The 122,233-nt window shown below is 48.2% G+C and overlaps 3 protein-coding genes, 1 non-coding gene and 1 pseudogene across 6 annotated transcripts; 4 read left to right on the forward strand and 1 right to left on the reverse strand.

The window, feature by feature from the left end:
* Positions 1–13,227: 13,227 nt before the first annotated feature.
* Positions 13,228–64,918, forward strand: UBE2Q2 (ubiquitin conjugating enzyme E2 Q2). Of its 2 annotated transcripts, none has more exons than XM_060260212.1 (13): positions 13,228–13,481; positions 35,352–35,456; positions 44,533–44,637; positions 47,572–47,628; positions 50,668–50,805; positions 51,378–51,462; positions 53,130–53,190; positions 53,845–53,935; positions 54,148–54,206; positions 57,097–57,145; positions 57,887–57,982; positions 59,568–59,643; positions 63,155–64,918. In XM_060260212.1, the coding sequence occupies exons 1-13, from the start codon at positions 13,326–13,328 to the stop codon at positions 63,184–63,186; spliced, it is 1,110 nt and encodes a 369-aa protein (XP_060116195.1). In that variant the 5' UTR covers positions 13,228–13,325; the 3' UTR covers positions 63,187–64,918. The 2 variants fall into 2 exon arrangements, with proteins under 2 accessions (XP_060116195.1, XP_060116196.1); XM_060260213.1 differs by having other exon boundaries at positions 59,568–59,634.
* On the forward strand, positions 23,267–23,333 carry TRNAT-CGU (transfer RNA threonine (anticodon CGU)). Its single transcript has one exon. It is a non-coding gene; the product is annotated as a tRNA-Thr (tRNA).
* A 2,250-nt stretch (positions 64,919–67,168) lies between the features above and the next one.
* FBXO22 (F-box protein 22) lies at positions 67,169–86,489 on the forward strand. The gene is made up of 7 exons (XM_060260062.1): positions 67,169–67,352; positions 69,919–70,039; positions 73,842–73,932; positions 75,356–75,451; positions 76,896–77,060; positions 81,210–81,375; positions 84,945–86,489. Exons 1-7 carry the CDS (start codon positions 67,249–67,251, stop codon positions 85,348–85,350), a joined length of 1,149 nt encoding a protein of 382 aa, XP_060116045.1. The 5' UTR covers positions 67,169–67,248; the 3' UTR covers positions 85,351–86,489.
* Positions 86,490–93,105: 6,616 nt separating this feature from the next.
* On the reverse strand, positions 93,106–117,642 carry NRG4 (neuregulin 4). Of its 2 annotated transcripts, none has more exons than XM_060260063.1 (5): positions 117,501–117,642; positions 110,067–110,160; positions 96,480–96,629; positions 93,261–93,340; positions 93,106–93,147 (listed from the first exon to the last, which is right to left on the reverse strand). In XM_060260063.1, the coding sequence occupies exons 1-5, from the start codon at positions 117,586–117,588 to the stop codon at positions 93,134–93,136; spliced, it is 426 nt and encodes a 141-aa protein (XP_060116046.1). In that variant the 5' UTR covers positions 117,589–117,642; the 3' UTR covers positions 93,106–93,133. The 2 variants fall into 2 exon arrangements, with proteins under 2 accessions (XP_060116046.1, XP_060116047.1); XM_060260064.1 differs by having other exon boundaries at positions 93,106–93,173.
* On the forward strand, positions 116,390–116,568 carry LOC132587990 (U2 spliceosomal RNA; annotated as a pseudogene).
* Positions 117,643–122,233: the final 4,591 nt, after the last annotated feature.

A 122,233-nucleotide genomic window follows, 5' to 3' on the forward strand; every position in this document is an offset into this window, starting at 1 on the left:
AGTTGCTTTCTTTCCACCCTTCCTTCCTGCCTGCCTGCCTGCTCTCAAACATCTGACATTCATTTCTTGTGGCTCTCAAACATCTGACTTTTATTCTACGTGGCTCTTACGTTAAGCAACTTTGGCCATCCCTGAGCCAGCGCATAGAAGAAGATGTAGAATTGCAGATTTATACCCCGTCCTTCTCTCTGAATCAGAGACTCAGAGACGCTTACAATATCCTATATCTTCTCCCCCCACAACAGACACCCTGTGAGGTGAGCGGGGCCGAGAGAGCTCTCCCAGAAGCTGCCCTTTCAAGGACAACTCCTATAAGAGCTATGGCTGACCCAAGGCCATTCCAGCAGGTGCAAGTGGAGGAGTGGGGACTCAAACCCCTTTCTCCCAGATAAGAGTCCACTTAACCACTACACCAAACTGGCTCTCGTGGATTTCCTGTAGACATTACAGGTGCATAGCTGCCATGAATTCATCCAATCTCCTTTCAATAAGAATACTTCTCTAGTCTGCTGAACTTTACAACTCTCCATGCTCTCGGCCTCCCTCCTCCTCCCTCTCGACTTCATTCATCAAAGGGAAAGGATTAGGTTTAAAGAGCTGGCACCTCTTTGGGAACTCTAACATTCCCTTTCTCACTGGCTCTAACCTTGACTGTAACTTTCCCTCCTTCTGGGAGGCGCTGAGGTCAGCATTTCCCAGATATTTTCTTGGGCCTGATGTTTTGCACGCCTGGAGGATGTAACCCTTTCTTTAAAAAACCCTGCTAGCTGCCTTGCCCTATCTATATGAATTGTGTCATGTCCCAGTCAGTGATGCAGAGGAGGCCAGACGGAAACTGGGTCGGTGGGATTGTGCCTTAGGGCCCGAGTCCAATCTGAAGAAGAAGATGATATAACCCCCTCCTTCACTCTGAATCTCAGAGTGGCTTACAATCTCCCTTACCTTCCTCCCCCACAACAGTCACCCTGTGAGGTAGGTGAGCCTGAGAGAGCTCTCCCAGAAGCTGCCCTTTCAAGGACAGCTCTGCGAGAGCTATGGCTGACCCAAGGCCATTCCAGCAGCTGCAAGTGGAGGAGTGGGGGATCAAACCCGGATCTCCCAGATAAGAGTCTGCCCTTTCAAGGACAGCTCTGCCAGAGCTATGGCTGACCCAAGGCCATTCAAGCAGCTGCAAGTCGAGGAGTGGGGGATCAAACCCGGATCTCCCAGATAAGAGTCTGCCCTTTCAAGGACAACCTCTGCCAGAGCTATGGCTGACCCAAGGCCATTCCAACAGCTGCAAGTCGAGGAGTGGGGGATCAAACCCGGATCTCCCAGATAAGAGTCTGCCCTTTCAAGGACAACCTCTGCCAGAGCTATGGCTGACCCAAGGCCATTCCAGCAGCTGCAAGTCGAGGAGTGGGGGATCAAACCCGGATCTCCCAGATAAGAATCTGCCCTTTCAAGGACAACCTCTGCCAGAGCTATGGCTGACCCAAGGCCATTCCAGCAGCTGCAAGTCGAGGAGTGGGGGATCAAACCCGGATCTCCCAGATAAGAGTCCACGCGCTTAACCACTACACCAAACTGGCTCTCCAGGAAGATGCTGCAGACTGTTCATAAGAAGAAGCGTCAACATGCCGTTGGTGTTATCCCAGCAATGCCACAAAGCCGGCTCTGAGTCTTTATGCTGCCCTTGTAGATTCTAGCTGACTTCCCCCTAGGGAGAGGTAGCTCGATTATTTGCAGCGCAATTTAGATGCTCAATTAAGTCTCGCCCCCTTGTCGGAGCAATGTCTTCTGCACTGGGAGCTCTCCCTGGTCCTGAACTTCCTGACCCAGCATTCGCTGCCTGCTTCTCCTTGCGGTTGGATTCGTGCCATCGCGGGACTTGAATTTTTCAGTTCTTGTTCGGCATCTCATGGGCTCACGACTTCAGGACAAGACAGCTTGAAGAAGTGAAGCCACGTTAGGGCAAAACGTATGCGATGACAAAACGCCATCTGTCTCAACCTTGTTCCCCGAACGCGGTAGTTCACTCTCCGGCTGAAAGCCGTGGCTGATTTCCTGCTGCTGCATCAGCTTTGCAGGCAGGGGATGGGATCCTGAATCCTGTTATTTAGATATTGTGATACATCAGGCAGGCTGAGCTACCCGCCAGGGCTTCCCTGAGACCTCGCACTGCAATTTTGTTTAAATAATATTATAACATAACATTAAAATGTGTATGCGCTATGCAGTCAGAATGGTGGTGTTGGAAAGTGCCGTCGAGTCACAGCTAACTTATGATGACCGCATAGGTTTTCGAGCCAAGGTGCTTTTAGAGGTGGTTTGCCATTGCCTGCTTCTGCGTAGGGAAGAAGAAGACAAGGAGGAGGAGATTGGATTTTTAAACCCTTAGCTACCCAAAGGAGTATCAAAGCAGCTTACAATCTTCTTTCCCTTCTCCTCCTCGCAATAGACACCCTGTGAAGTAGGTGGGACTGAGAGAACTCTACGGGATCTGCTCTTTGAGCAGAACAGCTCTGAGAGAGTTATTACTGACCCGAGGCCATTCCAGCAGCTGCAAGTGGCGGAGTGGGGAATCAAACCCGGTTCTCCCAAATAAGACTCCATGCACTTAACCACTACTGTTTGGCTTCTGAAACCCTCCCTGCCCTGTTGGCTGGCTCGGAGAAGATATCTGTCTCTTTAAGTCCCTTCTCCAAGCCAAGACAGTCAGCAGCTTGGAGAATGTATTTAAAATTGCTTTCTTTCCATCTCCCCCTCTGTCCCCCACATCTATTTGCCTGCCTGCCTGGCTCTCAACTGGACTTCCTCGGTGGCCTCCCATCCAAATACTAACTGGGGCTGACCCTTCTTAGCTTCTGAGATAGGATGAGATCGGGCTAGCCTGGGCCATCCAGATCAGGGCACAGTTCGAATAGGTTGCGATATCCCGAGAGGAAAGCTACTCGAGCTTGAATTTTGTGAAGCTGCACGGCTGTGAGAATGTATTAATCGGGACCTCAACAAGGAAAATTTTCTTGAACGTGTGAATAATTAGACCAAGAGCGTTTTCGCACTTACCTTAAGCCGGAGCGACGTCCCTCTTCCCCGCGCAGCGTCTGCACGGTTTTCGCACTAATTGCAACGCAGCACCTGGAAGAGCCGCAGTCCCGCGGCTTTTGCGTCGCAAATGTAAACTGGTTTTTGGCGGTTTACATTTGCGACGCAAAAGCCGCGGGACTTTGCGGCTCTTCCAGGTGCTCTGGAGCAATTAGTGCGAAAACCGTGCAGACGCTGCGCGGTGAAGAGGGACGTTGCTCCGGCTTAAGGTAAGTGCGAAAATGCTCCAACAGAATTATCCTTAAGTGGAATAAGACTGCCTAATGGAGGGCTACGCTCTGAAATGCGCCGAGACATCCGGAAATCGCGTTGTGTATCTCAGGAGGCTTCTCGCCCAGCTGAAGGCAACTTCATATTCAACGCTTGGACGATGTTTTCCTGCTCCAATCAGAGCGGTTTCATTCACTTCTCGTTTGCCTTGAGGACAGGCTTATAAGGCTTATATGTCCGTACACACATGCCGTGTTGTTGCAACCAATTTACAGTGACCCCAGCAAAGGGCTGTTGTGGCAAGAGAGAAGCAGCCGTTGCCTTCCTGGGCAGAGCCTTCCTTGGTAGTGCCCCATTCAAATACCAACCCTCCTTCACTTCCGAGATCTCATGAGATGGAGCTATAAGAGGGGTGGCCAAACTTGCTTAATGTAAGAGCCGCAAAGAATAAACGTCAGATGTTTGAGACATGAACATCAGACAAGACATGAACATCAGATGCTCGAGAGCTGCGAGGCAGGCAGGCAAACAGATGTGGGAGACAGAGGGAGAGATGGAAAGAAAGCAATTTTAAATGCATTCTCCAAGCTGCTGACTGTCTCGGCTTGGAGAAAGGACTTAAAGAGGCAGATATCTTCTCCAAGCCAGCCAACAGGTCAGTGGGGGTTTCAGAAGCCACACAGTATGGGTAAAAGAGCCACATGTGGCTCCCGAGTCATGGTTTGGCCACCCCTGGGCTATAACATGCCACCTTCTCTCTTACAAAGGCTCATACCCATTCTCACAAAAACATAACTGCATATGAAAAGACCATCAGTTTATTTCTCTGTGAGGTATCTATTGCTGGTGTTTTGGTGAAAGGATAACAAATAATTGCCTTGTCTAAGGCAGAGAAATAAGCCCTTTTCTCCCTTTTTCACAATTCAAGAACTTGTTGACACTCGATGAAATTAAAGAGAAATAATCTTAGAACAGATCGAAGGAGGTACTTCTTCACCCCAAAGAGTAATCAACACATGGAATTCACTGCTGCAAGAAGAGATGGTGGCCAGAAGCCTAGGCAATTTCAAGAGGGGACAGGAGAAACAAATGGAGCAGAGGTCCATCAGGGGCTATTAGCCAAAAGGTGCATAGAGCACTCTGTCTGGGGCTGTGATGCTCTATATCCTTGGTGCTTGTGGGGAGGCAACAGTGGGAGGACTTCTGGAGTTCTGGCCCCACTGATGGACCTCCTGATTGCACTTGGGTTTTTTGGCCACTGTGTGACACACAGCATTGGACTGGATGGGACGTTAGCCTGATCCAACATGGTTTCTCTTACGTTCTTACTGAATAGGAATTAAATGCCTCAAAGAGAGAGGAGCTACACTTCTCAGGAGGGACCAGGAGTAGAGCACACGATTAGCATTCAGAAAGCTGGACGGCTCAATAAAACCTGATCTATTACTAGTTGGAATAGAGAGTGCTAGTTTAGCGGGGCCGGTGGTTCCCTCCCCAAACAATAGTTGGGGAAAGGAGCAGCCGGAGTGCAACCCCTGGACACTCCAGCAAGGACTCCCGAAAAACTGCAGGAAAGACTGGTTAGAGCGGTTCCTCAGCAGAACAGGCTTCCTCAGGAGATGGTGGGCTCTCCTTTGGTGGTTTCTAAACAGAGGCCAGACGGCCATCTGACAGAGATGCTGATTCTACGAATTTAGGTAAATTGTGAGAAGGAAGGCAGGAAGGGATGAGCCAGTGTTGGAATCCTGTGGCTGTTTCTTATATACCCAAGGAAATGCCGATTGCCACTTTAGGGTCAGGAAGGAAGTTTTCCTCCCAGGTCCAGGAATCCTAGAGGCTTTTTTCGCTTCCCTGTGGGCACAGAGCAGGGGTCGGTGGGGGAACGGGGTGAGAAGCAGCTGCAAATTTCCTGCATTGTGCAGGGATTGCACTAGAATGATCGGTGGGGTCCCTCTCAGCTCTACGTCTCCAAGCCCAACAGCTGCCGCCACTTAAAACTGTAGCAACATCGGGTCTGATGCAGTATAAGGCAGCTTGTGTCTGTGCATAGCCATGAAAACCGAGGAGGTGGTTGTCCCTGTAATTGCATAAGAACGTAAGAACTTAAGAGAAGCCCTGTTGGATCAGGCCAATGGCCCCTCCAGTCCAACATTCTGTGTCACATAAGAACTTAAGAGAAGCCCTGTTGGATCAGGCCAATGGCCCCTCCAGTCCAACACTCTGTGTCACATAAGAACTTAAGAGAAGCCCTGTTGGATCAGGCCAATGGCCCCTCCAGTCCAACATTCTGTGTCACATAAGAACTTAAGAGAAGCCCTGTTGGATCAGGCCAATGGCCCCTCCAGTCCAACATTCTGTGTCACATAAGAACTTAAGAGAAGCCCTGTTGGATCAGGCCAATGGCCCCTCCAGTCCAACACTCTGTGTCACATAAGAACTTAAGAGAAGCCATGTTGGATCAGGCCAATGGCCCATCCAGTCTAACACTCTGTGTCACACAGTGGCCAATATGTGTGTGTATACACACATACATACATATATACATACACACACACACACTGTAGCTAATAGCCACTGATGGACCTCTGCTCCGTATTTTATCCTCTTAAAGCTGGCTACGCTTGTAGCCGCCACCACCTCCTGTGGCAGTGAATTCCACATGTTAATTCCCCTTTGGGTGAAGGACTTCCTTTTATCTGTTCTAACATGCTTTCTCCATCCCAGGCATAATCTTGTAAACCTCTATTGTGTCACCCCGCAGTCGACGTTTCTCCAAGCTAAAGAGCCCCTTCCCTTCCTCTCCCCATAACAGAAGACGCCTGTCTGATCAAACCAATTTTCCATCTAGTTCAACATCCTATCTCACCCAGTGGCCAACCAGTTCCTCTGGAGGCCCAACCACAGAGCAGAGTCCCCGAGGCCTTCCCTGATGTTGCCTCCTGGCCCTGGGATTCAGAGGTTGACTGCCTCTGAATATGGAGGATTCCTTCAGTCACCCTGGCTAGTAGCCATCTCCCTGAGAGACAGGCTTCATTGTTGCCTTGAATCTTCCATTTGGCCTGCCTCACCCATCATTCCAAAGGCGAGCAGATGCTGTCTCCTTCAGTACGTTTAATGGTTCCTACAAAAGGTATGTCTATTTGTTGTGTTTTTAGGATTCTGACCATCTGAAGCGGGGTAGGGCCGGGGGAATCGAGGAGGAAAGCGTTTTTCTTGTTTGAAAGCCCACACGATTCCTGTCGTTTCTTTGGCTCTTGGCCACTCGAGGCTGCCAGGCTGTGGGAGAGGTACCAGCTGATGATGAGAGTGAGGAGTAATACAAGAGAGAAAACCATTGCACAGTGCAATATGAACATATGACGCTGCCTTATACTGAATCAGACTCTCGGTCCATCAAGGTCAGCATTGTCTACTCTGACTGGCAGCGGCTCTCCAGGGCTCAAGCTCTCCAGGGTTTCCACGCCGACTTGCCTGGACCCTTTTTTGTTGGAGATGCCGGGGGTTGAACTTGGGACCTTCTGCGTACCGAGCAGATGCTCTGCCACTGAGCCACCGTCCCTCCCCGATATGCAGTGCATTTATGTAGATGCATAACTGAGTGCTGCTTGTAGCGTCTGACATAATTTTGGGGAGGGACTGGGTCTCCCTAGCAAAGCACATTCTTGGCTCGGAGCCTGTGGCACCCTCCCGCCTCAGGGGTCTCGGGTAGCCAGGGTTGGGAAAGAAGCCCTTTCCACATAGGGCTGTCAGATCCAGGTCGGGGAACTCCTGGAGTTTTGGGGATGGAGCCTGGGGAGGAGAGAGACCTCAGCGGGGTACAATGCCAGAGAGCCCACCCTCCCAAGCATCCATTTTCTCCAGGGGGGGAACTGATCACTGTAGCATGGAGATGAACTGTAATTCTGGGGAATCCCCAGGTCCCACCTGGAGGCTGGCATCCCTATCAGCCAGGTACAGTGCCGTAGACTCCGCCCTCCAAAGCATCCGTTTCCTCCAGGGGAACTGGTCTCTGTAGTCTGGAGGTGAGCTGGAATTCTGAGGGATCCCCAGGTCCCACCTGGAGGCTGGCATCCCTGTTTCCACACAAGAGAACCTGGAGAGCTGCCTCTGCTGAGAGCATACAATACCGAGCTAAGAGCCAATGATCTGAGTCAGCAGAAGGGAGCTTCCGACCAGAACCTCTTCGTGGGCTTCATTCTTGTGTCTCTGCTGCCCTCTCCTGTCTGTTCGCTATCCTCATCCCATTAAATCTGACTCCTGCCGTCCTTAATTCTGTAAAATAAATGACTTCCCCCAGTTCAGAAAAGGGAGTTTCCGTATCTGGCTGGCTGTGCAAACTCATAAAAGCTGAAACTGAGCGTAAGGGGACGAAACAACATGACTACCTTGTAAACCACGTCCCCTCCCCCCCACTTTTCCTGGTACCTGCTTTTTTGCCCAGCAAGGCTTTTGACTGACAGATCATACCCAAAGAGCGCTTGTGAATGGTTCCTCATCCTCTTGGAGGGGAGTGACAAATGGAGTGCCTCAAGGATCAGTCCTGGGGCCTGTTTTGTTCAACATCTTTTGTGTTTAAACAATTTTATTAATAACATATGGTAACAATATCTAATTATATCATTACTGTCTGTAACCCATATGATATTTTCCAATCCCCCCTCCCTCCGTTACTAGACTCCCGCCGAGGTTATATCCTTAAGTTCAGTTATAAAGGTACCCTTAACCAATCAAAGTTCAATATCTTTCTTTTCTCATATTCATGTTAAAAAATTGTCCAATGTCTTTTTACATTCCACTCTTTCTCTATATATCCTCTAAATTTCTTCCACTCCTTTTTAAACACATCCAAATCATAATCTCTTAAAGTTATTGTTAATTTGTCCATCTCACTCCACGATAAAACTTTCACAATCCAATACCATTTCTCTGGTATTTTTTTCTTGCTTCCACAACTGCGCATACAATGTCCTAGCAGCTGAGAGCAAGTACCAAATTAGAGTTCTATCTTCTTTTGGAAATTTTTCCATTTGTAATCCCAGCAGAAAAGTCTCTGCAACTTTCTTAAAGTCATATCCCAAAATTTTAGAAATTTCTTGTTGTATCATCTGCCAAAACTTTTTCGCTTTTTCACAAGTCCACCACATATGAAAAAAAAGAACCTTCATGATTTTTACATTTCCAACATCTATCCGCTTTTGTTCAACATCTTTATCAGCTATTTGGATTAAGGAATAGAGGAGATGCTTATGAAATTTGCAGATGGTACTAACTTGGGAGGGGTTGCAAACAGGAGACAGAGATAGGATGCAGGATGATCTCGACAGGCTGGAAAACTGGGCTGAAACCAATAAAATGAATTTTAATAGGGCTAAGTGTAACGTTCTACATTTAGGTAGGAAACATCCAGTGCATGGTTATAGGATGGGGGAGACTTGTCTTAGCAGTAGTATGTGCAAAAAGGATCTAAGGGTCTTAGTTGACCATACGCTGAACATGAGTCAACATTGTGATGCGGTGGCTAAAAAGGCAAATGCAGTTTTGGGCTGTATTAACAGAAGTATAGTATAGTCCAAATCATATGAAGTGATGGCATCGCTTTATTCTGCTCTGGTAATTCCACACTTGGAATATTGTGTTCAGTTTTGGGCACCACATCTTAAGAAGGATATAGACAAGCTGGAGCAGGTCCAGAGGAGGGCAATGAAGATGGTGAGGGGTCTGGAGAACAAGTCCTATGAGGAAAGGTTGAAGGAGCTGGGCATGTTTAGCCTGGAGAGGAGGTGGCTGAGACGTGATCTGATCACCATCTTCAAGTACTTGAAGGGCTGTCATGCAGGGGTGGCCAAAAGTAGCTCTCCAGATGTTTTTTTGCCTACAACTCCCATCAGCCCCAGCCATTGGCCATGCTGGCTGGGGCTGATGGGAGTTGAAGGGAAAAAACATCTGGAGAGCTACCGTTGGCCACCCCTGGATGAGAGGATGGTGCAGAATTGTTTTCTGTGACCCCAGAAGGTAGGACCAGAACCAGTAGGTTGAAATTAAATCAAAAGAGTTTCCGGCTCAACATTAAGAAGAACCTCCTGACAATTAGAGTGGTTCCTCAGTGGAACAGGCTTCCTTGGGAGGTGGTGGGCTCTCCTTCCTTTGGAGGTTTTTAAACAGAGGCTAGATAGCCATCTGACAGCAATGCAGATCCTGTTAATTTAGGGGGAGGTATTTGATTTTTTTGCATTGTGCAGGGGGTTGGACCCCAGAAGTCCCTTCCAACTCTATGATTGGTCAGTGGAGGTTGTTTGATTGGCCATGCACAGGGACTTTTTTGTAGCAGGAACTTCCTTGCATATTAGGCCCACACCCCTGATGTAGCCAATCCTCCAAGAGCTTACAATAGACCCTGTAAGAACAGCCCTGAAAGCTCTCGGAGGATTGGCTACATCAGGGGTGTGGGCCTAATATGCAAAGGAGTTCCTGCTGGGCCTTTTCTACAAAAAAAGTCCTGAGTTTGGACTTTGGGAGGGATGTAAATGCCCCCCCCCCAATTTCTCCCATCAGGGACAAAATGCAAGACCTCACTTGTGTCAAGCCCAGAGTGAGTCAACCAGTGACTCTGATGATATTTGGATAACCCTCTGAGTCAGAACGGGTATTAGAAGAGTAGCCCGGAAGTGGCCCAAGAGAAATCAACTTGTTTTCCCAAAGCCCTGCGGGAAGCCTTGGTTAAGCCAATCCAGGTGTCAAGTGCCAACGACGCGCCCAAACCTGCCCAGGTGGTACTGCCAGATTTTTATATGTCTTCATTCCGCTGTATTCCTTCCATTGTGCTGGATGGCCAAAGCAAAGTTGTATGAATGAAACGAAATTTTCAGGAAAGCAACAACAACAAAAAAAAGAATCCAGCGGAAACACAGCTGCTTTCAGAAAAGATGCTCTTTTAACTCATTTAAAAACCTTTTAGTAAGCTGTATTGACTCACAAGGAAGTGCAGACGCGCACCAGTTGCAAAGAGCATGGGAGCGAGGCTCTCCATTCTACTTCATACTGGTTATTAGTTCTAAGCAGAGTACTAACATATAGAAAAAGCTAAGAGACCATTTGAATGGCTGCAAAAATCTACCACCGACGCATAAAATTTTGCAGCTAAGAGCAATAGGTCTGCTATTATAATAAAAGAGGTAATGTCTCCTTATGATCTATATTTGGACCAAAAGAAGAATTAAAAGATAAGGACATCAGAAGAGCCCTGCTGGATCAGACCAGTGGTCCATGTAGTCCAGCATCCTGCCTCACACAGTAGCCATCTAGTTACCTGACTGGCCAACAGCAGAGCATAGAGGCCGTGTGACCTTCCCCGATGTTGCCTCCTGGCTTTGGGATTCAGTGGTTTAGTGCTTCCGAATGTGGAGGATAAGAACATAAGAAACCAAAGAGCCCTGCTGGACCAGACCAGTGGTCCATCTAGTCCAGCATTCACAGTGGCCAACCAGTTCCTCTGGAGGGTCTGCAACAAGGCATAGAGGCCAAGGCCTTCCCCTGATGTTGCCTCCTGGCTCTGGGATTCAGGGATTCTGAAGGTGGAGGTTCCCTGCAGCCACCGTGGCTAGTGGCCATCGATAGACAGATCCTCCACGAATCTTTCTAATCCCCCTTTGACAACTTGTTTATTCCTGTGGCCATCGCTGCATCCTCTGCCACATTTCAATCCCTTTGTGTAAAGCAGTATTTCCTTTTGTCCGTCCTGAGGATTTCTAGGCTCAGAGAAATTACTGCATTCAAAGGTCACACGATACAGGGTGTCTGCACTACCTGCACCGCAGTTGCGTACTCTTATCAGAGTGTGGCATCTCAAGACACCTCCTTTACAAAACTCTAGATGGTAGAGCATTCAGGTGCGTCAACATAGAGGCACACCTATGGCGAGGAACAGTTAAATATGAGCAGTTATTGGGAAGTTCTCTGGGTGGAAGAATACCAACAAATTGAGTAGAGCAAGGCTATTAATAGTGGCATTTCCCAGATATTTTAATAAAGGAACTGAATAGATCTGATTAACATTTTGTGGATGCTGTTTGACTATTGCAGCGGTGGCTAAACTTGCTTAATGTAAGAGCCACATAGAATAAACATCAGATGGTTGAGAGCCACGAAGCAAGGAAGGAAGGAAGGAAGATGTGGGAGAAGTGGAAAAAAGCAACTTTAACTTAAATGACCTCTCCAGTTCTGCCAATGGGAAGGTAGGTAGGTAGATGTAGGAGGGCGAGGTGGAAAGAAAGCAACTTAAATGCTTTCTCTAAGCCTGCTAATAGGAAGGTAGGTAGGTAGATGTGGGAGGGAGAGGTGGAAAGAAAGCAACTTAAATGCTTTCTCTAAGCCTGCCAAAGGGAAGATAGGTAGGTAGATGTGGGAGGGAGAGGTGGAAAGAAAGCAACTTAAATGCTTTCTCTAAGCCTGCCAATGGGAAGGTAGGTAGGTAGATGTGGGAGGGACAGGTGGAAAGAAAGCAACTTAAATGCTTTCTCTAAGCCTGCCAATAGGAAGGTAGGTAGGTAGATGTGGGAGGGAGAGGTGGAAAGAAAGCAACTTAAATGCTTTCTCTAAGCCTGCCAATAGGAAGGTAGGTAGGTAGATGTGGGAGGGAGAGGTGGAAAGAAAGCAACTTTAACTTAAAAGCCTTCTCCAAGCCTGCCAGTGGGAGGCTGGGGGTTTCAACAGCCACACAGTATGTGTGAAAGAGCCACATGTGGCTCCTGAGCCACAGTTCAGCCACCCTCGGACTACTGCAACATCCTCCAGGGACTGGGTCAGTCCCCCAAAGAGAAAGATGCTCCACTCAAGGGTACTTTGCAAGACTTATGGTGACCCTCCAAAACAAGGCTTAGGCCTTGCAAACTGAGGGCGGGGTTTCCCTGATGGAGTCCATCCACCTCGTGGGCACGCACGTTTATATGGCAGTAAAGCTCACGGGAACCAAATCTTGCTCCCAAGGGCTGACTACGGCATACATTAAAGGCCGCAAAATGATTCATGGGCCGGATGAATTAAGCACCTAGGATCTGGCACAGAGCTGTCAGCTCCCCATTGGGAAATTCCTGGTGCTTTGGGGAGGGGAGGAGCCTCAGTGGGCTATAATGTCACAGGGCCCGCCCTCAAAAGCAGCCATTTTCTCCAGGGGAGCTGATCTCCATAGTCTGGAGATCAGCTGTAATTGTGGGAGATCCCCAGGCCTCACCTGGAGAGTGGGACCCTTCATTTTGGCCCCTCCAGTAGCCTTACTGGGCGTGATGCAGTGGAGGAAGCGAGCTCTAACTCGGGAGAGTTTTTTGAGGTAGAGCCACCAGATTTTCAGCATAGCATCCAGTGCCTCTCCCCAAAGTACCCCCAAGTCGCAAAAAAGATTGCACCGGGGGATTCAATTCTATGAGTCCCCAAAGAAGGCGCCCCCGTCCTTCATCATTTCCAAACGGAGGGAAGGCATTTCAAAGGCGTGCAATGTGGCGGCCAGAACTCCCTTTTGGAGTTCCATTCTGCTTGTCGCACCTTTGCTCCTGGCTTCACCCCGAAAGTCTCCCGGCTTCGCCTCCCCCGAAGTCCCGAGATCTTTCTTGGGCTGGACCTGAAGCGGAGGGGGGGGGGAGGGTCTCCAAAGCGGGAGATCCCCCGCCCCCACCTGGGGACTGGCAACCCCAAAGGTCCCGCAACTCCTCTGCCCGTCCCCGCCTTCTCCCTCCGCCGTTCCCACGTTCCCCCGCCTGCCCGGTGGGTGGGTCTGACCCCGGCCTCGGAGGAAGGGGCCGGCCCAGCTCTTCGGCTCAGCCCAGCCAGGAGCCGCCCCGCTCCGCTCCGCCGCCACAGCCACAGCAGCCGGGCCTAGGCGCTCCTCCGGCGGCCGCGAAAGGGCGACTCCGGCCGGCCCCGCTGAGCCGATCCAAAAGCGGCCTCCTCCTCCCCGCGCCTCCTCGCCGCCTCCGCCGCTGTCTCCCCCTCGAGGGCGGCAGGCCTGGGCCGGGCCCCGCGGAGATGCGCGGCGGGCCATGTCGGTGTCGGGGCTGAAGGCCGAGCTGAAGCTGCTCGAGTCCATCTTCGGCCGGGACCACGAGCGCTTCCGCATCGTCTCCTGGAAGCTGGACGAGCTCCACTGCCACTTCGTGCTCCTGCCCGCCCCGCTCGCCATCCACTGCAACATCACGGTGCGTCCCCGGCCCGGGCCTGGCTCTGCCCGCCCGCCCCGCACCGGGGAGGAAGCCTCGGGGGTCCTGGTGCAGGGCGGGGGGAGTCGGATCGGGCTTGTGGGGCAGGGGTGGCATATGGAGGATCCGTGCCTGGGTCTTTGCAGTGGAGGGGTAAGCTTGGGGTTGCAGGCCCAGCAGTCAGATTGGGCTGGGTTTACCCCCGGGGTTGGGGGCAGGGGTAGGATATGGAGGATCCGTGGGCTTGTGGGGCAGGGGTGGGATATGGGTGTTTGTAATGGAGGTAGCTGCCTTCGGGGTAAGCTTGGGGTTGCAGGCCCAGCAGTCAGATTGGGCTGGGCTAACCCTGGGGTTGGGGGGCAGGGGTGGGATATGGAGGATCCGTGCCTGGGTGTTTGCAGTGGGGGGTGGCTGCCTTCGGGGTAAGATTGGGGTTGCAGGCCCAGCAGTCAGATTGGGTTGGGCTAACCCCTGGGGTTGGGGGCAGGGGTAGGATATGGAGGATCCGTGGGCTTGTGGGGCAGGGGTGGGATATGGGTGTTTGTAATGGAGGTAGCTGCCTTCGGGGTAAGTTTGGGGTTGCAGGCCCAGCAGTCAGATTGGGCTGGGCTAACCCTGGGGTTGGGGGGCAGGGGTGGGATATGGAGGATCCGTGCCTGGGTGTTTGCAGTGGGGGGTGGCTGCCTTCGGGGTAAGCTTGGGGGTGCAGGCCCAGCAGTCAGATTGGGTTGGGCTAACCCCTGGGGTTGGGGGGCAGGGGCGGGATATGGAAGATCCGTGCCTGGGTGTTTGCAGTGGAGGTGGCTGCCTTCGGGGGAAGCTTGGGGTCGCAGGCCCAGCAGTCAGATTGGGTTGGGCTAACCCCTGGGGTTGAGGGCCCTTTGTCAGGGGTGAGATATGGAAGAATCCATTCTTGGGTGTTTCTCTCTTCCCCTACCATGAACTATGGGAGGTGGTTGTTGTAATGGAGGGTGGCTGCCTTGGGGTTGCAGGCTCAGTCAGATTGGACTAGGCCTGCCCCCGGGGGTAAATGATGCCCATTTTCTCTTCCAGGGAGTAAAGGAGGTTGTTGTAGCGGAGGGTGGCTGCTTTGGGGTAAGCTTGGGGTTGCAGACTCAGTCAAATTGGGCTGCGTTTCCTCCAGCGTTGGAGGGTGCCAGGCAGGGGTGGGGTATGGGAGATAGAGTGTTCCATGCCTTTTTTTATTATGGTGTGTGAGAGAAGTGTTGTGAGGCCTTAGATTCAGCGGGAGCTCACAGGAGCACAGCTCCTGAACCTTTCTGAGGATTCCCCCTCCTCCTCCCTTATCTACCTTGTTCATTAAGTAGTAGGTGCAGCTGCATAACAATCCCTGGATTAGGAGAGCCAGTCTCCAGGAACTTTGACCTTCCCCTCCCCCAGCAGCCCTCATTAACCCCTGGAGAGAGAAGCCCATGCCACCCTTTCTCCATTTCTTATGTGATTTTGGGCAGTGGGTGGCTTGCTGGCCTTTTGACGGGGGAGGGGGGGCGGCCCAGGAGAGCCCCAGGCAAGTGAAGTCTGCTTGGCCTGGCTGGATCTCTAGCCAGCCCAAGCAGGCCTCGCTTACCCGGGGCTCTCCTTTCTTGCATCGCATTGCTTTTGGCTGGGGGGACAGCATATGCTAGTGAGTTATGCTAATGAGCTACACCACCTATTTTTCTGCAAAACGACCCCTGGGTGTTGTAATAACGAAGGGTGGCTACCTTGGGGTACGACTTGGTGCTTGCACAAGAGACTACCTTTACCTTGGGGTATGGCTAGGCTAACCTCAGGATTGGGGGACATTCAGCAGGGTTGAGGTGACGGATCCATTTCTGAGTATTCCCCCTTCCCCTACCAGGCAGCAAAGGAGGCTGTTGTTCAGTGTTCCTTCTAAGCTGAGTTAGCGTGAGCTAGCTCACAGATTTTTAGCTCCCAGCTCACACATTTTTGTCAGCTCTGGAAGGATGACCCCAGAGCACAATAATATATGCATTAGCTCACAACCAGTAGCTCACAAAGTAGAATTTTTGCTCACAAGACTCCACAACTTAGAGGGAACATTGCTGTTGTCGTAATGGAGGGTGTCTGCCTCAGGGTGAGCTTGGGGTCGCAGGCCCGCTCAGATTGGGTTTGGAGGACACTTGGTAGGGGTGGGGCATGGGATTAAGCTATCTGATTCAACTGGCCATATTAGAAAATCTTGCTAAGAATACAGAGCATCACTGCCCCCAGACACAGCGTTCCATTGTGGCTAATAACCGCTCATGGACCTCTGCTCTGTATTTTTATCCAATCACCCCATAAAGCTGTCTAGAAGAAAAGGCTTTCTTTATAATAGATGGAGATGCCAGAGGGTCATGCTGAAAAGAGAGCCAGGGGTTAGACGATGAGGATTGGTCACCCAGAAAGGTCTGATTTGGGGAAGGATTGGGGCCATCTTGGCCGTGGCCGCCTTTGGGAGTTCAGAGATGAGAACTGATTAGCCTTGGAGGTCCCTTTGCTTGGGTGGGGGGAGGTTAGAGTTGGACCAGGCCTCCTGTTCATGATTTGGGCCTTGCTGTTTCCAGAAGAAGGCCGTCTTGAGTTAGAGAGGGTTACTCTGGAGAGGATTGGGTTCTCTTTCTAGTTTTAGGATTATTTGGGGTGCAGTAACTGGCAGAGCTAAATTGAGGGTCGCGATGAGGCAGGCTGTTAGCTTTTGCTTGATTATGGGGTTTTGCTTTCCTTGGGAATATACTGAGAAGCAGTGAATGGCTGGGAAATCTGAAGAAGAAGCAAGAAAATATTGGGTGGAATTATATGCTTGGTTGGAGATTCAAGACTCTTAAGATTCTTTGGTGTGAACTGATTTCTTTTTTCCTGTATTTTATATTATAAAATTTACCTTTACTGGAATTGTCAAAATTATTAGATAATAACAAAAGACTTACACTATAAAATTTTAAAAGGGATCATATACCGTTTAGACAAAATAATATGGGACAATTTATGTTAAGAAAATATTGTAGAATTATCCTTCGGCATTTTCGCACTCACCTTCAGCCGGCGCGACCCCCCTCTTCACTGCGCAGGATCTGCGCGGATTTCGCACTAAATGCCGCGGAGCAGCCTTTTGCGCCGGAAACTCCTGTCGCAAAAGCCGCTCAAACGTAAACCGCCAAAAAGCAGTTTCCGTTTGCATGGCTTTTGCGACGGGAGTTTCCGGCTCTTCCGGCTGCTCCGCGGCATTTAGTGCGAAATCCGCGCAGATCCTGCGCGGTGAAGAGGGGGGTCGCGCCGGCTGAACGTGAGTGCGAAAACGCTCCTTGTGTTTTTTTGAAAGTATTTTATGTAGAATAAGATCAGAACGCATTGTGCTTTTATCTTTCTTTTCCCCCTACCCTTACCCTTACCTTCCCATTCTTTTTGAAACGCATAAAACTTTTGAAAACGAGAAGCAGTGAAGAAAAGACCCAGGCACCTGAAATTCTGTTTGGCGTGATTCCCAAACTCATTTGTTTGCAGGCATAATTTTGGGGTTTCTTGTGGCGGGCTTTTGCTGAAGCCCAGCCGAATGTTGAGGGGTAGCACCAAAGGACTAGCTGGCACGGGAGCTTTTATGTTATAGGCTGCTTTTTCAAATTATGTTTTGTGATTACGTTTAGTATTTTTTATTATGCTTTTATGCGTACTGTTCCTGTGTACTATTTCTCTTGGATGTCTGTTGATGCAGATGGCATTTGGGTTTGCTTATTGTGTTAGATGTCTGCAACTTCTTAGCATAGAAAGCAAACTGTAAAAAAAAAAGACTTGGTTCTTTTAATGAAACTCTCCTCTTCTGTTAGAATAGGGGTGGCCAAATTGTGGCTCCTTCATACATATTGTTTGGCTCTTGGAGTCCCTGATGCCCATCAGCTGGCTTGGAGAAAGCATTTCTTTCTTTAAATCACTTCTCCAAGCCAGACGGCAGCTTAGAGAATGAATTTAAAGTTGCTTTCTTTCCACTTCTCCCTCCCCCATCTATTTGCCTGCCTTCCTCCCTTCCTCCCTCCCTTCCTTCCTTCCTTCCTTCCTTCCTTCCTTCCTTCCTTCCTTCCTTCCTTCCTTCCTTCCTTCCTTCCTTCCTTCCTTCCTTCCTTCCTTCCTCCCTCCCTCCCTCCCTCCCTCCCTCCCTCCCTCCCTCCCTCCCTCCCTCCCTTCCTTCCTTCCTTCCTTCCTTCCTTCCTTCCTTCCTTCCTTCCTACCTACCTACCTACCTACCTACCTACCTACCTACCTACATCTGATATTCATGTCTTGTGGCTCTCAGACATCTGATGTTCATGTCTTGCAGCTCTCAAACATCTGACATGTATTCTATGTGGCTCTTATGTTAAGCAATTTTGGCCAACCCTGTGCTAGAAGGACATTCCTCTCTGACTCCTTTCAAGTATGTAGCTAGTATAGCTAGTTCTCTTGAAGATTCCTCTCCTGAGCTTTTGGAAGGGCATTTCCAAAGGAAATGTGGTTTTTCCATTTTTAAAAAAACCCCACTCTGTGTATCTGCATTTTGGCACTATTAAAGTTAAGTGGTGTGACAATAAGGCACAACCCCTTTTTCAAAATAGTTAGTTCCACCGCTCTTGCATGTGTGACTTTCTTTCCTCTTTCTCTCTTTCCCCACAGCCCCCCCCCCCTTGTGTCTTAAAATTGGGGCGAGTTGAAGTGTGAGGGGGTTACCAGGTGTATGCAGCACCCTTCCCCCATTAGTTAGATCTGGCATCAAGTCATCTGCTCTCACCCACAAAAAGGTGGGAGGGGAGCCTGAGAAGGAACAAGGCAAAGGTGTACACATGTTGTCAGAGTAACTGGGCTGAGGAAATACCAGCTCGAGCTCTGAGAATTGTCTGCTGAGATGGGGGACTCCGTAGCATCCACGCGCAAGCTACTTTAAAATTTCCTTTACGCTGTGGTTTGCTGATCTTCATCTCCTCCAAACTGAGCCCTAACTAAAAGATAAGTCCCCTGTGCAAGCACCAGTTGTTTCTGACTCTGGGGTGATGTTGCTTTCACAATGATTTCACGGCAGACTTTTAACAGGGTGGTTTGCCATTGCCTTCCCCAGTCATCTACCCTTTCCCCCCAGCAAGCTGGGTACTCATTTTACCGACCTTGGAAGGATGGAAGGCTGAGTCAACCTTGAGCCGGCTACCTGAACCCAGCTTCCGCCGGGATCGAACTCAGGTCGCGAGCAGAGCTTGGACTGCAGTACTGCAGCTTTACCGCTCTGCGCCACGGAGCTCGAGCCCTAACTAGGCTTGGAGAATTTCTTATTCCTGCCCCGTTCAGAGTGCTGGATTCTGGTGTGGTGGGATATTGTGGATATTTAATGCACAATTCATGTTTCAGAATAATATTATGTGTTTCGAGAAGATTCAGGTTAGGCAATCTTGCTAAAAACAGCCCCTCTTTTTTCTGGGGCGGTGGGGGGGGGGGGGGAGACTTTGTTCTTATATAACAGGCCTGGGAAAGGTTAGAGTTTTGTAATCCAGGTGGTAGGCATAGATACTGGTTGTCGAAGTGTATGTGCCGTCCACTTGTTTTCTCACTGACCAAGCATCTTGGGGTGAGAACTCTTGTCTCTGCTAATAACTGTTTCGTGCCTGTTGCCGGTCAAGGAAGGAGTTTTTCCCCTGGGGACTTTGCAGTGCTTTAAAAGGTGCTACAAAAGCAGCTGTGCATATAGAGTTTGCATGCCAGAACTCCTTAGCCCTTTCACAGGTATTCTGTCAGTGTGTGAACTTCCCTTTGTAGAACAAAGCTGGAGTCCAGTGGCACCTTTAAGACCAGCCAAGTTTTATTCGGAAGGTGAGCTTTCGTATGCATGCATGCTTCACCAGACAATGAAATGGGGTACAGTGAGCAGAGTTGCATATATCTGGTATGCTTCCCACCAGCTATATGTAGAACTGCTCACCATACCCCATTCCACTGTCTGATAAAGTGTGCATGCGCACAAAAAACTTCCATTCTGAATAAAACGTTGATCTTAAAGGTGTTAACTGCGCTGGACCTTTAATCCTGGTTCAGCCCTCTCCCCAAACTGACATTCCACACTAGAATTATAGAATAAGATAAACCAACTCTGTGACTGTATGATTCTAGTGTAGAATGTCGTCTTGGGGTCAGAGCTAAACTAGAATTAAAGGTTTCGTGTGAAACTGGCCCAAATTTTGTTCTGTTGCTTCAGACCAACACAGCTGCCCTCCTGGATTTCCCTTTTTTAGAGCCGCTTTGTGGCTGCGGCGTATTTTGCATAAGATGCCGGAGCTCCTATAAACGCACCACTGCCAGCGTTGCATTTGAATCAGGCCCACTAACTCACCTTGCCTCAGCTGGGAATCGTGCCGCTTCCCTTGGCTCAGAGCGGCTCTAATGCAGTGCGTGATGGGGCTGAAAGCGGCCGTTCCATTTAGAGAAAACAAAAGTTTGGCTCTGTGCTGACGCAGAGATCCCAGCTGTGCTAGAAGCTGCTTTGCAGTCTTTAACTATTGACCCCTGCTGATGTTATTGGCGGACGGCACCGCGCACCATGCCAGAGTGGACCTCTGTTTTCGAATGGTGCAGATCCACACGCTGCTTATTTCCAATACTAGCAGCGAGTAAACTCTCCTCTCTCTGCTGTGCAGCGACCTTGTGTCACTCGAGCGGCTTATTTTGCAGGACTATTCTTGGAACCGATAGCAGCCTGCACCGTATTTAGGGAGTCGGCTGCTCTTCCACCACTTTTCCATATAGCCAAGCAGAGAGATGTTTTTACCCATATGGCCTCATCCTCTTTTCAAGTGAAGAGTGCCGTTGAGTCACCACTGTCCTCTTTTACAAAATGCGAAAAGGCTGACTTTTAATTCAATCGGACATTGAATCCTTGCTCTAGGCAGCTCAAGAGGATGCCTGCCTTAACACTCATCTGCTTGCACCCTAGGCACTTGCAGTCCTGTATACTATGCAGTTGGGGCCTATGAAGTTAAGAACATCAGAAGAGCCCGGCTGGGTTAGACCAGTGGTCCATTCAGTCCAGCATCCTCGTTCACAGAGTGGCAAAACAGTTCCTCTAGATGGCTAACAACCCAGCTTAGAGGCTGAGGCCTTCATAAGAACATAAGAAAAGCCCTGCTGGGTCATACCGGTGGTCCATCTAGTCCAGCATCCTGTCTCACACAGCAGCCAATCGGTTCCTCTGGACAGCCAACTACAGGGCATAGAGGCCGAGGCCTGCCCCTGATGTTGTCTCCTGGCTCTGGGATTCAGAGGATTAATTCCTCTGAATGTCGAAGTTCCCTTTAGTCGCTACGGCTCGTAGGTACCCTCTGTGGATCTTATCTTTGAAAGCTGTTTATTCCCATGGCCCTCACTACATCCTTTGGGAGCAAATTCCACATTTTCATCACTCTCTTTGTAAAGCAGTATTTCCTTTTGCCCATCCGGAACCGACTGCCCGTCAACTTCATTTGGATTCCCTCAAGTTCTCGTATTTTAGGAGAAATTCTGTTTGTTAGCTCTCTCCACCCTATGCATAATTCCCCAGCTCTTGAGAGATCGTAATAAATTTCTGGCAGCGGATAATGGATTCAGTCCCGGGGGTGGCCAAACTTGCTTGATGCAAGAGCCACGTAGAATAAACATCAGATGTTTGAGAGCTGCAAGACATGAACGTCAGATGTTTGAGAGCCACAAGGGAGGGAGGGGGAAATTAAATGTGGAGGGGGGGAAGTGTGATCGGCTGTGTAGCTTTTTAAAAATGGGGAGGGACGATGGCTCAGTGGTAGAGGGTCTGCTTCGTAAGCAGAAGGTCCCAGGTTCAATCCCCGGCATCTCCAACTAAAAAGGGTCCAGGCAAGTAGCTGTGAAAAGCCTCAGCTTGAGACCCCAGAGAGCCACTGCCAGAGTAGACAATACTGGGGATCTCATTCAGTATAAGGCAGTTTCATATGTTTGGGGAGGGATGATGGCTCAGTGGTCGAGCATCTGCTTCGTAAGCAGAAGGTCCCAGGTTCAATCCCCAGCATCTCCAACTAAAAAGGGTCCAGGCAAGTAGCTGTGAAAAGCCTCAGCTTGAGACCCCATAGGGTCACTGCCAGAGTAGACAATACTGGGGATCTCATTCAGTATAAGGCAGTTTCATATGTTTGGGGAGGGATGATGGCTCAGTGGTCGAGCATCTGCTTCGTAAGCAGAAGGTCCCAGGTTCAATCCCCAGCATCTCCAACTAAAAAGGGTCCAGGCAAGTAGCTGTGAAAAGCCTCAGCTTGAGACCCCAGAGAGCCACTGCCAGAGTAGACAATACTGGGGATCTCATTCAGTATAAGGCAGTTTCATATGTTTGGGGAGGGATGATGGCTCAGTGGTCGAGCATCTGCTTCGTAAGCAGAAGGTCCCAGGTTCAATCCCCAGCATCTCCAACTAAAAAGGGTCCAGGCAAGTAGCCATGAAAAGCCTCAGCTTGAGACCCCATAGGGTCACTGCCAGAGTAGACAATACTGGGGATCTCATTCAGTATAAGGCAGTTTCATATGTTTGGGGAGGGATGATGGCTCAGTGGTCGAGCATCTGCTTCGTAAGCAGAAGGTCCCAGGTTCAATCCCCAGCATCTCCAACTAAAAAGGGTCCAGGCAAGTAGCTGTGAAAAGCCTCAGCTTGAGACCCCATAGGGTCACTGCCAGAGTAGACAATACTGGGGATCTCATTCAGTATAAGGCAGTTTCATATGCTTGGGGAGGGATGATGGCTCAGTGGTCGAGCATCTGCTTCGTAAGCAGAAGGTCCCAGGTTCAATCCCCAGCATCTCCAACTAAAAAGGGTCCAGGCAAGTAGCTGTGAAAAGCCTCAGCTTGAGACCCCAGAGAGTCACTGCCAGTTTGAGTAGACAATACTGGGGATCTCATTCAGTATAAGGCAGTTTCATATGTTTGGGGAGGGACGGTGGCTCAGTGGTCGAGCATCTGCTTCGTAAGCAGAAGGTCCCAGGTTCAATCCCCAGCATCTCCAACTAGAAAGGGTCCAGGCAAGTAGCTGTGAAAAGCCTCAGCTTGAGACCCCAGAGAGCCACTGCCAGTCTGAGTAGACAATACTGGGGATCTCATTCAGTATAAGGCAGTTTCATATGTTTGGGGAGGGATGATGGCTCAGTGGTCGAGCATCTGCTTCGTAAGCAGAAGGTCCCAGGTTCAATCCCCAGCATCTCCAACTAAAAAGGGTCCAGGCAAGTAGCCATGAAAAGCCTCAGCTTGAGACCCCAGAGGGTCACTGCCAGTCTGAGTAGACAATACTGGGGATCTCATTCAGTATAAGGCAGTTTCATATGTTTGGGGAGGGACGATGGCTCAGTGGTCGAGCATCTGCTTCGTAAGCAGAAGGTCCCAGGTTCAATCCCCAGCATCTCCAACTAAAAAGGGTCCAGGCAAGTAGCCGTGAAAAGCCTCAGCTTGAGACCCCAGAGAGCCACTGCCAGTTTGAGTAGACAATACTGGGGATCTCATTCAGTATAAGGCAGTTTCATATGTTTGGGGAGGGATGGTGGCTCAGTGGTAAGAGCATCTTGACTCCTACCTCATTCCATCTCTTCCATCTTTAAACAAATTGATCTTCAGACCTTAAGTCGGGGGGGGGGGTCCCCAACGGGGTGCCCGCCAGCACCTTTCTTGGCGCCTGCCAAGTGTTTTTTGATACTGGGCAGGGCCAGATGGGACTTTTGCTCAGCAAAGCTTCTGCGTGGCCATTGGAGATTTGATCGGCTGTGCAGCTTTTTAAAAACGGGGAGAGACGGTGGCTCAGTGGTCGAGCATCTGCTTCGTAAGCAGAAGGTCCCGGGTTCAATCCCTGGCATCTCCAACTAAAAAGGGTCCAGGTAAGCAGGCGTGAAAAACCTCAGCTTGAGGCCCCGGAGAACCACTGCCAGTGAGTAGACAAGACTGGGAGTCTCATTCAGTATAAGGCAGCTTCATATGTTCATATGTTTGGGGAGGGACGGTGGCTCAGTGGTAGAGCATCTGCTTGGGAAGCCGAAGGTCCCAGGTTCAATCCCCGGCATCTCCAACTGAAAAAGGTCCAGGCAAGTAGGCGTGAAAAACCTCAGCTTGAGACCCTGGAGAGCCGCTGCCAGTCTGAGTAGACAATACCGGCTTTGATGGAATCAGGATCTGATTCAGTATTCATATATGTTCATATGACACCCCTGCTCTCGTGTCTCACGCTGAGGTCTTCCGGGTCACCTGCCGCCTAATCTGTTTAGCTGGAGATGCCGAAGTCCGACCCTCCATTCGTTGAGCCGATGCCCTTCCACTTACCCATCGCCCCCTCCCTACTTATGATGCTGAAGAATGAAGCGGCGGCAGCATCTTGCTGCACCTTCTGTTTCTACAAACGCAAGAGACTCCCAAAGGGTTGACGAGACAGGAAGTTTCAAAGTCCCTGGTGGGTCGTTCTTCCTTGTCTCCCCATCGGGCTCCGTTCTGGCAGTCGCACAGCAGGCCAGGCACCTGCTCCGCTTTGGGAAATGCTGGCTTTCTGTAACAGCGTCCCTGCACTCCCCTTGCACCGCTGGAGGTGTTTACAGCCAACTGTATGCCCTGTCGCCCTTGCCGGTTCGAAAGGGGAATCATCTGTTCCGCCTGCAATGACCGTCCCTGCAACACATGAAGAGTGTTTTGTGTCTGTCTTTCTTATGCAATAAATAGATGCCGCGCTGTGTAATTTAAAAAACGCTGTGCGGGTGCATCAGTGATGGTTAACAGGCCTCGGATTCAGTGGAAGCTCACAGGAGTACAGCTCCTGCACCTTTCTGAGAGTTCCTCCTCCTCCTTCTGTGAGTTCCACCTCCTCCTTCTGTGAGTTCCATCTCCTTCTGAGAGTTCCTCCTCCTTCTGAGAGTTCCTCTTCCTCCTGTGAGTTCCACCTCCTCCTTCTGAGAGTTCCTCTTCCTCCTGTGAGTTCCACCTCCTCCTTCTGAGAGTTCCTCCTCCTTCTGAGAGTTTCCTCTTGAGAGTTGTTCCTCCTCCTTCTGAGAGTTCCTCCTCCTCCTTCTGAGAGTTCCTCCTCCTCCTTCTCAGAATTCCTCCTCCTCCTTCCCACCTTATCCATTGAATAGTAGGTGCAGCTGCATAACAATCCCTGGATGAGCTCCACCACCTATTCTACAAAATGACCGCTGACGGTTAAGATCGTTTTACGCTGCAGGGCACAGTTTGGACGCTTGGAGTTTTTGTGCCCGTCGATATGGGGTTTTCCAGGGACGTGGCAGTGGACTGCTACGGAGTGACCCTGCGCCACCAACGTGCATAGTGAATAAAGAAGCAGTCGAGGCCATTCCGAGGGCTTCTGAAGCATATAAAGGGAGGCTAATTGTAGTATAGTTGACTCGCAGGTATTTACTGCTCTAATCTCTTGACTGCTGCATCCCAAAACCGAGATATTGGCATTCTAATAAAGAGCAGGAGGGGGGGAGAGAGAAGATATTTTTATCTGTATTGCCTGCGTGGGCTAGCGATTCCTACGCCCACGTTGCACCGAGATTATCTTCTCTGCCTGAGACTCCTGCATCTGTTAATCGCTGTTCAGCGGAGACAGACATTAACTGCTGGAGAGCCTCTCTCGAGGAAGGAGCCGGCAGCGTCTGCGTGCATCGGTCTCTGTGTGCATCGGTGCACACCACCTCCTGGGCTGCGCCACTGCATGTGGATATTTATGTCCCATTTAAGGTGCAAAAATATACTAGCTGGTGGGTAGAGGGGTTTTATCCTACGCCAGGGGTGGCCAAACTTGCTTAACATGAGAGCATAGAATAAATGTCAGATGTTTGAGAGCTGCAGGAAGGAAGGAAGGAAGGAAGGAGATATTGAAGAAGATACTGGATTTATATCCTGCCCTATACTCTGAATCTCAGAGTCTCAGAGCGGTCACAATCTCCTTTACCTTCCCCCCACACACACAACAGACCCCTGTGAGGTATGTGGGGCTGAGAGAGCTCTCCCAGAAGCTGCCCTTTCAAGGGCAACTCCTACGAGAGCTGTGGCTGACCCAAGGCCATTCCAGCAGGTGCAAGTGGAGGAGTGGGGGATCAAACCTGGTTCTCCCAGATAAGAGTCCCCGCACTTAACCACTACACCAAACTGGCTCTGGGAGGAAGGAAGGAAGGAAAATAGATGGATGGAGGAGAGGTGGAAAGAAAACAACTTTAACTCTAAATGTATTCTCCATACTGCCTGCTGGCTCGGCTTGGAGAAGCGATTTAAAGTGCCTTCTCCAAGCTGGCTGATGAGGTTGTCGGTGCTTCGGGAGCCGCACAAAACATGCAAAAGAGTCACATATGGTTCCCGAGCCACAGTTTGGCCACCCCTGTCCTAGCCTAATAGACTACCTTTCTGTGTGAAGGGAAGCCCTTGATTTCAGTGGAGCGAGTTCCGATGTTTGTGGCTTTCCCCTTTCTAGATCCCTTCCGGCCCGCCGCTTCCATCTGCTGTTTGTTAAAACAGGAACGAGGGAGCGAAAAGACTTGGCAGCCGTCGACTCCGAAGGCTGTCTCCCCCATATGGTAGAGAAAAGAGCAGGGCTCCGCTAGGAAGGCAGGAGGCGCTGGGGTTTGCGTTTGCCGTCCTTATGCAATAAATAGATGGCACGCTGTATAATTTAAAATGGCTGCGCAGGCACATCAGGGACGGTTAAGATCATTTTATGCTGCGGGGCATCGTTCGGATGCGGGGAGTTTTCGTGTGTGTCAGATCCAATTTATCGTACGGTTGGGGACCAGCGTAGATAAAAGTGTGGGTCAATATGGGGTTTTTCAGGGACACAACGCTGGGCTGCCGCAGAGCGACCCTGGGCCACCAATACGCGTAGCGAATCAAGAAGCACTCAAGGCTGTTCCTGGGGTTTTCTCCAGCTGGTTTTCGAGCAGAGTTTGTAACCGTTTGTTCAGTGCAGCAGGAAAGCGTGTCGAGGGTGAATGGCTGGTTTAAAGTAAAAAAAACAAAACAGCTTTGCCTTCACGGAAAGGACTCTTTCACCGTCTTCTGCAAAGTCCTGAATTACTGAGCAAAAGATAGAGGCAAGAGATGGGCCCTCGCATGCTTTTCTGGAAAGACACTGGTTGTGCTTCAGTATCGTAAGCTGTCTGTGTTGCATTACAACATGTGCAGGGCTTTTTTGAGCAGAAACGCAGCTCTGGCAGGCTTGGTGTTAGGGGGTGTGGCCAAATAAGAACGTAAGAACATAAGAAAGAGAAGCCATGTTGGATCAGGCCAGTGGCCCCTCCCATCCAACACTCTGTGTCACATAAGAACATAAGAGAAGCCATGTTGGATCAGGCCAATGGCCCATCCAGTCCAACACTCTGTGTCACATAAGAGAAGCCATGTTGGATCAGGCCAATGACCCCTCCAGTCCAACACTCTGTGTCACATAAGAACATAAGAGAAGCCATGTGGGATCAGGCCAATGGCCCCTCCAGTCCAACACTCTGTGTCACATAAGAACATCAGAGAAGCCATGTTGGATCAGGCCAATGACCCCTCCAGTCCAACACTCTGTGTCACATAAGAACATAAGGGAAGCCATGTGGGATCAGGCCAATGACCCCTCCAGTCCAACACTCTGTGTCACATAAGAACATAAGAGAAGCCATGTGGGATCAGGCCAATGGCCCCTTCAGTCCAACACTCTGTGTCACATAAGAACATCAGAGAAGCCATGTTGGATCAGGCCGATGGCCCCTCCAGTCCGACACTCTGTGTCACATAAGAACATCAGAGAAGCCATGTCGGATCAGGCCAATGGCCCATCCAGTCCGACACTCTGTGTCACATAAGAACATCAGAGAAGCCATGTCGGAATAGGCCAATAGCCCATCCAGTCCGACGCTCTGTGTCACACAGTGGCCAAAATTTTTTTTATATATATACACACACACATATATATACACACACACACTGTGGCCTAATATGCAAATGAGTTCCTGGTGGGCTTTCCCCTACGTAAAACCCCCTTGTGAAACAATGGTGATGTCAGGGGGTGTGGCCCAATATGCAAATAAGTTCCTGCTGGGCTTTTTCCTATGATAAAGCCCTTATTGTGTCAGAAAAGCAACAATGAAAAAAGCCTGGAACTGTAATGGAACTTGGTGGTTTGGTTTATGTTATTCCGGATATTGTATTTATTGGCAACAGCCTGTGTTTTACAACATTTTCAGTTTTCTCATTAGCAATACTAGTGTTTTGTCTATTATTTATGTTATTGGCAATATTAAGTACACTGTTTTCATTATTCAAGGGAGATATCTGGTGTTTTCTGGCTGATTGGGTGTGTGGTAGGGGAGCATTTGATGCTGGCGCAGTCGCATGGAATGTTCACAAACACTGCAGTTGCACAGGGAGTGAGCTGTTGGAACGTTTGCAGCCTTGCTTCCGTGAGGGAAGGGAAAGCAGATGCTTCTCGAGGAGGCGAAAACCTCACCTGTAGCTGGGAGTAGCTGTTGTGAGGCACAGCGAAGATTAGGAAGAGGTCCCAAGGGGAGCAGCTAAATGGAAGGCCCCTGTGAATTAGGAACTGGAGAGAAAGGGGGAGGCGGAAGACAAGGAGACTTGGAAAGAACGGAAGCCTCACTGTTGGGAAGGGCTGGAAGGAGCTATTTGTTACACTGAGAGCAATCAAGAGACTTTAACTAAAAGCTGCAGAAGAAATTGAGCTACAGGTAGAAAAGAAAAGGCATGGGGAAATAAAGGCGTATGGCTGAAGAATGGAGGAGTTTCTTTTTGGGGGGGGGGAGTACATAGGGTTGCCAATCTCCAGGTGAGACCAGAGTTCTCCCAGAATCACAGTCTCTGGACTACAGAAGTGGGTAGTGCTGGAGGAAACAGTTTCTGAGGGTGAATTCCATGGCATCCCATTTCCCACTGAGCGCTCTCTCCTCCTTGGGCACTGGCCTCAAATCTCCAGGAACTTTAGCCCCTCCAATATCTCCACTATCTCATTTTGTGGATGTTTCTTGGTTTCAACCAGGGTTTTTTTACAAGTCTTTTCCAATTTGGAAAAAATATAACCTTTATAGGTTTGTGGATATTTGTCCAATGGAAAAATGCTCGACAAAAAATCTTTGGAAGAGAAAACTGGTGGGACAAAAATCCCATGGTTTGAATACTTGCAAACTAACAACTTGGTGACATCACTCTTAAAGAAATACAATTTCAATCGACCTCTTACTTTCTTTGAACACTTGCTATATTCTCCTTTTTTAAAGCGGAAGGGACTGATTTCATTTATAAGGGTTTGCTAGACATTGATGCTGTTGATTTGTTATCCTATCAAGAAATTTGGCAAAGGAATAGTTCAATTAATTTTCAGGAGGATGTTTGGCAACAAATCTGGTCATCTCCTTCGATTGTTTCAAAATCATTGAATATACAATTACAAACTCAAAAAAATTTGTTTCGGTGGTATTTAATACCTCAGAGATTAAGCCATATGGCGATAAATCAATCCTCCAAATGTTGGAAAAATTGTGGAGAGGTGGGCACATTTATACACTGCTGGTGGTCTTGCCCGAGGCTGCAGTCGTTTTGGGCAGTAATTGTGGCAAAAATCAAGGATATCACGGGCTATAGTTTACCCTTAAGATTGGAACTCATTTTGCTTGACTGTTGGAAAGATATTTCTATTACTTCTCTCAATAAATCCCTGATATCCCTTTTACTAGCTGCTGCTAAAATGGTGTTAGCCCAATTTTGGAAATCTCCCAATATTCCTCCAGTTAAAGCCTGGTATGCTAAAATCTGGGAGGTCTATGCTATGGACAAGATAGCAGATAGTTTATGCAATATAAACAATTCAGAAAGTAACGAATCTCTGATGTACAAGTGGCTTCCATTTCTTAAATTTTCTTTTGGTCCTGTAGATCAGATGCGTACATGTATACCTGGTAGATATTATGACATTATTAATTTGATGTAATTAATATATGGACAGAGTACTTATTTTTAATTCAGCTGCCAATTATGTATGTGTGTGTGAATGTATGTATGTGTTGTTTTGTTTGTATTTTGTATATATATATATATTTTGTTTTCTGCTGGTATGCTATGCTTATACACAAAGAATGATTGCAGATACAGTCATTGATTGCTTTATTTGTATGTTTATTAAATTCAATAAAAAAAGTTTTTGGACAAAAAAAAAATCTCCAGGAACGTCCCAAGCCCCAGTTGGCACCCCAAGGTTCCAAACTCTTTGCAAGGCTGAATCGGGCCTTCAAGCTTAGAGTCAGTTCACTTAGTACTACGTCTGGACTCTGTACAGTCAAGAGCCGAAAGGGAGGGGGAAGTCCTGTCTGCTTCTGTCTGGCAACCCGAGCGAGAACCGGAGTTTGCAGATTTGTTTGAATTTCAGCTGCCGCTCGGCTTGCCAGCTCTTAATTGCTGTCTGTTCCGTATCAAAACTAAAATGTCATTTGAGGAGAAACAGCTTTTCCCACTCTCTGGAGAGCCAGTTTGGTGTAGTGGTTAAGTGCAAGGACTCTTATGTGGGAGAACCGGGTTTGATTCCCCACTCTTCCTCTTGCTGCTGCTGGAATGGCCTTGGGTCAGCCATAGCTCTGGCAGAGGTTGTCCTTGAAAGGGCAGCTGCTGGGAGAGCCCTCTCAGCCCCACCCACCTCACAGGGTGTCTGTTGTGGGGGAGGAAGGTAAAGGAGATTGTGAGCCGCTCTGAGACTCTTCGGAGTGGAGGGCGGGATATAAATCGAATATCTTCATCTACCTCACAGGGTGTCTTTTGTGGGGGAGGAAGGTAAAGGAGATTGTGAACCGCTCTGAGACTCTTCGGAGTGGAGGGCGGGATATAAATCCAATATCTTCATCTACCTCACAGGGTGTCTGTTGTGGATGAGGAAGGTAAAGGAGATTGTGAGCCGCTCTGAGACTCTTCGGAGTGGAGGGCGGAATATAAATCGAATATCTTCATCTACCTCACAGGGTGTCTGTTGTGGGGGAGGAAGGTAAAGGAGATTGTGAACCACTCTGAGACTCTTCGGAGTGGAGGGCGGGATATAAATCCAATATCTTCATCTACCTCACAGGGTGTCTGTTGTGGGGGAGGAAGGTAAAGGAGATTGTGAGCTGCTCTGAGACTCTTCGGAGTGGAGGGCGGGATATAAATCCAATATCTTCATCTACCACACAGTGTCTTTTGTGGGGGAGGAAGGTAAAGGAGATTGTGAGCCGCTCTGAGACTCTTCGGAGTGGAGGGCGGGATATAAATCGAATATCTTCATCTACCTCACAGGGTGTCTGTTGTGGGGGAGGAAGGTAAAGGAGATTGTGAACTGCTCTGAGACTCTTTGGAGTGGAGGGCGGGATATAAATCCAATATCTTCATCTACCTCACAGGGTGTCTGTTGTGGGGGGAGGAAGGTAAAGGAGATTGTGAGCCGCTCTGAGACTCTTCGGAGTGGAGGGCGGGATATAAATCGAATATCTTCATCTACCTCACAGGGTGTCTGTTGTGGGGGAGGAAGGTAAAGGAGGTTGTGAACCGCTCTGAGACTCTTCGGAGTGGAGGGCGGGATATAAATCCAATATCTTCATCTACTTTACAGGGTGTCTGTTGTGGATGAGGAAGGTAAAGGAGATTGTGAGCCGCTCTGAGACTCTTCGGAGTGGAGGGTGGGATATAAATCGAATATCTTCATCTACCTCACAGGGTGTCTGTTGTGGGGGAGGAAGGTAAAGGAGATTGTGAGCTGCTCTGAGACTCTTCGGAGTGGAGGGCGGGATATAAATCCAATATCTTCATCTACCACACAGTGTCTGTTGTGGGGGAGGAAGGTAAAGGAGATTGTGAGCTGCTCTGAGACTCTTCGAAGTGCAGGGCGGGATATAAATCCAATATCTTCATCTACCTCACAGGGTGTCTGTTGTGGGGGAGGAAGGTAAAGGAGATTGTGAGCCGCTCTGAGACTCTTCGGAGTGGAGGGCGGGATATAAATCCAATATCTTCATCTACCTCACAGGGTGTCTGTTGTGGGGGAGGAAGGTAAAGGAGATTGTGAGCCGCTCTGAGACTCTTCGGAGTGGAGGGCGGGATATAAATCGAATATCTTCATCTACCTCACAGGGTGTCTGTTGTGGGGGAGGAAGGGAAAGGAGATTGTGAGCTGCTCTGAGACTCTTCGGAGTGGAGGGCGGGATATAAATCCAATATCTTCATCTACCACACAGAGTGTCTGTTGTGGGGGAGGAAGGTAAAGGAGATTGTGAGCCGCTCTGAGACTCTTCGGAGTGGAGGGCGGGATATAAATCGAATATCTTCATCTACCTCACAGGGTGTCTGTTGTGGGGGAGGAAGGTAAAGGAGATTGTGAACTGCTCTGAGACTCTTTGGAATGGAGGGCGGGATATAAATCCAATATCTTCATCTACCTCACAGGGTGTCTGTTGTGGGGGGAGGAAGGTAAAGGAGATTGTGAGCCGCTCTGAGACTCTTCGGAGTGGAGGGCGGGATATAAATCGAATATCTTCATCTACCTCACAGGGTGTCTGTTGTGGGGGAGGAAGGTAAAGGAGGTTGTGAACCGCTCTGAGACTCTTCGGAGTGGAGGGCGGGATATAAATCCAATATCTTCATCTACTTTACAGGGTGTCTGTTGTGGATGAGGAAGGTAAAGGAGATTGTGAGCCGCTCTGAGACTCTTCGGAGTGGAGGGTGGGATATAAATCGAATATCTTCATCTACCTCACAGGGTGTCTGTTGTGGGGGAGGAAGGTAAAGGAGATTGTGAGCTGCTCTGAGACTCTTCGGAGTGGAGGGCGGGATATAAATCGAATATCTTCATCTACCTCACAGGGTGTCTGTTGTGGATGAGGAAGGTAAAGGAGATTGTGAGCCGCTCTGAGACTCTTCGGAGTGGAGGGTGGGATATAAATCGAATATCTTCATCTACCTCACAGGGTGTCTGTTGTGGGGGAGGAAGGTAAAGGAGATTGTGAGCTGCTCTGAGACTCTTCGGAGTGGAGGGCGGGATATAAATCCAGTATCTTCATCTACCACACAGTGTCTGTTGTGGGGGAGGAAGGTAAAGGAGATTGTGAGCTGCTCTGAGACTCTTCGAAGTGGAGGGCGGGATATAAATCCAATATCTTCATCTACCTCACAGGGTGTCTGTTGTGGGGGAGGAAGGTAAAGGAGATTGTGAGCCGCTCTGAGACTCTTCGGAGTGGAGGGCGGGATATAAATCGAATATCTTCATCTACCTCACAGGGTGTCTGTTGTGGGGAGGAAGGGAAAGGAGATTGTGAGCTGCTCTGAGACTCTTCGGAGTGGAGGGCGGGATATAAATCCAATATCTTCATCTACCACACAGAGTGTCTGTTGTGGGGGAGGAAGGTAAAGGAGATTGTGAGCCGCTCTGAGACTCTTCGGAGTGGAGGGCGGGATATAAATCGAATATCTTCATCTACCTCACAGGGTGTCTGTTGTGGGGGAGGAAGGTAAAGGAGATTGTGAACCGCTCTGAGACTCTTTGGAGTGGAGGGCGGGATATAAATCCGATATCTTCATCTACCTCACAGGGTGTCTGTTGTGGGGGAGGAAGGTAAAGGAGATTGTGAGCTGCTCTGAGACTCTTCGGAGTGGAGGGCGGGATATAAATCCAATATCTTCATCTACCACACAGTGTCTGTTGTGGGGGAGGAAGGTAAAGGAGATTGTGAGCTGCTCTGAGACTCTTCGAAGTGGAGGGCGGGATATAAATCCAATATCTTCATCTACCTCACAGGGTGTCTGTTGTGGGGGAGGAAGGTAAAGGAGATTGTGAGCCGCTCTGAGACTCTTCGGAGTGGAGGGCGGGATATAAATCCAATATCTTCATCTACCTCACAGGGTGTCTGTTGTGGGGGGGGAGGAAGGTAAAAGAGATTGTGAGCTGCTCTGAGACTCTTCGGAGTGGAGGGCGGGATATAAATCCAATATCTTCTTCTTTTGCAGCCCAAAGCCTCGCTTTTTTTTTTTTGCCAGGACAGGAGCACAGTGTTTCCTTGGCCAGCCAAAAGGGGGGAATCCCAAGCCAGAAACGACACTTTGGGACTGTATTGGTGTCTCTCCTGCCTTGACCTTCAAACGGCAGAACTGAGCATCCTGGGTCCCCTGGAGGCCAAGTCTCCACCTGACACTCTATTTCCTTTGCTTTTCTCTAGAGCTCTTGTGCTCACCCAGGGACAGGTAGTTGTCTGCCGTGGGTGGACAAGTCTGCCACTGTCGTCTATGAAGACTAGGCTTAGTTTGTGTTGATAAACTGCTGGGTTTCCCCACCCAGCCAGGAAGACACAGATACAATCCCTGTAAGGCCAGCAAGGAGGCTTTGGAATAGTGGTAAAGGGTGCAGGCTGTTATCTGGGAGAACTGGGTTTGATTCCGCACTCCTTCACATGCACCTGCTGTTGTAACCTTGAATCAGTCACAAGTTCTCGCAGAGCTGTTCCTCTCAACAGCCATTTCTGTCAGAGCTCTCTCAGCTCCACCTACCACGAGGGGAAGGGAAAGGAGATCGTAAGCTGCCCTGAGATTCCTTTGGGTAGTGAAGGGTGGGATATAAATCCAATATCATTGTCGTCTTCTCCTTTAGCAGAGTCACGGGACAGCATTTTAAATGAACTTGGAGTGTCCCTGAATATCTCTTTTGGAATTTCTGGTTTTGGATTCAGGACAGGGAGGGTGGCAGTTGGTTTGCTGCTGAAAGAGAATCACCTTAGAGAACTAGAGCTTCAGGGTCTAAGCCAGGGGTGGCCAAACTTGGTTAGCGTAAGAACGACATAGAATAAGATATTTGAGAGCTGCAAGACAGGAAGGAAGAAAAATAGATGGGGGAGAGAGAAAGGAGGAAAAGAGGGGTGGAAAGAAAGCAACTTTAATGACATTCACCAAGCTGCCAGCTGGCTTGTCTTGGAAGAAGTGATTTAAAGAGAGAAATCCCTTCTCTAAGCTGGCTGATGGGATGGTGGCGCCTTGTAGAGCCACACAATACGTGTGAAAGAGCCACATGTGGCTCCTGAGCCATAGTTTGGCCACCATAGTATAAACTTTTGAGAGTCAAAGTTCTCCTTCCACCCTTTGATGAGAATAAAAGGACTCTATTTCTCCTCTATATGTGTTTGTCTCTCAAAAGTTTACACCAGTTTACGCCACTGAAACGCTTGTTGATCTCTAAGGTCCCCCTGGACTCAAACTGAACTGTTCTGTTGCTGATAGAGTCAGGTGGGTACATATGAACATATGAAGCTGCCTTATACTGAATCAGACCCTCGGTCCATCAAAGTCAGTATTGTCTACTCAGACTGGCAGCGGCTCTCCAGGGTCTCAAGCTGAGGTTTTTCACACCTATTTGCCTGGACCCTTTTTAGTTGGAGGTGCCGGGGATTGAACCTGGGACCTTCGGCTTACCAAGCAGATGCTCTACAGCTGAGCCACTGTCCCTCCTCCACAGGGTAGGCCTGTGCCACTGGACTCAAACTTTGTCCTATTGCAGATCAACTCAGCTCTAGCCAGCTTTCTGATTTGCGGATCTCTAGTTAATTTGAGGCAGGGACAGCCGAGGGACTGACCCACAGGGCTTCAACTCTTATAATTTTTTTTACCTGTTCTTCTAAGTGGAATTTTGCGGTAAAAAAATATGACTCTCTGCCTAACCCCACCTTCCAGTCCAGGTTTACAGAGCATATTCCGTTCAGCTGGGAGGCCATAAAGAGAGAACAGGAAGGAATTAATTTTGCTGGGAAACATCTGCAGAGAAAAACGGCATTTGTGGGAATCTCTGGGACGTTCTGAAAAGGTGCATTCATGCCTCAATCATATTCTTCTGTTTTCTGAGCAGGAGTCTTACCCCTCTTCCTCGCCAATATGGTTTGTGGAGTCAGATGACCCCAACTTGACCTCGGTGTTAGAGCGTTTAGAGGACATCAAGAAGAGCAATACTCTGGTAAGAGATCCGTCGGCCTCGCCTTCCTCCTTGAGACCCATCGCATTGAAATCCTACCACCCTTTAATTCTTCTGAAATTTTTAAGAGCAAGTTCCAGTAAAAATATATGAACCTATGAAGCTGCCTTATACTGCATCAGACCTTCGGTCCATCAAAGTCAGTATTGTCTAATCAGACTGGCAGCGGCTCTCCAGGGTCTCAAGCTGAAGTTTTTCACGCCTATTTGCCTGGACCCTTTTTAGTTGGAGATGCTGGGGATTGAACCTGGGACCTTTTGCTTACCAAGCAGATGCTCTATCACTGAGCCACGATCCTTCCCCTTTTTTTTTGCACTTTATCTTTTGCACTTTTTTTTCAAAAGAACACCTCCCCTTTTCTGTATACGTCTGAAAAGGACCTTTTGTCTGAATGGGTCCAGAGCAGGGGTGGCCAAACTTGCTTAACATAAGAGCCACATAGAATAAATGTCAGATGTTTGAAAGACGCAAGACAGGGAGGGAGGGAGAGGTGGAAAGAAAGCAGCTTTAACTATAAATGCATTCTCCAAATTGCCGACTGGCTTGGCTTGGAGAAGTGATTTAAAGAGAGAAATGCCTTCTCCAAGCTGGCTGACGTGATGGTGGGGGCTTTGAGAGCCACACAATATGCGTAAAAGAGCCACATGTGGCTCCTGACCCACAGTTTGGCCACCCCTGGTCCAGAAGAAGCAGGGGCTCCTTTGCATATTAGGCCACAAACCCCTGATGGAGCCAATCCTCCAAGAGCTTACAGGGCTCTTAGTACAGGGTCCAGAGATAGAATTCTAGCAGGGGCTCCTTTGCATATTAGGCCACACACCCCTGATGGAGCCAACCCTCCAAGAGCTTACAGGGCTCTTAGTACAGGGTCCAGAAATAGAATTCTAGCAGGGGCTCCTTTGCATATTAGGCCATACACCCCTGATGGAGCCAACCCTCCAAGAGCTTACAGGGCTCTTAGTACAGGGTCCAGGGATAGAATTCTAGCAGGGGCTCCTTTGCATATTAGGCCAAACACCCCTGATGGAGCCAACCCTCCAAGAGCTTACAGGGCTCTTAGTACAGGGCCCAGAGACAGAATTCTAGCAGGGGCTCCTTTGCATATTAGGCCACACACCCCTGATGGAGCCAACCCTCCAAGAGCTTACAGGGCTCTTAGTACAGGGTCCAGAAATAGAATTCTAGCAGGGGCTCCTTTGCATATTAGGCCATACACCCCTGATGGAGCCAACCCTCCAAGAGCTTACAGGGCTCTTAGTACAGGGTCCAGGGATAGAATTCTAGCAGGGGCTCCTTTGCATATTAGGCCACACACCCCTGATGGAGCCAACCCTCCAAGAGCTTACAGGGCTCTTAGTACAGGGTCCAGGGATAGAATTCTAGCAGGGGCTCCTTTGCATATTAGGCCACACACCCCTGATGGAGCCAACCCTCCAAGAGCTTACAGGGCTCTTAGTACAGGGCCCACAGACAGAATTCTAGCAGGGGCTCCTTTACATATTAGGCCACACACCCCTGATGGAGCCAATCCTCCAAGAGCTTACAGGGCTCTTAGTACAGGGCCCAGAGACAGAATTCTAGCAGGGGCTCCTTTGCATATTAGGCCACACACCGCTGATTGAGCCAATCCTTCAAGAGCTTACAGGGCTCTTAGTGCAGGGTCCAGAGATAGAATTCTAGCAGGGGCTCCTTTGCATATTAGGCCACAAACCCCTGATGGAGCCAATCCTCCAAGAGCTGACAGGGCTCTTACTTCAGGGTCCAGAAATAGAATTCTAGCAGGGGCTCCTTTGCATATTAGGCCACACACCCCTGATGGAGCCAACCCTCCAAGAGCTTACAGGGCTCTTAGTACAGGGTCCAGAAATAGAATTCTAGCAGGGGCTCCTTTGCATATTAGGCCATACACCCCTGATGGAGCCAACCCTCCAAGAGCTTACAGGGCTCTTAGTACAGGGTCCAGAAATAGAATTCTAGCAGGGGCTCCTTTGCATATTAGGCCACACACCCCTGATGGAGCCAACCCTCCAAGACCTTACAGGGCTCTTAGTACAGGGTCCAGAAATAGAATTCTAGCAGGGGCTCCTTTGCATATTAGGCCATACACCCCTGATGGAGCCAACCCTCCAAGAGCTTACAGGGCTCTTAGTACAGGGTCCAGAGATAGAATTCTAGCAGGGGCTCCTTTGCATATTAGGCCACACACCCCTGATGGAGCCAACCCTCCAAGAGCTTACAGGGCTCTTAGTACAGGGTCCAGAGATAGAATTCTAGCAGGGGCTCCTTTGCATATTAGGCCATACACCCCTGATGGAGCCAACCCTCCAAGAGCTTACAGGGCTCTTAGTACAGGGTCCAGAAATAGAATTCTAGCAGGGGCTCCTTTGCATATTAGGCCATACACCCCTGATGGAGCCAACCCTCCAAGAGCTTACAGGGCTCTTAGTACAGGGTACAGGGATAGAATTCTAGCAGGGGCTCCTTTGCATATTAGGCCACACCCCCTTGATGGAGCCAACCCTCCAAGAGCTTACAGGGCTCTTAGTACAGGGTCCAGAAATAGAATTCTAGCAGGGGCTCCTTTGCATATTAGGCCATACACCCCTGATGGAGCCAACCCTCCAAGAGCTCACAGGGCTCTTAGTACAGGGTCCAGAGATAGAATTCTAGCAGGGGCTCCTTTGCATATTAGGCCACACACCCCTGATGGAGCCAACCCTCCAAGAGCTTACAGGGCTCTTAGTACAGAGTCCAGAGATAGAATTCTAGCAGGGGCTCCTTTGCATATTAGGCCACACCCCCTGATGTAGCCAATCATCCAAGAGCTTACAGGGCTCTTCTTACTGTAAGCTCTTGGGGGATTGGCTTCATGGGGGTGGGGGGTGGCCTAATGTGCAAAGGAATTCCTGCTACAAAAAAAAGCCCTGTAATCTGTTTTTTTCAGGAAGGAATCGGCTGCCCTAGGTGTGTGGTGTCATGTACCATCAAGTTGCTTCCAATTTACAGTGACCCTGTGAACGAACGACCTCCAGAATGTCCTATCATTAGCAGCCTTGCTGAGGTCTTGAAAACTGAAGGCAGCGGCTGCCTCAGTCATGTCGCTCCATCTCACGTTGGGTCTTCCTTTTCTCATTCTGCCTTCAGCTTCGTTTCTGGCACTGTTATCTTTGCCCAGCGACTCTCGCCTTCTCATAACGTGCCCTGTTCCAGTGGCATTAAGCAGGGGTGTCAAACATGCAGCTCAGGGGCTGAGTCAGGTCCCCGGGGGGGCTCGTATCAGGCCCCTGAGCAACTGGCGGTCCTCTGCTTCCTCTTCCTCCTCTCTAGCTCCCTTCTGCATAACAGCTTGCTTTGCCAGGCTCTCTCAATCGCACAGCAGAGCTACTGAGCCAAGCCTCCCTTCCTTCTATTGGCTGAGGCTCCTCCCCCTCCTGGTCCCCCAGGGAAGGAAGGAAAGAGCCACAGCTTCCTTTTGCCCAGTTCCCTGGATCCCATTGGAGAAATACAAAGAAAGCACCTTTAAGACCAATGAGTGCTAATGTTTAAAGTTTTTTTAAAAAAATATTTGATTGTGTTTGTCTGTGTCTTTTATAAAGTTTGTATCTCAGCAACCTAATCTTAAATAAGTACACACATGGCCCGACCTGACGTGGCCTGGCCCAACAAGGTCTCATTAATGTCAGATTTTGCCCTCATGTCAAATGGGTTCGACACCCCTGGCATTAATCGTTGCAGCCAGCTGACGGTGACCTGGGAGGATTTGCAAGGCAAAAAACGCAACCATTGTTCAGAGGCGGTTTGCCATTCCCTGGCTTTATGCAGCCACTCTGGGTTTCCTTGGAGGCCTCCCACCCAAGTACCAGCCAGGGCTGGCCCTGCATAGCTTCTTAGATCTGACGAGGTCAGGCTAGCTGGGCCACCCAGGTCAGGGCATGTCCCGATGAGGATTAGCCTCCCACTGCAGAGATCCCGCAAGAAGAAGACGACTGCAGATTTATACCCCGCCCTTCTCTCTGAATCAGAGACTCAGAGCGGCTTACAGTCTCCTATGTCTTCTCCCCCCACAACAGACACCCTGTGAGGTGGGTGGGGCTGAGAGGGATCTCACAACAGCTGCCCTTCCGAGGACAACCTCTGCCAGAGCTATGGCTGACTCTAAGCCATTCCAGCAGCTGCAAGTGGAGGAGTGGGGAATCATACCCGGTTCTCCTGGATAAGAGTCCGCACACTTAAATACTACACCAAACTGGCTCTCTAAGGCAGGCAAGCAGCCCAGGGCGAAGATCTCTCTTCATTAGGGATGCCTGGTGGCAGGAACTCTTTTGCATATTAGGCCACATCCCCCTGATGCAGCCCATCCTCCAAGAGCTTACAGGGCTCTTCTCACAGGGCCTGCTGCAAGCTCCAGGAGGATAGGCTACATCCGGGTGGTGCGGTCTAATGTGCAAAAGGAGTTCGTGCTACAACAAATAAAAAGCCCTGTCCGGCAGTGCAGTGAAGGTTGCTCAGAAGATTGGAATTGGTAGTGTGTGGGGGTGTGAGAGAGAAGAGAGGGAGAAACACACACACACACACACACACACACACACCATGTAGGGTTTTCAAGACAAGAGGCAAACAGAGGTGGCTTGCCATTGCCTGCCTCTGTGTAGTGACACTGGACTTCCTGGGTGGTCTTCTAGCCGAGTGCTAACCAGGCCCAACTTTGCAATATCCGAAAAGACTGGGCTAGCCTGCAACATCCAGGTTAGGGCACAGAGGAGCAGAGGTGGCTTGCTGTCGCCTGCCTCGCAATAGCAACCCTGGGCTTTCTGGGCGGTCTCCCCTCCAAGTTACTAACAACCGGAGCCGACTTTGCTCAGCTTCCAATATCTGACAAGATTAGGCTAGCCTAGAACATCCAGGTTAGGGCAGAGAGGGTGGTTTGCCATTGCCCGCCTCTGCGTAACGACCCCGGACTTTCTGGGTGGTCTCCCCTCCCAAGTACTAACCCGGGCTGACCCTGCTTGGCTTTGGAAGATGCAACGAGATCCGGCTAGCCTGGGCTATCCAAGTCAGGGGTGCCCTGGGGGAGCTACACTCGGCGTAGTCGCAGCCGGCTCAGTTCTGTAATTGCCACAAACTTTGTGTTAATGTTTAACGAGCCAGTCTGCGAAAACAATCCAAAGGGAGTGCTACTTACCGGGCAGATGCCAGTCTAGGGACTGCTCAGCATCTCTGCTTAGGATTCCTTCTTCGTTTCTTTTTTTTCAAGAGCTCAGTAATTACCCTGTGTTTCCCTTAAGCAAAAGTCTGTGCGTTCATCTAGCAGATGTCATCCCTCAACACATTCAGGGAAAGCCACCTTGCGGCAGGGAGAGCTATTTAAAGGGCAGACGGGAGTTCTGCCAGCTAAAAATAGCTTTCTCGGAGCTGCGGGCAGCGCAGAGTGTCGAGAAGTGAAAGAACCTGGCTGTTGACGGATGCCCAAGTAGGCCCAGGTTGCTCCCTCGCTCCCAGATGTTGTTGATCTTTTGCTCCTGCATGTGCCAGGCTCAGCTTACCGGGAGACCAAAGGCTGTTTGCCTGTTTGGTGTAGTGGTTAAGGGCGCGGACTCTTTATCTGGGAGAACCGGGTTTGATTCCCCACTCCTCCGCTTGCAGCTGCTGGAATGGCCTTGGGTCAGCCTTGAAAGGGCAGCTTATGGGAGAGCTCTTTCAGACCTATCTCACAGGGTATTGGTTGTGGGGGAGGAAGATAAAGGAGATTGTGAGCCCCTCTGAGACTCTGATTCAGAGAGAAGAGCAGGGAATAAATCTATGGTCTTCTCCTCCTCCTCTTCCTCCTCTTCCTCCTTCTCCTCCTCCTCCTTCTCCTCTTCCTTCTTCTCTTTTCCTTCCCCCAAAGATAATCCTTGCCCCGACGTGGATCGTCTAGCCTGTCCCGATTTCATCAGAGCTCGGAAGCTGAGCAGTATTGGCCCTTTTCAGTTTTAGGATGGGAGAACACCGAGGGTCACTGTGCAGAGGCAGGCAGCGGCAAGCCACTTGTGTTCATCTGCTCTGACCTGGATGGCCCAGGCTAGCCTGATCTCATCAGCTCTCAGAAGCTAAAGAGGGTTGCCCCTGGTTGGTACTTGGAGGGAAGACCCCCAGGGAAATCCAGGGTCGCTGTGCAGAGGCAGGCAACGGCAAGCCACTTCTGTTCATCTGCTCTGGCCTGTATGGCAGATCTCAGAAGCTAAGCAGGGTCAGCCCTGACTGGTATTTTGATGGAAGACCTGCAAGGAATACCAGGGTCATGATGCAGAGGCAGGAAACAGCAGACCACCAGCCAATTCGGTGTAGTGATTAAATGTGTGGACGTTTATCTGGGAGAACGGGGTTTGATTCCCCACTCCTCCACTTGCAGCTGCTGGAATGGCCTTGGGTCAGCCAGAGCTCTCGCAGAGATTGTCCTTGAAAGGGCAGCTGCTGTGAGAGCTCTCTCAGCCCCACCCACCTCACAAAGTGCTGGGGGAGGAAGATAAAGAAAATCATGAGCCACTCAGACTTGGAGTGGAGGGCAGGATATAAATCCAATATCAACTTCTTGCTTTGAATTGCCCCCCCCCCCCGGGTCCCCATAAGTCAGCTGTGACTTAGCAACAACTACAAAATCATCCTTATGTCCACTGATTTCTTGTGCAGTGAGATTCAGGGAGATCCTTGTCCCAGTCGACATCTGCCTTTCCTGCTTAAAGATTAAATCAAGTGAAAGAAGAAGGAAATTGCAGATTTATACCCCGCCCTTCTCTCTGAATCAGAGACTCAAAGTGGCTTACAATCTCCTTTCCCTTCCTCCCCCACAACAGACACCCTGTGAGGTGGGTGGGGCTGAGAGGGCTCTCACAGCAGCTGCCCTTTCAAGGACAACTTCTGCCAGAGCTATGGCTGACCCAAGGCCATTCCAGCAGGTGCAAGTGGAGGAGTGGGGAATCAAACCCGGTTCTCCCAGATAAGAGTCCGCACACTTAACCACTACACCAAACTGGCTCTAGGGCTGGAAGGAGAGCAGAATTGTCTTCTGAGGACAGGCTCTTATCTCAGGTGGGGTCCTTGATCCAGACCACACAGGAAGCTGCATGAAGGCAGGCCGCGCCTGATCGTATGCAAAAGACGCAGACAAGCCAAGCCACGAGGACTGGAGGTGGGGAAACAAACAATTGGCTTCTCACTGCCTCCACTGACTGGTTTGGAGATTTGGGCTCAGTACCAAGTAGACCAGTGGATCCAGAATTTCTGATACAGCGGGTCAGTTCTTAGCAGCCAAGCTGCCAAAGCGTGAAGGTGTCGGTTCCGGTTCTCATGCCGCAGTTTGGGTTCCTGCGGATTCCTCCGATGGCATGTCAGCGTGTTAAGGCAGCTGACGTTTCCACCCCTTTCTGCAGCTGGCCGCAGCCGGGAGCGTGTTGGGATGAGTTTCCTCTTCTGGAATGGCAGAAGCCACACCTGCCTGCAGTCAAGAGCTCTCCTCGCTCATGGGCATGTCTGTGCTTGCAAGGGAGAAGTCTGAGGTCATCAGCTGGGCATTGTGGGATGAGACCACCGCAGTACCTAAGAGCGGGGCTTCTTTTGTAGCAGGAACTCCTTTGCCTATTGGGCCACACACACCCTGATGTAGCCAATCCACTAAGAGCTTACAGGGCTCTCTTGACAGGGCCTACTGTAAGCTCCAGAGGACTTGGCACAGGGCACTGGGACTTTGATGCAGGTGGGGTTTCATAGCAGCCATTCATCCTTGGTCCTGCAAAATCAGCTGGTATTCTAGGATGCTGTGTCCCTGCACATCAGTGGATTGGATTCTCGCTGTTCTGCTAGCAGCAGTGCTTGCCAGTTTGGCATAGTGGTTAAGAGTGGCGGACTCTAATCTGGAGAACCGGGTTCGATTCTCCCCTTCTCCGCATGCGGCCAGCTGGGTGACCTTGGGTCAGTCACGGTTCTCTCGGAGCTCTCGCAGCCCCACCTACCTCACAGGCAGCCCGTCGTGGGGAGAGAGAGCAAGATGGGTCGCCATGTTAGTCTGTCTGCAGCAATAAAGGAGAGCCAGTAGCACCGTAAAAATTTGTGGTAGGGTAGGATCTTTCGTGAATCACTGCTCAGTTCTTCAGATAGCTGTTATGGGGAAAGGAAGGGAAGATGAGAGTAAGCTGCTCTGGGACTCTGAGTGAAGGGCGGAGTATAAATCCAACTCTTCCTCTTCTTCCTCCCCTGTGGCTGAGGGAAGGTGCCTTGGAGCCAGTTTGGCGTAGTGGTCGGAGCCAGTGTTGGTGTAGTGATGAAGTGTGCGGACGCTTATCTGGGAGAACCGGGTTTGATTCCCCACGCCTCCGCTCGCAGCTTCTGGAATGGCCTCGGGTCAGCCAGAGCTCTCGCAGAGCTGTCCTTGAAAGGGCAGCTGCTGTGAGAGCCCTCTCAGCCCCACCCACCTCCCAGGGTGTCTGTTGTGGGGGGAGAAGATATAGGAGATATAGAAGATATACGAGTCTCTGATTCATAGAGAAAGGAGGGGTATAAATCTGCAATTCCTTTTCTTCTTGGAAGGAGAAAGCCCTGGGACCTTCCAGTATCTTGTTATTATTTGCTTTAATGAGAAATCTACTGGATGAGCTGAGCATGGGTGGAAGCCAGAGAAATTCCCATAGAGCAGGAGGTTGGATACCCCACAACAGATACAACAGCGCTGAAAGATTCTTGAGCCAAATCAACCCTGACCCGGATAGCCCAGGGTGTCTGTTGTGGGGGGAAGGAGATTGTGAGCCGCTCTGAGACTCTGCTTCAGAGAGAAGGGCGGGGTATAAATCTGCAGTTCTTCTTCTTCTTCTTGGGCTGGAAGGAAGCCCTGCTGGAGGAGGTCCATGGTCCAACTCTGGTTATGGTTGTTGCACCCAGTTTTCAGTACCAGAGATCCAGCCCCGTTTAAAAACCTGCGCCTGAATGTCACCACTTGGTTTTCTTTTTATCCGCAACCTGCGTATCCGCTTATTAAAGAAGCCGCAGCACTCGTCCACCGCTGACTCCTTTTAAACTTGTTTTGTAGCTTCTCCAGCAACTGAAGCGATTGATATGCGACCTCTGCAGGCTCTACAACCTCCCACAGCATCCTGATGTTGAAATGCTGGACCAGCCACTACCAGCGGGGCAGGTAAGCGCCAGTGCATGTGTAGAGGAGGGGGTCGCCTCTGCGCTCAGCAGCCAGCCGCCCCAGGATCCACGCGCAGGTCATAGGAACGTACGAAGCTGCCTTATACTGAATCAGACCCTCGGTGCATCAAAGTCAGTATTGTCTACTCAGACTGGCAGAGGCTCTCCAGGGTCTCAAGCTGAGGTTTTTCACACCTACTTGCCTGGACCCTTTTTAGTTGGAGATGCCGAGGATTGAACCTGGGACCTTCTGCTTCCCAAGCAGATGCTCTACCACTGAGCCACTGTCCCCCCCCCCTCCTCCTCCTCTTCTTCTTTTTACATATGAACATATGAAGCTGCCTTATACTGAATCAGACCCTCGGTCCATCAAAGTCAGTATTGTCTACTCAGACTGGCAGCGGCTCTCCCGGGTCTCAAGCTGAGGTTTTTCATACCTTTTTGCCTGGACCCTTTTTTGGAGATGCCAGGGATTGAACCTGGGACCTTCTGCTTACCAAGCAGATGCTCTACCACTGAGCCACTGTCCCTCCCCTGCTCTCCAGGGTCTCAAGCTGAGGTTTTTCATACCTTTTTGCCTGGACCCTTTTTTGGAGATGCCAGGGATTGAACCTGGGACCTTCTGCTTCTCAAGCAGATGCTCTACCACTGAGCACTGTCCCTCCCCTGCTCTCCAGGGTCTCAAGCTGAGGTTTTTCACGCCTACTTGCCTGGACCCTTTTCAGTTGGAGCTGCCGGGGATTGAACCTGGGACCTTCTGCTTCCCAAGCAGATGCTCTACCACTGAGCCACTGTCCCCCCCCCTCCTCCTCCTCTTCTTCTTTTTACATATGAACATATGAAGCTGCCTTATACTGAATCAGACCCTCGGTCCATCAAAGTCAGTATTGTCTACTCAGACTGGCAGCGGCTCTCCCGGGTCTCAAGCTGAGGTTTTTCATACCTTTTTGCCTGGACCCTTTTTTGGAGATGCCAGGGATTGAACCTGGGACCTTCTGCTTACCAAGCAGATGCTCTACCACTGAGCCACTGTCCCTCCCCTGCTCTCCAGGGTCTCAAGCTGAGGTTTTTCATACCTTTTTGCCTGGACCCTTTTTTGGAGATGCCAGGGATTGAACCTGGGACCTTCTGCTTCTCAAGCAGATGCTCTACCACTGAGCACTGTCCCTCCCCTGCTCTCCAGGGTCTCAAGCTGAGGTTTTTCACGCCTACTTGCCTGGACCCTTTTCAGTTGGAGCTGCCGGGGATTGAACCTGGGACCTTCTGCTTCCCAAGCAGATGCTCTCCCACTCCCTCCCCAGGTTGCCGAACTTCAGCTGCGCTGTCTGCTAATCGGACACGTGAGACCCCTGGTGATCATGGCAGGGTGATCAACACAGCAGGCTAGTGTTGGAGCCAGCGGTTGTCAGTTCTTGCTGCGGAAACCGGTGGCTTGTTGCTCATGCAAGATGAGCGTCTTGCACATCACTGCGCCGGTGAAGGAGTGGTTTGAAATGGCACCTGCCGCAAAGACCTTTTGGGTCTGCTGTATAATGAAAGGGTCACTTTGGGGTATGGTAGCAATTTTCTCCAGGCCAGTTTTGCCAGGACTCCTGGAGAGGTGGTTTTCTTCTTTTCTTTTCTTTTCTTTTCTTTTCTTTTTTTGGCCATCTTCCGGGCTTGGAGCAGGGGTCAAGGGTGGTGTGGAGGATATATTTGTGAATTGAAAGCCAGTTTAGTGTAGCGATTGAGTGCGCAGACTTAAATGGGAGAACTCGGTTTGATTCCCCGCTCCTTCGCATGTACCTGCTGGAGTGTCCTTGGGTCAGGCATAACTCTCTCAGAGCTGTCCTGCTCAAGAGCAGTTCTCTCAGAGCTCTCTCAGCCCCACCTGCCTCACAGAGTGTCTGTTGTGGGGAGGGGAGGGAAGGGAAAGGAAATTGCAAACTACTCTGAGACTCCTTCAGGTAGTGAAGGGCAAAGTAGAAATTCAGCTCTCCTCCTCAATTGTGCAGGGGGTGGACTAGATGGCCCTGGGGTTCCCTTCCAACTCCATGTTTCTATGGTAGAGAGGTTGGCAGCTGACCTGCCTTGGTTGCCTGTCCCTCTTCCTTTATTCCTTCCTGGGTAATCGCCCCATCCATGGTTGCATTCTTCCTTCTAGTCCCTCTTTAAGGCTGGGTGGCAGGAGAGGAAAACTGCTGCGCCAATCCCAACCCTCCCAGCAAAGCCAAAGAGACCTTTTGATGAGCGGAAACTCAGTGTGTCTGTAATGTTTCCCCCTTTCCCTTCATGCCTCTCATTCGGTGGCCAGATTCCTGTCTCTCCAGGAAGCGAGAAAAGGGTCCATAAGAACATAAGAAAAGCCATGTTGGATCAGGCCAGTGGCCCATCCAGTACAACACTCTGTCACATAGTGGCCAAAAAACCCAAGTGCCATCAGGAGGTCCACCAGTGGGGCCAGGACACTAGAAGCCTGCCCACTGTGCCCCCCCAAACACCAAGAATACAGAGCATCACTGCCTCAGAAAAGCTCCATCAATATGCTGTGGCTAATAGCCACTGGTGGACCTCTGCTCCATATGCTTATCCAATCCCCTCTCAAAGCTGGCTATGCTTGTAGCCGCCGCCACCTCCTGTGGCAGTGAATTCCACAAGTTAATCAACCTTTGGGTGAAGAAGGACTTCCTTTTATCCGTTCTAACCTGACTGCTCAGCAATTTCATCGACTTCCCAAGAGTTCTCGTATTGTGAGAAAGGGAGAAAAGGACTTCTTCCTCTACTTTCTCCATCCCATGCATCATCTTGTAAACCTCAATCATGTCACCCCGCAGTCGACGTTCCTCCAAGCCAAAGAGCCCCAAGCGTTTTAACCTTCCTTCGTAGGGAAAGTGTTCCAACCCTTGAATCATTCTAGTTGCTCTTCAACAAGCTGCTTTATTTTGTTGTTTTCCAGAATGGCACGACGGAAGAGGTGACATCAGAGGAAGAGGAGGAGGAAGATATGGGCGAAGTATGTGTGCGGCAAAAGAGCTCTGGGCAGAAGGACGGGGAGGGGGGTCGTTTCTGTAGCTACAGTCCATGCTTCCAGCTCACCTAAACCTGTCTTGGGAAAAGAGAGTGGCTCCATTTTCCCATGAGCTCCTTTCTCTTGGTACACTGTTGCGTTTCCCCAGCCTGGACCTACAGCAGTGTTGTGGGCTTATAAATTGTGCCTTCTTTTTCCCAACCTGAGCTGTAGCCGTTCATCGCCAGTAATTGTCGTGGCACCCATTTAAAAGTTATTTCAATGAACTATGTTTGGGAAGAGGCTTTATCTTAATGGTTTTGTGATATAATAATTTCGTCACGTGCTTCTCAAATTGTTCACCATCTTGGCAGCCCTTGGAAGGGTAGAAAGCAGTTTGGTGTAGTGGTTAAAGTGTGAAGACTCTTATCTGGGAGAACCGGGTTTGATTCCCCACTCCTCCGCTTGAAGCTGCTGGAATGGCCTTGGGTCAGCCATAGCTCTAGCAGAGGTTGTCCTTGAAAGGGCAGCTGGTGTGAGAGCCCTCTCAGCCCCACCCACCTCACAGGGTGTCTGTTGTGGGGGAGGAAGGGAAAGGAGATTGTGAGCCGCTCTGAGACTCTGATTCAGAAAGAAGAGCGGGGTATAAATCTGCAGTCTTCTCTTCTTCTTCTTCTAGAATCCTCTCAGCCCCACCCACCTCACAGGGTGTCTGTTGTGGGGGGAGAAGATATAGGAGATTGTGAGCCGCTCTGAGTCTCTGATTCAAAGAGAAGGGCGGGATATAAATCAGTCTTCAGTCTTAAATAAAACCCAACAACTGAGCTGCCATTTAGCAAGACGCATTTTTTGTGTTCCTGTGTGGAGGTTCTTCTCTTGTTGGCGGCTGCAGTCAAACATCACAAACTGTGATTTTGTTTAGGACACCCCTGAATCGGGGGCTTTTGATCTTGGTCACCAAAAGGACATTAAAAAAAGGTAGTCCCGTGTGCAAGCACCAGTCGTTTCCGACTCTGGGGTGACGTTGCTTTCACGTTGTTTTCACAGCAGATTTTTTATAGGGTGGTTTGCCATTGCCTTCCCCAATCATCTACACTTTCCCCCCAGCAAGCAGGGCACTCGTTTTACCAACCTCGGAAGGATGGAAGGCTGGGTCAACCTGAGCCGGCTACCTGAAAACCCAGCCTCCACCAGAATCAAACTCAGGTCGTGAGCAGAGAATAGGACTGCAGGACTGCAGCTTTACCACTCTGCGCCACGGGACATTGCAGAGCTGGAAAAAGCACAAAGGAGGGCAAGCAAGAGGTTGGAGGGGGGTGTGTGATAAAATTACGCATGAGGTGGGGAGAGAGTTGAGAAAGAGAAATGTTTCTCCCTCCCCTAAAAGACTAGGACTCGAGGGCACCAACTCGAGTTGGTGGGCAGGAGGTTCAGGATGGACAAAAGGAAATACAACTTTACACAGGGAGTGATTAAAAGGTGGGATTTGCTGCCAGAGAAGAACGCCTTCAGAGTTGACGCATGTGGTGACTCGAGGCACAGGGCATTTTCTGTGGTGGCCCCTCACCTCTGGAACGCCCCTTCCCTTTGAAGCTTACCTTGCATCTACTGAACTGTCTTTTAGGCAGGCAGGCCAAAACACGGCTTTGAACTCAGACTGTTAATTAGGGGTTTTATCTTTTTTCCCAGCTTCTTTGAATTGCCAGCTTGTGGTCTGAGGTCCAGGGATAATTTCATGCTGTTTATGACCCCGGGCTTCTTTTAGTGGCTTGCTGTGTTTTCATCAGTAACTTAGAATTAAAATAATAAGCTGCTTCGAGCATAACTCTGCTGAGAATGGATATTGAAACCTCTTGTGTAAAGAAATGAATATTGTAATTAGTTTTTTATTGTGATGCTGTTGTGATTTTATTGTGATTTTATTATTTGTGATGTACTCCGCTCTGAGCCCCCAAAGGGGGAATGGGGAAGAATTAGTTTATTTATATTCCCTATGGGGAAATATTAATAATAATAATAATTAATAAGACTGGCTTGAATTCATCGTGTCAGCACACGAACACCTGAAGCTGCCTTGTACGGACTCAGAGCATTGGTCCATCGCATTCAAAATCACCAACTCAGACTGGCAGCATCACTTACGGCCTGTCCAGGGGTCTCAAACTCATTTGTTATGTGGACCGGATCTGACACAAATGAGACCATGTCGGGCCAGGCCATGTGTGGTCTTATTTAAGCTTAGGTGGCAGAGATATAAACTTTATAAAGCACACAGACAAACACAAAGCTTTTTTTTTTTAAATTAAAGCCTGCTTGAAACATTAGCACTTATTAGTCTTAAAGGTGCTTTCTTTGTATCTCTCCCATGGGATCCAGAGAACTGGGCAAAGGAAGCTCTGGCTGTTTCCTTCCTTCCCTGGGAGACCAGGACAGAGAGGAGCCTCAGCCAATAGAAGGAAGAGGGGCTTGGCTCAGTAACTCTGCTGTGCAATTGAGAGAGCCTGGCAAAGCAAACTCTGCCTCCAAGGGAGGACTCTCGGCCAATGGAGAACATGGAGGTTTTGCTATATAGCCCCTGTGCAATTGAGCAAGCCTGGCAAAGCAAGCTGTTATGCAGAAGGAAGCGAGAGAGAGGGAGAAGGAAGCAGATGGCAGCCAGTTGCTATATGTTGTAAGCCACTCTGAGCCACCTGGTGGGAAGGGCGGGATATAAATCTCAGATAGATAGATAGATAGATAGATAGATAGATAGATAGATAGATAGATAGATAGATAGATAGATAGATAGATAGATAGATAGATAGATAGATAGATAAAGGGCCTGATTCGGCCCCTGGGCTGCATGTTTGACACCCCTGGCCTAGTCTTTTTAATTGGCAATGTTGGGGATTGAATCTGCAGAAGGTCTACGACTGAGCCATGGCAAATCTGGATTGGTTTAATAACTGGAGCGTGAGAGAGTGACCCCATACAACCTTGACTTCCGCCCGTGGCTCTCCGTAGTGCTGCTCTTGACCTGAAGCAGGGTGTCCCTTTGCCTTCCAGGACATCGACTTGGATCATTATGATATGAAGGAAGAGGAGCCGGCGGACGGGAAGAAGTCGGAGGATGACGGCATCGAGAAAGAGAACCTGGCCATCTTGGAAAAAATCCGAAAGAACCAACGGCAAGACCACCTAAACGTAAGTGGGTCTCCGGCGAGTAAGATCGTTTCAGCGCAAAGCACAGCGTTTTACTTTGGGTTGTGTATCCGTGCATCTGGTTTTCCTTCTGTCCAGAGGGAAGGGGGTACAGAAAGCAAAACTTAATCGGCTTAGTCTGGCATATCCCCAGCGGTTCTTGGTCCTCAGTATAACGTTGTCTAATTAAATAATTTTATGTTTTTAACTGTATTTTTAATATGTTTTTTTAAAATTAATGTTTGCCTCCTTGTGGATCCTGATTGGGCAGCATAATTTAAAAAAAAAGTAAAATAAATTTAAACCGGAGGGGTGGTTAATTCTGTCTGCGCATGCTGTGTATAAAAAAAGACTGGTGCGTTAAACAGTTTGCTGTTTTGAAAAATGGGGTTTTCAAAATAATGCCTTCTTTGTTAGAGGATTCTGATATAAACACGGTCCTTCCTTCCTTCCTTCCTTCCTTCCTTCCTTCCTTCCTTCCTTCCTTCCTTCCTTCCTTCCTTCCTTCCTTCCTTCCTTCCTTCCTTCCTTCCTTCCTGTGGGAAATTGAGCCTTTTCCTTCTGTCTCTTTGCAGGGTGCAGTCTCAGGGTCTGTGCAGGCATCAGATCGACTTATGAAAGAACTCCGGGACATTTACCGATCACAGAGCTACAAGACAGGTGTGTGGTCTGAATGAACATAAGAGAAGCCATGTTGGATCAGGCCAATGGCCCATCCAGTCCAACGCTCTGTGTCACATAAGAACATAAGAGAAGCCATGTTGGATCAGGCCAATGGCCATCCAGTCCAACACTCTGTGTCACATAAGAACATAAGAGAAGCTATGCTGGATCAGGACAGTGGCCCATCCAGTCCAACACTCTGTGTCACATAAGAACATAAGAGAAGAAGCCATGTTGGATCAGGCTAGTGGCCCCTCCAGTCCAACACTCTGTGTCACATAAGAACATAAGAGAAGCCATGTTGGATCAGGCCAATGGCCCATCCAGTCCGACACTCTGTGTCACTCAGTGGCCAAAAAAAAACACAAGCGCCATCAGGAGGTCCACCAGTGGGGCTAGAAGCCCATAGAAGTGTGACACTGGCTGCAGTAAATAAATAATAGCCCAAAGAAGTATATTGCAAAAAAAAGAAGTAAACTTCTACTTCTTCAGATAGATCCAGTTCACATTCAGGTTGCTGTCAAAAGAAGAGAGGGAAGCCTAATTTCAAGGGTAAGGTAAAGGTAGTCCCTTTGGAAGCACCAAGTCATTACTGACCCACAGAGTGACGTCGCATCATGTTTACTTGGCAGACTTTTTGTTACGAGGTGGTTTGCCCTTGCCTTCACCAGTCATCTACACTTTACCCCCAGCAAGCTGGGTTCTCATTTTACTGACCTCAGAAAGATGGAAGGCTGAGTCAACCTTGAGCCGGCTACCTGAACCCAGCTTCTGCCAGGATCAAACTCAGGTCGTGAGCAGAGAATTTGGCTGCAGTACTGCAGTTTATCACTCTGCACCACAGGGCTGCTTTATCTAAAAGGGTACTTTATCACAAGCAGGCAGCTTTTCTGGCATCGTGTACATGCGAGTTAAGGGCATTGCATCTACAGGAGAGAACTGCACAGATATGTGTCTCCATGGAAGGCCATGTGAATTCAGAGAGAGGACAAAGTGAGAGAGAGAGAGAGAGAGAGAGAGAGAGGAGGAGCCAAAGGGCAGCTCCCAGGTTAAGACAAAGAGAGGCATCCCATTCAAGGAGAGAACACCTAGTCACCCTTAGAGTGATGTAGCGCGCACCCCCCCCCCCCCAAAAAAAAAAAAAAATGTCCAGGCAGGCTGAGTCAGTCACAATAACAGTTGTTTGTCTGGTGCACGCACAGTAAAAAAAAAAAAGTTGAAGAAGATATTGGATTTATATCCCGCCCTCCACTCCGAAGAGTCTCAGAGCAGCTCACAATCTCCTTTCCCTTCCTCCCCACAGCAGATGCCCTGTGAGATGGGTGGGGCTGGAGAGGGCTCTCACAGCAGCTGCCCTTTCAAGGACATCCTCCGCCAGAGCTATGGCTGACCCAAGGCCATGCTAGCAGCTGCAAGTGGCGGAGTGGGGATTACATAAAAGCCTGTAATGATAAATTTTTACTTCGAACCTAGTGAAGGAAATATTCTATAGTAGATCAAATTGCTAAAATAGGGTAACAACGTTAAGAAAGTAAGAGAACACTATAGAATATATATAAAGGCTTTAATAGGAGGCTGGATTGGATCTTTAAATAATCACGATATATTACGTTATACCTATATAATCTTACATGTATAAACTCTGTGCTTCTCACTTCCCACAGGGATTTATTCAGTGGAGCTGGTGAACGACAGCTTGTATGAATGGCACGTAAAACTTCTCAAGTAAGTTTCCTATCCTGGAAACTCTGCCTTAAGCCTGTGGCTGTATTGATTTGATATCTACAGAGAAGACTATTTTTACATATTCGTTGGATTGTTTTTGTTATTGTCGTTATTCTTTAATCTCCCATCCCGGCTCGTGCCAGGCTCTGGGCAATTGACAACGTAAGTAATTAAACAGTAATATACAATTAAAACAGCATAAAACTTAGTTAAAATTATAAAACCCAGAAGGCATCCTGTAGGCTTACTCTATAGTCCGCCTTATCTCAAGAGAGAGTCCTGAGAGAACTGTGACTGGCCCGAGGTCATCCAGCGGGCTTCGTGCAGAGGACGAGTGGGGAATCCAGCTTAGAATCCTGCTGCTCTTAAACACAGCCGCCCACTAAAGACTGGCCACTCAAGGACGTTTTGTTCAGAAACCACGGTTAGTGTCTTCTGCTGCTCGAGATCTGTGAATCGGTGAGCTTCTAAGGGTATAAAAGGAAAGGCAAGGTTAGTGTCAACTGGGATTAAGGATTGATCAGCATATGGCAAATCAGAGTCCCCACTTGTCTAGAAATTGCAGTGGTCCAGTTACTCTAGGAGTCCTTGGGTAGCGTCTCATGAACTATCCTCATTCTCCTTTTGCCTCTTCCCTTTTGTCAAAATTGCCAGGGTCGATCCCGATAGCCCGTTACATAGCGATCTTCAAGTCTTAAAAGAAAAAGAAGGCATAGAATATATTTTACTCAACTTCGCTTTTAAGGTAAGGAGGACCAGGTCGAGCGGTCTGGGTAGATATCTTCCCGCAGGGGCCGCTGAGCTGTTCAAAGCAAGGTCATGTGCAGTGTAATCTGAAAATTGATTCCAGAGATTAATTTGGGGGAGAGGGCCCGTGGGATCCTATTTCTGGAATAAGTCATTGAAAGAACGAGTATACGAAGTTCCTGAAATCTTGGATCTGCTTCTTGTTTTTAGGATAACTTTCCCTTTGACCCTCCATTTGTGCGAGTGGTTTCTCCTGTCCTTACTGGCGGGTAAGTTGGTTCCCCTCCCCTGCCAAAGAAAATCAGAGACGATGTTCTTCAAGAATTGCAATCCTGAGGTTTCATAGAATCACAGAGTTGGAAGGGATCTCTAGGGTCATCTAGTCCAACACCCTGCACAATGCAGGAAACTCACAAACACCTCCCCCAAAATTTGCAGGATCTTCATTGCTGTCAGATGGCCATCTAGCCTCTGTTTAAAAACCTTCAAGGAAGGAGAGCCCACCACCTCCCGAGGAAGCCTGTTCCACTGAGGAACCGCTCTAACGGTCAGGAAGTTCTTCCTAATGTTGAGCCGGAAACTCTTTTGATTTAATTTCAACCCATTGGTTCTGGTCCTACCTTCCGGGTAGGACCAATTCTACACCATCCTCTAGATGACACCACTTAAAGATGGTGATTATATCACCTCTCAGCCGCCTCCTCTCCAGGCTAAACATGCCCAGCTCCTTCAGCCTTTCCACATAGGACTTGGTCTCCAGACCCCTCACCATCTTCGCCACCCTCTTCTGGACCCGTTCCAGCTTGTCTGTACTTAAAATGTAGTGCACAATACTCCAGGTGAGGTCTTACCAGAGCAGACCAAAGCGATACCATCACATCACATGATCTGGACACTATACTTCTGTTGATACAGCCCAAAATTGCATTTGTCTTTTTAGCCACCGCATCACACTGTTGACTCATGTTCAGCGTATGATCCACTAAGACCCCTAGATCCTTTTCGCACATATTACCGCTGACAAGTCTCCCCCATCCTATAACCATGATTGGATTTTTCCTACCTAAATGCAGAACTTTACATTTATCCCTGTTAAAATTCATTTTATTGGTTTTAGCCCAGTTTTCCAGCCTGTCAGGGTCATCCTGTATCCTGTTTCTGTAGTCTTCTGTGTTTGCAACCCCTCCCAATTTAGTACCATCTGCAAATTTTATAAGCATTCCCTCTATTCCTTCATCCAAATCACTGATAAAGATGTTGAACAAAACAGGTCCCAGGACAGATCCTTGAGGCACTCCACTTGTCACTCCTCTCCAAGAGGATGAGGAACCATTCACAAGCACTCTTTGGGTGTGATCTGTCAACCAATTACAGATCCACCTAATGGTAACAGGATCCAAACCACATTTTACCAACTTGTCAACAAGGATAGTGTGTGGAACCTTATCAAAAGCCTTACTGAAATCAAGATAAATGATGTCTACGGCATTCCCCTGATCCAGCAAGGTAGTCACTTTCTCAAAAAAAGAGATCAGGTTAGACTGACATGACTTGTTCTTGAGAAACCCATGCTGGATTTTAGTAATCACATAATTCTTTCTAAATGTTCCAGGACCAACTGTTTGATTATTTGTTCTAAAACTTTTCCAGGTATAGACGTCAAGCTGACAGGTCGGTAGTTACCCGGATTGTCTTTTTTCCCCTTCTTGAAGATGGGGACAACATTCGCCTGCCTCCAATCTTCCGACACCTCTCCTGTTCTCCAAGAATTCTCAAAAATAATAGCCAGAGGCTCAGAAATTACATCTGCAAGCTCTTTTAGAACCCTTGGATGCAATTCATCTGGCCCCGAGGCCTTAGTTTCATTTAAAGAAACTAGGTGCTTATGTACTACCCCTATGCTGATCCTAGTTAAAGAAACTAGGTGCTTATGTACTACCCCTATGTTGGAACTTCCTACCCTCATTATATGTTCTGTTTTTGCCATGTTAAGCACCGTTTCCCTCAGAAGAGAAGACTGAGGAAAAGTAGGAACTGAGCAGTTCCGCCCTCTCTTCATTACCCGCTACAATTTCACTTTCTTGCCCTCACAATGGGCCTACCATGTCCTTGCTCTTTTTCTTTCTCTGAACATAAGAAAAGAACCCTTTTTTTGTTCTTTTTAGCATCTTTGGCCAGCCTAAGCTCATACTGAGCTTTAGCTTTCCTAACTTTTTCTCTACAAGCACTGGTGATTTGTTTATATTCATCCTTGGTTATAGGGCCCTCCTTCCAATTCCTAAAGGAGTCTTTTTTAGCAAAGAGATTTCATGATTCCCTGTTGCTACATAGTAAACTTTGTGACAGACCTGAACCCATCCAGTGAGATAAAAAGGGGCTCTTCCATTGCCTATGCAAGGAGAGAAGACCTTTTTGGAATGTTCTAAGGACAGGGGGTTTTATTTCAATTGATGGCTTTAAAAGCATTTGATCGTAAGAACATCAGAAGAGCCTTGCAGAATCAGGCCAGTGGTCCATCTAGTCCAGCATCCTGTCTCACAGAGTAGCCAACCAGCCAACAATAGGGCACAGAGGCTGAGACCTTCATAATAATATTAGAAGAGCCCTGCTGGATCAGACCAGTGGTCCATCTAGTCCTGCATCCTGTCTCACACAGGGGCCAATCAGTTCCTTTGGAGGAACTGGTGTATAGAGTGCAACAGGGCATAGAGGCCAAGGCCTTCCCCTGATCTGGCTCTAGGATTCAGGCTCTCGGATACTGACATGGATGGACCAAGGGGTCTGATTCGGTAGAAGCTCTTCCTTCCTTCCTTCCTTCCTTCCTTCCTTCCTTCCTTCCTTCCTTCCTTCCTTCCTTCCTTCCTTCCTTCCTTCCTTCCTTCCTTCGGCTTATATTCTGCCCTTTCCCATAAATGGGCTCAGGGCAGATCACAGCATACAGTAATAACAATAAAAACCTACAACAATACATTAAAATTAATCAAGTAAGAACAATAAAACAACCCTACAGGGTTGAGGTAAGGCGGAGAAAGGAAAATCACAAAGACCACCATGAGCTCTTTGGGGGAAGCACAGGTTTAAAATGTGATAAATTATAGTTTGTATGGAAGGCAGAATTTTTTCCCGCCATATTCTAAACATGCTTCCCCCGTCCCACAGGTATGTGCTCGGTGGAGGCGCATTATGCATGGAACTTCTCACGAAGCAGGTGAGTGCAGGGGCAGAATTTTGCCCTAAACCATTTGTTCCCGTCCCATTATTGGTCATGGCGAGAGATCCCAAGTTCTCTCTCTCTCTCTTCGGTGTCAAACAGACAAGAGCAGCAAGGAGTTTGGGTGTCACAAGTTTAGATGACGCCTCCGATCTGCAGGAAAGGGATTTCCCTGGGGTGGGGGAACAGCTCCTCTCTTACTAGAGCAGGGGTCCCCAACGTGGTGCCTGTGGGGTGCCGTGGTGCTGTCCAGCACGCTTCCTGGTGCCCCCCCAAGTGTTTTTAGAAAGTGGGTGGAGCTATATGGGGTTCTTCCAGGGCTTCTGGTCGGCCACCGGAGCTCTGATTAGCTGCGCAGAATGAAGTAATAATTGTTTCAGAGTTGGCTTTGTTCCTCCACGCTGCTGTTTCTAGCGTATTGTTTTCAGATCAGCCCCCTCCTCCCCTGCACTTGAGCTTCCTCGGTGCGGCTCCACCTACTGGGGCGTCCATAATCGTGCCCGCCGCCCTTTGTCACAATCTAAAAGGCGCCCACAGGCTTAAAATGGTCGAGGACCCTCCCCCCACACTAGAAGAACAGAGCTGAATCCGCTCCAGAGGCTGAGCGGAAGCGGGGGCACCCATCCAAATGTGTGCGAATTAGCCAAGAGGAAATCGGGGGGGGGGGGGTTGGGGGGGGGACCTTATTCTGCCAGTTCGCAGATGCTGGAATTTTCTCTCCTTTCGTTTTCCTTCTAGGGCTGGAGCAGCGCCTACTCCACGGAATCGGTCATCATGCAGATCAACGCAACGCTGGTCAAAGGCAAAGCCCGGGTTCAGTTTGGAGCAAATAAGGTAACTCTAGCGCAGGGTGATCTGGATAGCACGGGTCGCTGCCGGGAGCGTGCTGCTTTTCGGCATCGTCTTCGACGGCCACAGTGTGCTCTACCCAGGGCTGCCCTTGGAGACTGTTTGGAAACTTACAGCTGGTACAGAAGGCTGCAGCCTGAGTGCTGACCAGAGTGGGTCGTAGGGACCGTGTCACTCCAGATGCTGGTTCCAAGCTGCACAGGGCTTTAAAAAGTCAACACTGGCATCTCAGATTGTGCCCCGAAACAAACTGGGAGCATGTTGAAATAGCGGCTCAGGTCAAATTGAGTCGAGTCCTTAATTGGATTCTAATGAAGCTCTGGAAATACATTTAGGCAGGGCTTTTTTGGTAGAGGAAGCCCAACAGGGACTCAGTACTGCAGTGCTGTGGTCTGAACTCTCTGCTCACGACCCGACTTCAATTTTGGCGGAAGCTGGATTCAGGTAGCCGGCCCAAGGTTGACTCAGCCTTCCGTCCTTCTGAGGTCGGTCAAATGAGCCCCCAGCTTGCTGGGGGGAAAGTGTAGACGACTGGGGAAGGCAATGGCAAACCACCCCGTAAAAAGTCTGCCGTGAAAACGTTGTGGAAGCAATGTCACCCCAGAGTCGGAAACGACTGGTGCTTGCACAGGGGACCTTTCCTTTTCCTTTTTCCTGACACTAAGCCAGCCGGAACTGCATTCCTGCTCAAAAAAAGCCCTGCTTTTAGGTGTTTCCTGTATCTTGTTTTGCTACCCCAACTCCAACCTGGCACTGTTGATCCTCATATTTCAGTGGTGAGGCTCAGAGGGGATTGTCCAAGACCACCTGGTGAGTTGCTCTGATCTGGGGAAGCCCCATCTCATCAGATCTCAGAAGCTAAGCAGGGTCAGCTCTGGCAAGCACTTGGAAGGGAGACCTCCTTGGAATACCAGCAGTCGGGAGGCTGGGGCAGGCTTTATTCAGACACCTCCCTGAATGTCCTGCAGAGTCCGTCACCAGAGTTTGCCATGACTTTCAGGTGCAGTCACACACACACACAATTTTTAAAAATACCGAAAAAGAAGGGCAAGGCAAATTCAATGCACAGGCAAGATTTGAATTAGGAGACTTCCTGATTCGCAAGGTATTAGCGTTTGCGATCTTTGCCTCTTGAAGGCTCATCCCCTGAAAATCTTGTTCTCCGAGGTAGGGTGGGACTCGAATCCAGCTCTTCTGCTGCAGACCAACACGGCTACCCTCTGAAACTCTGTGTCTGCTCAGGGCTTTTTTTGTAGCAGGGGCTCCTTTGCATATTAGGCCACACCCCTCTGATGTAGCCAATCCTCTTGGAGCTTACAGTAGGCCCTGCACTAAGAGCCCTGTAAGCTCCAGCAGGATTGGCTACATCAGGGGCGTGTGGCCTAATATGCAAAGGAGTTCCTGCTACAAATAAAGGCCTGGCAAAGACTATGACTCGGGCACACTTGCCCCATGTCCTAAGCCAGGGACTCAGATAAGTACAGCTGGATTTGTAACTGTGTCTGCCTGCGTTGTTTCTTGGGCCACATACTAAAGCCAGTGCCTTGGTTTTTCTCTCTCTTCCTTCCAGAACCAATATAACCTAGCAAGAGCGCAGCAGTCCTATAAATCTCTAGTACTGTTACATGAGAAAAATGGTATGTATGGTATGTATGTTGTGGTAAAACACATAGTTTTGTAAGTATAAACATCAGAAGGCGAGAGACACCCTTCCGGAAAAAGCAGAAACGAAAAAGCCGCTTCTCTCTTAAAAGCCGCCTTATTCTCGGCGGCTCAGTTGTTTGCGAGCTGTGACAAGCTTCTTGAGAAACCAGATTCAGCTTTGCAGGTGATGCTTCAAATCCCAGTTTGCCTCAGCGGATGCTGGCAGCTTTCCCTTGGGAGAGAGGGCAGCAGTGAGAGGGGAGTATCTTGAAGACACGATGCTGCCTTCTACTGAATCAGACGTAAGATCAGGGGTAGCCAAACTTGCTTAACATAAGAGCCACGTAAAATGTTTGAGAACTGCAGGTGGGCAGGCAGGCAGGAAGGAAGGAAGGAAAATAGATGGGGAGGGGGGAGAGAGAGGCAGAAAGAAAGCAACTTTAACTCTAAATGCGTTCTCCAAGCTGCCAGCTGGCTTGGCAAAGTGATTTAAAGAGACAAGCAGGCTGACAGGGCAGTGGGGGCTTCTGGAGCCACAAAATATATGCGAAAGAGCCACATATGGCTCCCGAGCCACAGTTTGGCCACCCCTTGCCTAGATCTAGCAAGGACGAAATTGTTTACTCTCAGACCCCTTGCTCTGTCCACAGCAGTCTTCTCTGTTGTGACTGTCAACAGCTCTCCCCGGGTTTCAGGCATACATCTTCCAAACCTTGAATTGGAGATGCCGGGATTGAACCTGGGACCTTCTGTGTGCCAAGCAGAGGCTCTGTCACCGAGCTCCTGCTTCCACCCTTGCGTTCACGCAGCACGCAGATCAGGTCCAACTGTGGTTAGTCAACCAAGCCGTGGTTTTCACACCCTAGAGTGTCAGACCCGTAACTACTCAGCTAGTTTTGGGTGGTAATTACCCAAAGTTCGTGGAGCCACGCAGGTTCAAAACCTCATTCAGACAATTGCACTGGTCACACAAATACTTCCACGAAGCCAGGCTTTCGCGTGCTGACAGAACCGAGACGTTGTGTTATGTCTCTTTCATACCTCTCTAGAGCGGGTTGGCCAAACTTGCTTAACAAAGGAGCCACATAGAATAAACATCAGATGCTTGAGAGCTGCAAGACATGAAGGTCAGGTGTTTGAGAGCCACAACACAGGAAGGCAGGCAGGCAAATTGGAGGAGGGAGGGAGAGGTGGAAGGAAAGCAACATTAAATGCATTCTTAAAGTCACCAGCTGGCTTGGCTTGGAGAAGGGGTTTCAAGAGACAAATGCCTTCTCCAAGTCAGCCAACAGGGTGGTGGAAGCTTCAAGAGCCACATAATATGTGTGCAAGACCCACGTGTGGCTCCCCAGCCACAGTTTGTCCACCCCTTCTCTAGAGTCTCCTCTGCAGTCAGGGTCTCCCAACAGCAGCTAGTGGGGTGTGGGACATCTGTGACCATAAGCACTCCTCATTCTTCCAATACAAATGTATACTGGGTCCAGTGTTCCCTGTAAGCTGAGTTGGCGTGAGCTAGCTTACAGTTTCTTAGCCTCCGGCTCACACATTTTTTGTCTCGGCTCAGGAAAAACGGCTCCAGAGCAAAGTAATTTTTGAAGCAGCTCACAACGTTAACGTCGCTAGCTCGCAAAGTAGAATTTTTTTTCTCACAAGACTCCACAGTTTAGAGTCAGGGAGGGACGGTGGCTCAGTGGTAGAGCATCCGCTTGGGAAGCAGAAGGTCCCAGGTTCAATCCCTGGCATCTCCAAAAAAGGGTCCAGGCAAATAGGTGTGAAAAACCTCAGCTTGAGACCCTGGAGAGCCGCTGCCAGTCTGAGAAGACAAGACTGACTTTGATGGACCAAAGGTCTGATTCAGTATAAGGCAGCTTCATATGTTCATATATGTTCAGTCCCTGCCAAATCTTAATCTGTAGATGAACCAGCTGATCCCGTGCCTGCTGAAACAGGCTAGCAAGGCAAGGGGTAGTCTTTTTTTTTTTTAAAGATACATATTATTTTTTAGAAAACAAAAGTAAAAATGTGAAGAGGATACAGAAAAGAAAAAGGAGTTGCATATCACAATTATGTATATGACCGCAGGGTGAATGAAACTAAAAGCATTTCTCCCCAACACACCCTTCATTATAATTTTTAAAAACACATATATAAAATACAGTGGTACTCCGTTTGTGTACATTTTGGGTTTCAAATACCACCACTAATTTGTTTTACGTATACATTATTGGTTTCATCTTTACTACATCTTCTGTATTATATATTTGTGCCACCTCTACCTACTTACTGTAACTTTCGGCAACGAGGGTGCGTCTTTTATGAATGGGGGGAGGTGATTTTGATTCTGGCATGTTAGAGAATTGGGGGGATGGGGGTAAAAATGGCCTTTTCTCCAACAACGGATAGTACATTGTGTAGATTATCTTACCCTCGAGGGTCTCAAAAATCCCTGTTTTGGGGGTTTCAATAATATGAAGACGTAAACTTCGATTTGAATAATGAAAAGGCAAAATGGTACGTCCTGTAATTGTCTGACTTGCCCTGTTGTGCAGCAAAAAACCAGTTTGTATGGAACCCAGCTAGTAATTGCATGGTTTTTTCCAGTCAAGGAACTGGATTTTTAACCACAGAATCATAGCGTCGGAAGGGACCTCCGAGGTCATCTAGTCCAACCCCCTACACAATAAAGGGGATTCACAGGTATCTCCACACGCCCCCAGTGACCCTTGCTCCATGCCCAGAAGATGGCCAAAAAAAAACCCCCTCCGGGATCTCTGGTCAAGCTGGCCTGGAGAAAAATGGCTGCCTGACCCCAGAGCAGGGATTGGCATTTCCCTGGACACGTAAGAAAGGGCCATGAGAACTATGCCCTGATGCAACCCTTCCCGCCCTCCCTCTCATGATTGGCCTAAGTTCATAGAACCAGCATTGCCGCCAGATGGCCGTCTAGCCTCTGCTTCTAAACCTCCCAAGAAGGAGAGCCCTTGGATTCTGCATCTCTGAGGCACCGTCATTGGTCCAAACGGGATTTGGTTGAGATCACCCAGCCATCGTTTGAGGGGTTGGTGCCCAACTGGGCCGTGGATCCGGTTGCTGTAATCACATTGTACAAATTGTTCAAATCTAGACACACAAATAGACACATGCTTGAAGATAGGGCTTTTTTGGTAGAGGAAGCCCAGTGGGAACTCATTTGCATATGAGGCCACACCCTCTGATGTCACCGCTGTTTCACATAGGGCCTTGTTGTAGAAAAGGCCCAGCAGGAGTTCATTTACATATTAGGCCACACCCCCTGTCACCAAGCCAGCGGGAACTATGTTCCTGTGCATTCCTGCTAAAAAAAAAGCCCTACTTTTGAAGACCTTTTCTTTGCACTAACTTCCATGGACGCTCAATGCATTGATACCGTTAACGGTTTCATACTGTGGGGTACAGCCGTCTGTCAAGAAAAGAATGGGCTTGGGCATTGCTGCCGAACTCTCACAGATCGCTGCTCCTTTCTCTTTCCCGCAGGCTGGTTCACGCCTCCAAAAGAAGACGGTTAATTGTGTGGACTGTGTGTGTCTCGGACCAACGTCGGCGAAAAAAAAAAGATGTCCCTTCCAACTCAGATTCAAGCTACGAATGCCCTTGTAACAGCCATACTGAAGATTCTAGCTAATAGATAATAGTTGGGTAATCTGCTGACCAATGCATCCAGTACCAGTTAACAGCCGTACAATTCCGCTCTCGCTGCTGAGTATCTCGGACTGAAACAGTTTGCTGTTATTGCCCTTGTGGATTATGCCTTATCAAGGGGCCGATCTTCCTTCCTTCCTTTTTTTTTTTAAGCATAAGCTTCTTCAAGACTAGACCGTTGGCTTACTAAAACGTCAATCAGTAGGAGATTTCCTATCCCATAATTTTGTATGCACTTTTTTTTCCCTCCAGGTAGCAGAGAAATGCAATATATTTTATTTACAGCCGATCAAGTTTAACAACATTAGTTTAGGAATATGTTACAAAGCTTCCCTCCCCCACCACAAGGCTCGTTAAAGATCGTATATATATATTTTTTCCTTCCCTCCAGCCTAAAATTGAAAGCGTTTGTAGTATTGCCAAATTCGCTGATATCTAGGAAAGAGACTGTATGTTTGAATCATTAAACTTTTTCTTTTTTCCCCCGTGGCTGCGTCGAGGATACTGAACTGTTTCTGGGAAGAGCTGCTCGTCGGACGTCTCTCTGCTTTAAAGCAAAGCCAGTCTGTGCCGATAAGAACTTTTCGACTAGTCGATTCCACTGGGGCGCCAATTTCTTTTTTTTTTTAGCCGGGCGGTTCTGCTCTCTTTGGCTCCCGTTGCCTCCTTTGCCGGAAGGGAGGCGCGCTGTAGGTTATAAAGCTTGAAGTTATTTTGAAAAAGTACTAGGAAACCTTTCGTGTAGGCATTTGGTTCTGTTGTAATGGGTCGTTGCAATCCTTTGTAGACTTAACGAACTTCTCAAGCGATCGGCAGAAATCGAGAAGCAAAAAAAGCGGGGGGTGGGATTAAAGCGACGCGAGGAAGTCCCACGAATCTTTGGATTCGGAATTTCTTTTTTGAAAGTTGCCCACGGTGGTTTTTGTCGCAAAACGAACGGGGATCGCTGTTCCTTTGAGGAAATGAATCTGGGTTGGTAACTACTTGTGTGTGTATCTCCTTGCCTTACCTTTAAAAACAATAATAATAAAATCAGGGTCGGGGCTTTCGTTTGGTAATTCTTCTGTTTGCAGGAATTGAATTAAAGGTATAAGCACTTTTTTAAAGTCCAGAATTGTCTCTTCTCTCTGCCCCCCCCCCCCCCCCCGACTTGAAAAATATCAAGAGTGTTCTTTGGTGCCCAAAGGGCTTCAGTCTTTTTTGCTCATTTACGCTGGGTTTTCTTTTCCACTCGGAAGAACCATTTACAAGGATTTAGCCTGATGAAAGACTGTTTCCCGGAGTGCTTGTAGACGACTTCCTGGCTTCTCTGCTTTATTTGGTTGTGCGCATCCAGTCACATAAAATCCTGTTAAGCCAACGGCCAAATTCTGTAAACCTTTTTGTTTTTACAGCTCCTTTTAAATCCTGAGGCTACAACCTTCTTTTAAAAAAATACATTAATCAGTTCTTTAAACTTCTAATGGACTAGCAGAACAACAGGTACACACTTGGCACTATGCTTTTTTTAGTTTCACTTTTTCATGGCAGAATTATTTGGTGGTATACGGTAATCTATAAACTTGCATCAAGTTTATGAATAAAGAACCATTTTAAGAATGCTGTTTCTGTGGCTTTCGACTGTTTGGAGCGTAGTGTTTTTCTTGACGGTGGTGTCTGTGCAGATGAAGAAGGATTTGCTGTTTTAAGATTTATTTTTTTATCCTGTGCTTCGTTCTTAACATTGAATAATGTATGTAAAGGGTGGGGCTAGCTGCTTGATTCGTCTTTAAGGAATGCTACCTCTTCCTGGCTGTTGTATGGCAGTGTTCCTAAAATATTAATCCAACGCAAGTAGAAACCTCCTTATTCCCAAACAGAATGTCACTTTGCTGCTAATGCTTTATTTCCGCCCCCCTTTCTCTCCCCAGTGAGCACTCAGAGTGGCTTACCTCACAAAGAAGTGACCAGTGGCTCCCAAAAGCTCATCATCCCTTGCCACAAATGCGGTTAGTTTTCAGGGCCCTCCTGGACTCTTGCTCTTTCCTACTGCTAGAATGTGAGTCCCTGTGTCCTTATATCTTGGAGAGTGGAATGATTTTAGACTGAGGGACCCACATTCTTGTTGCATCTGAAAAACCAAGCAGTGATTCACAAAGGCTGCTGCCCTGCCACAAATGTTGTTATTCTTTAAGGTGCTCTTTCCTACTGCTAGAATGTGAATCCTTCTGTCCTTATATCTTGGAGAGTGGAGTGATTTCAGACAGAGGGATTCCCGTTCTAGCTGTGGTTAAAGGTGCTCCTTCAGTCTTGTTCTTTTCATGAGCAGTGACTCAAAAAGCTTCTCCCCTGCCCCACTAGCCTTTAAGATGCTTCTGGACTCTTGCCCTTTTCTCCTGTGAAAGAATACAACTGGCCCAAGGTCACCCAGCAAGGTACATTTAAACCCAGGCTTCCCATGTACAACACTGCTAGCCACTACACCACACTGGCTCTCTGTGTCTCTGAGAAGCAGATTTCCTTTTCTGGCATGGCTGGATCTATATGGAGCTGAAAACTATCAGTGTATGTGACTGTCAGTGTATGTGACTGGCCCAAGATCACCCAGCAAGCTTCAAGGCTTGGGGTGATTTGAACCTGGAGTCTAGGCTGACCTTCACGGCACTCCATCACCTCTGGCTGCCTCTCATCAGAGTGTGCAAGCACAGATGGAGGAAACCAGGATGTCAGGCAGGGCTGATCAGGGTCTCTGCCCAGGGTGAAAGGCCCCATCCCTTGCTGACATCAAGGTTTAAGAAAGAGTAGGGGCATAATCATTTCACCAATTGTTCTGAAGGTGCTCAAGGCCAAACCCGTTCGATCTTTAGGGATTCAGTGCTAAGTTTCTGTAGCTGTGGGGAAGGGACTCTTATCTGGGAGAACCAGGTCTGATTCCCCACTCCATATGCACCTGCTGATGTGACATTGGGTTAGCCACAAGTTTTCAGAGCTGTTCCTCTCAAGAGCAGTTATCTCAGAGCTCTTTCAGCCCCACCCACCTCACAGAGTGTCTGTTTGGGAAGGGAAAGGAAATTGTAAATTGCTCTGAGACTCCTTTGGGTACTGAAGGACAGGGTATAAATCCAATCTCCTCTTCTCTTGTAATCCCAAAGCTTGAATGCGGTTTTGCCATCGTTTTGATTTATTGTCATATGAAAGTGTATTACGTAGATTGTGGCTTGTTTGGGGGTTGTGCTTTTTGGACTTGTGCGACTACAACTTGCCACTTCTGGGTTGGGAAATCCCCGGGGAGGACGGGGACGTTCAGCAGGGCACAGTGGCCTAGACTCCACCCTTCAAAGCGGCCATTTTCTCCAGGTAGAGTAATCTCTGCCAACTGGAGACCACTTTTAATTCCGGGACATCGCCAGTCACCCCCTGTAGGTTGGCAAGCAGCTTTTGACAAGGCCACCGTTGATCATTTCTAGGCACTGCCCCCCCCCCCCCCAAAGGGAGCCTCTCACTCAGTTTGCTTCGGGTCTGGCATTTAAAATTAATTACAATTGAAAATTAAACCCTTTGTGTCTTTTTTTCTTCCAACTGCCAGCAAAAACTATTCAGAGGCTCCCTTAAAGCCGCACTCTCCTCCTCAGCCGGAAATAGTCTTTTTTTGCCGCTCTGGCCGGACAGAGATCAGGCCACTTCCGGTCCGAAGTAACCTGGTTTCCCCTTTCAAAAACGTCACCAGAGAGGCGTTGAAAGACTTCCGCCAGGGCCAATGAAACTTGGCCGGAAATCCCGCCTTTAATTTTCCGCTCGGCTGAGCTCTATGGTGCGGCATAGGGCGCTGTGTTGATGACGCACTCTGAGCGCGCCTGGACTTCAGGCTTCGCTCCCGCCTGCGGCGACCTTTGGCCTCGTCTGGTTGCTGGGCGACGGACGGGCGAGGCCTGGGCGGACCTGAGGCAGCCATGGAGCCCGACCCGAAGGCCTTCTACGTGCTGAGCAATCTGGCCGAGGTGGTGGAGCGGATCCTGGCCTTCCTGCCCATCAAAGCTCTCCTGCGGGCGGCTTGGTGAGGGCCGTCGCTCGGGTGGGGCGGGCGCCTGCAAGGGTGGGGGTGCCAGCCTCCAGGCGGGACCTGGAGATCCCCTGGAATTACAGCTCCTCTCCAGACTACAGGGTAGGGTTGCCACGTTCCCCCCTGGCAACTGGCAGGGGATGTGAGACTCCAGGTTGGGAAACTCCAGGATATTTGGGGATGGAGCTTAGAGAGGACAGGGACCTCAGTGGGGGAAAAGGCCATAAAGTCCCACCTCCCAAAGCATCCGTTACAGCGCATCTCCAGATGAGCTGTAAGAACATAAGAGGAGCCATGTTGGATCAGGCCAGCGGCCCCTCCCGCCCAACACTCTGCGGCACGCAGTGGCCAAAAACCCCAGGTGCCATCAGGAGGTCCATCAGTGGGCTCAGGACACTAGAAGCCCTCCCACTGTGCCCCCCAAGCACCAAGAATACAGAGCATCACTGCCCCAGACATAAGAGAAGCCATGTTGGATCAGGCCAGTGGCCATCCAGTCCAACACTCTGTGTCACACAGTAGCCAAAAAAAGCCAGGTGCCATCAGGAGGTCCACCAGTGGGGCTAGAAGCCCTCCCACTGTGCCCTGCCCCCTGCCGCCGCCAGCACCAAGCATACAGAGCATCACTGCCCCAGATAGAGAGTTCCAACAATACGCTGTGGCTAATAGCCACTGATGGACCTCTACTCCATATGTTTGTCCAATCCATTCTTGAAGCTGGCTATGCTTGTAGCCGCCGCCACCTCCTGTGCCAGTGAATTCCATGTGCTGGGTGAAGAAGAATTTCCTTTTATCCATTCTAACCCAGCTGCTCAGCAATTTCATCAAATGCCCGCAAGTTCTTGTATTGTGAGAAAGGGAGAAAAGGACTTCTTTCTCTACCTTCTCTATCATCTTGTAAACCTCTATCATGTCACCCCTCAGTCGACGTTTCTCCCAGCTAAAAAGCCCCAAGCTCTTCCAGGGGATCTGCAGGTCTCACCTGGAGTCTGGCAGCCTTACTACAGAGATCAGTGTCTTTGGAGAAACTGGCTACTTTGGAGGGCGGACTCTCTGGCACTGAACCCCACTGAGGTCCCTGGCCTCCCCAGGCTCCACCGCTAAATATCCATGAGTTTCCTAACCTGGATCTGGCAACCTTGTTCCCCATCGGTAACAAGGGGGACATGGCAACCCTAGCCCTCCAGTCCGAACTCTGTTCTCTGGGTTTTGCTCTGAAGGGGCTCTGTTGCTGCCTCTGCCGACCCAGAATAATACCTGATCTCCAGATGACAGATCAGTTTTCCTGGAGAAAATTGCGTAGGCCGTAGAGTCTAAGAGAAACATCTGCTCCCAGATACTGCTTCCCCAAAGCTCCGGGGATTTCCAGAGCCAGAGTTGGCAACCCCGCTGGGAGGCTGGGGCTGTCAGCTGCAGTTTGGGAAATTCCGGGAAATCAGCAAGGTGTTGTAGAGCCTACCTAGCAAAGGTGCCCTTTCCTTCAGGGGAACTGATCTCGGTAGTCTGGAGATTAGCTGCAAGATCGGGAGATCTCCAGACACTGCCAGGAGGTTGCCAGCTGTACAGGAAGTGGTCTCTCTAGCGTGCTTTTGTACTTTTCCCCCCCCAGTGCAGTGCTTGCCCTGCTTGCAGCTACCCTGGTAAGGTAGCCAAGGGCAGAGAGGAGATGCCTGATCTGATGCATCTGGCAGAAAAGTGGGGATTTGAGTCTGCCTGTTAAGGACATTCTGTGCTTACTGTGGCCCCTGCAAGTTAGATGAAGCTGATGGGGAGCAGTTCTCCCCTCCGTCATTGTGTCTTCACAACAATTCAGAGAGGTAGGTGGGCCCAGACTGAGGGGATGTGACTGGTCCAGGCAGTTGCTCTCTGTAGGTCCTTGGGCCAAAAAAAAAGGCCTTTCCCAATACTTGCAGTTCTTTGTGGGGCCTTCTGCAAGCAGAACGCTGTTGTCTCCGTGTATTGTGGGGCTCCTCAATGCTCCTCAGGTATGTTCTGCAGCTGGTGACAAAGGGGGGCTTTGATATCGCTAAGTTAACTACTGCCAAACTGAAAGCGACAGAGAGTTGCCAGTTCTGGTTGGGAGAGCTGAAGAAAAGTAGCCGGGTGTCAAGAAACAAGTAAGCGATCGGCTATAGCAGGGACCAGCGTTAGTCTCCTATAAAGGAGCTCTGCCGCAAACGGCTTGAAGATTCTGTCAGTGGACTTTTTCCCCACAGCTACAAGGCATGTGATTGGGAGAGGTCCGAAAGGAGGAAGAGAAACGGGAAGCCCGGTCGCTGGTGATGTCCAGCTGCAAAAAGAACAAGCGACCACGGAGATTGTTGTTTTGAGTCTCCTCTTGCTGCTTTCTAACTGGATGGCCTTAGGTAGGCTTCTGTTTCTCAGCTAGATTGTGCACATGCATGCATGTCGGACTGATACACTGATCTACGGTGTCGTTTCAAGGATCACAGTAAGATAATGCGAGCGATGTGCTTTGAACATGCAAACGCTGTACGAAGGCTAGTGGCTGTTTCCGGGCAGACCTGTTCATAGTGGTGCTGCTTCTTTTGTGTTTCAGCGTGTGCCGGTTATGGAGAGAGTGTTCCCGTCGGCTGCTGAGGACTCGGCAGAGTTTCACCTGGGTCTCTATAGCTGAACTAGGGGATCATCTGGTTGAGGCATTAGCAGATGAGCTTGAAGTAAGTATATGGGCATTCAGTTGCTTGGGTAAATTACCCAGGGTGGGGGGGTTTTGGGGGGGGGTTGGAGGGGGGGGCTGATTTTTAAAGAGCTGACTCACTTGTAATAATTTTACTTTGTTGGGTTTTTTTAAATTGGAGCTGCCTCAATTTGCCAGTAAATCAGTTAACTTTGATTCAAAGAGCTCTTTAGGTTCTAGAACAGGGGTGTCAAGCTCTTTTGTTATGATGGCCAGATCTGACATAAATGAGACCTTGTCGGGCTGGGCCACGTGGAATGGAATGGAATGGAATGCCATGTAGCGGAGATATAAACTTTATAAAGGACACAGACAAACAAAATTAAAGATTTTTTTAAAAAATTAAGATAAAACATGCTTAAAACAGTAGCACTCACTGGTCTTAAAGGTGCTTACTTTGGCTCGTTTCTGTGCAATCCAGGGAACTGGGCAAAGGAAGCTCTGGCTCTTTCCTTTCCCCAGGGGACCAGGAGGGGGAGACGCCTCAGCCAACAGAAGGACGAAAAGCTTGGCTCAGTAGCTCAGCAGTGCAATTGAAAGAGCCTGGCAAAACAAGTTATTCCTTCCCCCCCCCCTTCCTCTCCAAGAGAGGAGCCTCAGCCAATGGAGAAAAATAGAGGTTTTGCTCTGTAGATCCTGTTCAATTGAGCAAGCCTGGCAAATCAAGCAGTCATGCAGAAGGAAGCAGGAGAGAGGGAGAAGGAAGCAATACAAGAGCCAGTTGCTTGGGGGCCTGATTCTGCCGCCGGGCTGCATGTTGGACACCCCTGCTCTAGAAGACACATATTGTGACACCCCTTATCTAGAAGAGGCATTCCCTCTAGTGCAGGAGTGTCAAATGGGGGATGGAGCGGTTCCATCCAGGGCTCTCATGCAGCCCACAAGCAACTCGTGCAGGGGAGGGAACAGGAGACTGCTGGAGTGGGCAGAGCCACTCCAGTGGTGGCTTCAGCATGGTGGAACAGCCCCATCAGCAGTCAGGCAGCATCTGCCCAGGGCTGAACCACTGGCTCTCCAATCCACCCATGTGGGTTTTCCTTTGCACCCTCTCCCAGCCCACGAGGCCCTGTAGTGAGGACACACCGACTCGGAGCTTGCCAGCTGCTGTCCTTTATATAGTTTATACCTCTGGTGCCAGGCATTACATTTTATGGCACCCGTGGCCTGTTCCAGTGACATTTATGACGGATCCAGCCCTTGTAACAAATGAATTTGACACCTCTGCTCCAGTGATAGAGAATGGGGGAACGCATCCACTGTCATCCCCAGTTTCTGGTTAGTGACAGCAAAGGCTGATATTAAATGCGTTACCGAGTGAAACGGTGGCGCTTCTTAAGGTTTTTGATCGCCCCATCTAACCAATGAATGGTGAAGCCTTAGAAATTGCATGGGGGTTTTGAGTCAAAGCGATGGTGTTCCCAGTAGTAACGTATGGCTGTGAGAGCTGGACCATAAGGAAAGCCGAGTGCAGAAGAATAGATGCTTTCGAGTTGTGGTGCTGAAGAAGAGTCTTGAGAGTCCCTTGGACTGCAAGAAGATCCAATCAGTCAGTCCTAAGGGAAATCAACCCTGGCTGTTCCTGGAAGGTCAGATGCTGAAGCTGAAGCTCAAATACTTTGGCCACCAAATGAGAAGGGAGCACTCACTAGAGAAGATCCTGATGCTGGGAAAGACAGAAGGCCAAAGAAGAAGGGGATGGCAAAAGAGGAGATGGCTGGACGGCATTACTGATGTAACTAACACGAATTTGAGCAGACTTCAGAGGATGGTGGAAGACAGGAAGGCCTGGCGTGACTTAGTCCATGAGGTCGCAAAGAGTCGGACTCGACTGTGCGACTGAATAACAACAGAATTGTAAAATCGTCCCCCAGTCATTGCCAGAGGTTGGTGAAGTCACTGTGCCTTTTGTTTTTGGATACGGAAATGCGCATTACCATGTAACTTACTAGTATGCTGCTAGACAGAGAAGTTGGTAGAAAGCGCTTTTGGCTTTGGAGCATATAAGTTTTGAATCCGTGAGGTGGAAGGGACTTGATGAGGCGTGAGCCCCTTCCTGCCTGAGCCTACCAACCTTAATACATTTTGCTGGTTTGTTTTGGAATCTTCGTCTCCAGCCTGTCCTCTCACGCAATGCCTGTTGAAATAAGCCAAGCCCCATTAACTTCAGCAAGGCTCCTGAAGGGAAACTTCTTGGTAGATTGGGCCTCCCGTTCTGTAGTGCAGAAAGCAACTGAGATACACTTTTGGCAGCCTTATCCTGATGCGATCCCATGGTGTGCTTGCACACTGCTGATGCCAGACTTCAGCCTTCGTGTTTCGAGTGGCGTGAGAGGAGAGCGACCAGCCATGCAGGGCTGGCTCCGGAGTTTTCCAGCTGTGCAGAGTGTTGATGTCGTGGCAGCATGGTGCTAAAGACCGTGAGCTCTTGTTTTGCCCAGGATACCATAGAGACTAACAGTATTTTTCATTGAAATGGGAGACTTGCATCAGTTGGAGAGCCAGTTTGGTGTAGTGATTAAATGTGCGAACTCTTATCTGGGAGAACCGGGTTTGATTCCCCCCTCCTCCACTTGCAGCTGCTGGAATGGCCTTGGGTCAGCCAGAGCTCTCTTATCTGGGAGAACCGGGGTTGATTCCCCCCCCTCCACTTGCACCTGCTGGAATGGTCTTGGGTCAGCCAGAGCTCTCTTATCTGGGAGAACCGGGGTTGATTCCCCCCTCCTCCACTTGCACCTGCTGGAATGGTCTTGGGTCAGCCACAGCTCTCTTATCTGGGAGAACCGGGGTTGATTCCCCCCTCCTCCACTTGCAGCTGCTGGAATGGCCTTGGGTCAGCCATAGCTCTCTTATCTGGGAGAACTGGTTTGATTCCCCACTCCTCCACTTGCACCTGCTGGAATGGCCTTGGGTCAGCCATAGCTCTGGCAGAGGTTGTCCTTGAAAGGGCAGCTGCTATGAGAGCCCTCTTGGCCCCACGCACCTCACAGGGTGTTTGTTGTGGGGAAGGAAGATAAAGGAGATTGTGAGCCACTCTGAGATTCAGCGTAGAGGGCAGACTATAAATCCAATGTCGCCTTCTTCTTGGATAAGGAAATGGCTTGAGCACAGCTCCTGAGGCCAGAGAGGTTTTGAAAAGTTGGTCATGTGAACACGAGGCGATAATTAAAAGCCCTTCTCTGAGCAGCACACACACCTGAACATATGAAGCTGCCTTATACTGAATCAGACCCTCGGTCCATCAAAGTCAGTACTGTCTACTCAGACTGGCAGCGGCTCTCCAGGGTCTCAAGCTGAGGTCTTCCACACCTGCTTGCCTGGACCCTTTTTTAGTTGGAGATGCCAGAGATTGAACCTGGGACCTTCTGCTTCCCAAGCAGATGCTCTGCCACACAGCCACCGTCCCTCCCCGTCCCACCTGAGCCACCACTGCTGTTACGAATGCAGGGAAGGAGTGATCCTGCTGCATGGATGGCTATGTATAGTGCTAGAACGTCAAACCTTGGAATGGGAAACAGGCTGTGTGGAAGGGGTGCGCGCCTGCTGGAATTTAATTCCTTCTCCACCTCCCCCAGTAGAGGTGTCCCTGGAGGGTGAGGCTGATCCTTTCAGGGCTGGGCCAAGCATATTCCACATGGGGGCTTGTGCAGATCTATCTGAGCAGGATTGAAGGCGTGGCCTGTCGTGATGCTTGGTTTTTCTCTGAAGGAGAAGCTGGCGAATGTGCCCTCTCGTTCACACATGCATGGTCTGTTGCGCTTGTGTGTTTTCTTCCTGTTTTGCAGAAGATCCAGGTGCTGCCCCAGACGGCGTTTTACATAGCGGATGCGGAGAATTTCGGCGGCTGCGAAGAATATTGCCGCAGGCCGAAGAGAGGTGAGCGTCCCTTGAAGGAACTTGGCGAGGTGTTCAGTGGGTTGTTGGGCCCGAAGGAGAGCTGTCATGTGACCAGTGGATGAAATGTGGGACGTAAGCACAGAGGTGGAAGGCCTGGTTTTGGGTTTACGCTCCATCAAATGACTTCTGGCGTTTTCCAGTGGTTTAGAATGGTGTTCTTAGGGAGCGGTGAGAATGCATCGCTTTAAGCAGCTCCTGCAAGAAGGTGACATCCGTTTCACACCTGTTTGAAACCCCCTGCTTGTTCGGACACCTCCAGGTAGGGGCTGGCAGGCTTCTTTGGGAAAACAGCCCTGCAGCTAACTGCGGTCTTCTGAGCAGAGTAGGTGACACATGCAGAAACAGCCAATTTTCATTTATTGGTCACCTTTCTCCCTTGTGGAACTCAAGGCAGCTTACACAGCATGGATGAAAAAATATTTTAAAAAACACAATGAAACAATTATAAGACCTGTTAAGGTCACAGATTAAAAATTCCAAATAGGACTGCCAGTAATAAAAAGCTAAAACAAAATGCATTCCTAAATAAAATCTCCTTCAACTGCCTCCTGAAGACTGACAATGAGAGGGCCAGGCATACCTCCCTGGGAAGGTTGTTTCCGAACTAGGGGGCTGCCACAGAAAAGGCCCTGCCTTCTGCACCCACCAAACAACCTTCTTTAATCAGTGGGACAGTCAGGAGGACACCTCCCCATCATCTTGATTCCTAGGCAGGAACAAATGGAAGAAGGCAGTCCTTCAGGTCCCCTAGTTCCATGCCATGTAGGGCTTTTAAAGGACAAAACCAGCAAATGGAATTGGGCTTGGGGTAGTTTGGTAGCCCAGTGTAATTGCTGCAATACTGGGCACGTTTGGTCCCAATAGCTGGCTCTGTCCAGCAGTCATTCTGCACTAGCTGCAGCTTCTGAACACTCTTCAATGGTAGCCCCAAGGAGAGCACATTGCAGTAGTCCAGTCTGGTTGTAACTAAGACATGGGTGACTAGATCTGACTGGCCCAGGAACGGATGCAGCTGACGTACCAGCCAGAGCTGGGCAAATGCACTCGGAGCCACAGCAGCCCTCTGGTTTTCTTGTTGAAGCCAGCGTGGTGTAGCGGTTACGAGTGATGGACTCTAATCTGCAGAACCGGCATTGATTCCCCACTCCTCCACAGGAAGCCAGCTGGGTGGTCTTGGGTCAGTCCCAGTTCTCGCAGAGCTTTCTCACCTCCCCCCCCCCCCCGGCCAGGATGTTGTGAGGAGAGGAAAGGAAGGCGATTGTAAGCTGCTTTAAGACTCCTTCAGGTAGAGAAAAGCAGGGTAGAAAAAACAAAGTCTTCTTCCTCCAGCTCGTCTGTCTCACGCTGTTGTGTGTGTTTGCCCACCGGAACCACGTAAAAATTATCCTGCATTTAATTACAGCTCGAAGAATACACAGAAAGGAATCGGCCGTCGCTTTAGAAAAGCTACTCCCCAAACGATGCCAAGCCCTTGGGTTGGTGACACCTGGGGTCGTAGGTAAGAAAGTGCCCTGACATCAGTTGCGTTTTGAGGCTGTTATTTCCCTCTTTTACAGAAAGACAGAAACAGGTGGATGACTTAAATCTGGGTGTTTTGCTGGTTAAGGGATGATTTTCATTAAAATGAAGCTCCTGTATCATCGTGTAATCGGTGCTCCAGAGCACTTGGTATGAACCAGCACTTCCTCCATAGGGATTTGGCTACTGTTATTTGATGTTTCAATGAAATTGCTGAGCAGTCAGGTTAGAATGGATAAAAGGAAGTCCTTCACCCAAAGGGTGATTAACTCATTGAATTCACTGCCACAGGAGGTGGTGGCTACAAGCATAGCCAGCTTCAAGAGGGGATTGGATAAGCATACGGAGCAGAGGTCCATCAGTGGCTATAAGCCACAGCCTATTGTTGGAACTCTGTCTGGGGCAGTGATGCTCTGTATTCTTGGTGCTTTTGGGAGGGGGGCATAGTGGGAAGGCTTCTAGCCCCACTGGTGGACCTCCTGATGGTACTTGGGGTTTTTTAGCCACTGTGTGACACAGAGTGTTGGACTGGATGGGCCATTGGCCTGATCCAACATGGCTTCTCTTATGTTCTTAACCCGATCATTCACCATGCTCAGCAGTGATGCGTGCTCCCGACACAACCACAGCTTCCAGTTTGGTTGCGGGCTGGGTATCCCAGTTAACCTATCGCCGAAAGCCGATTTTCACAACACCGGCCCCAGTTCAGAGCTAACATAACAAACGACAGAAAATGGAGGGGGGAGAACCGCCTGTGCAGAAGTCGACCTGAATAACGTCAGACATGAAACCTGCTTGTGGTCAGTCACCCTCCCAAGAGTCTCCCTTTTCCAACTGCTCTGGGAGACCCAGGTTCGAATCCTCACTCGTGCCCTGGAAGCTCGCTGGGTGACCTAGGACCAGTCACGGTCTTTCAGCCTCACCTACCTCACCGGGTTGCTGTGGAGGAGAGGGGAACAATGTGAGCCAGGGTAAAAAGGCAGGGGGGCATACATGGATAAAATATATGAACATATGAAGCTGCCTTATACTGAATCAGACCCTTGGTCCATCAAAGTCAGTCTTGTCTTCTCAGACTGGCAGCAGCTCTCCAGGGTCTCAAGCTGAGGATTTTCACACCTACTTGCCTGGACCCTTTTTGGAGATGCCAGGGATTGAACCTGGGACCTTCTGCTTCCCAAGCAGATGCTCTACCACTGAGCCACCGTCCCTCCCCCATTGACCGCTTTGCTGTTTTGAAAGGCGCCTGACCCTGCATGCTGGCTTTGAAGTAATTAGATGTATTCGACAGCAGTGGTGTTGGTGTTTTGGGGGTTGGGTTTTGGGTTTTTTGCATACCAATATGTGGGGGTGGGGGGCCATGCTAGAAGCACCCAGGGTCTTAAAAATAAAGTTCACCAGTTAACAGATTTTTCCCTTTTCAGTCACCCCGACAGGACCTCGCAGCGGCCGGCCTCTGGAAATCGAAGAAGGTGTGGCAGGCTTTGTGTTGTTGTTCCCCAAGATCGATGGAGTGAAGATTCAGACCTTCCACCTTTTGAAAGACCCGAAGTCCAAAGTCATCGATGAAGACCAGTTTGCTGAAGCAGGTGAGTACATTTAAAATGCCAGGGAAGTCAGTCTTACAGTCGTCGGTGTGGTCCGTAGAACTCTGACTAAACTCGCAGTTTTAAACTCGGTGTGGGTATAAAATTCATTTGTCCCCCACTTTTCTCTCAAACCGGGACCCAAAGCAGCTTACTTAATTCTTCTCTTCTCCATTTTATCCTCTCGACTACCCTATGAGTTAAATTAAGCTGAGAGAGCGTGACTGGCCCAAAGTCACCCAGCAAGCTTCCATGGCACCTGTGGGGATTTGAACCCAGCTCTCCCCAGATACTCAGCTTGCTGGGGGGAAAGTGTCGGTGACTGGGGAAGGCAATGGCAAACCACCCCGTAAAAAGTCTGCCATGAAAATGTTGTGAAAGCAGCGTCACCCCAGAGTCGGAAACGACTGGTGCCTGCACAGGGGACCTTTCCTTTCCTCCCCAGATACTAGTCCAGCAGCACTCTTAACCACTAGACCACATTGGCACATGTGCACACGCTCTCTTTTTTATAGGTATCTAATCCAGAGGCCAAAGCCAAAAACATCTAGATTTGTGTGTGAGAGTGAGAGAGAGAGAATGAGAATAAATTCACCCGTTTCCTTTTTTTTTTTTTTTTTGACCTCTGGACTCCACATGCAGAAGTCCACAGAGTTTTAGAATCTTTCTGCAGTGCTGGATTGTGATTTCCTAAGCCTCTGAATCTCAGACACAGGAGGCCACATCAGGGGAAGGCCTCGGCCTCTCTGCCCTGTTGTTGTCTGTCCAGAGGAGCTGGTTGGCCACTGTGTGAGACAGGATGCCGGACTATTGGTCTGATCCAGCAAGGCTCTTCTGATATTCTTAGGAAACTCTTGGTCTCTGTGCCCTATTGTTGGACTTCCAGAAGAACTGGTTGGCCCTTGTGTGAGACTAGATGCTGGACTAGATGGGCCACTGGTCTGATCCAGCAGGGCTCTTCTGATGTTCTTAGGAAGGCCTCAGCCTCTATGCCTGTTGTTGGCCCTCCAGAGGAACTGGTTGGCTGCTGTGTGAGGCAGGATGCTGGACTAGATGGACCACTGGTCTGATCCAGCAGGGCGCTTCTTGTGTTCTTAGCTACTCAGAGATGCGATTTGGCAGAAGGCTGCTCCTATCGTGTCCTGTCTGTCTGTCCTTGAGTATGTCTGTGTGTCAGGAGAAAGAAAATACTTTGCAAGGTTTCATATCTAAGCCCTTCCATGTGTGCCCATGGAAGGGCCCAGGGGAAACATGGAGCTCAGGCAGACCCGGGAGGCCAGAGGCTGCCATGGTGATGTGGGTGGTCCCCGGGCTTCCATTTCCATCTAGAAGCATCCCTGCATCCAGCAAACCCGGGTGGGGTGTGGATTGCTGCCTGAGATCCAAAACAGCCCAAAGCGAGCGCTCGAAGCTGGGACTGAAAGAACTGGCTTCCTTTTGCTCAAGGAAAAGACGGGAAGGGAGCAACTTCCAGAAACCTCCCAAAGCATTCTCCCTCAGCTGCAGCTGATAGGATGAGGAGCAAAACGGCCTTCTTTTCCCCAGGAGGTTGATTCAGGCAAAATGCGCTTTCCAGAAGAGCAGTTCCCAAGAGCAGAATCAACTGCCAGTTCGGTTGTTGTAGATCTTCCAGGCTGTGTGGCTGTGGCATTCTTGGCATTCTGACCACACCACCCCAGAAAATCTACAACAGCCAATGGACTTCGGCCGTGAAAGCCTTCGACAATGGCTGCCAATCCCTTCATCGGTTTTTGTCCCTTCCCTCGAGCAAGATCAGCAGGGTGCTTGTTGGGTATCCTTTGGGGAGAGGGCGTCTGGCCTTGAGACGGGGAAGTTGGGGGAGACGCTGCTTTGGAGCTCCCTTCTCGGCTGTCTGGTTCTGCACTGCTGGGCGTCCTTTGCCATGACTCGCGGAGGAGTCTGATTGCCCTCGGAGAGCCCTGCCTTTTCCCGTTAGCCTCCCTTCCCTGCGACTCTTCATTGCCCCAGAGGTGACTGTGATATTCTTTGTGCCCCCAGTTTTTTTCTTCTTCAGAGGGTCAGGTTACTCCAAAACCCTAGGGGGGACCCACGCAGAACACCCAGATGTTTTGTTCAAAATATCATTTCTCCTCCTCATGACCATTTGCTTTTTGTTTTTACGAAAAACCAGAGAGGGTGGCAGTGTGGTGTAGTGGTTAAGAGTAGCGGACTCTTAATCACTAATCTGGAAAACCATGCTTTGATTCCCCCCCCCTCCTTCCCCTGAACCCCGCTGGGTGACCTTGGACCAGTCACAGTTCCCTCCGAGCTCTCTCGACCCCCATCTTCCTCACAAGGTGCCTGTTGTGGGGAGAGGAAGGGAATGCAAGCCACTTTGAGACTCCTTGGGGTAGAGGAAAAACAAGGTACAAAAGCCTACTCTTCTTCTTCTTACGTCAGTCTCCTCCACTGCCCATTTCTCTTCCCCCCTTGGTGAAAATGTGATGGAAATGAAGATGTAATAGGTTTGTTTTCCAGCTTGGGGCATCTACCCCACAAAGAGTAACTAGGCCAACTTGTGTTTCTGGGCCCTTTTTGACTTGGGGAGATGTTTTCGGAGCCTTTCTCCCGCTCTGGGTACCTGAGGTTCGAGAAAGCTCCCGCTCGCCTGATCTTCTGCAAACTATGCCAAACTGAACTATTCAAAGCGGCTTTTCTGCACAGGCAATAGGGTTGCCCCATACTAAATAATGACAAAGTTACTTGGATAAATGATTAGAGACTGCAGTCTGTACTACTGTGTATTGCTTATTGCAAGTAGGTTCCTGTTATGTAATTTTTGTACCACTTAATGTACTTATGCTATGTTCCTTTCTCCTTCTGGTGATTCCAGGCTGTTGAATGTCTCGTTTTGTTCATTGTACTGAGTCACTCTGTGCAGTCTGATTGGGTTCCCTGTGAGAAAAGTGGACTGTCTGTAACAGAGGTGGCCAAACTTCCTTAAAGTTAGAGCCACATAGAATAAATGCCAGATGTTTGAGAGCCACTAAACATGAACATCAGAGGACGGACGGAAGGAAGGAAGCAGCAAATAGATGGGGGAGGGAGACAGGAGGGAGAGGTGGAAAGAAAGCAACTTTAAATGCATTCTGGTTGACTTGGAGAAGTGATTTAAATAGAAAAATGCCTTCTCCAAGCTGGGCAGCTGGGGCTTCGAGAGCCACATGGTTGTGTGAAAGAGCCACATGTGGCTTCCATACCACAGTTTGGCTGCCCCTAAGCCATAATATAAATAAATTGTCGCAGTCAGATCGCCCTCATAGCCACAAAAATTAAATAAACGTGTGAACCCTTTTGTGACGTAGGATCCCCAGGAGTCAGAGATGGTGCTTAAGGGTCATTGTAACAGCTTTGAAGAGTCTTTCTGCTTTACGTTGCCTGTTCCTTTATGCTCGGGGGGGGGGAGGTTAGAGGCAAGGGGGGTATTATCTAAGCCAGCGGTCCCCAACCTTTTTGGCACCAGGGACCGGTTTTGTGGAAGGCAATTTTTCCACGGACCGGCGAGGGGTGAGGTGGGTGGGGGGCTATGGTTTTGGGATGATACAGTTGTGCACTTTATTTTGGTGTAGTGGTTAAGTGCGCAGACTCCTATCTGGGAGAACCGGGTTTGATTCCCCACTCCTCCACTTGAACCCGCTGGAATGGCCTTGGGTCAGCCAGAGCTCTCTTATCTGGAAGAACTGGGTTTGATTCCCCTCTCCTCCACTTGCAGCTGCTGGAATGGCCTTGAGTCAGCTCTCGTAGGCGTTGTCCTTGAAAGAGCAGCTTCTGGGAGTGTTCTCTGAGCCCCACCCACCTCACAGGGTGTCTGATGTGGGGGAGGAAGATAAAGGAGATTGTGAGCCACTATGAGATTCGGAGTGGAGGGCAGGATATAAATCCAATGTCGTCGTTGTCTTCATTATTACATTGCAATATATAATGAAATAATTATACAACCCATGGCCCGGTTGCTAACAGGCCACGGACTGGTACTGGTCCACGGACCGCAGGTTGGGGATCTAAGCCCAGAATATACATGCTGATGTAGTCCATCCAGGCCCGAGTTGGTATTTCTGGGACAATCTTGTTATTCCTACCACAAGGCGACATTCCGTGAGTTAACTCTTCCCCTCCCTCTTCCCTAACCAGGTCTGAAGAACAACCCGGATCTCAGAGTGGTTCTCCTGTTTGGGTACAACGCCTGGAGGTCAGGATTAACGCGGTTCCTGCAGCAGATAGTCAACCGCTTGAACGAAAAAAGCATCATCTTGGCCGGGGGACACGTGGACAACTACACGTCCGTGACTTTTGGGAGGTGGGTATCTTTTGAAAGGCGTGCGTGTTCTCCTTGCTTAAACGTATCAAAGCCTGTTTTGGGGAGCGATGTTGAAGCAGCCCGGTATTAATTTAATTAATTGATTCTCACATCGCGGTGGGTGCGGTAGAGCCCGGAGATCCGAAGATTGTCTGGCGGCCTGAAACTCTAGCTGTTTTTGAGGCAGACTCTTTTGGGGGCTGAGAGAACTGTGACCAGCCCAAGGTCTCCTTGAAATGAAGGACTGGGGGGGGAATCAAGATTAGAGTCCACCGCTCTTAATCGCTACACCACACTGTCTTTCCCTCCCAGGTTTAAATAGTTTTGGATGAGTTCAGCGTAAGCAGCTGAGATTGAGCTTGGTGCTTTGTGGTTTCACTGAGAGCCCTGCCTCTATCCCACGCATGTACGGTCCCAACAAGGTCATGTTGGATTTGGCATTTCGGGCTGGCTTGCAAATTAGGACATCAGGTTATTGGAGATAGAGAACGATGTGACAGTCAGAGGCTAGATTGTTCTGTGTGAAGGCACACCGTTAGCCACTGTTTGCTGTCTCCATTGGCGGGCCCAGCCAATTAAAGTGGCCTGGATCCAAGGGTGACAGAGCCAGATGAGTTTTGGAACCCTCTTGTTGGCTTGACAGCTACTCTACCAGTTGCGCTTGGTCAACTTGTACAGCCACAGCTTGAGTACAGCTATCAACACATGCTCTCTGGCGCTCTTTTCCCGCATCTTCTGTGGGAACAATGGGGTTGGGGTACGAAGCTATTCTTAACTCTTGCTAGAAGTGACCTATGGCAGTGTTCTTTTTTTTTCTGTTTGTTTGTTTTGGCCTGTGTGTGACTCAGAGCGGTAGACTGGATGTGCCATTGGACTGGTCCAACCTGGCTTCTCTTGTGTTCTTATGTCCTGCCGCTGCGTTGGGGAAGTCCCATCCAGCGTCATCGTTTAGGGTGGTTTCTGGCACTGCCGTGCAGGTTGCCTGGAGAGGTGGTGGCGTGTAAGTTTGGGATGGGACGGTGGCTCAGTGGTAGAGCATCTGCTTGGGAAGCAGAAGGTCCCAGGTTCAATCCCCGGCATCTCCAAAAAAGGGTCCAGGCAAATAGGTGTGAAAAACCAGCTCGAGACCCTGGAGAGCCGCTGCCAGTCTGTGAAGACAAGACTGACTTTGATGGACCGAGGGTCTGATTCAGTAGAAGGCAGCTTCATATGTTCAAGTTTTCTAAACAGAACTAAACCTAGACTGCTTATGTTGCATTAGTGGCCTGGTTGGAGCTTTCTAGCCATTAGGAATTTGAGGGGGGGGGGGGTTGGCTGGCCTGGGTATGGTTTAACTCCTCCTCCGGGTTGTGTTCTGCTTATCAAACAGCCTCCCCCCCCCCTTCCTTTTTGGTCTGATGTTTCCGGGCCAGGTGCATGGATTTCCCGAAGTCTGATGAGGGCTAGCCGAGTTCTGGGTGGCTTCCAATCCCCTGAGCCCTGCCAGCATTGCTTTCAGAACGACGTGTTCCTTCTTCTATGAGAAGGCCATATTATACCGTTTATTTACTCGAGGCAGAGTGTACCTGGGGGTGGTGGGGGGGGGTGTCGTTTCAGGTGAATTATTGTTAACTTATAACTTTTATCGCAAATAATACGATAGTGAAGCTGCTGTTCTTCCGCTGCCTTATTTTCCCTCGCTGCCCGGGTGAAGTTTCTTCAGAAGAGATCTTGTATTGATTGGGTCAGATTGACAGGAGGGCAAAAGCTATAGACCTGTTCGCTTGTTTTGACTTTTTCCCCAGTCCTAAAAGTGAAGATAAGCTTTGTTTGGGTTCAGAATTCTTCGTGGCCTTTGAATAAGCTTCCTAGGGAAGTGAGAGCCAGTTTGGCGCAGTGGCTTAGTGTTCAGACTCCTGTCTGAGAGAAACGGGTTTGATTCCCCACTTCTCCTCCATATGGAACCGCTGGAGTGACCTTGGGTCAGTCACAGTTCTCTCAGAGCTATTCTGCTCTCTCAGCCCCACCTACCTCACAGGGCGTCAGTTGTGGGGAGAGGAAAGGAAAGGAGAGTGTAAGCCTCTCTGAGACAGCATTGGGTAGCGGGCAGGGTATAAATTCAATCTCGTCATCTTCTCTTCTGAGCAGGGACAAATGGTGCAGTGTTGCCAACTCCAGCTTGTACCTGCTGGAATGGCCTTGGGTCAGCCATAGCTCTGGCAGAGGTTGTCCTTGAAAGGGCAGGTGCTGTGAGAGCCCTCTCCAGCCCCACCCACCTCACAGGGTGTCTGTTTTGGGGGAGGGAGATAAAGGAGATTGTGAGCCGCTCTGAGATTCTTCGAAGTGGAGGGTGGGATATAAATCCAATATCTTCATCTACCTCACAGGGTGTCTGTTGTGGGGGAGGAAGGGAAAGGAGATTGTGAGCCGCTCTGAGACTCTTCGGAGTGGAGGGCGGGATATAAATCCAATATCCTCATCATCATCAGCTTGAGAAACTCCAAGAAATTTGGTTGTTAGGGAGACTTTTTGGGAGGAGAGGGAGCTTAGCAAAAGAAGAGTTGTTTTTTATACCATGCATTTCTCCACCCTAAGGGGTCTCGAAGCAACTTACAACCACCTTCCCTTCCTCTCCCCACAACAGACACCCTGTGAGGTAGGTGGGGCTGGGAGAGCTCTCAGAGAACTGGGACTGACCCAAGGTCACCCAGCGGGCTCCATGTGGAGGAGGAGTGGGGAATGAGACCCGGTTGTCCGGATTAGAGTCCGCCTCACTTAACTGCTGCACCAAACTAGCACTCTTTACACTCACAGGACATCTGTGTTGCTCACGTGAATGTCCATGAAGCAGCCTTATACTGAATCAGACCATCCGTCTATCATGGTCACTATTGCCTACTCACCTATTCTCTAGTGCAGAGGTGTCAAACATGTGGTCCAGGGGCCGAATCTGTAAGCTCTTGGAGGATTGGCTCCATCAGGGGTGTGTGGCCTAATAAGCAAAGGAGTTCTGCTACAAACAAAAAGCCTTGCTTATGAAGTAGATGGGGCTGGGAGAGCTCTGAAGGAACTGACTGACCCAAGGTCACACCAGCAGGCTTCCTGTGACGGAGGAGTGGGGAATCAAACCTGGTTCTCCAGATTAGAACGTGCTGCTCTTAACCACTACACCACCCTGGCTCTCAGCAGCAGGGGTAGAACACCACAATCCATCTTCCAAAGCTGCCATTTTCTCCAGGGGAACTGACTTCGGTTGTCTGAAGATCAGTTGTAAATCCAAGATATACCCAGGCACCAGAGTGTTGGACTGGATGGGCCATTGGCTTGATCTAACATGGCTTCTCTTATGTTCACCACTGGGAGGTTGGCAACCGTAAAATGTTAGCTCTTGAACGGGTGTATAGACATGCGGCCCAATAAATCCATGGGGAATAGTACTCAGAGTTCTGTAATAAAGTCCCACGTGCATGTTTATTGCTTCTCTTGCTTTGTAGAATGCATTTAGTTATGTTGGTGCTGTTGTACCCTGGTGGTAAACCCCCCCCCCAAAACTTTCCAACACGGGGTTTCTCTTCCCCCCTCTCTTTCAGCAACACTAAGCCTGCCGAATCCTGCGGCGTTGTTGGCTTGACGTTTAGCGGACCTCAGATCCAGAGCGCCTCCGTTTTGTTAGATCAGGATGTATTCGATGAGAAGACGTTGGAAGCGGCGATGCAGCGCCTCAAGGCGGCGGGCATCCCCGAACACAACACCGTCGGCTTCATGTTCGCCTGCGTGGGCCGGGGATACCAACATTACAAAACCAAGGAGAACCTCGAAGCGGACACTTTCCGGAAGTTCTTCCCCAGCGTTCCGCTCTTCGGCTTTTTCGGACACGGGGAGATAGGATGCGACCGAATTGTAACTGGGAGTTTTATACTCCGGGAAACGAATAACGTCAAAGATGACCTGCTTCACGGTTACACCACTGTGATGACCCTCGTCCACCTGGGCTGAGCCAAAGCAAACTGATCTTAAATCTGTCGTGGCTGGTGCCCCGGCGGGGTCACAGGGCAGCTCCCCATTTCAGAAGCGTTTAAAAAAGGAACAAAAAACTAGGGACCGCCTACACGGTTGTCTCCTGAAAGACAAAGGTGACCATTGTCCTTTTGGTTTTATGATTTCCAGCTGGCATAAAGATTAGTTTAGGTGAGCGAGGACTCCCCCCCCCTTCATGTACAGTTTTAAAATTGCAAATGTGTCAGTTCTGTAGTAAAATTTTGATTTTGCTCCTCCGCTGGACAGAACGACGCTTGGTATTATGTTCAGACTTGCCAGGGACTGCATCTGGGTGGGACTGAAATATCAGGACTGCCACATGGGATCTGTGGACTGACTTTCCCATGCTGACCGAGTTTGGCACTGAACGCCTCATACGCTTGGTTGTGGTGTCTTCTTTTGGGATGTATATCTGCTTGCCTGAAGCAGGCCCTCTTATGAGATCACTTATTTGTGAGGTCAGATGGTTAATATCCACAAGTGAGTGGCCAAATAAAAATACAGCATACTTCCCCCCCCCCCCCCTAGAGCTTTATGCTGTGTCAGCTTCTGCACTTAGGAAAGAATAAAGGCAGCCTGTAGGGTTTTTCAGAAAACGTGGATTGGAAAATGCCCTTGGCTAAAATTGGATTTTATCATAAATTATAGAAGCTGCTTGATCTCCCTGTCCTCCTCGGATCAGAATATTTCAGGATTCTGTTCCGAATCCCACAATCTGAAGCACCTTTATTTAGAAGCAAGCCTTACTGGCTTACGTGTTTCTTTTCTCTCACTGCTTCAGCCGCTACTGTTTAGGGTCACCTTTAGAAAACAAACAAAAAGATCTAATGTGAGCAAGAGGGCAGAGAAGATTCTGAGTGAAGAGGTGTGTTTGTTGGAAATGCTTTCTGCCAGCCTGAGCATAAACAGCAGCAAAAGAGAGAGAGAGAGAGACATTTGTGTCTGGAGGAAGGGGTGTGGTCGCTGGATGGAACAAGTGGCACGAGGGATTCTCGACTTGCTTACACGGTATTGCTGTATGACCAAAACTTGGTTTTGCTGTTCAGTAAAAAAAAAAATGCGCAACTGCAGTACCAATAAAGCAGTGTTCTTGTGTTTCTCCTTTCCACGTGACGTTTGATAGTATCGGCTGCCGTGTGGTTAAGTGTGTTTGGTGTTTGTATTTTGGAGTCCTTGCAGAAGGGAGATTCCCAACCAGCGATTGTGTTGGCAAAAAGCTGATGCGTAATGCGATAGGATTGCTGTAGGACAAGTCTGGCGATACACTGATATGAGTAAACTAAGGGGAACCTGGGCCCTCTTGGCTCCCTGGCCCAGAGGGAGAATTCTAGAAGCTCCAGGGTTTAGAAGTTTCCCTTCTCCTGTATTGCTACATCAGTTTGAGTGCAAAATGTTACAGGAAGAAACTAGTGGTTAAGTGCGCGGACTCTTATCTGGGAGAACCGGGTTTGATTCCCCACTCCTCCACTTGCACCTGCTGGGATGGCCTTGGGTCAGCCAGAGCTCTTGTAGGAGTTGTCCTTGAAAGGGCAGCTGCTGGGAGAGCCCTCTCAGCCCCACCTCCCTCACAGGGTGTCTGTTGTGGAGGGGGGGGAGGTAAAGGAGATTGTGACCGCTCTGAGATTCAGAGGATAGGGTGGGATATAAATCCAATATCATCATCTTCTAAGGAAGAAATAAAGGGCAGGAGGAAGGGAAGCATGTAAAGCTTTGAGGACATTGCTGAAGACAGAAAGCATGGCATTGCCAGCATTTTGCTCCTTTTTGTTCATTCAAAAAACGCAATGAGTTTTCTTTGGGCCCCAGTGGCCAGCAAAAAACCTTCTAAAGCTTACTTTTTGTTTTAAATCACAAAACAACATCAGCATGGAAAAGGCAAGGGCTCTGCTGCTAATGATGCTGTGTGAGGTGAGCAGCCGACACGACATGCGATGATGAGCATGCTGCCAACAGTTAAAATATTATCTATGGGGAGAATTGCAATATTTTCCCTAGCAACAGATGGCAGAGATTGGAGTGCTGAAGAAAACGTTTTTTCCGCTCCAAAAGAAGCACTGCTTGGGGAAGGATGTCAAGATCCCTACAACAAAGAGGTAAAGCAATAACAGCTTTTACACCGTGGGGGGGCTTAGATGTGCAATTGGAGCAATTAGTTGAAAATGCAAACCTGGCACAGTGGTGAGAGGCTCACAGTGGTGTATGTTTACTGCCTCAACCCATATTCACAAGATTGCCATTTGAGTAATTTTGGACAGCTTTGGGGGGTGGGAGAGATGTGCAGAAGAAATAGGTTTAAGCCACGGGTGTCAAACATGTAGCCCGAGGGCCGAATCAGGCTGTTGGAGGGCTCTCATCAGGCCCACAAGCAAACTCAGTCATTTGCTTCCTTCTCTTGCTTCCTTCTGCATCACAGCTTGCCAGGCTTGCTCAATCACACAGGAGCTACAGAGCAAAGACTTTATTTTCTCCATTGGCTGACCAGCACATGAAGCAAGTTATGTACAAAAGCTCACAATGCCCAGCCATTTCATCTTTTTCCTCTGGGTCTTAGGCTCAAAGCATTGACCACAATATTTCTGCACTGAACATCAGTAAATCAAAAGTAGGTTTGCAACTTACAGGTACATACCTGAACAACATAGTCAAGATTGCTACTACACAGACATAGTCTTTAGATTTTGATTCAACAATTCTCAGAGCAAGAGGTATCAGATATCAGAGATTGTTAAAGAAATAAAATACTGCAAGCATGCTAATCTTTTAAGTATGTTTTATTGTAAGTTTTATTTAAAAATCGTGTTTGTCTGTGTCCTCTTTAAAGTTTATAACTCCACTACCTGACATTACACTTTATAACACACATGGCCCAACCAAACAAGGTCTCATTTATGTCAGATCCGGCCCTCATAACAAATGAGTTCGACACTCCTGGTTCAACTCCACCGACCCATCAACAAGCCACCCTGCAACTACTGAGATCTGTGAAAGGCTCTGAATGAGTCTGCTTGAAATGGAAGACTTTTTAAAATGTCGCATTATGTAGAACGAGGAGACACATGGATGAGGTTAATTTGGTATTCTCTTTTAAGTTTTCCAAGCTCTAGTATTTAGATCTGTCCAGGTCATCATAATACCATAGAACCAGTTCTAACTCTTGCAGGCCAGTCTGCCTTGAGAGACAGGGATGGGGTTAAACTGAACCTCGACTGCCTCAAGATCTGCAATTGATGCTGATATGTAGACGGATGGGAGGAACAGCACGTTCTGCTTGGTCAGATTTGCTGAACTAGGATGTGTCCTTCGCATGCTCTTGGGCTACCTCAAATAAGTTGGCTCATGTGTTCTGTTGCCCTGATCCAGGCATTGCTACCATTAAGGCCTTGAAGGACTGCACGGCAGACAACAATTGCACAGCAGAAGCTTGTCCCATCCCCTTTCTGTGCTGCGAACAGATATATTTGTTGGAAGGCGAGGCAGCTGTAACTAGGCAAAGTATAAGAGGGTGTTCCTTTGCCTGGAGAACCGCCAGACTCTAGAAGGGAAGCAATACTGATCTGTTTGAGTGCAGACTTTCCTGGCCCTAGAGCCTACGGTGTCAGATCCAGTCTTGTATACTTTGGGGCTCTGCAGAACTGCTGCCGCTTTTTGCGTTTTGTGGCTCCTCGTGTGGCACCTGTTTACTGCTTCCTCTGGGCTGTCTGCCAGTAGAGGATTAATGCACCTTATAAAGTGGGCTTTGTCAGTCCACAGAAACTTCTGCCCCAGTAAGTGGGTGCTGCCAAGACAATTGATTTCAAACCCCCACACACCCACCAACCTGCATAGGCTTTGTTTGAATTTTAACCCTGGGCGAGGCTTTTATGAGACGAAAATGTTTACTCATTTCATACCGTCCTCCTTGGTGTCTTCTGAAACCTCAATTCCTGCCCTTTCAAAATAAACCCAATAAAGAAGTTTCCCAAACAGCTATCAAAATGTGATTTGTTGGATGTTGTAAAAGAACTTGATTATTCCTTAGCCTTTATTTTATCCTGCATCTCCTGAGGGTTGTTGTTTTTTTTTTAAGTGGCAGATAAGAAATGAGTTTTCCTTTCTAAGCTTTGTTGAGAGAAGCAGCTGTATTTTCTAGCAGAGGAAATATTGCTCTGCTTTTTAATGTGGGTCTGGGCTGCCCCCTTCTGCGTCCTCAACGACTGTTTGACAGGGAAACATTCAAAGGGGCAGTTTTTCTTCGCACACGGATGCAGTGATGGGAAAACCTTGGCCTCTGCGTTCATTTCTGTATTGTACAGCTTTTAATGCCATACGAGTTTTGCCAGGAGGATTGCTGACGATACTAGACCGGCCGGCCGAGAACAGTTTTTTCGGCTGTGCCGTTCTGAGCAGCTCTTCTGCATCGGGGACATCAAGCCGTTTGATTCTAACATTAATGTTTTCCCAAATGAATGGGGAGTACAGACGATAATACTTTCTTTAATAATTTAAAGGAAAGAGCAGCAGGGATGTTTCCAGTTCAGGAGGACTCGCAAAGAAAGCATCAGTAAGAAGTACAGACGATTCCTCAAAATTACGTACATTTTCTTCTGCTGTTAATTATTGTTTCTCCTAGTCTGACATTTGCAGCTGACTGATATAATGTGAAATTTCTTTGTAATGATTTTTTTAGAGAACCGGAACAGATTTTTGAGGAGAGAAGGATATGCTTTATTCACAAAATGGGGGGTGTTTGATGGATTGACATTGGTTTGACGGCTGAATTTCTTGAAGCCCTCTCATCATTTGACAGGTATCTGATTACTTCAAACAAAACAGGGCAAATAGCTAAGTCTATGTACACTGAGAAGGCTCTGGGAGTCTTCTACTGCTTCTAGCTTGTGGGAACTCGTATAAGATCGATTCTAATTTGTTTTCTAAGTTTGCCCTCCGACATAACATTCAGTTCCACACAGTCAAAGGCCTTATTTGCCCTGTCCAGGAAAAATAATACATCTAGTTTGGCCCTTGATAAGAACAAACAGGTAAAACACAGTGATATTTCAATAGTACTGGAGAATTTTTCTGCCTGATTTAATAGTGTTTTTTCTACTTTAACAGCTACAGCAAAAATTGGTTCTAACTGATGTCTGAGTGTCTTCACATGCCTCTGGCATTCTAGGTGCGGAAACTGTGCAAACATAAGCAATGTACATTTATGCTTGCATATTTGGTCCTGTGAAAAATTAGCAACATGGTCTTCATTTGCAGACTCTGGGAACAGGGTTATGGTTTCCTGAAAATTATATAAAAGAAAACAATTGCATAAGAAGACAAACTGCTGAAGTGGGGGGGGCTTGTTCAAAAAAATCCATTTTCAAAGAGGGATTTGGCTACTGTGAGCACTGAGTACTATTGCTTAGCAAAAAAATGACTCTCTAGATTGAATAATGCATATAGTCAATTTTCATATTTTGGGTTAAGAGCATGTTGGATCAGGCCAATGGCCCATCCAGTCCAACACTCTGTGTCACATAAGAACTTAAGAGAAGCCATGTTGGATCAGGCCAGTGGCCCATCCAGTCCAACACTCTGTGTCACAGAAGAACATAAGAGAAGCCATGTTGGATCAGGCCAATGGCCCATCCAGTCCAACACTCTGTGTCACATAAGAACTTAAGAGAAGCCCTGTTGGATCAGGCCAGTGGCCCATCCAGTCCAATGCTCTGTGTCACATAAGAACTTAAGAGAAGCCATGTTGGATCAGGCCAGTGGCCCATCCAGTCCAACACTCTGTGTCACATAAGAACATAAGAGAAGCCATGTTGGATCAGGCCAGTGGCCCATCCAGTCCAACACTCTGTTTCACATAAGAACATAAGAGAAGCCATGATGGATCAGGCCAGTGGCCCATCCAGTCCAACACTCTGTGTCCCACAGTGGCCCAAACCCAGGTGCATCAGGAGGTCCATCAGCAGGGCCAGAACTCCAGAAGCCCTCCCACTGTGACCCCCCAAGCACCAAGAAGACAGAGCATCACTGCCTCTGACGGTGTTCCATCTATATCCAGTGGCTAATAGCCACTGATTGACTTCTGCTCCATAAGTTTATCCAATCCCTTCTTGAAGCTGTCTATGCTTGTAGCTGCCACCACTTCCTGTGGCAGTGAATTCCATGTGTTCATTACTCTTGGGTGAAGAAGTACTTCCTTTCATCTTGTGTGTGTGTGGGGGGGCTATCTCTTAACATTTTTGTCTACACAGATACAAAATATCCCTCCCCCCCCCCCCAAAAAAAGAACCTGAACAATGACATGTCCAGTAACACCCCCATGTTCTTCCATAGTTTTCCTTTCATCTAATTCTATTGCATTCAAGTATTATACCCTGGAGTTAAAACTGTGTTCTCTGCTTCTTTTCCCTGTCGTTTCTAGCCGCTGTATCAGTGATGCATTCCTTCAGCATTATAAGCCTGATTTAGAGTGGCAAAAATTTGATATTTCTGTTACTGCTGAAATCATTTTTTTTCTGCTCAAAACATTTAGTACTTAAGTTTTCCCAAGGAGCAAATTTTTCAGTTTCTAATCTTCTAGCCACCTCACTGCTTTTATTATTTTTGTGTCATCATGACAGATACATTGCTCAGCCATATTTTTTTTTCTCTTTTCTTTGTAAATTCCAAAAGTACAATCTGAGAAACTAGGAAACCCTTTGTTGAATGGGATTCAGATCCTCCCCCCCATTCTTGACTCTAGTGATAATGCTAGTACATTAAATACTCTGCAATAATAAGGTTTTCTGTTTGAGGGGGGGGGGTTGTCCAAACAGGAAGAACAGAATTGAGAAAAGGTCTTTTGCTCAATATTCGAGATGAACACCGATAATGTAATGTCTCTGCCTGAACATGCTCTTTTTGTCATTCAGAGATTTCTCATTTTCAGGTACAGTCACATGTGAATTATTTCAGTGTTCTGATATTAGCTGATGAATCTTCTCCCGTATCCAGAAGAAACATGAATTCAGATTAGGGGCTTTTGAACACATGTCCATTTGGAAGCTATGACAATGCTTGCTATATGGGATAAGTATTTTTTAAAAGATTAAATCTTGGGCTCAGAGAAAATTCACTAGCAAGAGGCAAAGAGGTACATATTTGCATCTAACACCTTATCTTCCATTGGAGCAATGGCTACTTCTCTAGCTCTTTAAGTTCTACAGACTTCCGGGGAAGGCTGTGGCTCAGTGGTAGAGCATCTGCCTGGCATGCAGAAGGTCCTCGGTTCAATCCCCATCACTGTCAACTAGAAGATGACAGAGAAGACCTTGACCTGAGATCCTGGCTCAGGGATAGAGCATCTGCTTAGCATGCAGAAGGTCCCAGGTTCAATCCCCAGCACTGTCAACTAAAAGGACCAGGCAGTAGGTGATAGAAAAGACCTTGACCTGAGATCCTGGCTCAGTGGTAGAGCATCTGCTTGACAGGCCAAAGGTCCCAGGTTCAATCCTTGGTATCTCCAGTTAAAAAGACCAGGCAGTCGGTGATGGGAAATCCTGCCAGTCAGAGCGGACAATATTAACCTGGTTGGACCACTGTCTGATTCTGTATAGGGCAGCTTCATGTATGTATGTGCAGCATTCCTTTGCTGCATGGAATGCTTCTCTTTGTCTTAAGCATCTTCTCTGTTCAACGTTCTTACCATATTCTCCAGTACCATATTCCTAGCCCCGCTTCGATTGCTGCTTTCCCATTGTTTTTTGCTTTGATTCCTTTATTCGGTTATCTCTGAAACAAGTGAACAACATGTTATCCTCTCAGTCAGAAACCCTCCCCCCCTCCCCACACACACACACGACCCCGGCATTCCTTCTTTGTCATCGCACCTGCAGTATACTTACTGTTGCAACCATTGCTGTCATTTGCCTCAGTCAGGTTGTCTCCACGCTCTATGGAATTGGCCCTTGGAATATGGCCTTTCCTAGCAAGAAAGTGATTATAACAAGAAAAAAGAGAGAGAGAGAAGGTTTATGTTTGTTGCTACCACTTAGTGAAGCACGCACCATTCTCTTCTTTCTGTTCTATTCTCACAACAACCTTCTGAACCAAGGATGGGGGACCCTGATGTCAGTGGAGATTAGGGCTGCACTCTCTAGGTTGGAAAAGTCCTGGAGATCGGGGTGGGGGGAGCCTGCAGACGGTGGGGTTTGGGGAGGAGAGGAACTGCAATGAGATATAATGCCATAGCCCTCCGAAGCAGCCATTTCCCCCGCAGAGGAACTGATCTCTGTAGTCTGGGAATCAGATGTAAGTCCGGGAAATCTCCAGGTCCCACCTGAAGGTTGGTGAGAGCCAGTTTCGTATGTTAGTTAAGTGTGTAGACTCTTATCTGGGAGAACCAGGTTTGATTGTCTATTCTTCCACATGCAACTGCTGGAGTGACCTTGGATACTCTCTCAGATATCTTAGCAGATATGTTGGGCTGTGCTGATTCAGGCAAAGTCCACAAACTTTTAAATGACACTTGCTCTGAGGTAACTTTAATGATGGCTAGATTTCTTCAACAGGCCATGGAAATACGGCAGAGAATGGTTCTGGAATGACCACATTTTATTTGTTTTAATTATTTAATTTGGCTAAACTCGACTAATATATATTTTACTTACTTTATGTATATTAGCTCCCTATGTACTCTATAATCTAGGATTTTCTATTATTTATATTGCTATTTTACTGCTAAATCTGTTTTATGCCAATAAAGGCTTGCTGTTGCTACTCTCTCAGAGCTGTTCTGCTCAAGAGCAGTTCTCTCAGAGATCTCTCCGCTCCACCTGCCTCACGGGGCATCTGTTGTGGGGAGGGGAAGGGAAAGGAGATTGTGAGCCACTCTGAGACTCCTTTGGGTAGCGAAGGGCAGGGTATAAACCCAATCTCTTCTTCTTCTTGGCAAGCCCAGTGGAGAACTTCACACCAGAGTGGGGATTTGAACCTGGGTTGCCCTAGTTTGGCACCATTGTTACACTGCACTGCCTCTTGCTTAAGTTTCCAGGGTGCTAGTTACTTTTAGTATTCTTGGAACTGAATAAAGTGGCCTAAGACCAAAGCCTCTTCTCTGTACAATTGCCAGCTCTGGGTGGGGAAATACCTGAAGATTTGAGGGGTGGAACCTGGTGAGGGTGGCATTTTGGGGAGTGGAGGGACCTCAGCAGGGTATGATGCGAATACAGTCCACCTTGCAAAGCAGCCATTCTCTCCAGGGGAACTGGTATCTGTCATCTGGAGACAAGCTGTAATTCTGGGAGGCCTCCAGCCACCAGCTGGAAGTTGGCAACTCTTCATCTCTGAATTGGAGGCTTGGGGTGGGCTGTTGGACTACAAGAGGCTGCTTCGTACACTGGCAAGGCCATTCAATATGACCAAGAACTGTGCTTGTAGTGAATGGCTGCCCTTTTGTCATGAAGCACACTGGTGTTCTGCCAGGTAAAAAAAATCATTACGTAGGCTGAGGAAGGACAGAAAAAAAACTTGATTTACTTTTGTGTTTTCCATGTAAGCAGTGCAGCCGGGGCTTATGTTTTTAAAAAGTATGGCCACACAGGGTTAGGGTTGCCAGCCTCCAGGTGGGGCCTGGAGATCTCCTGCTTTTACAGCTGATCTCCAGATGGCAGAGCTCAGCTCCTCTGGAGAAAATGGCTGCTTGGAAGGGTGGGCTCTGTGGCACTGGACCCTGCTGAGGCCCCTCCTCTCCCCAAACCCCACCCTCTCCCAGACGCCCCAAAATCTTCAGGTGTTTTCCAACACAGACCTGACAGCCCTAAAGCAGTCATATAACTTGGGGCTCTGTGTTTGTGTTTATTAATAGGGGAACTGAAACAATATAGTGACCTGTTAATATAGCAGAGAGCCCCGTGGCGCAGAGTGTTAAAGCTGCAGTCCTAAGCTCTGCTCACGACCTGAGTTCGATCCCCGGCAGAAGCTGGGTTTTCAGGTAGCCGGCTCCAGGTTGACTCAGCCTTCCATCCTTCCGAGGTCAGTAAAATGAGTCCCCAGCTTGCTGGGGGAAAAGTAGAGATGACTGGGGAAGGCAATGGCAAACCACCCCGTAAAAAGTCTGGCGTGAAAACGTTGTGAAACCTTTTTATAGCAGTTATTGTTTTTATGCCGTAGCTCTTCTCCAAGCAACAAGGAAGGAAATGGGAACCATTTCAGGAAAAAAAAAATCTGTGTCAAGGTAAGAATGAGTTGGTTTTACAACAGAGTTTTTATTGCTGCAATGGTTTGTAAAAAGCTGCTTTTATATTCCTTTACGCTGTGAACTTCTCAAGCGGGAGACATTGAGAAATCACATTAAAGCTGTACACCATAGGACTGTTTTATTGCACTTAAACCACTCAGCTACAGTTATATTTTAGTCTGTTTCAAAAGGTGGCAGTGTGCAGATAAAATCATTCTTTAATACATTCAGGACTTTGTTGCTTTATTAAGAGTGCAACCCTAAGCAGAATTATACCTTTCTTAAGTCCACGGAAGACAATGGGCTTAGGAGGGTTCTGCTGTGAGTCTTCCTTTCCAGTGTAACATGGTGTGTAACACAAAGCACTTCTGTATAGCTTCCAGGGCTTTTTTTGAGCAGGAACGCACAGGAACAGTTCCAGCTGGCTTGGTGTTGAGGGTGTGGCCCAATGTGTAAATGAATTCCTGCTGGGCTCTTTCTACAAAAAAGCCCTGACAGCTACTTCTAATAAGTTCTCTAGAAAAGCTTGCTAAAGACTACAGATCTAGGAAAACAAATATTCACAAAAATGCTGCAGTTTTGCTTAACTGTCAGTCTTCTTGTACCTTGTACCAGCAAGGCTTCTGATTGGCCACTGGAGATTTGATTGGCTGTGCAGGTTTTTAAATATGTTACTTTGGTGCCAGAGCTGCTGTGCGACTAAAGATAAGCTGCAGCAGCCATTTTGTGGCTGGCCCCACCTCCTAAGGCTGCCATTTTGTGTCAGAATTTCAAAGCTGTCCACAGTTTCAAAAAGATCGGGGATGCCCTGTTAGAGAAATTCCACAGCAGAGCATTTGAGAATCCATAAGATACTGGCCAAGCAGCACCGTTTGTGGTGTTTTACCTGCACAGAAGGAAGATGGCTCCAGCTACCAAGACACTCAGAACAACCACCGACGCCAAAAAAGCTGCAACCAGTTCACCTCTGGCGTGGTTCTTGATGCTGGGGAGCAAATTTTCTTCACAACGAGCTCCTGTATAATTCTCAATGCACCTGTGGGGGGAGGGGAGGAAGTTCAGATGTGATGGGGTGTTTTGTACATTTGTCAATGCTGCATTTGTATCGTAACACACAATAGCATAGGCAAGAGATGATCTGATGTTTGTGTCTATGCAAGGTTCCTATGCAGAGGCAGCCAAAAGCAGGGATGGCCAAACTTGCATAGCGTAAGAGCCACGTAGAATAAATATCAGATGTTTGAGAGCCACAAGACATAAACATCAGATGTTTGAGAGCCACAAGACAGGGAGGAAGGGAAGAAAAGTGAAAAGAAAGCAAATAGATGGGGGGAGAGGGGGAGGGAGATGTAGAAAGAAAGCAACTTTAATTTTAAATGCATTCTCCAAGCTGCCAGCTGGCTTGACTTACCTTCTCCAAGCTGGCAACGGGGGCTTCAAGAGCCACACAATAAGTCTGAAAGAGCCACATGTGGCTCCTGAGCCACAGTTTGGCCATCCTTGAGCTAGAGCTTAACGGTGTGGAAGGATGAGGCCATGCAGAGGAAAGTTCCATTTTGTCTTTCAATGGGCCAGGCTGCTGAGAGAGGATCAAAACCTCTGCAGAACCATCAGCTCCTGACTTAACAAGAGACTCTAGAGGTGCCTCTGTCTTGTCCCCTGTAAGGTCCAAATGATTCATGGCAGAAACTGGAGGGGCACTGTGAAGGTTAAGAAGAATAATTTTCTTAAAACGTTTCACATCCTGAAGTTAACGCTAGGTTCATGACTTTTGATGCGAAGGAAATTTATCAAGAGCGGTTGTAAAAGATTAAGAAGTCACATTTTTAATTGCCACCACCCAAGAGGGATGTTGGTTTTTATTGCAGAAGCATCTTAAAACCGTCAGAAGGTAGCCCAGGGTCGCCTGATCTTAGAAGCTAAGCAGGGGATGGCCCTGGTTAGGGAGACCTAACTTGGAAGGGAGACCACTGAGGAAGTCCAGGGTTGCTACAGAGAGGCAGGCAAGGGCAAACCACCTCTGAACGTCTCTTGCCATGAAAACCATACAGGATTGCCAAAAATTGCCTGCGATTTGAGGACACTTTACACCAACAAAGAATACCACAGGTGGCAACTTTGGGTTGGTTCACTGTACAGACAACCACAAAGTACCTTTGGTTTTTACAGCTAATACTCTTCAAGTCTAAAGCTGATGCTGTCACTACTGATAAAATAACATAATTAGGGCTGTATCTGTAGTGCAGATGGGGAAATCTATATGGGTTGGCCACTTCCTTCTCTCACCCAGTGCTCTTTTATGTGGGGTGCTGTGAATTATTAGACATTACAAACCCTCTTACAGAAGTGCAGGCCAGGAAAGAGACACATTTTCTAAAATGTTATAAAGGGAAGTTGCAGCTTGTCTTTGGGGTAACTTTATGGCCACTTGAAAAGGTTTGTACCGGTTCTGTTTTCCTTATCAGCAGCCTCTTGCCTACACACGAAAGCACACACATGCAAAATGACATATACTCCTTCAAGTGAACAAACGTAAATGATGGTATTGTAGGGGGACAAATCCTGTTTCAATCACTACTAAGCAGGAATTAAACTAACGCAGCTAGGGGTTGTACCGGTCACTGCTGTCTGTTTACCACCACCTATGGGATACAGGTTTCACTGTAAGGAATTCTAAATGACACGTTTCAGCGGAAGAGGGCTCTGACTTGTTATTGAAGAGCACCAAGTATGCAGTACAGCCAGACTGAGTTTGCAAACAACAAATGGAATTTCAGGAGGGATCGCTGTTTTGGCTTGTTTTGTTACCTGTGTATACTTGTAAATCCAGCCTAGGAAAGTGGAGGACCTTTTACAGAAGGCTGGTTTTTAAAAAGACACCCAAGTTGCTAGCCAAATACTGTTTTGTTCCTTAAAGGCTCACAGGTAATGTTGGGCCACAGCAGAAGTACTCTCTATAAGTTTTCTCCCATTAAACCAGGATCAGTGGCAGGGTTGCCAAGTCTGTGTTGGAAAATAGCTAGAGACTTTGCAGGTGGATCTGGGAGAGGGAGGGGTTTGGAGAGGGGCCTCAGCATGGTGCAATGTCATGGAGTCCACCCTTCCAAGCAGCCATTTTATCCAGAGGAGCTGATCTCTGCCAGCTGGAGATCAGCATAAAAGCAGATCTCCAGGCCCCACCTGGAGGCTGGCAACCCTAGCCAATGCTGCAGGGAAAGGGAGGTGGGTTCCCTCCCCCCCAAAAAAAAGCAGAGAAGAGGGATGAGAGAAGAATCTATCAGTACAGAGGTTTTCTCCCACATTTCTGCATAGGAAGGAGAGGTTAAAATGGGAATAAAGCCATTCTAAAATGTGTATTGCTCTTTGGGGGGAAATGATGGATGGGAGATTTTAAATGTATTATTTAAAGGCTTGGATCCAAGAGAAAATTTCTATCCATAGAAAAATTATAATTTTTACTGACCCTCCCGCTGTAGGCTACCCCATACATGCTTTTTCTTTGGGGGGGGGGAGTGGTTTCCCTATCATCCAAAGGCATAATTTTGGGGAGCAGTTTGGGCTTCATCAGGAACAAGGAGGCAGACAGAAACTGCTGATGGATCCAGTACCCAAAATGCAGGAACACTGAGATGCTGTTGGCCACCAGCTGATTAAAAGTGCCCCCACCCAATATATGTGTGTTTGCATTTCAGTCTTTCACATTAACATACCCCCAGGGGGAAGAGTGGCTTAAATATGCTTTAAGTGGCATATGTGAAATCTACTGTTCTGCAACAGGATACAGTTTCCTTTTTCTCTTTTCTAGTGGCACTGCAGGTTCCACAAGCCGGTCTCCTTTTTAATAAGCGTCGCACGTGTATGCCACCTCCCCAACCCCCTCCAGCTTGCTTTCTGATTAGCAGTATTAATCAGAATATATAGTATTATTTTTAGAACTCTGTTCTAATCAGAAGAATCAGGGGTTTTTCTCGGTTAACGTGCCTTGTGTATAAATACTAAGTCCTTAGCGGGCAAAAATATCGTCTTTCTTGTAACCTCTGTTCAGGTCAAGTGGCTGATCCAGGGTGCTGGTACTCAAAAAGATTTTGGAAGTTGTCTTTTGCAATGAAACTATGTGAAGGAAATAAGAGCAACTATTAAAGAATGGACCGATGTTTTTTTTTTTTTAATGGGTCGGGTAATTGGACCCAACCCTAGTATTTGCCACCAAAAGTACAGTGAAATGCAGACATTTAGTGGCAAATGATGAGGATAAACTTTTTTTAGGCTGTGCTAAGTGGGGGCAGGGGGAAGGAAGAGGAGGAGGAATATTTATACCCCACCCTTCTCCTGGGGCATTTTCGCACTGACCTTAATCAGCAGCGACTCCCTCTTCACCGCGCAGGATCGGCGCGGATTTCGCACTAATTGCCGCGGAGCACCCGGAAGAGCCGGAAAGTCCCGCGGCTTTTGCGGCGCAAATGGGAACTGGTTTTTGGCGGTTTCCGTTTGCGCCGCAAAAGCCGCGGGACTTTCCGGCTCTTCTGGGTGCTCCGCGGCAATTAGTGCGAAATCCGCGCAGATCCTGTGCGGTGAAGAGGGGCGTCGCTGCTGATTAAGGTCAGTGCGAAAACGCCCCTGGAGTCTCAGAGCGGTTTACAGTCTCCTTCACTTTGTCTCCCTACAACAGACACTGAGGTAGGTGGGGCTCAGAGAGCTTTTTCGAGAACTGCTCTTGAGGGAACAGCTCTGTGAGAACTGAGGCTGACCCACAGTCACCCAGCAGCTGCAGGTGGAGGAGTGGGGAATCTAACCCAGTCCTCTCAGATTAGAATCTGTGCTCTAAACCACTACACCAAACTGGCTCTCTGGGCCAAGGTTAAGCAGACCACCAAAGAAGTCCAGGGTTGCCATGCAGAGGCTTTTAAGGGCAAACCATCTCTGTCCATTTCTTGCCCTGAAACCCCTCTGGGGCCGCCATGAGCTGGCTGCAATGACAGCATTTAGCGCACGCACACACATGAGACACTGTCCAAATGATAACAGAAACAGACCTTTTCAGTGACTTGGTGGTGGTGGGAAGTGCCAAGTCCCAAATGACATCTAGCAGCCCATAAGGCTTACAAGGCAGGAGACAAACAGAGGTGGTTTGCTGTTGCCTGCTTCTGGACTTCCTTGGTGGCCTCCCATCCAAGTACTAACCACGGCCAGATCATGCTAGCCTGGCCCACCTAAGTTAGGGCCTCAGTGACTTACAATATACAAGAAACACAGAATGGGAAGGGAAAGGAATAATTCGAGTCTGTGTATTTTAATTCTGTCGCTTTAAAAGCTAACCATTTTATTCCCACTTTCCAATCAACCTCTTCGGGTGCCTCCAGAGGACTGGACTTCAGTGCACAAAAGCTTATTTATGCTGGTATCGAATGCAGTTCATCTTTAAGGTGCCCAAAGAATCCTGTTTATTCTGATTGCAGTAGTGTAAAACAGTTACCCTGACTCGACACACACAGCTACTGTGTGTGTAGAATGGTGTTAAGCTGCAGTTGATTTATGACAACCCTGTAAGGTTTTTGAGACTAACAGAGGTGGTTTGCCATAGTCTTCCTCTGCATAGCAAGCCTGGCATTCCTTGGTGGTCCCCAAAGGTGGAATTCTAGCAGGAGCTCCCTTGCATATTAGGCCACACAACCCTGATGTAGCCAATCCTCCAAGAGCTTCCAAGGCTCTCTTTTGTAAGCTCCTTGAGGATTGGCTACATCAGGGGTGTGTGGCCTAATATGCAAAGGAGCTCCTGCTAGAACTCCACCCCGGTGGTCTCCCACCCAAATTCTAACCTTGCTCAGCAGCCAAGATCTGACAAGATTGGGACCTTCACTCAGCATTCTGTTTTTGAAGTGGCTCACGATGGCCAAAGGCTTGGAAACATAAATGATCATGCTTAAGCAGCCATCCTTCATCAACTTATGGAATGCGTATATCCCAAAGACTATATAGGGCAGAAGTATATCTGTGTCCATAGAAGTGAGAGAGAGCAAAGCAAAAACGAGAGATGAAGAAAAGGAAAACACAGGTTTTCCCGAAGATTAATACGGTCAATAAATATTGGGGGGAGCGGGGTGTTGGAAACAAAATAGGGGCAAGAAGGAAGGGAATTCACATGCTAGGAACGTGTAATGGTGCTCTTTGGAACCAACTAGGACAGAAAACGAGAGGGAGTAAAGAAGAATCATATTCTAAAATTCTGCATCTGAATTCACAGCAAAGCAAATGTAAGTTACAATACAATTATGCACAGTGATTGATCTGCATAATTTATTCCAATAACATAAATGTTATCTTCTGGCGCAGTTTTAGAATGACTTGTTATCATCTCCTCCTTCCTCCCCCATAGACCACAAACTACTTCCTGTGTTGTGTGGCATGGTCTGCAAGTAACATTTGCCCCACTGTGTTCAGATACAATGGAAACTGTCTTTTGCATTCACACCAGTTCGAACACAAGATCTAGAATGGGCAGAACCAGGGATGGAATTCTAGCAGGAGCTCATTTGCATATTAGGCCACACTCCCTGATGTCACCAGGAGATCAGTTGTAATCCCAGGAGATTTCCAGCTATCCCCTGGATGTTGGTAACCCTAGAGGGTCACCAAGACTAGAGTGTGCTGTTTCTTTCAATTCCCCAACCCCAGCCCTTCAGAATTAGGCCTATGCAATAGAATTAATCCAGGGTGAGGTCCCTCCCACCCACATGTCCATTTCACTCAGGACATTAGCCCTGTTCCTTCCAAGCCAGGAAGCAGCAGCCGTTTTCCGTTAGGAGGAGAGGAAGAGGATTCACTCAAATGCGTGTGTTTCAAGTCATAATGAATTCTGCTACTGTAGGAGAATGAAGACAAGGGGGTATTGTCCTTCAACAATTCCCTAGCTCTGAGAAATTGAAGAAAGGTGACTTGAAATTGAAGACAGTAACTCTTTTAGTGTCTTAGTTGCTGAAAAGAATGCCTACCTAAGGAGGAATGTCTCTTCCTTCCCTGCATATAATCTCCCTTACCCAAACAAAAGCAGAACTCTGTGGCTGGCGAGTGAATCTTACTAAAGGTAGGACTTAAAACACGCACAGGATTGTGCCATTAGTGGCAAATTCAAGAACTTCACGTGTGAGATCAAATTGGTTTGTTAGCAAAGCTTTTGGGAAAGTTTATACTTCTGGCAAGCAAAAGTGTTGGGACCAATACTCTCTCTAAGCTGTGGAGTCTTATGAGCAAAAATTCTACTTTGTAAGCTCTTGGCATCAAATCTGTGAGCTACTGTACAAATTAGTTTGCTCTGGGGCCATTTTTCCTGAGTAAGTCAAAAATGTGTGAGCCGGAGGCTAAAAAACTGTGAGCTAGCTCGCACTGACTTAGCTTAGAGGGAACACTGGTTGGGACTCACCATTCTTTGGGAACCTGCTACCAGTGTTCCCTCTAAGCCGAGTCAGTGCGAGCTAGCTCACAGTTTTTTGGCCTCTGGCTCACACATTTTTGTCTTAGCTCAGAAAGGACAGCCCCGGAGCAAACTAATTTATGCAACAGCTCACACTTTAATGTCAGTAGCTCACGAAGTAGAATGTTTGTTTACAAGGCTTTAAAGGGAACATTGCCTGCTACCCATAGTCTGGTTTGGGCTGCTTATATATAGTGAGAGAATATCTCCTACTTGTATCTGAGGCAGGGTTGCCAACAACCTCGGGGGAAATGTCCTGTCCCTTTAACAGAAGCCGAGTGGGTGTTGCTTACTGGGTGACATTATTTGCTTCCGTGTCTGGAAAAGCTTTCCGTGCCCATTTCCACACTTCCCCTGCCTTGTCAGCAAATAGGGTTTTTAAGGTAAGAGACATTCAGAGGTAGTTTGCCATCCCCTGCCTCTGCGTAGCAACCCTGGACATCCTTGGAGGTCTCCCATCCAAATACTCTAACCAGGGCCAACCCTGCATAGATTCCGAGATCTGATGAGATTGGGCTAACTTGGCTATCCACGCATCTATTAAATGGGCCGGGGGGGGGGGGTTCCCCTCCAGGGTATTGGCACCCCTTACTTGAGGCCAAAGGCCTCCTTGCTTTGAATTACTTTACAACAAGGAAACTTAGCTCTGGATAAGACTGAAATCAGCCATGCTCATTTGTTCGACAACCCTTTCTTTTCTGATTCGTGTGTTAAGTAGCATTCCTAGATTTTAGGAAAGGGTGGCACATAGCTGGATTTCTGTTCTGCACTGCGGATCCCTACTGTTGTTGTGAGCAGAGTAGCAAAACTGCCACGGGAGGGGGCGGCGGCTGCAAGCATAGGCAGCTTTAAGAAGGGAAGGGAATTGAAAACGAAGCAGCCACATCATGCCCCTGTATAAATCGATGGTGCGGTCTCATTTGGAATACTGTGTACAATTCTGGTCACCGCACCTCAAAAAGGATATTATAGCATTGGAAAAAGTCCAGAAAAGGGCAACTAGAATGATGAAAGGTTTGGAATACTTCCCTATGAAGAAAGGTTAAAACACTTGGGGCTCTTTAGCTTGGAGAAACGTCGACTGCGGGGGGACATGATAGAGGTTTACAAGATTATGCATCAAGAACTGCATATGCTAGTGGTCTAGTATTGCAATACTTTTGTCCTGATGCATTGATCACAATACAAGAACTCGTGGGCATTCAATGAAATTGCTGAGCAATAGGGTTAGAATGGATAAAAGGAAGTACATCTTCACCCAAAGGGTGATTAACATGTGGAATTCACTGCCACAGGAGGTGGTGGCAGCTACAAGCATAGCCAGCTTCAAGAGGGGTTTGGATAAAAATATGGAACAGAGGTCCATCAATGGCTATTAGCCACAGCATATTATCGGAACTGTCTGGAGCAGTGGTGCTCTGTATTCTAGGTGCTTGCGGAGGAGGGGAGCAAAGTGGAAGGGCTTCTAGCCCCGCTTGTGAACCTCCTTTCTTTTTTGGCCACTGTGTGACACAAGAGTGTTGGTCTGCATGGGCCTGATCCAGCATGGCTTCTCTTATGTTCTTAAGAGGGGATTGGATAAACCTATGGAGTAGAGGTTCATCAGTGGCTATTAGCCACAGCGTATTGTTGGAACACTCTGTCTGAGGCAGTGATGCTCTGTATTCTTGGTGCTTGGAGGGCAACAGTGGAAGGGCTTCTGGATTTCTGGTTCTGCTGGTGAATCTCCTGATGGCCCCTGGGTTTGGGCCGCTGTGTGACAGAGTGTTGGACTGGATGGGCCATTGGCCTGATCCAACATGGATTCTCTTTTGTTCTTAAAAGGAGAGATTGCATTAGCTTGGAGAGGGGCCATGGTTCAGTGGTAGAGCATCTACATGGTATGCTGAAGGCCCCAGACTCAATCCTTGGCATCTCCAGTTCAAAAGATTAGGCAGTAGGTGATGTGAAAAGCCTCTACCTGAGGCACAGGAGAGCTACTGAGCAGACTGTGCTGACCCTGATGGGCCAAGAGTCTGACTCAGTATAACGCAGCTTCATGTATATGTGTGTTCATTGGGTTGACTCCTCCACAGGGGTTAGCATTCCCCTTCTATACAACAGGTGATGTTCTGAGAATGTCTTATACACACAGTTGCCTTCGGTGGTTGTACAAGAGGGTGAGGGTTGGATGGAGAAAATAAAGAATTCGTTGGCTTTGCCTATCATTGATTACCTTGACCGTCACTCCATCAGTCCCAATGGGTATCACCCCCCCCCGATAAGTTGTCTGTCCAGCATAGGGTTACCAGGTCCCCCCTGGCCACTGGTGGGGGATGGGTGGCAGCTAAGGTTGCCAACTCCAGGTTGGAAAACTCCTGGAGATTTGGAGAGCGGAGCCTGGGGAGGACAGGGACCTCAATGAGGCCAACAGAGTTCACCCTCCAAAGCAGCCATTTTCTCCAAGAGAGTTGATTTCTGTAGACTGGAGATGAGGTGTAATTCCAAGAGATCCCCAGGTATCACTTGGAGGCTGGCAACTCCCCTGCAGTGTGCAGAGAATAAGAAACAGAAATGGACCGTGAAAATGTGGGCCTCAGGTGAACTCTTGACATCAGTGGGAATTGTTGGCGCTATCAGTGACAACTTAGTTTCCTCTTGATTGTCAACAAGACTTAGAGGTGACTGGAGCCAATGAGCTAATAAAAAGTTCTGTTAAACTCAAAGGGGCCTGATGACCTGAAATACTACTGTTTTACCATTTCTGTGGAGTTTGCTCCCTGAACAGTTGGCAGCACTGTGGAGGTTTAGAAAGAATGATGCTATGTGGAGGGATATCTATTTTATTGCTGCTTGCTAGGTCTCTCCTCTCCCCCCCCCCCCATCTCCTCTCTCCCTGAGAAGCAGCCACTGTGAAATATCCAAAAGCAAACAAGAATTATCATTTCCTTCCTGTGCTTTTATTGAAAGGGCATGTTTGTGTATTCAAAACAATGGTGTAATTCTGCTGTGTACACAAAGCCACAGTTCAGAGAGTGACAAGAGGATCTCTTGCATCAGGTGTCTCTGGAAATGACCTGATTTAGCACTTTGCTTATTGCGTTGTGCCTTTTTTTTCATCCAAGTTCTCCTCCAGCTACTATCAGTCTACCACCTACAGGTTTCCCTCAGTTTTTTCCCTCTCTTAAAGACTTTTTCCAGGAAGGTTTTTTTTTTTGTTGGGGGGGGGGGGGGGGCGGGTACATGACAAAAGAACAGTTGTTGTTTAGTTGCTGAGGGAGATCCAGATCTCTTCCTTGGAGGTGGCATTTTTTGTTGATGGAATATGATATTTTCCTAAAACCTGTGGCCCAGTGCTGGAGCTGAAATGGGAATTATGCTGAACATCTATTGAATTCATTTGTAGCCTGCCTTTCTTCCCAATGGGAACCCAAAGCGTCTTACATTGCTCCCCTCCATTCTGTCCTTAACAATGCACCTGTCAGGTAGGTTAAGCTGCGAGAGTGTGACTGGCTCAAGGTCACTCAGTGGGCTTCAGTGGCATGAGTGAGGATTCGAACCCATGTCCCCAAGATACTAGTCTGGCACTCTTAACCACGCCGGCTTTCAATGGTGGGGTGAGGGAGTGGAGGTTTTCTGTCATCTGGGAAACCTCAAATCTTCTGCAGCAAACCATGCTACTATGTGAGAGCCTGAGTTTTGCATGGATGTTCTTCCCGCATCGCAGGCACAACAAAGATGGGTGTGATATAAAGTAGGAAAGAGATCTGCAGTGGCAATATGGATCCCTCACACACAGTCTGGGCTCCAAGGTAAATTTTCTTCCAGTTGAGTCCTAGTATAGAGTCTGGTCGGAAGGAAATGGGTGGGGGAGAGAGGGACTGCAGAGAAAGGATTCCACGGCCAGGTATCCTTTTTGCACTTTTAAAATCAGATTGTCTGTTGTAACTGGGACATTTGAACGTATGGTTGAAGATGCAGAGCTGCTGTTACCACATGCCAAACAGAGATATTTGGGCACTGAAATGTGGCCCATAGTCGTTTTGTGCACAAAGGCCTTTAGCTTGAGAATGGGAGGAGGGGAGCAACAGGAAGAGAGGTTTTCAGTTTTTATGTCTCACAAGTTGTTTCTGCAGCAGAACTATCAATGAGTTATCTGGCTTAAACATCGTGTAGCATACGATCATCCAATGTAAGTTAAAAAGCCATTTTCCCCGAAACTTCAAGCAGAAATATTTTAACACAGCTTTATTTACATGAGGTCCCCATCTCTATTTGCTTAGGCCTCTATTTTTAAATCAATCCTGACCTTCAGGAATTCCCCAGCGTCCGGATATTGAAATCTATTGCCCTGCCACAGTTTTGCAAGTCATTCGAGAAGAGCTGAATGTTACTGTCGGGCACCTGCCAAGCATTCTGTCCAGGAGAAGGAACCTGGAGGAGTGGGGGGTGAGATGGAGGAATAGCTACCTGGGATGAAGTTGGCTCCTTCCCGTGCTGACATCAGCCCAAAGCAGGCATGAGATAATTTGACCCTTATGTCACTCTACACAGCAGCAGTTCACTTTCTCTCCTTATTTCCATCGCCACTGATTACCGGGATAGTCAAGTGTAAACAGAACCCGTTCTCACTTATAATTAGCCTCCTTGCCTGACTGATAAGGAACATGCTTGGAATGAGCACAGAGGAATAAACTATTCCAGTTTACAGAGCCAGTCCTTATCCATGAGTTACTCTGGCAGGGTGAGACAGAAATGCTATTAAACCCCCCCCTCCCCTCCTCCCCAGTGCCAACAGTTGCCAGATCTGGGTTAGGAAATACTTGGAGATTTTGGGTGTGGAGCCCAGGATTTAGGGAGGTGAGGGACCTGAGCAGGGTTCAGTGCCATAGATTCCATTCTCCAATGCAGTCATTTTCTCCAGAGGAAGACGAAGATGATGAAGAGGAGGAGACTGGATTTATGCCCCACCCTCCACCCTAAGAATCAGAGCAGCTTGCAATCTCCGTTCCCTTTCCCTCCCCACAACAGATGCTCTGTGAGGTAAGTGGGGCTGAGAGAGCTCTGACAGAAACTTCCCTTGAGCGAACAGCTCTGAGAGAACTATATGACTGACCCAAGGTTTGAACTGGAGACCTTCTGCATGCCAAGCAGAGGCTCTTCCACTGAGCCATGGCCCCTCCCTAAACAACAACAAACACCCAACAGCCAGGCAAGGGGAAAAAACAACAACCCTGAAAGTGAAGACCACTCTCGGACAGTTGTATGAATGTTCTTGTCGGCAGCACACTCGGACAGTTAATGTTTACTTCAATCTAACTTTTTGGCCGAGGTCAGACGCACATAAACTAACGAGATGGGCATGGATGAAAGCCCTGAGATGCAGACTTTTTTGATAGTACATTAAATCCGGAATAAGAATGCTTCCGACAACTCCCGTGCGTACTTTCTATGTTTGAACGCTCCATTTTAGCCAACTCGTCGCAAGCGCACATCCACTTCCCTGCGAGAGCCCACTCCAAATGATATCATTGCGCCAGCAATTGTTGACGCAGCCTTCCAACCTTCCGAGGTCGGTAAAATATGCACCCAGCTTGCTGGGGGGGAAAGTGTAGATGACTGGGGAAGGCAATGGCAAACCTCCCTGTAAAAGGTCTGCCATGAAAACTTTGTGAAAGCAGCATCACCCCAGAGTTGAAAACGACTGGTGCTTACACAGGGGACCTTTCCTAAATGTGGGGGGAGGCAGATGACCCACCTTTGCTGTCTCCCTGCTGGGGAGGAAGATGACCCACCTTTGCCGTCTCCCCGCCAGGCGGAGAGACAGCAAAGAGAGTTGCCGTGCTCCCCCCCCCCCATTTAAACACCACGGCGGTGTGTTTAAATGGGGGGGGGGAGGAAGATCACCCACCTTTGCTGTCTCCCTGCCAAGCGGAGAGACAGCAAAGAGAGTTGCTGTGCTCCCCCCCCCATTTAAACACCACGTCGGGGTGTTTAAATGGAGGGGGGAGGAAGATCACCCACCTTAGCTGTCTCCCCACCAGGTGAGTTGCCGTGCTACCCCCCCCCCATTTAAACACCACGTTGGGGTGTTTAAATAGGGGGGAGGAAGATCACCCACCTTTGCTGTCTCCCCATCAGGCAGAGAGACAGCAAAGAGAGCTCCTGGTCTTCCCCTTCCTTTCTGGGTGTTTAAATGGGGGGGGGGGGCAGATCGGCCACATTTTCTGGCATCTTTAAAAAAAAAAACAAATAAGCACAATATCCCACGTACTGCGCTTGCGCAAGCGTGGAATGCCATCTCAAAAAATGAGGTCTGGTTGAGACCTCTGCTCAACCAGCGACGAGACCAACGCTGCTTAGAACTGAAGGATGGAGGGATGTCTGATCAGGAAATTCGTTGTAAAAAAGCTGCGGGGTATAATAGCGACGGGTCAGGGATGGATTTAATGGTGAGTGTGACCGCAGCCTTTGTAACTCAGTCCCATGGCTTTGTATCCTGTCTTTGGTGGACTAGAGGAACTGTGGATCAAATAGTTCTTCCCCTCCCTGCCCTCTAAGGTTCAAATAATTCTTCCCCTCCAGCTGGCAGAGATCAGCTCCCCTGGAGAAAATGACTGCTTGAAAGGGTGGACTCTAAGGCATTGTACTATGCTGAGAGGCCCCTCCCCTCTCCAAACCCCGCCCTCTCCTGGATCCACCCCCAAAGTCTCCAGGTAGTTTCCAACAGAGACCTGGCAACCCTAGGTATTTTTCAACCCAGAGCTGGCAACCGTGTCTACATACGTGGACAAAACCATTTGTTTCCTTAAAAGGAGTTCTAGTCTTGTATGTCAAGGGTGGCCAACGGTAGCTCTCCAGATTTTTTTTTGCCTACAACTCCCATCAGCCTCAGCCAGCATGGCCAATGGCTGGGGCTGATGGGAGTTGTAGGCAAAAAACATCTGGAGAACTACCATTGGCCACCCCTGTTGTATGTGACCTTTTGAAAGTAAACGAAGTGCAAAAATGTTGTCAGATCTTTACCTGCAAAAAGGACTGGACACAGTAGGAATCATATAACAAATCCCACCATTCATACAGAAGGATCCATAACTACTGCCGCAGAGTTCTTCATGATCTGAAATGAAAAAAGGAGCACAAGGATGAGATTTATTGTGACTTCGATGATGTGAATTAAGTGATGCGAAAGAACATCACACCTGCGAGTTTGCCACACCTTGCCCTCCCCCAACATTATACGAGCAAGCAGAGCTAATTTATTTTTAATCATGAGGAGAAACATAAGGCTTGGCACTGATGATGGCCACCTCCCCAGCACAGTGCTGGAACTAGAATTAGGGTTGCCAGCCTGGAGATTGCCAGGAATTAAAACTGATCTCCAGATGACATATATCAGTTTCTCTGAAGAAAATGGCTTATTTGGAGGGGGGGGGGGCTCTAGGTCATTATACCCCACTGAATTTCCTTCCCAGGCTTTACCCTTCAAAATCTCCAGAATTTTCTCAGCCAGGAGCTGGTAACCCTGATATCCAGAAAGGCACCCCTGTATTGATTCCCAAGCCATGCACCCCTGGAATGTGATATTGCAATGTAACCCTAGAATATTAATATGACACAGCAATGCCCATTTGAATTGGAATGGTCTTCCTTGCACGTAAGGGAGAAAAATCCAATTCCTTCTAGGCCTCAGGCAGGCTGGAATGATGTCAAGTCTGAGTCACAGGCTGGACAGACATAGTGGCCAATGCTGAAAACTTAAGAAGCATCCATCTTTCTGCTCTTGGGAATGAAGAATTCCAGGCCCAGAGAGGGACACTGGTGGGCAGAGCTGTAAAAGTTCCTTCACTCTTTTGGCAACCTTTTAAGGCCTGTTATCAAAACATAAAGAAATAAGGGTTACCAGGAACCCTGCAACACAAATAAATGGCTTGTATATATATGTGTGTTCTGTTATTCTTCAGGGCAAGACAGCAAAAACACAAAGGCTAAAGGTTAAGTGGTCATCTTGTTGTGAATGTGTGGTATGCCTGTAAACTGCTCTCACGTTTCTGCCAGGGAACAAAGTTTCTATTTTTCTTTAATTATTGCTAAGGCTATCAAAGTCAACCAATCTCCTGAACACTTGATGGATGCCTATCCATGTTTGACACTAAGAGAGAGATCTATCACTTTTGGGGAGCTTCAAAGGAATCAGTTTGGAAAAACAGGGCAATAAAAAGTCATTTGGCCAGTGTAATTAAAATCCCTCCATTGGGGTATGGATCTATGACACAATGATCTCTGATTGGATATTCCACATATGACACCCCAATTTTCCATTGGTGTGACACTCTGCTTCCTCACTGGGTAACTGAATCGCTTGATGTGATGTAATGTACCCTAGAAAACAGGCAACCCCACCTGTCAGGTTAGAGAAGAGAAAAGGAAAGAAAAAAAAGAGAAGTCAGAGAGTCGGAAAGAAAAGGGAATTCCTCCATCCTCTCCTCCCTCCATCTCTTCCTACCCTTACCCCCCTCTTCTCAAGAGAAATCTCCCTCCAGAGGCCTTGCATTTCCTCTGACTGAGCCTACCCTGCAAGATCTAGGTATTGTATCATCTTCCCCCATCCATACTTATTCAGCTAACCACTGTATTCCTCTTGCATGCTTGAAATTGTTTGATTGGGATGTAACTATTTGAAACCCTATACCTTTAATAAAATCCATTATTAACCAAAGGATTTTCAGTGGTCTATCTCCGTAAACATAGACAGAGATCCTGGCTCACCTCACCTCTCGTAGACACCATTTTGAGCTAAGAAATATTAATATTCCCCAATAAAAATTGAGTTGAGGTGTAACAACCCTAACTAGAATTCTCTGATATAAGCAGATGTTGCGTATTGTCCCCGATACAAATTTTGCAGTGGGGAAGAAAGGGTAGGAATGACTACAGTGGCAGCTGCCGCAAACTTTTTATTTTTATCTTAAAATATACTTGCAAGGGATTTGCAGAAAAGAAAGACGGAACTCGCTGCTTAGATCTACTAAAGCCTTGCATGAATTGCAGGACCAAAAAAAGCAACCAGGGGATCTAGTGCAGACATGGCTCCTCGTGCTTGTGTGGGACTGATGGTAATGAAGGAATCAGGAGAGACTTCACTTTCAGTGGCATAGTGGATGTGGGGATACTAGGGCCAGTAGCTACCACAGTGTTCTAGAACAGGTGTCCTTTTGCAACGGATTTTTATTTCAGTTGATCTTAAAGATATATGAAACTGAACTAGGGTTAGGGTTGCCATGTCTGTGTTGGAAAATACCTGGAGACTTTGGGAGTGGATCCAGGAGAGGGTGTGGTTTGGGGAGCGGCCTCAGCATGAGACAATGCCCTAGAGTCCACCTTTCAAATCAGCCCTTTTCTCCAGGGGAGCTGATCTCTGCCAGCTGGAGATCAGTTGTAAAAGTAGGAGATCTCCAGGCCCCACCTGGAGGCTGGCAACCCCATCTCCTGGAATTACAGCTGACCTCCAGCTGATAGAAATCAGTCTCCCCTCCACACACACACACACACAATGGCTGCTCTACTGCATCATACCCAGCTGAAATCCCTCCCTAGGCACCAGCCCCCACCCCCACCCACTGCCTCTACAAATCTCCAGGAATTTCCCAACCCAGACCTGGCAAACCTAAACTGTGCAGCTTTGCAAATTTTCAAATATTATGTTCAAATCAGTTTCAGTTGCATGACAGGAGGAATGCTGAAATCTTCCTTATTCTTTCAGATTGGAACACCTGTTTATGTTTTTCTTTTTTTTTAGTTTTAGTAGCTGACCAGTAGCTTTTCCACTGTTGCAGCGGATGGGGTATAATAGAGTGCCCAGCAGACATTCAGCACCCCCCTCCTGCTTTCTGATAATCCTGAAGTGGGGGGAGGGTCTTCAAACCAGGGGATCCCCTGCCCCCAACTGGGGATTGGCAACCCTAGGTTAGCCTGATCTCATCAGAAGCTGAGCGAGGTCAACCCTGGTCAGTATTTGGATAGGTGATCACCAAGGAATGCTATACCATGCTTACTATGAAGAGGCAAGCAATGGTAATGAAGGAAACCACCGCTGTTCATCTCTTGCTTAGAAATACCTTAGGGTTGCCAAGTCCAATTCGAGAAATATCTGAGGATTTTGGGGGAGGAGTCAGGAAACATTGGGGCGGAGCCAGGAGCCAAGTTGTGACAAGCATGATTGAACTCCAAAGGGAGTTCTGGCCATAACATTTAAAGGGACCGCACACCTTTTAAATGCTTTCCCTCCACTGGAAATAATGAAGGATAGGGGCACCTTCTTTGGGGGCTCAAAGAACTGGACCCCTTGGTCCAATCTTTTTGAAACTTGGAGGGTGTTTTGAGGAGAGGTAGCAGATGCTATGTTGTAAATTTGGTGCTGCTACCTCAAAACCAGCCCCCCCCCCAGAGCCTCAGATACCCACAGATGAATTCTCTATTATACCCTATGGGAATTGGTCTCCATAGGGAATAATGGAGTGTCCAGCAGACATTCTCCCCCCCCCACTTTCTGATGACCCTGAAGCAGGGGGAGGGCCTCCAAACCGGGGGATCCCCGGCCCTCAACTGGGGATTGGCAACCCTAAAATACAAGGCTGTGACTTGACAGTATACACACACATTAAATAAGGACGCCTACCTCAACAAGGACATTAGAACATGCCTGCAAGAGTCTAGACCTAGATACTAGAAGTAGTGGTGCCTGTGGGGCCTGGAGTTTCTCTGCCTTGTACCATCAAACAAATAAAAAGCTCTGCTTCTCCCACAGGAAATCTCCCCCATGGAACATCAAGGAACTTTTGGGATGTGTATAAATATAGCCTTAAACCTTTTAAATGCAGCAGGTTGGGTAAATCGGTGTTGGGCTTATGCACGCTCTCGATCTCTGCAAAATTATTCAGACAAAGGCCACAGCAAAGGAAGAGAGTCCTATTTTTGCAATTCTGCACACAAGGACCTAACATTCCCATTAAAACAGAATCAGCTCCTGGTATCACACGCTTGAAAGCTATGTGCTATGTTACACGTTAGGTGTCGTAGTCACTGTTATTTCTAGCAGCACCTGAAAATGGAGCGGCATATCTTTAAACGGAAAGACTGTGCTGTGATGAAGGAGGGGGTATATCTCACTTTTCAAACGATTTATGTTATGGCAATTTCTCTCCCCCCCCCAAAAAAAAAATCCTGGGGGGGGGGGGAGTATCTTGGATGCCAGCATTTCCAGTACATTAAATTAGACTCTTAACTCTCTGTCCTTACAAAGAGTAGAGAAACATCCGATGCTGCAGCCAGCTAATGCAAATATTGCGCAGCCCAAGTCAGGAGCAAGTTATGCGAGGAGGGTGGAGAGCACGTCTTTCTCTCTCCACAGCTGTTATGACGGAATCCAAACCAGATCCGCTTGTTCATCCAGTCGTATTTCTTTGTTGACAGAATAAACTCATCCAACCTGAATTTCTCTCCCTCTCTTATTTTTATTTTGATTCTGTGAAGTTGGCTGGAAAAGTCTGACTCTCATTGAAAGAGATGTGGACTGTGGCTTTTATGTTTTGAAGCTGCTTGTGGGGCTAGAATGTAAGCTTTTTTTTTTTAAGATGCTGGGTGTTCTGTTGCAATTGGATGGTTGTAGTCAGTGAAAACAAACCAATGGCTCACAAAAGCATGTTTTGCGAGAGAGAAATCTTGGAATCCTAGCTAGAAAACTATGCATCCTCATTCTTGATACATGAGTGATGTTTTAGGCTTCTCCATGCTGTTGGCCACAGTAGTGCGCTGTTGCAGGGTTAGGAGCAGGAGTGCTTATATGCGGTGGGGAATTCAGAGAACTAGGAGGCAATGGAACTAATGGCTAGCCGGTAAGGCGGCCACAGGGGGTGGGAATATTTTAATTGGATAAAGTATGGTAAATTGCTGTTTTTATTGTGTACTTTTAAAAGAAGTTGTAATCCCCCCTATGTTTTTATTATTATGACTTTGTAAACTGCTTCAGAAGGCACCTTGATGTTGAAAAATGGTGTATAAATACATTACAAATAAATAAACCCAGGAGTGGTGGAAAGGCATCCCACAAGGCCTAGGGACAGAAGGGATTCTGTGCTGTTGGCAGGAAGGAGTGTGGACAGGTAAGCGTCTCTCTGAAATCTGGATAAGTTCGAACTTTAAGGTTCTTATTTTGCCAGTTTGGTGTTTTACAAGCCCCTTTGAGTTGGCATGGGTGGCAAAAAGATGGGGCAGAAATGTTTTAGGACTAATGTTTTAGCCCAAAAATAAAATCAGTCAAATGCAGTCTAAATAAAACCAACTTCCACTGCCTCCTGAAGACTGACAGTGAGGGGGCCAGGCACACCTTCCTGGGGAAGCCTCTTGCGCTCCCATTTCCTTTGGAGTGCACGACTCATCAGCAGTCATTAAGGACATTTTTAATTAGTTGCATGATAATAAGTTCACATTGACTGCACTGGTCTTCTCACGTGTCCATATATGTGGCCATGCTTGGGAAAGCATGTGCAAGTCCCTGAAAGGCATGGACTCAAGAGAGAGCGCAGAGATGTCCTGGGCATGTCTAAAAGGGTAGAGGCGATTCTAGCGGTGCTCCTCTGAGCACGCTGAGGAGGGGCAGGTGGGTATTGGAGCGTGGTGCTGCAGAAGGGAGGGGAGGGGGGTGGCCCGGCCTGGGGTGTGCGAGGGCATGCGCACATGCCTAGGGCCCCCAGGGGCAGGAGGCAGCAGACAGTGTGTCTGCCTGGGGCACCACACGCCCTTGGGCCGTCCTTGAGTATTTGTCCTTTGGTGGCTATTTGTCCCTGTAAACACTTAAATAAGAAAAACTTGTACTTTTTATACTTCACCTTTCTTCTCATTGGGGACCCAAAGCAGCTCACATAGTTCTCTCTTTTTTATCCTCACAACAATCCTGAGAAGTAGGTTAGACTATTAATAGTAACTATCGTGCGGTATTGTGTGTGGTATAGCCAGGAGATCCTAAGATTGTTTGGCAGCCTGAAGTTCTAGCTCTTTTAGCATCATGCACCACTAGGTGGCGAGTTAGACTTGTTTGGGCTTCTGCTTTCCTCGGCGCAAGCAACCAATTCCTCACTAGTTGCTGTGCAGCCACATTTTGACTCATGGCTTCCCAATTTCCCTCGCAGCTTCCAGATCTCAAGAAAACAAGAGCAAGTTGCCACAGGGGAAATTGGAGGGAGCTGCGAAACAAAATGTGGCCGTGCAGTGACTAGTGGGGAATTGGTCACTTGCTCCAAGGGAAGCAGAAGCCCAGGGGAGAAGTGACTGCTAGTGAGGAATCGGTATGGATTATTTCTTGGCCTTTTGGTGAACATCAACTGTAGTATCTGTTTTTATTAATTTAATATTTGCAGGTATAAATTTTGTATAGATTCTTGGCTTGTTTGTGTGAATTTCTCCATGGACCTCTTTACAAATCCAGTACCCAAAGGAAACTTACCGGGAGGTGGGGCTCACTGGCGATGTCACAGGGCTTTTCTCTAGCATTAACCATTGAGTTGGGGGCAAATGCTAGTATGTCAGCCAATGATGACACTGCATCTGGGTTGTGCAGGAAGTGACATCATTAAGTCAGTGCAATAATAACCTCCCCCTGCCCAGCTGAGTGGCAGTGGGCAGAGCTGAGGGCAACTGAAGTGTGAGACCTGGCCTCCCCATGTTCCAGTCCCATATTATGGATCCCTCAAGATACCTGCCTTGTTTTCCCAATAACTGCCAAACTCAATTCTTGATGTCAACACTTCAGGTTATCAATTTGGGGAGAAAGTTACGTAATTCATCAGAGTTAGCAGTTTCTACCATTGTTCTCCGATTTGTTACCATCACCAACAAGTACAGTGCCAGTCTAAGAAAAGTCACCCCCTTCTGTGCCCATTCAAAAGCTGCTCCTCTGCTAAAGATGGCACTGCTCGTCTCTGGAACTGGTGCAGGGTAGCAGCTAAGAAAATGAGTTCAGAAATTAGAAGTCCCCAGGGCTTTTTTATAGAACTCATTTGCATATTAGGCCACACCCCTTCTATCGCAATTGTTTCACACAGAATTTTTTTGTAGAAAAAGCCCAGCAGGAATATATTTGCATATTAGGCCACACACCCTGACACTGAGCCAGACGGAACTGCATTCCTGTGTGTTCCTGATCAAAAAGGGTCCTGAAAGGCTTAGGCTACTTTCTGTTTTAGCCTTGGCCACTCATTTGTACACAGTCAGGATTACAATTCATGGTTGTTATAAGGGTCACAGCAAGATGATGTGCTCTAGAAATGCTAAAGTTATTGCTTTCCTGGGATTAGTCCCAACCAGCCACCAAGAATTCAATTGTACAGAGAATTCAAATGTACAGAACTCCACAAACAGTTGTGTGTAGAAGACTGGAATAAACAAATAAACCCCAAGCATTACCTGTTCGCATATTATTCTGACAACAACTTGTTATTCCTGGCCACAGGCTATTCTTCGGAAATTGCCCTGAAGACAAAAACACCTTCATTTAATCCAAACGTTTTCTGTCTGATCAAACTATTTGGGATTATTTTCAGCTACGTGTCAAAATGAAAAACACCGGCCTCTCTGCTGACAGCAAATATCTGGGAACTTCTATGTAAACTCAATTAATTTTAAACCTAACGGCAAACATTCCTACATACTGTAAAAGTCAGTAGTCCTTGCAGACCCAGTAGTATTCATAAAAATGTTCATTTGATATTTTCTTTCAGTTAGAACATGTACATATGGAGGTGCCTTATACTGAATCAGACCATCAGTCCATCAAAATTAGTATGGTCTACTCTGACTGGCAGCGGCTCTCCAGGGTCTCAGGCTAACATCTTCTATACACCAACTGCCTGATTCCTTTAACTGGAGATGCTCTACCACTGAGCCACAGCCCCTTTCCCTGTGCTTCCACTGTTCCAGCAACGTTGCTATATTCCAGAATACTGCCTGGGAGAATATGCAGACATCCCAGAACTGCAAGGAAGTGCCTTTAGGAAATTTGCTTAATGAAACGTATTCTTAACCTGTGGATGGTATTCAGTAAACCTTGTAATCCCAGTACCAGGAGACAACATCACCGGAAGGCCTTGGCCTCTATGCCATGTACTGGTTGGCCACTATGTGAGACAGGATGCTGGATGGACCACTTGTCTGATCCAGCAGGCCTCTTTTTTATGTTCTTATGATGCAGCGTATTTAAGTTTCTCCTATACCTGATTAAGTACAAGTTATACTACATTGTGAATATATTAAAACAGGGGTCCCCAACCACTGGACCGTGGACCGGTACCAGTCCGTGGCCTTCTAGCAACCGGGCCGTGTAGCAAGGCAGAGCAGCCCTGCCGCCCCTTTCACTCATGGGGGACCCTTGCAAGGTACACAGCCTCTGAAACCTTAGCCTACTGCGACCTTTCCCTGCTGATTGGTGGGGGTCTTTAAATGGGAGAGGGAGGCAGAGTGGCCTTCTGCCACCTGGCCATCTAGTGAGGAGGCAGCAGAAACAGCCCCAGTTCCCCCCCCCCTCATTTAAAGACCCCCATGGGGGGCATGGATGGGCCATGGGCACACTAGGATGGCAAAAACTCCAGTACCCACCCCACACACAAACACCAGTCCATGGAAAAATTGTCTTCCAAAAAAGCGGTCCCTGATGCCAAAAAGGTTAGGAGCCACTGTATTTAAAGAACAGTTACTAAATAGCACAGAGAGGGTTTGGGATGCTTTTGTGTTGTTATGCCAACCATGCTGATCCTGCTAGAACCTGGCCTAGGGTTGCCAACTCCAGGATGGAAAATTCCTGGAGAGGGTGAAGTGTGAAGAGGGAAGGCAGCGCAGAAGGAATGTGAAGTCACAGAGTCTACCTGCCACCACTCCAGGGAAACTGATCGCGGTAGTCTGCAGATCAGTTGGAATTCCAGGCCCTATCTGGAGCCAGCAGCCCTAAGCTGGTGTGTCCTTAGAGTTAGAATGGATCAACATGGCCTCAAATCTTGTGTAATTTGCTGGCAATGTTAATAAAGAAAGAAAAAGAAAAACTTCCCATCTCTGAAACATACTTTAAATGCATCACTCTGAAGTTGGTGAAGTCATCATATGAACTATGCAGGCAAACATTTTTCAGAAATCACGATTTGCCATCAATGGCTTCTTTATTTACAGTTTAATTATCTGGCCAGTAGTTAACATCCATTTACTCAGATGCAGGATCAAAAAGGACTGTGGACTCACCTCCCAAACACAGGTGAAGCAGAAAAAGAGACCATGGGAGGGGGGAAGTTAGAGGGATGGCATTGGTGTCCCATGATGTCAGCCTTCAGTTTTATTCAGGACTGCATTTGACCAATCTAGTTTTTATTGGCAGTCCTAATTGGATTATTGACTTTTAATGGATTTTTATAATTGTTTAATTGTGTATGTGTTTTTATAATGATTTGTTTATATTTTAAGTTCTTCAAGGGAAAAGGGGGGCTAATTAAAAATAAATAATATGCAAATATGAATTAGAGCAGTTTTGTGTTATGTTTTATTATTTATTTGTTGATTTGAAAATTTTATTATCTGTAGTTTTACCTCCTAGGAACTCAAGGCAGCTCCCAGTATAAACAAAAAATAAAACACAATAAAATACAGAAAACTGCTCATATAAAACCAATAGATTAAAACTGCTGATAGGCAGAAGAGTTGAAATGAATAGAATGCCATCCTAAATAAACGTTTTGGTTTGCTATGGATTAAAATTACATATTTGTGGAACTGTTAGAGACACTATTGTGCACACAGGTCTCTTGCAATGTTGCATGTGTAAGGAGCAAACTCTTTTTTGGGGTGTGTGCTTAATATCATCAGCTTCCCCACTCAATGCACAGCAGCCAAGAAGGTCAGAGTGCCTGCTCCAGCTGCAACGCCACTGAGGATGTTCTCCACAGCTGAGAACGAAACGTCTGCAAGAAAAACTTTCTCCAGTAGAACACGGCACTTGAGCCCGAAAGATTCTACAAACCCTAATCATCAGCTTCATTTAGGGGGGTTTTTTTTTAGGGAGGTGCAAAGTCACAGAAACTGTTCACAAATTATCTTGAGCACAGGAAATATTGTCTCTGAAAGTTCCTGTTGTGGGGATCCTAAGGTTGCCAGCTCTAGGACGGGAAATACTTGGAGATTTTGGGAGTGGAGCCTGGAAAAGGCAGGATTTGGGGAAGGGAGGGACCTCAGCAGGGCACAATGAATGTCAGGAGTTTGACAGCTGCAGGACAGGAAGGGAGGGAGGGAGGTGCACCCTTCAAGCATCCGTTTTCTCAGGGGGAATTAACTATGTAGTCTGGAGATGAGTTGTAAAAGCGGGAGATCTCCAGATCCGACCTGGAGACCGGCAACCCTAGCAGCAACCATTTTCATCTAAAGCAACTTGGCCTTTATAAGTGCAACTTCCAGTGTGTGTATACCAGTTCCCATCTATTTTTAGTATATACACTGCAGGTCAGCCACTGGTTAAATCAGTCTCAACTGACCCATGACCTTTGGTAAACCCATAATACAGCCTAGCCCTAAAGGACCTTTGCAGACACTCTTGTGAGAGCAGTCACTGGTGCCAAGGTCTTGTATGTACCAGGCAAGCATTTGCTTACCAGCAACCAGAGCCGCCTCTGAATATTTGAAAAACTATTATGTCTGCAACCAGGATGCATTCAGGTGATGGCATATAGGGCCCCCAGCAAAAAGCACCATGGGCTGAGGGAAGGCTCCATGCTGAGTTGAATAGATTGGCAGGCTGAAGTCCACTGTGCTCCCATAATATAATGCATGCAGGATACCAGGCTACTGGAGGTATCGAAGGCAAGGGTGGCCATACTGCGGCTTGGGAACCATATGTGGCTCTTTCACACATATTGCTCTAAAAGCCCCCACCCCACCCTATTGGCCAGCTTGGAGAAGACATTTGTCTCTTTAAATCCCTTCTCCAAGCCAAGTCAGCCAGTGGCTTGGAGAATGCATTTAAAGTTAAAGTTGCTTTCTTTCTACCTCTCCATCCCCATTTATCCTTCCTTCCTTCCTTCCTTCCTTCCTTCCTTCCTTCCTTCCTTCCTTCCTTCCTTCCTTCCTTCCTTCCTTCCTTCCTTCCTTCCTTCCTTCCTTCCTTCCTTCCTACATCTGACGTTCATGTCTTGTGGCTCTCAAACAGCTGACTTTATTGTATGTGGCTCTTACATTAAGCAAGTTTGGCCACCCCTGATCTAAGGGGAGGGACTGATGTCAGGAGAGTGGACCTGCAGGGAGTTTGCTGCAAATTTTTTTTTTAAACTTTATATCTCGACTTTCTCCCCAGTGGGCACCAAAAGCGGCTTACATAATTCTCCTCTCCTCCAGAGGGTGTGGCTAGTGCAAGCTCACCCAGCACACTTCCATTGCAGAGTGAAGACTTGAACCTGCGTCTCCCAGTTCCTAGTTTGATAATCTAACCATTACCCCATGCTGGCTCTCCGTACCATCTCCACATTCACCATCTCCACAGCATAGCTCGTGAACACCCAAGGCCCCTGTGGAAATAATAATCTTGACATCCTAGGGTTGCCAGCCCCCAGGTGGGGCCTGGAGATCTCCCATTTTTTTACAACTGCTCTCCAGCTGGCAGAGACCAGTTCCGCTGGAGAAAACGGCTGCCTTGAAGGGTGGACTCTATGACATTGTACTATGCTGTGGCCCCTCCACTCCCTAAACCCCACCCTCTCCTAGATCCACCCCCAAAGTCTCCAGGTATATTCCATCCCAGACCTGGCAGCCCTGCCACTTTGCTGCTTCAAGTGAATGTTTTGTTACTGGTATCAATCAGGAGGGAGGGGGAAACTATTTTACCAGGGCTTGTGGGAACAACAAGAATAACTCCCCACAGCTGTTCATTCCCACAACATACCAAACTTTGGGCATTATGTACAATGAGAACCAATCAAGAGAAAACTGATTCCTCTCCTTCAAAAATAATTTTTCAAACTCTTAATTGATTTGCCTTCCCACTGTTGGCATTGCAGGGTTTAAGAAATAGACAGGCAAACAAGAAAAGCTTCCTGTAAGGTTCGGTGCTCATTCAGTTATTGTTATATTGAATTTCTTACTGAAATGACTAGTCCTGTCCTCAGCTAAGCAGC

Source organism: Heteronotia binoei, chromosome 19 (genome assembly GCF_032191835.1).
Source record: "Heteronotia binoei isolate CCM8104 ecotype False Entrance Well chromosome 19, APGP_CSIRO_Hbin_v1, whole genome shotgun sequence".
In the NCBI taxonomy this organism is placed as follows: domain Eukaryota; kingdom Metazoa; phylum Chordata; class Lepidosauria; order Squamata; family Gekkonidae; genus Heteronotia; species Heteronotia binoei.

Coding starts and splice junctions, on each gene's coding strand:
- UBE2Q2 (XM_060260212.1), top strand. CDS start 13,326: ATGTCGGTGTCGGGGCTGAAGGCCGAGCTGAAGCTGCTCGAGTCCATC. Junction 13,482..35,351: donor CCATCCACTGCAACATCACG/GTGCGTCCCCGG, acceptor TTTTCTGAGCAG/GAGTCTTACCCCTCTTCCTC. Junction 44,638..47,571: donor AGCCACTACCAGCGGGGCAG/GTAAGCGCCAGT, acceptor GTTGTTTTCCAG/AATGGCACGACGGAAGAGGT.
- FBXO22 (XM_060260062.1), top strand. CDS start 67,249: ATGGAGCCCGACCCGAAGGCCTTCTACGTGCTGAGCAATCTGGCCGAG. Junction 67,353..69,918: donor GCTCTCCTGCGGGCGGCTTG/GTGAGGGCCGTC, acceptor TTTGTGTTTCAG/CGTGTGCCGGTTATGGAGAG. Junction 77,061..81,209: donor AGACCAGTTTGCTGAAGCAG/GTGAGTACATTT, acceptor TTCCCTAACCAG/GTCTGAAGAACAACCCGGAT.
- NRG4 (XM_060260063.1), bottom strand. CDS start 117,588: ATGAAGGTGTTTTTGTCTTCAGGGCAATTTCCGAAGAATAGCCTGTGG. Junction 110,161..117,500: donor TCAGAATAATATGCGAACAG/GTAATGCTTGGG, acceptor TTTTCATTTCAG/ATCATGAAGAACTCTGCGGC. Junction 93,341..96,479: donor GCCATCTTCCTTCTGTGCAG/GTAAAACACCAC, acceptor CTTTCTTGCTAG/GAAAGGCCATATTCCAAGGG.